At 39.4% G+C, this 144179-nt stretch overlaps 3 protein-coding genes across 6 annotated transcripts in view; 2 read left to right on the forward strand and 1 right to left on the reverse strand.

The window, feature by feature from the left end:
* The first annotated feature begins 3620 nt into the window (after positions 1–3620).
* On the forward strand, positions 3621–64804 carry LOC134528111 (small ribosomal subunit protein eS12). Of its 3 annotated transcripts, none has more exons than XM_063361386.1 (5): positions 3621–3696; positions 3803–3845; positions 3946–4074; positions 8637–8841; positions 64685–64804. In XM_063361386.1, the coding sequence occupies exons 2-5, from the start codon at positions 3829–3831 to the stop codon at positions 64751–64753; spliced, it is 420 nt and encodes a 139-aa protein (XP_063217456.1). In that variant the 5' UTR covers positions 3621–3696; positions 3803–3828; the 3' UTR covers positions 64754–64804. The 3 variants fall into 3 exon arrangements, with proteins under 3 accessions (XP_063217456.1, XP_063217458.1, XP_063217457.1); XM_063361388.1 differs by having other exon boundaries at positions 3627–3696; positions 3782–3845; XM_063361387.1 differs by having other exon boundaries at positions 3627–3845.
* Positions 64777–92131, reverse strand: LOC134528109 (zinc finger MYND domain-containing protein 10). The gene is made up of 10 exons (XM_063361385.1): positions 91909–92131; positions 91677–91785; positions 90168–90281; positions 87130–87398; positions 84744–84868; positions 83044–83195; positions 77007–77144; positions 66899–67011; positions 65659–65781; positions 64777–65008 (listed from the first exon to the last, which is right to left on the reverse strand). The coding sequence occupies exons 1-10, from the start codon at positions 92004–92006 to the stop codon at positions 64936–64938; spliced, it is 1314 nt and encodes a 437-aa protein (XP_063217455.1). The 5' UTR covers positions 92007–92131; the 3' UTR covers positions 64777–64935.
* An 18605-nt stretch (positions 92132–110736) lies between these two features.
* Positions 110737–144179, forward strand: part of LOC134528112 (anillin-like) — a 66467-nt gene continuing 33024 nt past the window's right edge. The window contains exons 1-12 of one of the 2 annotated variants that reach the window (XM_063361391.1): positions 110737–110981; positions 114205–114349; positions 116765–117268; positions 121253–121434; positions 128197–128445; positions 129142–129775; positions 132332–132642; positions 139612–139762; positions 140329–140482; positions 140895–141003; positions 141116–141262; positions 142563–142733. In XM_063361391.1, coding sequence (XP_063217461.1) covers positions 110967–110981; positions 114205–114349; positions 116765–117268; positions 121253–121434; positions 128197–128445; positions 129142–129775; positions 132332–132642; positions 139612–139762; positions 140329–140482; positions 140895–141003; positions 141116–141262; positions 142563–142733 — 2772 coding nt within the window. In that variant the 5' untranslated portion in view covers positions 110737–110966. Of the gene's footprint in view, positions 110982–114204; positions 114350–116761; positions 117269–121252; positions 121435–128196; positions 128446–129141; positions 129776–132331; positions 132643–139611; positions 139763–140328; positions 140483–140894; positions 141004–141115; positions 141263–142562; positions 142734–144179 lie in introns of both variants that reach the window. The other variant, XM_063361390.1, reaches the window with a different exon arrangement.

Genomic DNA, 144179 nt, shown 5'->3' on the forward strand with positions numbered 1-144179 from the left:
CCTGCCCTGCCGACCCACATGCACCTTACCTTCGCTGACGTCTATTGCCGCGTCTTCCTGTATCAACCAAGGTAGGCCGAGTATCAGGTCCTCTCTCAGTCCCGGAATCACCAAGGCTGTTGTCTGACTCGATTTATCACGAACACCGATGATTACCTTAGCGCACCCAGACGTGGGTGCTCAAATTCCCTGTGTTGCCAGCTGGACGCTCCCCTCGTACGGCTCTACGTCCCCTTCAGGCACCAGGTGAGCGGCAACAAAGGTCTGGCTGGCCGCTGTGTCCACCAGGGCTCGAACAGGGCGCCCGTTCAGGTGGACTGGCACCCGGAGGAGCTCGGCTGCGTCGTCCCCCAGCTGCCCGAGACGAGGAGACGTGGCCCCGCGTCTGCCAGGAACAGCCGAGACGTCCGGTTGACCAGGCCGCTCGTCGGCAACATCAGCTGGTCCGGCGTTGACAGCTGGTGCCCTCGGTGTGCTGGTAGCTCTGGGTGTGATGATCGGCATCGTCTCCTCGGAGACTCTCGTGGTGGTATCCAGGTCCTCCCTTGGCGATTCCTCATGCTGATTGGTCTGTGTCAGCGTAGTCCTGTCCTGCTGCTTCCGCCCGTCTGGTTGTGCTGAGTTGTCCGGGCACTCTGGTGTCGACGTGACAGTTGTCCGGGGCCTAACTGTCCGCCCGCCTCTTCCCCGCACTTCTGTACTGCCCTCCCGCTGTTCGCATTCCCCGCGCCGCCGTGCTGGTGTTCCCTGTGGTGACTCACGTGACTCAGTCAAGCTGAAACTCCGGGAACAGTGGTTGACTGTATCACTGTTCCCTACTGGAAGTTTCCCGGCTGGCGTCCCTCGTCTGCCATTTTCTTCCACACACGGTTTCTGGTCGGGCATTCTACGTGCCAATGATACTCTTCCGCGGCACAGTACAGGCACCTAGGTGGTCGGCCGTCAGTCGTGCGTCTGTTGACGCGGCGCTCCTCCTGATGTGTCGCCGGGTCGTGTCTAGCCACCGATCTTGCCTGTGATTGACACGGAGGGAGTGGGGCCACATAAGGGACAACTGCCCAGGTCTCTTCCCGATTTTCCTGTTCCTCGACATCAGATCACTGCGCAATGTCTTTCGCAGCATTCCCGCACCTAATTGCCTGTAAGTCCCCTTCTAAACTGTGCGCGAGCTCCACAAACTCCCACAAATCTAGTCCGATAGCACTGCGCAAAAATGGCCTGAAAGTTGGATGCAACTGTTCGCAGATCATTGGCAACACTGCGCTCAATGGTCCATTTGTGCCTGAACGTCGGTACAGGCACACTTTTCTATGAATAAATGCCTCCGCGCTTTCCCCTTCCGCCTGCGGCATTCAGTAAAGCTGTCGTTCACAACTGGAGCGCGCCATTGGTCCGTCGTAACGTCTCAACAATGTACGTTCGAACTCCTCCTACTCCGCGAGAAAATGTCCGACCTCCGCCCACCATGCCTGCTCGTTTCCTCTTAACTGTTCACTCACTCTCGACACCCATCTGTCCCGCGATAAATCCTTCAATCTGTCCTTGCATGTTTGAAGAAAAATCCGCGGATACTCATATGCCTCCCCTGAAAAACTCGGTAACAGTTCCGGCACCTCCACTACACGCATGACTACCGGTAATTGTCCGTGCCCGCATTGCCCGCACTCAGTCACTTGTCCGCCTGCTTCGCGCCGCACTTCCCCCTGGCTAGCTGCGTCTGACTCTGCCGGTTGCTGTCCGCGACTGTTTTCCGCACTGTCTGTGTCCGTGTTTCCGTGTTGTACTGTCATTTTTTCCGACTTCATCATGCTACCCAAAGGGCACGAGCAAGTTACCGCGCCGATAAGTCCTGTTCGCGGTAATCCGCACCACTCGCATTGCTCGTAGTTATCTGCCATTATCCGTTACTCGTCTTCCCGGCGTATTCAATCTCCGCCTTATCTCGTATCTTCCCGCGACTTTATCTCCCCCAGGTCGGCGATCTCTTCCCGTCGCGAGATACCTGATCAGCGCGGCCAGCGATAAGCCGCGCTGCTCCGCCGCACGAAATACGATGCCGGCGTGAGACGCCCCGCGTTATCTAGCTCCCGCGCCGCTGTGTCGCGCCCGTTTCCTGTGCAGCTGCTCCCACGTCTCACGACTGTCTCCGCGTCTCGTCCCGCCCCTCACACAAAGTCCGAAAATAAAAAAAAACTATGTCCGATGTCCCGCGCACTATGACTTTCCCCACTATTCACTGTTCCGCATGCGTAGTCTTTTAACACAGGCAAAGTTCGAAAACGTATCTTGGCTAGGCCACACTAGTTAGGGCACCACATGTCGTAGGCCGGTCGACTAGTTCCTGACAATGCTGCTGTACTGCCGGCTACTCAGGGTTCGGTAGAGGGGGGTTCATACCGCGTGGCCGAAGAACTTAGTCTCCAGAGATTAAATGAGAACAACTCTAATAAAGTTTGATGGTCCTTTATGCTCAAGACTCCGAACACTTTACATGGAGCTGCCACGTTTCCGCCTGTGACTATTTCTAGGTGGGTCGAAACCCTGTTCCGCGCACTGTTCTGGTTAAGAAAATTAAGGGACGTCCCGCCCATGATGACTATCACTCCCACGGTAAGGAATATAATTCTTATGACCCGCGCGTGATAGGATGTCTGTCTGACTGTACTCCGCACTGGCCAGAAATAATTGAAAAAACACAGAACCTATGACTGCGAATGACCAGTTTGAAAAAATGAATCGCGACTCACCCGAATTGAAAGCAGAACACACGTGTGCGAATAATAAAATGAAAACTCGCGACTGTAACTGCAAATCAACAAGCTCGACTGCAAAGTTGAGAATAACGTCTCAGCACTGCAAAAGTCTAGAACCTGTGCTAATACTGCGCACGCTTGTGTCACCGTCCCGGAGCGGTGTCACCAACACGCCCGTCGCCTCTCGTGCCGGGTCCACGACTGCCCTCCCACTCCTCTGCCACGCCAGAGCGCCCGCATCTCCCCTCTCCTACGCGAGCCCGCGGAACACGCTGATTGGTCACAGGCGGAAGCCGTGGCCTTGGCGCCCGGTGAATAATTAAAACTTACAAAAATACATAACCCTTCAATATAAAATTAATTATAATAAAATATAAGTAAAAAATATATACAAAACATAAAACAAAAATATATTTACAATAAATAATATGTCAAATCCTGTATGGAAACAAAAACGTCGCACGTCACTCTCACTTGCGCCGCACAACACATGCAAGAGATGGCGCTGATGAGGCATAACGGCCTGAAGGAGCCGGGGGGACAATTGGGTGGACGTCTATATATATATATATATATATATATATATATATATATATATATATATATATATATAGTGTGTTTCAAACTGTAAGTTTATAATACATATATGCTAACATATATTAACATATAACATATGTTATATACATATGTTATATATATAACATATAACATTTTCCAAAAATGAATTTGAATACACCTGTTTGATTCGTGGTTTTATTTTTCATTAAAGTAGAGAGTCTTAGGATTTGTTTTAAATAAATCCTTTGCTTTTTTATAATTATTGTTAATAATTGTTATATGTGGTTCAATTTTTGCGTTAACAATATTATTTTCATGGTTTGATTTTGTATCTATGGAAAGAGTCTTTTCTCAAGTGCAGTGTAGGTCAATGTAGTATTTTCAGGTAAACAATAACTTTATATCGGCTTATAAAATTGTAATCAATTTATGTTATTGAAGGCTGATTATTGTATTTATTTTAAAATAAGGTGTTTTATTTTTGTGTGTAGTTCTCAGAGGTAGCAGTTTCAGCAAGATGTCTGATGTCGAAACGTAAGTAAATCCTAACCAATTTGTTTAACACGTTTCCTTTTTTCTACAGCTTTTTGAAGTATCAGCTGTTGCAATATGCTGTGTGTGTGTTTATTGATAGAGATGAAGTTGCTCCGCCGCCGTCGGGGTCCATGGATATAAACAATGCACTCCAAGAAGTATTGAAAATGGCACTTACTCACGGCAGTCTAGCGCATGGTCTACACGAGTCTTCGAAGGCTTTAGATAAGTAAGTAATGCATTTTGCTTGTACTGCAGTTTTGAAAATGGCACTAACTCAATGCAATCTAGCGCATAGTCTTCGAAGGCTGTTAAATTACATCAGAGCGGCTAGGTGGGTGATGGGAATGTGGAGAAGGAGGGAGGGGCAGGATGGGAAACTGCATAGCCCAACGGAAATGATTAAGGAGTTGGGGTGGGAAACGTTACAGAGGAGAAGAAGAGTGGAAAGGTTGGTCAGGATGTTCAAGGTGCTGAAGGGGGAAGGGGGATGGGGGCAATTGGGAAGCAAAGTACATAGAGGGGAGTACAGAGGACGAAGAGACCACAGATGTAAGCTCCAGAGGGTGTGGAGGCGGACAGAGAGAGGGCGGAACACCTTCCTGGTGAGGACGGGGAGGGAGTGGAATGGGCTGGGGGAGGAAATGGTGGAGGTCAGGGATGGGAGGGAGCTGAGGAGAAAGCTGATGGAGGGGGGGGGGGAGAGGGGAGTGAGTGGGAGTTCTTGCCACCGGGTGAAAGCCCAATTGCAGGTTAAGTAATAATAATAATAATAATCCCGGCTAGCCTCTTAAAAATTCGATATCTCCTAAAGTATTTGGAATTTCTTATCTCCGCTGCTTTTAATGAAAAGAGGAAGTTGAAGAGCATCTAATAAAGGTATTTTCGGATTTTAAAAATTTTTTTTCGCAAATACCGCTCAACTACATATGATGAAATTTAAAAATTCGATATCTCCTAAAGTATTTGGAATTTATTACCTCCGCCGCTTTTATTGAAAAGAGGAAGTTAAAGAGCATAGAATAAAAGTATTTTAAGATTTTTAACATTTTTTTTCCGCAAATACCGCCCAACTACATATTTACCACAAAGTCGCTTCCCGCTGTCTGTCTGTCCCTATGTATGCTTAGATCTTTAAAACTACGCAACTGATTTTGATGCGGTTTGTTTTAATAAAGTGATTCAAGAGGAAGGTTTATATGTATAATACATGCATAATATAGTAGAGAAACACTGATAATGTTAGAGGTTTCTAATGTGATGTAAATAAACACATTTTTTTTGCGCTTACATTGCAAACGCTGGCTGAACCCTACGAGATAGATCAAAATAATGTACTACAATATTGAACGCCTTATAATGATTTACAAAAAAAGTCCACAATGGTATATGTCTTATCTCTTAGGGATAACCCACAATAACCATTTTTTATCCGTTACTTTTTACTGGGAATAATAGCTTATTTACGAAGCAATTTTAAGCAATACAGCATTAATCCTTATCCAATTAAGTACCTTAAATACATTGTGCATTTAATATAGCGGCTCTATAATGTATATAATAGTTAATAGAGTGCACAATACTCACCGGATGTGGTACCGGAGAAGATTTATTCTGAATTCCTCTAATACCATTCAGGGTGGCCACTCACCGGGAAAACCGGGATTTATCAGGGAAATTACGTTGATCGGGAATTGTCAGGGAATTTTTTGTGTCATGTATATTTCCGCAGAGCTGCCAACCATTACGGATTTTCGGTAATTATTACGGATTTAACACAATATTACGGAATTGTGGAACATCGCTGGTTTATTGCGGAAACGAGGCTTTGTGCTGCTGGGTAACCGAAAAAATTCTGTTTCTGGTGTGCGTGTTTCGTGAACGCAGTTCGAATAGATCACGTGGTTGCGCAGATAACGGAACTGATAAATGTGTGCATGTACTGTCGAAATAAGTAGATTAATTGTTGTGTTTTGTAATAGAAATGGTACGGTATTACGTCCGTTGTACGATACAACTAGTACATATTCTCGGTCTTTTCGTTTGTTAGCTACTTACATCACGATAATTTTTGTACGGTACTTTGGCTAACCTGTCTTGTGTTATTTACTTTCTTGAAGGCTATTTTTTTCATCAAAGTGTTTCTGTCGTGTTTACAGACGTGAAACCTGTTTATGTTGTTCGATAGTGTTGTGTTCTTCAGTGCCGGTTGTAGAAATGAAGCGTGTGACAGAACAATGTGTATCTGGGGCAAAAAAAAAAAAAAAGAACGTTATTCTTCAGAACTTTCGACCAAACTATATAAAAGAATGGCCATGCTTGTCATCTTCAAATGTTTTGGAACGCCACGCTTTTTGTAATGTATGCACGTGTGACTTTTCGATTGCGCATGGTGGAAGGGGTGACTGAGGACGGCATATTGAATCAAAGAAACATGCAGAACATTTTAAAGCCGTGACGAGCAATAAATCTATATCGTCGTTTTTCGCTACATCTGAAGAAACGAAAGTAACAAACACAGAGTTATTGTTTACAAGTTTTTTGGTAGAACACATTTTACCGATAGCAGTAGCCGATCATTCGGGTAATTTGTATAGAGCTATGTTTCCAGACTCAAAAATTGCACAGAAATACAGCTGTGCGAGAGCAAAAACATCTGCCTTAGTGGAGTATATGGCTGGTGAAACTAAATTGAAACTGTTGAATCTTTAGTAAGTGGACCATTTGCTTTAGCTACAGATAGTAGTACTGATTGTAATGCAGTGAAGATTTATCCATTAGTTGTTTCATTTTTAAATCAAACACAAGGTAAAATTTGCACTGTACTGTTATCCCTTGTTGAGAGTACTAAGACTAAGAATATTTCAGAACTAGAAATGTTACACTTCAAAAATGAATTAAAGAACAGTTATCAAAAGTTGCGTGAAAAAATGTTTGAGCGCTCGCCACTGAAATACCCCATTACATAAAACAAAACACAGACTGCAGGTCATTGAACGGGACGCTATAATGTAAAGTGACATATTTAAAATGTATTTGTTATTTAACGAAGTTCCGTATTTAAATAATGAAGAAAATACAGCAGGGTGCTAAAATATGAGTAATCTCTTTCTATAATATTATATTTTTTCATCAAAAGTATGTTCTTTTGTAATTGTAAATATCAGGGAAATTTTGAACTTTAATCAGAGAAATCAGGGGAAAATCAGGGAATATTTTTGGTGACTGTGAGTGGCCACCATGCCATTGGATTTACCGTTCTTATTTAAATGCTTACAATTTCCGGTAAAGATATCTTTTGCAATGACCATTAATAAATCACAGGGTCAAACTTTCAACGTTGCAGGCTTAGATTTGAGCGTTGAGTTCTTATTCACTGGCCATTTATGTGTCGCTCTTTCAAGAGTAACCTCTAAAGAAAACATGTTTGTATTGTCTAATGACAAAAAAGCTGTGAATGTTGTAAATAAAGACATTCTGTAGTATAGTTAGTATCAGCATTGCACTCGTGCGAAGCTGGGGCGGGTCGCTAGTATAACATAAGTGAAACTGAATATACTGATTTCGTCGACAACTAAGCATCTCAAAAATTTCCTAACACAAAGTATCACTAAATTAGATTGATTTTATCATGTTTTCTCATAATTGCTATTGTGAACACAGTTTGACAATAAACATTTTTACATTATTATATACATGATCAATGGCCTACATTCAATATTTTGAAGCTTATCAATAGCAATCATTAACAAACACATGTATTTATTTTAAACAGAATTAAATTTGCTGCCCTGCTGTTTATCTGCAGCACCGTTGTTATGTTTGTGTCAATGTGTTTGAAACCCAGTCGAATAATTATACCATTTGTATTTAATTTTAATAATTGCCTATATAATTAGAATATCAAAATGTATTTTTTCAAGAAGATGCCAGTGCAAATATTGTGTATCAGGAATTCTTACAAAAATAAAAATGAATAATTTGAGATGAAACAACATGAAGTTTGGCATGACAATTATCAGCAAATCTATGAGTACATTCGGATAATGTCAGTGACTTGTAATATTAAATAACTTAATTTGTGAACCTCGGTTTGGAAAATATTAAGTCTAGGCGGAACTTCAGCTAACCATTCCTGAGATATAATTTTTTCTTACAGCATTCTTATTAATTTTTTCTCTAGAAATGTTAGAGAAATGTGGAAACATTTGAGGGGAAATGTAACATTGGTGGCAAAGTTTATTTATTACAAAACATATGCCAAATTAATTCTAATAGGGTACATCTTTTGAGCAATATCATACTACTGTATCATGACATAATATCTGTAATTTTCACTAAACACAATTGAAATATTCAAGGGTAATAATGTCAATTTCAATGTATATTCCTCTTAAAAAAGTCATTTGGCAATGTGTGACAGTTATTGATTCTGTATATATTTATTATTATATTTTGATTGTGTGGTACATGTTTTCTGTTTTAATTTAGTATGTCAAAAGATTCTGGATGTAATAAAAACCTTTGATTGAACACTGAATTATAACTGTTAGTTGAATACAAAAGAAAAAATTTCCACGAGACCTTGCGTAATTTGTTTTGTGATATTCAAGTTTTTGTTTGGCAAGGATCTTTTGACGTACAAAATTAAAATAGAACGCATTGTGTGCCACAGGGTCTAGGCAATTACTTGGATGCGTGATACGGAACAGTTAGCATGTTTTGTTTAGAAAACGCACAAAACTGTTTTGTGAGTAAGTGTGACTGCAGTTGTTAGTATTGTAACGGCAGGCGGCAGGCGCTGCTCTGCATCTTGGCGGACAACTGCAACGAGCCGTCCTACAAGAAGCTGGTGGAGGCGCTGTGCAACGAGCACCAGATCCCTCTCATCAAGGTGGACAACAACAAGAAGCTGGGCGAGTGGGCCGGCCTCTGCAAGATCGACAACACCGGCAAGGCACGCAAGGTGGTGGGCTGCTCCTGCGTCGTCATCAAGGTAAAAGTACCAGTTCTTGCTCCCCTTTTTTCAGTTGCAGACACTGTCCATTGTGATGATCCCACTGCAGGCTCCCTCTTCTGAGTCGTTACCCAAAATTAACTTGCTGAGTTCCTGCATTCTGAGTAATGGACAGTGTGAAGATTTCATTGTCAGAGTGTCTACATTATGATTGTTCAGGGAAAATCAGGGAAGCTGGAATGGGTCAGGGATTTCACTTTGAAATTCTGGAAAGTCGTGGATACTCTCCAGTAACAGAGGGGGAAGTATCATGTTCGTCAGCCATTACCTAGACTGAATGCGTTTTTTTTTTTGTCAGTACATATACATGTACACTATAAAATGGTAAGTGCAAGGTTCTGTTTGAACTAGGCTTGCTTAGGGTATGACAAAGACAAGATTTTGTTTATTTCTTTCAGAAAATAGCAACATAAATTAATTAAGAGTTGCTTGGCTTCTGGGTTGTAGCTCCGTTGAAGGTAAAATTATCGCAGGCATTTCCGTTGACGTTGTAGTGACTGAAATGTCGACTGAATCGTCTGTGATACTTTGCATTCAACACGGCTACAACCCAGAAGCCAAGCAACTCCAGGCAATGGCCGTGAAAACCTGCGATCTTTATTATAAATTATTTATTTTTAGTGAACATTAGTCAAGAAAATAATTATTATGGTCATGGAATGTCAGGAAAATTTCAGGCTATTTTATAAATGGTGTATGTGTATACTCTTACACATTAATTAAACTTGTGTATCCAAAAGAAATTTATGTCTACAGGTTGACACCTGATTGCCACATGGCTCATGAAAAAGATCTTGCAGTGGAAAAAGTGCATAGTGACACATGAATGGGTGTTGAGTGAAATTTTAAAGTTACTGAACTTGTGTAGTAGATGTTGCTCTGTGCATGAACTCATGGTAGGGCAGGAGATGTGTTGGGAGTTGTTACATCACATCATGGTATGTGGTGTTACATTGAGGGACTCCGAACTTTAATTAGTGTTTACCCTTTGGAAGCCACCGGGTTACTATTTTGATAAACTCAAGATGTTGACAATTTGTTTATTTCATTATGTACGTGTCCTTTTACATAACTGCCTTGCACCAATTAGTTCTCTCATTGGATAACAGTTGCCAACTGCGAGTTTATAGGACAATCTCTTGAATTTGCATATGATGTTACAACGCACGCATGCTTGTGCAAGCGGGAAATGTGGGAGATGTTTTGTTGAGCTGAAGAGACTTAAATGTAGACACTGTCCATTGTGATGATCCTACTGCTACTGCTACTGCTACTGCTACTGCTACTGAGTCGTTACCCAAAATTAACTTGCTGAGTTCCTGCATTCTGAGTAATGGACAGTGTAGATTTCTTTGTTAGTGTGACCACATTATGATTGTTCAGGAAAAGTAGGGTGATTGGACTTTGTCAGGGAATTCACTTTGGAATCCTTGAAAAGTCATGGATACTCTCTAGTAACAGAAGGGGAAGTATCGTATTGGTCCGAAGATAGGCCGACCATTTTTCCCAGTTTTGTCAACCTTGAAATCTAGAGTCGGCCTATAATGTGGCACTAGCCAAAATAGTATAATTAAACACATACATTTCAAGGAGAATCACTTATGGCATAAAAATGTTATCAGTTATACAAATCATTGGCGTAAAATTACGCCGTACTTTCGTAAAATTAGTAATTTTTCGAACTTAGAAATTTAGTAAACACACTTAACCCCAATAATGTATCATATTTTAAATTAAGTACACATATGTGGTCACTTGTAGCACATAGCTTTTAAAAGCACGGTCTGGTTATTTTTGAACTGTATTTAAATGGCTGCGGTTTTTTTATTTGCTTGTAAAATGTGGTATTTACAGTAAACAATTAGTAAAAACAGCATTTTGCTGTAAGGTTATTTACCGTAGTATGCTTTATTTACTCTTATACCACAGGAAAAACAAATTGGCACCAGTGTTGGCAACTTGTAGTTGCGACACGAATAAACAAATACCGGTACATACCAACAGTAACAAGAATAATAAAACCTATTTGCAATATTGGCTGTTTTATGGTTGATTCATACACGTTTTACATTAACCATTTTGGGTTTTTTACGTCAAAATTAAACGTACCGGTAAATGTTTTTACGTCACAATTTCTATGAACATAGAAAATGTAGCCATTGCCGTATAAAACGTAGGCACCACTACAAAAGAATGTGAAGATAAACGGAAACACAGCTTATATATGTGTGTGTGTGTGTATTTATATATTTTGGTAAGTAAGAATATCACATTTTGTCAGTTCAATAAATACTAAATTAGTTGAAGTGTTACTGTGGTAATATGCTGCTGATAATCATTTTAGTTAGTTAAAATTTATTTTCCCCTGATTTTGAGTGTGCTGTAGAAGGTGTCGGCCTATTATCGAGGTCGGCCTATTTTAGGACCAATGCTGTATCATGTTCGTCAGCCATTACCTAGACTGAAAGCATTTTTTTTTTGTGAGTACATATATATGTGTGTGTGTGTGTGTGTGTGTGTGTGTATATATATATGTGAACACTATAAAATGGTAAGTGCAAGGTTCTGTTTGAACTAGACTTGCTTTGGGGATGGCAGAGATTGGATTTTGTTTATTTCTTTCAGAAAATAGCAACATAAATTAATTAAGAGTTGCTTGGCTTCTGGGTTGTAGCTGCGTTGAAGGTAAAGATATCACAGACATTTCCGTTGACGTTGTAGTGACTGAAATGTTGACCGAATCGTCTGTGATACTTTGCATTCAACATGGCTACAACCCAGAAGCCAAGCAACTCCAGGCAATGGCCGTGAAAACCTGTGATCTTTATTATAAATTATTTATTTTTATTGAACATTAGTTAAGAAAATTATGATTATGGTCATGGAAAGTCAGGAAAATTTCAGGCTTTTTTATTCATGGTGTTTGTGTATACTCTTACACGTTACTTAAACTTGTGTATCCAAAAGAAATTTTGGTCTACAGGTTGATACCTGATTGTCACAGGGCTCATGGAAAAGATCTTGCAGTGGAAAAAGTGCATAGTGACACATGAATGGGTGTTGAGTGAAATTTTAAAGTTACTGAACTTGTGTAGATGTTGCACTGTGCATGAGCTCATGGTAGGGCAGGAGATGTGTTGGGGGTTGTTACATCGCATCATGGTATGTGGTGTTACATTGAGGGACTCCTAACTTTAATTAGTGTTTATCCTTTGGAAGCCACCGGGTTACTACACCAGAGTCCCGTTATAGCGAGGTGTCACGGTTCCAGACTTGCCAACCTATTACAATTTTTTCGTAAAATGTACGAAAATCACGTCCGTTTTACGATTGTACGAGGATGTCTGCATTTTTTACGAATTTTAAGTACGAGACGTTTATTAAAACATGTATTTTCCGTCTGCCTTAAATGTTTTATTGTGTGGTTTGTGAAAGCTGTTGCTGTGGAAACGAGTGCGGTAATTGAGTCATGTTATTGGTCGAAGGCCAGCGAACCTTGTAATTTGTTGTTCAATTGTATATCTTTCCTTATTGGCCGCCTAAGTTACATTGATGTGCTTACAACCAATCATGAACCAGTTTAAATAGCATTTTTAGTTTGGCAAGATGGTGTCGTGCATTAGCATATGTTGTGATTCTTCAGTTAAAGTTGAGCCAATTTTGATTTTTTTTATTACAGGTTAGGAAACAAATTTATTGCATGTTTTTAATAAAAACGTGTTATGTGCACAATTAACGGAAGTGGAATCAAGTGAAGAAGAATATGCCCCTGAAATGTGATACGTATTATTCTCAGGCATTTCGTGATACATACACGCGGGATTTTCCGTGTATTCTTAAATCAAGCAAGGGAACACGTTTCACATTTTTTTCAGTGTGTAGATGCGACATCCACATTGGGCACGGTGGAAAATATGACATCAATCTCCAAGTGAACTGTTCAAAACATCTCGCAAATGTTAAAAGTGTCGCAGTCAGTTCAAAGGTTAGTGATTAGTTCACTAAAAATAACAGCACAGACAATGCTGTAATACGTACAGAATGTATGTTTACAAACTATGATATTCCTTTAAATGTTTCGGATCACGCCGGTCCGTTATTCAGAAAAATGTTTTCAAATTCTGAAGTAGCAAAAAAATTTGGTTTTGCAAGAACAAAGTCGGTGGCTATCGTGAAAGAAATGGCAACAGATGCAACTATAAAATTGTTTGTAATTTACAAACTGTGGCATTTTCAGTCGCGACTGAGGCAGCAATGACTCTGAATCCAAATTATATCCACTAGTAGTGACATTTTGTGATGCAAGTTTGAAAATGATATTGTCAAGGTTGCTTTCATTACCAATACTCCAGGGAGATTCTACTGGAAGTTAACTGATATCAGTGTATATTGTAACAAAGGTACACTCTGTTGATTTGTAGGGTACCACAAGGAACGAAGTTTTTTCTTTGATGTGATACTAAGCAATAATTTTTCCATAATGGTAAATAATGAGAATGATTGTTGGTCTGCAATGTTAATGTATGTTAAAATGATTACATAATTTTGATTACTAGAAAAAATGTGTTATCATTAAAGTTTATTAATTTTTCAATTGCCGCGAGCAGTTTACAGGTGTTATATTATTTATTATGTATTTTACTAATTGAGGGTTTCAAAAGTTGGCAAGTCTGCGGTTCCGGGTTTGATCCTCGCTATAACCGAATTGGACAGATTTTGGCCCCCAAAAAATAAAAATTAACCGAAAATATCATAAAAATTGTGTTTAAACCTGAATAATTGGAAAATAACAGGTTATATTAACGAAATCTTAATTTCTGTGAGCAGATGTGTGAATTCTCTTAAAAACGATACCCCACAAGTTCAGGATGTGATCACCGATTGCGTCAAAATAACCAGAATACCCTACCACGCCACGTAAGAATAGCATCTCAGCCCGCAATCGATTACTCGACTTGGCCCGCGGCGACGCAGCATTGTCCTGCTATCTATTGTCGACGCAGGATGTCTGCTGGTGGCCATGTTGGTTCGGGATGTTGATAACTGGCGTCGCTAGTGTAGCGCGACAATTTAGTTCCTTACCAAAAAGCAGGAGTGCTGCAACGCACATACGCCTCAAACGAAATAGTCTCTGGAAAACTATACTTTTTTCATTTAAAGAGACCTGTAAACTTTTTTAGAAAATAAATTTGGGATTAAACTCAAACCATTACCACCCCCTTCCCGAACAGATACCCCAACAACTGACCGAAACAAAAGTTCAAGAAAACTGTCCGAGCGATTCGGAATTAAATACTGTAGTGCCTACTATTTGTCAGATAGTAAAATAAATAACGTTACGTGTTTGAAAACGTGTTACGACTGAAATAATTCCAAACAAGTTTATAAATATTTGTGTATTATTAATGCGATCAATTAGCAACAAGTATAAAGATGGCTCTGACATTTTTGGCCTAACATAGTTTTAAACAATGTTATTATTTGTTAATGAAAATGTCCCAACAAATTAATTAAGAGCATTAATATTTTTAAAAAGGTGTACATTGTTATGTTTAAAGGCGAGAAAAAATATATTTTGTCTAAAAAAGTTTAATAATAAGAAATGTGTACAAGTACAGTAAAACCTTTTTGTTGCGACCCCATTTATTGTGACCACCTCTCTATTACAACCCGATTTCAAGGAACCGTGAAAAAATTGCCGAAAATCCAAAGAAAATCGGACAGAAAATAAGTTTCTTGTGGTGAGTAGCGTGTTACTGCGTTTCTCTTGCCGAGTGCTGTACTGCCGTAGGCAGCGCATATCTAAAAATAGATACCACTTCCTGTTGACCGCTGTCAGCGCTTGACAACCCCCATTCCACGTCCCTTTGCCGGCAGGGTGCAGATAAAGGTTTTTGTGGCAACAACGTGTGTACGTTCTGCTTTTTGCGAGTGTCTAGTGTGGTACGCAGTTAAGGCAAAGCTACCTGCTGGATTCTCTTGATTTTGATTACTATCGGTTGACAATGTTTGTTTAGTTTTTGAAGTCCGATTTGGTATATTTTCTGGCTAGAATTTATGAACTATTGTTGATGACTTATGCAGGTTTTTTCTTTTTTTTTTTTCCGATTTTGTGTATTATGACTTAATAAATAAAATACCATTAAATATTAATTACTATTAATACAATGCAGGAAAAACCCTCCGTCCGCAGTGTGTGAACATGGTAGTCGGCTGCTCGCTCGCCCTTGTTCTCCCTCTCCCCGTACCTAGCGCTGCTTGTACTTGTTAACAATCACGTTTTATGCTTCATTTTAACGAGAGTAAAAATATACTAAAACTGTCAGCAAATTGATTAAAGCTTTATGTGTCCACAAAACAGGGCACAACACTGGCCCGCTCGTTGTTTTCATTCAAAATGTGGCTAAAGAACTTGCATGGATCAGGCTGAAAACATCCGGCAATACGTGTAGGTTATAAGGAATCTTGTTATGAATTGAGATGTTATGTTTTTCGAGTAGATATACACAGCGACCGACTGGATGCAACATTCCACGTCTCGCCTCTCACACGAGCAAAAACGAAGCGACCACGCATTGGGCTGTTTTATGCTTTGTTTGGTGACAGCAGCTTGAATCTGAATTGGCTATTACACTCACAATTGAGCTTTCACCCGATGGCAAGGAGTCCTCCCTTTCGCACACTTCCCCCCCCCCCCCCCCCCCCCCCCCCCCCCAATTTAGTATTCTCCTCAGATCCTTTGCATCTTTCACCCATAGCATCTCTTCCTTGATTTTATTCTGTATATTCCTTTTGTAGGACCCTTACTATTAAAATACATTTATATTTAAGTATGAAAGCTTGTAAATTCCTTGCCAGAGATGACTAAACTCGAACTTGGTGTGAAAAGTGACATATTTTGACATACTTTTTTTGGGCTTGTTTGGAGGGGAGGGAGGGGTCAGAAAATATTTACAACGATCTTACCCCTCATTAAGATACAGTCGTATGTTTCTATTCTTCAAAAACAAATTACATGAACCAATGCCCTTCGTTAGGTTTCAAACCATACCTCCCCTTTCAGCAGCAACACATATATTAACATAGATGAGGGGTGGGATTGACCAAGGAGAAGGGATGCACCCTTGCAAAAAAAACATCGGTCTCCATGCCGGAAACATATTTAAAATTAACCTCCTGGCCCCCCAGCTGCCTCACAAACCACATTACACCAAAAAAAAACATCTGCTGCTTATTTAGGACAATACCAAAAATTCACCTAAACTCTGGCCATCATAAACACACACCTGCTTCTGCAGCTTCAAGACTCGACGACTGTTATTCATTAACGTTTAGTATTACATTTCATACCTTTAATATAGGACGTTGTCTCCCAGTCATTCAATCCAAAACAAACATTTATCATTACAAATGTGTGGCACTTTAATTTAAAAACTTTAACCATTTCAAAATTATATCATTTTCCCAAACATAACTCATCATAAATTTCAGTTAACATCTTCCCATGACACAACATTAAACAAACCAAACATTAGCCAAGTGCAATGAAATTCTCACAACGTAAAGCATTTCTTCATATAATATTTATTAACTGTCTACTCAAAAAGAATTTATACCATTATTATTGTTGTTTCAAAACAGAAAAATATTCACAATAACAAATAGCTATTTATCTTCCTTCTCTTTAAGAATCTTGTAAAAAATTGCTGTCATAAATCTTATTTGTGCATTCCTATATTATACTATAACTAATCTTCAAAAAAAAACTCTACAAAATACAAAACACTATCAAAAAGTACACAATTCAAAGGATAAAAAAAAATTCTGAAAAACATAAAAAAAATGGCAAAAATTGCAAAAAAACATCAAACACGACACAACTAGTTTTGACTCCACCCCTCCATCTAGGCAGTGGGCCAAACAAGTCGACACACACAGTTTCCAGAGGTTGCATCACCCCTGTACATTTACCATGCCTTTCTTCGGTCTGTGACCATAACAAACCTTTTACAATTTCGGCGATAGTTCTGTACACATGCTTCCACACCCAAAACCTCTGACCATGTTGCACAGCTTTTCTCAATCCAGGTTCCACATGGATCAGTGCAAAAATTTTAGTTTGTACACTATTCGGCATACACAACTCACATTTTGTCACATTACTGTTATGAAAAAATTTTCCTTTCATCACTTCTCCGCAATTTGCAAAACTCAATTCACTGATCATTTCCTCAGAAAACTCATCTTTAAGTGTATCTGAAAACATTATTTCAATTTCTACTTTTTTCATTTGTTTACACAAAATCCTGATCCCAGGTGCCTTACCTCTACATTTACTAATTTTTTCCTCCACATTGTCCAAACATTCCCTGTTTACCTCATCTAGGAATCTTTCACCTTTATTCCCAATATTTACATGTTCATGTACATCGTGCCCAATACCTTCTACATTTTCTTTTGACACTATTATTTCCCTTTCACATTTTTCTACATTTGCTTTATTTGCACACTCATCTACTTTGTTTGTACACGTGGCTACCTGTTCATTAAATTTAATTTTAAAGTCATCAAGTTTGTTCTCCACCCCACCAAATTCCTGTCGCAACTGTGTACCTATTTCGTTCCTAAACTTCGCAATCTCTTGTGAATTTACCTCAATTTTGTTGATGATTTCTTTTTGTCCCTGAACAAGTTTCCGATATCCCTGTTCAATTTCTTGTTTTAATTCCAGTTTAAATTCCTGTTGTACCTGTCATTTCCTGTCTCATGTCCCGCATCATTTCTCTCATCATATTCAATAACGGATTATTTGAAACTGACCCCCCCCCCCCCCCATAACCTCAACTGTGCTATTAATTGTCATAATGAAATATCCAAAGTACAAAAATTTTAACACAAATATTATTTGAATGCTCAAAACAAAAGAAAAACAATGCACACAATTAATTTAGTTCCATTTTTCGACTTGCTCTTTTCGGCGATTCACCCCGCGATGTCCCGCGAAGTGACGATCTCGATATCTGGCAATGGGGTCCTGAAGTCCCGCGTTGAGACAGGCCTGAAGTCCCATGGTGCCTTGGGTCGCTCTGTCCCTCGATGTATTGCTTTCCGCCGTCTCTGGAACTCTTCACTCGCTGCAGCAGCCAGTCAACTCTCGCCGCATTCGTCGCTCAGCTACGCAGACAGTTCTGGATACACTTCGCCCTTTTCTTCTAAACTGTTCAATATCAGTCGTAGATTTTTTTTATTTCAGGTTATTGTAGTCACGAACTGTTTTAAGAATGTTTATATTTTCTCCTTTGCTGCCGAAATGTTCGTCTTAATTTCAGGGTCGTGTCCAAAAACAAGCCGCGCGGCCGGGCGCCAAACATAACGGTTCGTTATATACAAAAATAAACAGATGTTGCGCCAATTTTTTAGTGTTCGTTTTATTTTTTCAAACTAGAATGCACAGACGAATCCAATCATTTTCACAGTTTTACTCACTCGTTCAACACGTACATCTGCCCGTCAAAAAATGCTCACAGTTTGCGCGATGTTTATTTAACGAAAAATAACGTCCTTCAGTAATCTTTTGCTGCAAGTACACGAAATTAGTGCGGCCTTAAACATGACCGCACCCAGCGAAAACGAATTTCGCCACAAGCCAAAACGCTGACGAAGGTGGTCGCAATTTCTAATTTATATCCGAACGAAATATAAAAAAAATTAGGTTGACTTAATAATCGGCCTGGCTCTGATCACCAACGTTAAATTATCTCTTCAATAACTTCTACATAATTTGCGAGAAGCCACCGAACGCGACCTACTTGTGCAGCGTTCGACGGACGACTGGTGAAGTCTTGCCACCGTCTCCTCCACGCAGGGAGGATAAGTCACATGACCTCACCGACCAATCACACGCACGCTTCATTCACTCTACAAATCACAAGCCAATCACAGAAACAAATTACAATACATGAAAAAACCCCGTACACACATAACTCGGGGCTTCCCTTGATCTGTCTCTTTCAATTTCACATCAAAATTGGGGACTCCCATTCTCGTTCTCTCTCCCACACCGTGAGACAGCAGTTATCACTCAGTTCCCACACAGTGGGGGAATACCCGTCTTTATCTATCTCTGAGGGGAATTACTGTTTCTTTCTCACTCACACTTACATGTCTCTTATGCCTCTCTTTCTACACATCACCCCAGCCCAGACACACTCCCGTGATCTATAATTATATTGCAACACGTTAATTAAAATTAAGAACAGCAATCATAATAATAATTACTTGACAAAATTCAAACTTATTGAGAAAAACCTGAAAAAGTAGGCCTAAACAGGCAAAAATCTAGTACAATGGCTCATTTGTGAATAATTACATAAAAAATAGTAATGATTAAAAATGTCTGTTAGAATACAAGGTACATTCTTAAAGCATACAGCAAGTGACATATCAACCCTTAAATACGTAGAAACGGTAAAATATCATTAGAAAGACTTTTTAAGAAATATTTACATTCATGAAAATAGTTTAAAAGAAAAATATTTAACTAGAAGGGCAGGGTTCTTCCAACGTTACATTAACTGCCTTGCACTAATTAGTTCACTCTGTTACAACGCAGGCATGCTTTTTTTTTTTTTTTTTTTTTTTACTGATTTTATCCGTTATGAAAGATTGGCGGGGAAAACAGCGACGTATGGTGGTCGAGTAGTCAAGTGAATCACCTCCTGCCAAGGTGATGTGGGTCAGTTACTGGCAGGGTCTGAATCAAGTTTTGTGCAAACGGGAAATGTGAGAGATGTTTTGTTGAGCTGAAGAGACTTTTAAATGTAGACACTGTCCATTGTGATGATCCTACTGCAGGCTCCCTCTTCTGAGTCGTTACCCAAAATGAACTTGCTGAGTTTCTGCATTCTGAGTAATGGACAGTGTGAAGATTTCATTGTCAGGGTGTCTACATTATGATTGTTCAAGGAAATTTAGGGAAGTTGGAAAGGGTCAGAGATTTTACTTTGGAATCCTGGAAAAAACATGGATACATTCCAGTAACAGAGGGGGAAGTATCATGTTCATCAGCCATTGCCTAGACTGAAAGCATTTTTACTTTGTCGGTACATATATATGAACACTATAAAATGGTAAGTGCAAGGTTCTGTTTGAACTAGGCTTGCTTTGGGGTTGGCAGAGATTGGATTCAGTTTATTTCTTTCACAGAATAGCAACATAAATTAATTAAGAGTTGCTTAACTCCTGGGTTGTAACTGCGTTGAAGGTAAAGATATCAAAGGATTTCCCATTGACGTTGTAGTGACTGAAATGTCAACCGAATCGTCTGTGATACTTTCCATTCAACACAGCTACAACCCAGAAGCCAAGCAACTCCAGGCAATGGCCGTGAAAACCTGCGATCTTTATTATAAATTATTTATTTTTAGTGAACATTAGTCAAGAAAATTATGATTATGGTCATGGAAAGTCAGGAAAATTTCAGGCTATTTTATTCATGATGTTTCTGTATACTCTATTACTTAAACTTGTGTATCCAAAAGAAATTTTGGTCTACAGGTTGACACCTGATTGCCGCAGGGCTCATGAAAAAGATCTTGCAGTGGAAAAAGTGCATAGACACATGAATGGGTGTTGAGTGAAATTTTAAAGTTACTGATCTTGTGTAGTAGATGTTGCACTGTGCATGAATTCATGGTAGGGTAGGAGATGTGTTGGGGGTTGTGACATCACATCATGGTATGTGGTGTTACATTGAGGGACTCCGAACTTTAATTAGTGTTTACCCTTTGGAAGCCACCGGGTTACTATTTTGATAAACTCAAGATGTTGACAATTTGTTTATTTCATTATGTACGTATCCTTTTTATAACTGCCTTGCACCAATTAGTTCTTTCATAGGATAACAGTTGCCAACTGCGTGTTTATAGGATAATCTTGAATTTGCATATGATGTTACAACGCACGCATGCCTTTTTTTTTTTTTTTTTTTTTTTTACTTATTTTATCTGTTATGATAGATTAAACGGTGACGTATGTTGGTCGAGTAGTCAAGTGAATCATCTCCTGCCAACGTGATGTGGGTCAATTACTGGCAGGGTCTGAACCAAGTTTTGTGCAAGCGGGAAATGTGGGAGATGTTTTGTTGAGCTGAAGAGACTTAAATGTAGACACTGTCCATTGTGATGATCCTACTGCAGGCTCCCTCTTCTGAGTCGTTACCCAAAATTAACTTGCTGAGTTCCTGCATTCTGAGTAATGGACAGTGTGAAGATATGATTGTCAGGGTGTCTACATTATGATTGTTCAGGGACAATTAGGGAATTCACTTTGGAATCCTGGAAAAGTCATGGATACTCTCCAGTAACAGAGGGGGAAGTATCATGTTCGTCAGCCATTACCTAGACTGAAAGCGTTTTTTCTTTTTGTCAGTACATTTACATGAACACAATAAAACGGTAAGTGCAAGGTTCTGTTTGAACTAGGCTTGCTTTGGGGATGGCAGAGACTGGATTTTTTTTTCTTTCAGAAAATAGCAACATAAATTAATTAAGAGTTGCTTGACTCCTGGGTTGTAGCTGCGTTGAAGGTAAAGATATCACAGGCATTTCCGTTGACGTTGTAATGACTGAAATGTTGACCGAATCGTCTGTGATACTTTGTATTCAAACCGGCTACAACCCAGAAGCCAAGCAACTCCAGGCAATGGCCGTGAAAACCTATGATCTTTATTATAAATTAATAATTTTAGTAAAAATTTGCCAAGAAAATTATGATTATGGTCATGGAAAGTCAGGAAAATTTCAGGCTATTTTATTCATGGTGTTTGTGTATACTCTTACACGTTACTTAAACTTGTGTATCCAAAAGAAATTTATGTCTACAGGTTGACACCTGATTGCCACAGGGCTCATGAAAAAGATCATGCAGTGGAAAAAGTGACACATGAATGGGTGTTGAGTAAAATTTATAGTTACTGAACTTGTGTAGTAGATGTTGCACTGTGCATGAGCTCATGGTAGGGCAGGAGATGTGTTGGGGGTTGTTACATCACATCATGGTATGTGGTGTTACATTGAAGGACTCCGTACTTTCATTAGTGTTTACTCTTTGGAAGCCACCGGGTTACTATTTAGATAAACTCTAGATGTTGACAATTTGTTTATTTCATTATGTACGTGTCCTTGTACATACTGTACTGCACCAATAATGCCTTTGATCATGAACCTGTCCTTTTACATAACTGCCTTGCACCAATTAGTTCACTCTCATTGGATAATACCGTATTTACTCGCATATAGGTCGCCATCGCATATAGGTGGCACCCATAATTTGAGGTCTTGAATTTGGTATTTAAGATTCCCCCCATATAGGTCGCACCGATAATTTAATGAAGCGAACGGCCGGCGCGCCGTGCACTAAAGAGTTAACGGGTACTGTAAAACTCTGCTACTATGAGAAGTGATAATGGTGTGATAAATTGTTGTAACAAGTACTCGTAATAACCGAATATAGAAAATTGAAGTCAAGTTGATACCTGACTTCTTAAAATGTCTTAATTGTAGACTATAACTTGAAAACAGTGCTTTGTATTGAAAAAATGCACAGAATAAAAGTTGTAAATTTAATTACGAATAAAAAAGGCCTGTTATAATTTTTTATATCTACACCAGTTTTTGTTTTAAACGTGCGATTGCTATATTTTATACAGTAAAACCTCCATTAACGAATATTCTATTTAACGAAAAAAACCATGCAACAAAATAAAATTTTGGTCCTGCTGAACCTTCATAAGATCAATGCTGTTTTAACCTCTAAATACCAAATTTTATTTGTTCCGAAATAGTGAAATTCCCTTTACAACGAAATGCCGCTTTTGAAAAACACTCAAAAATAAACATCTCCTACAAGACATCCACTAATTTTTTTGCATTCACTGCTTAAAAATACTTGCGTATAACCTTAAAATAATATGCACCATCGCGGAAGACAATAAATAAATCATCATGGATAACACACGTCGTGTAGACATGCCACACTTTCTTCAAAATGGCGGGTACATTTAGCGCTAGTGGCGGAAACCTCTCGCACCATCGCTCTGGCAAGACAAACAACTAGTATATTTTGCGTTTTAATGGTTAAAGATGTGCATACGCAAACATTTTTAATTATGGTGTAGTACAATTTCCGTTTCCCCCCCCCCCCCCCCCAACCCCCCACCCAGTTTTCACTGTTTATTTATTTCCACACGTAGTTACGGAAATAAACACGGTACTACTGTAAAATGAATTCTAATCCTAAAAAGCGGCGACAGATTGACATTAAAATAAAATTAGAAATTTTAAATGGAGTTGATGAAGATGGAAAAAAAAAGTGATATAGCTAAACGTTTCGACATCCCGGCGTCTACTCTTTCGACCATATTATCCAACCGGGAACAGATCGAAAACAACGCTTCTCTGGTAGGAACAAATCGAAAATGTGTGAAAGTACATATGTATGTAAAAATGATGATTTGGACAAGATAGTGATTTATTTCGACCTTATTAAACATGCCATTAAACAAGTGTATTCTATGTACTTTTTCATGTTTAATTCCTCATATCGTATTAAACAGTCAGAAAGACAGTTCTAGCCATTTATGTGAAGCTTTATGATGACTAGAAATATATTGTGTGAAACCTCCATTTAACAAACCCCTTTACAACAGACACAACAAATTTTGGTCCCTTGAGATTTGTTAAATAGAGGTTACACTGTAACATGAAAAGTTGCTTTCATTTCTAAACATGTAATAATTTAAGCCTAGGCGTGTAAAAGTACGAGTAATTATAGCAGGAGACAATCTAAAATGTACTAGCATGGTTGCTACAGGACTAGAAAACCGGGAAATGTCAGGGAAATTAAAATGGTCAGGGAATTCCGGGAAATGTCGGGGAAAATTCTACGAATTCTGGGGATATTAAAGTTGCTTATAATTCAAACAAAGCTTTGTTTTGATGCGCTCGTACTGCTACCGAACGACTACGCTAAAAGGCTGCTGCTTATGGCACACGGCAGCTGCAGCTTTTTTTTTACTTGGTCTACATTTGTCCGTTGCAATAGGCTGTTACAACCACCCACCATAACTTCTGGCCAATCCTGGCACTTGTTTGTTCACTAGCGAACCCGCCCTTCATTTGTTCGTGTTTTGATCCTTTTTAATTTGCCCTTGAGACTTTGTGTTTTGTTCCGTTCCATGCAAGAACTACAGAACGGGCATGGCGTCGTTTATCTTTTAAAGGCTATTTTCACATGGAATAAGGTGAGTACAAAGCTTACTACGTGAATTTAAAGGCGTTGTTTCAGGTGAAGTTAGTTTTTGATGTGATCATAAGAAAATAAAGTGCATTTTGATAAAGAAGCAATACCAATTCTCATTTTGAAAACTACCAAGCTGATAGAAAACACGTGGCTTTTGTGTGCGGTTATGTTTTTGCATTTTTTTCTAACTACAGTATTTTTTTAATTACTTTTTTTTTTCAACCGTTATAATCCGTGATTTCTGTTGCGTGACACTTACATTGTGTATAAAAAATATGCATAACTGAACATATTTTTCCCCAGAATCGTTAGTTAACATTGTAAGAATGTAAGAGTATTGCATGTTGTAATGCTGCTATTGTAATTATCTAAATATGCCCGTTATATTGCTAGGTGTGAATTTGTAATAGTTTTTGTATTTGTGTAGTAATATTTTTTTAAGAATTCATAAACAATAATTTTTTAACCTAACCTGAAAATATTAATATGTACTTTTTTTTTTAGCTTAGAGATGTCGAAGAAAACTACTTTTAAGGAGAATTGGCTCAAAGAGTCACAGTTTCAGCATATCAAACCCTCTGCTAAAAACATAAATTCTGCGTACTGCACTTTGTGCTACAAAAGTAATCAACTCAGCAATATGGGCCGAAGAGCTCTCACCAGCCATGTCGAAGGAAAAAAAACACATTCGCAATTCTGCCGTCAAAATAACACAAAAAAACTTATTTTACCTCATGTTGAAATTTTTATATTACATTTAATCATATGCACGTTAATATTTATGGTATGTACTTCATAAGAAAGTCAGGGAATTATTCTCGATTCTATTTCTGTAGCAACCATGACTAGGGAAAAACGTAAAATCACGAATGTATAAACTTAACGGGATTATCAGGAATATTACGTGGCTGCTGATACTGTATTTATGTCACAACTTAGCTGAAATACTGGTACGAGACATAAACTTTACAAGATAAAATGAGCGGAGTCTTGGTAACTGTTTTATACGTATTTTATAATTTTGGAAGTATTGTACAGTTGACGCATATTTTTTAAACTAACCATTTATATCTGGGGATCGTAAGTAATTAATTATTGGTATCAAGACATCAAGATGAACGTAAACTTGAACACGTCACGGCAGCGAGAAAACTGGTGCGTATTCCAATAAACTGGTATTAGAACTGGACAAAACTGGTACACGGGAGGTGTAGCTTATATGTTTTTCCGCTAAGCTGGCCATTGGCTGGCTGCTGATGAAAGGTCACGAGTCTGGGCGGAGCGTTGGGTATGCGTAACTCAGAGAATAGAGAGAGCCAGCCGGCGACTACGCCACACCGAAACAACAGCTGATTGAGTACAATGACCATTCTCCGCGCACGGCGCGCTATTGACGGTAAACTTCCATCAATCAATTTGCAGCCCTTTTTTTTTTTTTTTAATTTTTTTACTGTGGTGCAATGCGTATGTGTAATGTAGCCTGTGTATTTGTGTGTGTGTATTTGTTCTGAACGCTGCAGGATGCGACTATTTTAATTAACTTTAACGTATTTCTTACTTTTCCCTTTATTTACACATTCCCGCTTTTTACACTTTTTTACTTTGTCCCCATGAAAAGTGCAAATAAGGGGTTTTGCTGTAAAAATCTTTTTCACATTTTAAAGCAAAATATTGCAAAAGAAATTCCTCAAAAAATTTAAAAAAAAATTTCTTCACATATAGGTCGCACTTCATTTTTTCCCCATCAAATCTGGTAAAATGGCCGCGACTATATGCGAGTAAATATGGTAGTTGCCAACTGCGACTTTATAGGACAATCTTGAATTTGCATATGATGTTACAACGCAGGCATGCTATTTTTTTTACTGATTTTATCCGTTATGATAGATTGGCGGAAAAACGGTGACGTATGGTGGTCAAGTAGTCAAATGAATCACCTCCTGCCAAGGTGATGTTGTCAATTACTGGCAGGGTCTGAATCAAGTTTTGTGCAAGAAGGAAATATGGGAGATGTTTTGTTGAGCTGAAGAGACTTTTAAATGTAGACACTGTCCATTGTGATGATCCCACTGCAGGCTCCCTCTTCTGAGTCGTTATCCAAGATTAACTTGCTGAGTTCCTGCATTCTGAGTAATGGACAGTGTGAAGATTTGATTGTCAGGGTGTCTACATTATGATTGTTCAGGGACAATTAGGGAATTCACTTTGGAATCCTGGAAAAGTCATGGATACTCTCCAGTAACAGAGGGGGAAGTATCATGTTCGTCAGCCATTACCTAGACTGAAAACGTTTTTTCTTTTTGTCAGTACATTTACATGAACACAATAAAATGTTAAGTGCAAGGTTCTGTTTGAACTAGGCTTGCTTTGGGGATGGCAGAGACGGGATTTTTTTTTTCTTTCAGAAAATAGCAACATAAATTAAATTAAGAGTTGCTTGACTCCTGGGTTGTAGCTGCGTTGAAGGTAAAGATATCACAGGCATTTCCGTTGACGTTGTAATGACTGAAATGTTGACCGAATCGTCTGTGATACTTTGTATTCAAACCGGCTACAACCCAGAAGCCAAGCAACTCCAGGCAATGGCCGTGAAAACCTACGATCTTTATTATAAATTAATAATTTTAGTAAAAATTTGCCAAGAAAATTATGATTATGGTCATGGAAAGTCAGGAAAATTTCAGGCTTTTTTATTCATGGTGTTTGTGTATACTCTTACACGTTACTTAAACTTGTGTATCCAAAAGAAATTTATGTCTACAGGTTGACACCTGATTGCCACAGGGCTCATGAAAAAGATCATGCAGTGGAAAAAGTGACACATGAATGGGTGTTGAGTAAAATTTATAGTTACTGAACTTGTGTAGTAGATGTTGCACTGTGCATGAGCTCATGGTAGAGCAGGAGATGTGTTGGGGGTTGTTACATCACATCATGGTATGTGGTGTTACATTGAGGGACTCCGTACTTTCATTAGTGTTTACTCTTTGGAAGCCACCGGGTTACTATTTAGATAAACTCTAGATGTTGACAATTTGTTTATTTCATTATGTACGTGTCCTTGTACATACTGTACTGCACCAATAATGCCTTTGATCATGAACCTGTCCTTTTACATAACTGCCTTGCACCAATTAGTTCACTCTCATTGGATAATACCGTATTTACTCGCATATAGGTCGCCATCGCATATAGGTGGCACCCATAATTTGAGGTCTTGAATTTGGTATTTAAGATTCCCCCCATATAGGTCGCACCGATAATTTAATGAAGCGAACGGCCGGCGCGCCGTGCACTAAAGAGTTAACGGGTACTGTAAAACTCTGCTACTATGAGAAGTGATAATGGTGTGATAAATTGTTGTAACAAGTACTCGTAATAACCGAATATAGAAAATTGAAGTCAAGTTAGATACCTGACTTCTTAAAATGTCTTAATTGTAGACTATAACTCGAAAACAGTTCTTTGTATTGAAAAAATGCACAGAATAAAAGTTGTAGTAAATTTAATTACGAATAAAAAAGGCCTGTTATTATTTTTTATATCTACACCAGTTTTTGTTTTAAACGTGCGATTGCTATATTTTATACAGTAAAACCTCCATTAACGAATATTCTATTTAACGAAAAAAACCATGCAACAAAATAAAATTTTGGTCCCGCTGAACCTTCATAAGATCAATGCTGTTTTAACCTCTAAATACCAAATTTTATTTGTTCCGAAATAGTGAAATTCCCTTTACAACGAAATGCCGCTTTTGAAAAACACTCAAAAATAAACATCTACAAGACATCCACTAATTTTTTTGCATTCACTGCTTAAAAATACTTGCGTATAACCTTAAAATAATATGCACCATCGCGGAAGACAATAAATAAATCATCATGGATAACACACGTCGTGTAGACATGCCACACTTTGTTCAAAATGGCGGGTACTTTTAGCGCTAGTGGCGGAAACCTCTCGCACCATCGCTCTGGCAAGACGAACAACTAGTATATTTTGCGCTTTAATGGTTAAAGATGTGCACACGCAAACATTTTTAATTATGGTGTTGTAATACCCCAAGTGCCTTAAAGAATAATTAAATAATAAGGTTAAAAGATTTGGAAGCTTTGATTACTGGGGCCCTCAATTAATAACTATAAAAGTCAACAACAGAGGAGACACTAGGAGTAAACAAAGAAAATTTAGGGACTCCCTACAAATACTTGGGAGTAAAAGGATCGTTATGATATATTACATAAATAAAAACAACTGTTACGTCTATAGACTTCCTTATTTTATTAATCACTGTTCTTTTTTTATATAGATTAAATTTTCCTTAGTAAAGTCTGTTTTTCATTGATAAGTGATCTTATTTACATAACTCACAATTACACTTGTTATAGGATATTCCTTAACGTTATTTACGATAGGGCCGGCCCTGAATGACTAACAAAAATTAAAATATTTAAAAACAAGAATGAAATTAACATTGGTAACTTTAAAGGTTGTACATATAGTCCTTCCAAAACATAATATAAATTTCTTCTCCTCGAACTGCCTTTTACTGTCCGCTGTCTTAACTGGGTTACACTAATCTTGGGTTCGTGAATAAAAAGATAGAATTATGCGGGTATCACCCGGGGCTGTAGGTAGACGGTGATCAAGGGAGTAGGCCTAATGATGTAGGATTCTGCGCAGGAACCGACTCCAGCGGTTCTGGCAGAGGATTTTGGTTGCCCCAAACTTGGAACCCTGTCTGAAACAAAAGTCCAAATTCCAAAGAATTAGACCTGTTTCCAGACAGTATACTTAAATGGCGCAAAAGGCCAATAGAGGGAAATTAAAAGGGGGGGGGGGAATGACGTTCAGACTTACCAAAACAGGGTGTTGGTCCTGGCGCTCAGGAGAGGGCGTCTCGTCTCCGCAAACTCGAACCACGATTCGCGGTAGCCACGGAAGTCATCATGATTAAATTTTAAAAAAAATATAAAAAAATACTAAGTTTCTCTAGGTACTTTCAACTAAACTACTGACTGGTTAGTCTGAGAAGACTACATAATATACGATGTCGATGATTCGCAGAAGATCGCAGATACAAACGGTACCAGTCAGTCCAGAGGCGCGCACCGAAGTAAGTCCAGAGCGCGATATCACCAGAATATCATAAGCGCGGGGTCTCTAGAGAATGGGAGGGGGGTGGGCTCTGAGCCGAAAATTACCGAGTCCACCCGAAGGTGTCCGGCATAAAAAAATTAGATCTTACTGGAGTGACTGCGCGACTGAGGCGCTATCTTTTGGTGGCGAGAGGAAGTACTAATAAATCGACTTGTGACCGACGAGAGTGTCAAGCTAGGGGGTTAATGGATTAACCAGTGGTGCCACCTAGCGGCCTGAGACATAAGGAGGGGAGAGAGGTTGTCGTTACCTCCGCGCGAGCGCCTCACAAGTGGCATTAGTTACCACAGCCGTCGCTAGGTGTCGTTAAGGTGCAGAATCGTAACTGCGGCTGTCAAGCCTGAGATGGCCTTGACTTCGGTTAACGCACTCGAGCGGTCGTCGCTCCTAGCCACTTCTGAGAAGAGAGGGTGGGTGAGCAGGCGGGGGGTGGCTTCAAAAAACGCATGGTCTGTGGGACACAAGGCCCACGGGATCCTCCTGTCGTGTCTTGCTGCTAGTGAACCTTATACCGATTCGTGACAGAGTTAGCAGGGCTCAGCACTGCTTCACAAGCTGCTCTTAGCAAAAGAAGACCCGCGAAGAAATAGCGTTACCGGCTCCGACGTGCCTGGAGGCGGGAGAAATATTAGCCAGAATGCTAGCCTAGCATGAGGCTGGGAAAGAAAATCAGCTCGCCTCTGAGAACAGAGGCTGAGGGCCTGGCCGTAAAGAAAATAAGATGAGAGAGAGAGAAAAAAAATATAATATTTCCAAAATATTTCAGATTACAAAATTTTTAAATAAAACGTGCCTAAATCCCTAATACACGGCACATACTCCCCCGCGTTAAAGCGGAGCTTAGGGGAAAGCAAAAACAAGAAACCAAAAACTTCAGTAGGACGAGTTACCAGGTTCGCCTGTATCCTACTACTTACATGCTAAAACACAAAAAAATATTAAACACTCTTATGAACTAATGTGCACATTCTTAATGACTAACATGATTAAATTCATTATCTTAAATAAAATTATTAACTTAAGTGGCCACTTAAACTAACACCTTATATTAAGTTTTCTTACAAACTAGTACCATGGATTTTTATTGTTACTTAATGTTACTACCTAGGTTTTGTATCCTTCAATTAAACTCCTTATTGAGTCTTAAGTATATATATTTATATCTGGCATGCCAAGGCTTAGAGAAAGTAATCGCTCCTATTTTAAATTCGGATGCGCTTTCTTAAGGTGGGAGATGTGCGCTCGTGTCACATACTCTCCGGAACTGGGGTCGGCTAGACTCACAGTCACTGGGGTTAGAAATCGTTGGATCTGTAATGGTCCAGTCCAGCGATACGATAACTTGGCCGATCGCTTATCGATGGCCTTACTCTGCGGGTGTGCTTTGCACATTACCGTGTCACCTACCCTGTAGGGGTTAGGGGAGCGGTACTTATTGTACCTTCTCTGACTTGTTTGGTGAGCCAAATTTAAATTCCTACGCGCCTTTCTCCAAATCTCCGTGATGTCCTTGGGATCATCCGGCAGTAGGTCTTCGAGAGACCAAAGATTGGAAAGGGGTGTGTTGGGCTTATAAGTAAACATAATCTCAAATGGGGTGGATTTGTGTCCTTCATGTCGGGCATAATTAAATGCCATCTGTAACCACACCAAATTACTGTCCCATTTTTCCTGCGCATTCGCGTGGAACGCTATGAGCGCCGAACGAAGATTTCTATTAAATCTCTCCGCGTGCGAGGGTTTAGGGTAGTATGGCGATGTTGTCACATGCTGTATACCATGCGAGAAACACATGTTCTTGAAAGTTCTGGATGTAAACTGTGTTCCGTTGTCGGATACAATTATGTTCGGTAATCCTGAAGTTTTAAAAATGTGATTTTGTAATGCACGCACAGTGGTGTCAGCTGTAGCCTTACGGAGTGGAATAAGCCAAACAAATTTCGAAAAGGCATCTATGGCCACAAGAAGCATAGAGTGTCCGGATTTGGATCGAGGAAATGGCCCTACAAAATCAATAAAAAGCTTTTGCATAGGTCTTTCGGCTACTTCTGAGGCAAGAAAACCGTACTGTGTATTTTGTGCAGGTTTACTTAGTGCACATAGCTTACATAACTTAACTCGCTGTGTAATGTCCCGGTGCATTCCTTCCCAAATAAAATGGCGTCGGATACCTTGAATGGTTTTATAAATACCTAAATGGGCACCGAGAGGTGAACTATGGTAATATATGAAAATCATATCACGCAGATTTTGTGGAAGTACAATTTTAAAGTGCCTTGACTGTTGTGTACGTTTTTGTAGGAGACCTTTAGCTAACTTATAAAATTTCGGAGCTGTACCCGCTTTAACTTGTTCAATTATTTTTGCCAAATATGGGTCGGCTTGTTGATGTGTTTGTATGTCCTGAAAAGCTAAGGGGAAATCGGTTAGGAGTGCCTGACACGAAATCTGAGGTTCCTCCTGAGATATTGTTTCGGAGGGGTTCTCGAACATTCGAGAAAGTGTGTCAGCCACAATGTTTTGAGTACCGCGAATATGTTGAATATTAAATTTGAGAGAAGAAATTTTGGTGATCCACCTTCCAAGTTTTCCTAATTGTTTAGGGTGAGCTAATAGCCAAGCGAGCGCCTGATTATCAGTTTCCAATAGAAATTCCCTATGTTCCAGAAACTGTCGGAATTTATCAATACCAAAAACTACTGCTAAACATTCCAATTCATACACTGAAGATGCTTTCCTTTCCTGAAAAGTTAATGTACGTGAGGCAAAGGCAATGGGTTGCCTGGCGCCATCTATTTCCTGGGACAATACCGCCCCTATAGCAACACTTGAGGCGTCTGTTTGTAAAATAAAGGGTTTACTAAAATCTGCCATGCGCAGAACAGGTGGATTCGCTATGGCTTCTTTCAAGAAATTAAATGCCTTGTCTTGTTCAGGACCCCAAATATATTGTGTATTTTTTTTACGTAATGCATTTAAAGGTGCCGCATGCTCGGCGAAATTTGGTATGTATTTGGCATAAAAATTAGCCATGCCAATAAAACGAGCTATACCCTTTGTGTCTTTAGGTGGTTTGAATTCCCTGATCGCCTGTGTTCGTTCTGGATCAATTGTAACACCTTTGTGTGATACCAAATGTCCAAGGAAAGATATTTCGGAAGCAGCAAATTTTACCTTTTTTTGTATTTACAGTGAGGCCTGCCTTGCGCAGTCTTTCAAGGACAAGAGTCAGATGCTGGATGTGTTCCTCAAAACTTTCTGAATAAATTACAAGATCATCCAAATAATTGTAAACAAATTTAAATTTAAAATCTCCTACTACTTGTTCAAGAAGTCGTGTGAGTACTTGAGCACCTGTGGCCAAGCCAAAAGGTACCACATTATACTGGTAAAGATTCCAAGGTACGCAAAATGCGGTAATAGGTTTTGAGTCTTGCGTGAGTGGGATCTGATGGTACGCCGAATTGGGATCGAACACACTGAAATACCTGGCCTTACTAAACCAATGAAAGGCCGAGTTCAAATCTGGGAGGGGTGTTTGCGGTATTTTAATCTGTTTGTTCAGTTTTCGATAATCAGTGACGAAACGTTGTTCCGTGCCCTTGGGTACTAGAAATGCAGGTGAACTGAAAGGAGAATTAGAAGGTTCTATTACCTTATTATCTAACATTTTCTGTACGTTTTTTCTCATAATTTCCATTTTAGGACCTAAAAGTTGATAAGGGTGACTTTTGACTGGCGTGGTATCAGTCAATTCAATTTGATATTCAATTAGGTTAGTTCGACCTAATTTCTTAGTTAGCACATCTGAAAATTCATTACACAAATCTCGAATAGCAACTTGTTTACTGGGCTCGAGATGATCCAGGGACAAAGACTTTCTCTCGTCAGTGTTGGTAGAAACATTAGTAATTTGTCCTGACCTTTTATTTTCAGGTTCCACGAATGATATGACAAGATTTTTACTAAATTTAAATACAAAACTTCCTGCTTGTAGATCAATTAAAATACCTGTTTTAGCGATGAAGTCGGAGCCTAGAATAAGCTGCGTGGCTAAGTTTTCTGCCACAAGAAAAGGGAAATTCCAAGTGAATAATTCTATCCTGATTTTCACTATAGCCACTTTGGATATACTAATTGGTTCGTCCGCTGCAGTAAAACAGCGCACATCCGTGACTTCTGTTTTCAGAACCTGCTTGTTCTTCTGTACTTCCCTAAACAAATCGCCTGAAATAAAACTACGAGTAGCTCCTGTATCAATCAGACCAATAATTTGATTTTTGCCAAACATTGCTTTAGTGTATGGTAATACAGTTCGGACGTGACCGAAAATGTTGTGACACTTACGTTTTCCCTTGTTAGTCAGGCTAACACATGTTTTGCAAATTCTTGTGAATTTCTCTGAATTTTCTTTATGATTAATTTTGCTGTGTTATAATCTTCTGTTTGTGTTTCCTGTCTTTTTCTGTGTATTTCTTTCGTTTATTTTTCTTGTGTTTTTGTTTTCCTGTGTTATGCCTTTGTTGATTTTTGTTTTGTTGTTGTGATTCGTTAGTATCCACATTATGCACTGAAAAATTCCTCTCGGATGAAGTTTTAGGTGGACCAGGTAGAAATTTGCCTGGCCACCGCCTTACGCGTTTTTTGCCTTGTTGAAATTTGGTTTGAAATTTTTGTGGTTACATTGCTCAATGTAATGTCCTGTTTGCTTGCAATAATTATAGAAAGGTGTTTGTTGTTGTATGTTCTTGTTTGAACCATACTTATTATTTCTGTAGTAGTTTGTTTTCTGTTGTGGGTGGCTATTTTGTTGTTTCGTGTATGGAAAACTATTTGCAGTTTCTGCCTGAGAATCATGCTTATCCACGGACTTCGCTGACCTGTTTCTCTGAGTGTCTGCATATTCGTAACTCATGGCCTGTATACAGAGTTGATCTAGTTCTACAAAACTCCGTGGCCTAGCCTGGAAAACAGCGCGTGAGCGCTCTGCCTGATTTAGTCCGTCTACTATGCAACTAACTATTTCGCTCTCTGATACGCCCAATCTGAGAACCGCCGCGGCTTCTCTGATTGATGCTACATAGTGTGGCAAGGCTTCATTACTTCGCTGTAGCCTGTTGTACCATTCCAAACGGTAATTTGTCAAAAGTCTGGCAGGTATAAAAAAATTTAAAATTTCTTCGTGGTATTTGTCAAAAGAGTAACTATTTTCTATTGCCTGACTCGTTCTTTCACTCAGTGGTGGTTGGGTGTAGGGAAAAACTATCTCCAACAACTGTTCGTCAGGAATGCCCCCTTTCTGTCTGATTTTAAGTAAGTGCCTTATGAATTCGATTAATTTATCTGGGTCAAGACCACTTGTTTCTGGAAAACCAACAAGTAATCTCTCGACTGGATGGGCAATTTTCCCATAACAGCTATACTCAGCCGCCCTTGGCGAAAAGGTAATGTTGTTTCTGGTTGATTCTGCGTTGATGGCGGAGGTGGGGGTGAAGGATGTGCAATTTGCGCGGTGGGGATGGTAGGGATCGGAGTTCCTTGCCCGGATGTCAATAAAGAATGAAACTGGGAATATGGATTAAAATATGGCTGGTTTGTGGCGAATGGGAAAAACAAATTTTGCTGTGTTAAAGGATGCGGATTTGCAGGCAAGTTACCGGAAAATGTGACACTGGTGATGGGAGCTGTAGAAACATGCATGCCTGAGGGAATTTGAATGGTGGCTGCTGGGATGGGAGGGGTTGAAACCGTGATGAGTGATTGAGATGTTGATGTTGATGAAATGGGCGGAACCTGCCTTGTTTGACACAAAGATACTTGTGTGTCGGGTTGCCTTATTTCCTGAGGAAATTCCAGACTTTCACTCTCTACATTTCCTAGTGTTTCCATTCCTAGGTTTTCTGCCTGGGCAATGTTGGCCCGGAGGTCCTGCTGAGTTTCTAATTGGGCTGCCCTAGCTTTCAATTTAATTTGGAAGGCGTTTGTCTGTTGCAGACAACGATTTAGCTCTGTTCGATAAACGCCATTGAGCACATCTGCGGAAAGTACCACAAGATTTTCCAGTCGTCTGGTGACATGCTCTAATCGCATAATGTGTCGCTTTACATTGGGCAAATTCTATTCCACATCTGAATAACTTACGAAAGCAGCTATGTCGTAAAATTTGGAGCAAGCTATGTTGAATTCCTCGAGTATTTCTAAATTTAGATTATGTACTGAGGTAGGTAACTTATCACGTACTGCGGCTCGAAGCCTCTTTCGCAGCTCTTGCGCATTTCCAGTAGTTGGTAAATTACGCAACTGCAACTCGTAACTTAGTTCATCTACTAGTAATAGCTCCGGAGTAATCATCCTGTCCGGATTCATAGTATTACTCAAAACAAAACAATACCCTCTTAAAATTATCTCTTAAACTTTAAACTTAGGTATATACTTAAATCTAGCTTATGATTAAAACAATTGCTTTATTGCGTGGGAAGTATGTGCCTTCATCATTTATTATTATTATTACTACGCGCGTCGGGAAATGAACAGTGTACTCGGGTGTAACAAGCTGTCAGGTTAGCTTGCACAACAGGGTACCTACAAGGAACGTCACGTCAGCCGGCAGGACTGACCTTGGCGCGTAGCGCCTTTAACTAGGGGTTTGGGGGGGGGAGGGAGTATCTTGTCCAGCGGACACGTCTCTGTTGATAAGCCACGCGCGCGGCCCGAGTTGCGTGGGCGGGCAGCCAGCCAGCTGCTCACAGTGCGCGCTCAAATGTAAACACACAAAACTTATGATAATTTTAAAATTCAAGGGTCAATTTAGCTACTACGTGTATCAGCGGACAGTTCACAAATTACTTACTACAAAATGATTCTAAGTGACAAAAAAAATATTAAAAAAAAAATTTTTTTATTCGATTTTTTTTTTTTTTTTTTTTTTTAAATTTTAATTTTAGGTATGACCTTTCAACTTAGGTATGCCTATAGATGTAACCATGCTCTGCTACCATTTTGTAATACCCCAAGTGTCTTAAAGAATAATTAAATAATAAGGTTAAAAGATTTGGAAGCTTTGATTACTGGGGCCCTCAATTAATAACTATAAAAGTCAACAACAGAGGAGACACTAGGAGTAAACAAAGAAAATTTAGGGACTCCCTACAAATACTTGGGAGTAAAAGGATCGTTATGATATATTACATAAATAAAAACAACTGTTACGTCTATAGACTTCCTTATTTTATTAATCACTGTTCTTTTTTTATATAGATTAAATTTTCCTTAGTAAAGTCTGTTTTTCATTGATAAGTGATCTTATTTACATAACTCACAATTACACTTGTTATAGGATATTCCTTAACGTTATTTACGATAGGGCCGGCCCTGAATGACTAACAAAAATTAAAATATTTAAAAACAAGAATGAAATTAACATTGGTAACTTTAAAGGTTGTACATATAGTCCTTCCAAAACATAATATAAATTTCTTCTCCTCGAACTGCCTTTTACTGTCCGCTGTCTTAACTGGGTTACACTAATCTTGGGTTCGTGAATAAAAAGATAGAATTATGCGGGTATCACCCGGGGCTGTAGGTAGACGGTGATCAAGGGAGTAGGCCTAATGATGTTGGATTCTGCGCAGGAACCGACTCCAGAGGTTCTGGCAGAGGATTTTGGTTGCCCCAAACTTGGAACCCTGTCTGAAACAAAAGTCCAAATTCCAAAGAATTAGACCTGTTTCCAGACAGTATACTTAAATGGCGCAAAAGGCCAATACAGGGAAATTAAAAGGGGGGGGGGGAATGACGTCCAGACTTACCAAAACAGGGTGTTGGTCCTGGCGCTCAGGAGAGGGCGTCTCGTCTCCGCAAACTCGAACCACGATTCGCGGTAGCCACGGAAGTCATCATGATTAAATTTTTAAAAAAATATAAAAAAATACTAAGTTTCTCTAGGTACTTTCAACTAAACTACTGACTGGTTAATAATTTTAGCTAGGGACTCCATCCCTTTAGTCTGAGAAGACTACATAATATACGATGTCGATGATTCGCAGAAGATCGCAGATACAAACGGTACCAGTCAGTCCGGAGGCGCGCACCGAAGTAAGTCCAGAGCGCGATATCACCAGAATATCATAAGCGCGGGGTCTCTAGAGAATGGGAGGGGGGTAGGCTCTGAGCCGAAAATTACCGAGTCCACCCGAAGGTGTCCGGCATAAAAAAATTAGATCTTACTGGAGTGACTGCGCGACTGAGGCGCTATCTTTTGGTGGCGAGAGGAAGTACTAATAAATCGACTTGTGACCGACGAGAGTGTCAAGCTAGGGGGTTAATGGAGTAACCAGTGGTGCCACCTAGCGGCCTGAGACATAAGGAGGGGAGAGAGGTTGTCGTTACCTCCGCGCGAGCGCCTCACAAGTGGCATTAGTTACCACAGCCGTCGCTAGGTGTCGTTAAGGTGCAGAATCGTAACTGCGGCTGTCAAGCCTGAGATGGCCTTGACTTCGGTTAACGCACTCGAGCGGTCGTCGCTCCTAGCCACTTCTGAGAAGAGAGGGTGGGTGAGCAGGCGGGGGGTGGCTTCAAAAAACGCATGGTCTGTGGGACACAAGGCCCACGGGATCCTCCTGTCGTGTCTTGCTGCTAGTGAACCTTATACCGATTCGTGACAGAGTTAGCAGGGCTCAGCACTGCTTCACAAGCTGCTCTTAGCAAAAGAAGACCCGCGAAGAAATAGCGTTACCGGCTCCGACGTGCCTGGAGGCGGGAGAAATATTAGCCAGAATGCTAGCCTAGCATGAGGCTGGGAAAGAAAATCAGCTCGCCTCTGAGAACAGAGGCTGAGGGCCTGGCCGTAAAGAAAATAAGATGAGAGAGAGAGAAAAAAAAATATAATATTTCCAAAATATTTCAGATTACAAAATTTTTAAATAAAACGTGCCTAAATCCCTAATACACGGCACAGTGTAGTGCAATTTCCGTTCCTCCCCCCCCCCCCCCCCCCCCCCCCCCCCGTTTTCACTGTTTATTTATTTCCACACGTAGTTACGGAAATAAACACGGTACTACTGTAAAATGAATTCTAATCCTAAAAAGCGGCGACAGATTGACATTAAAATAAAATTAGAAATTTTAAATGGAGTTGATGAAGATGGAAAAAAAATAGTGATATAGCTAAACGTTTCGACATCCCGGCGTCTACTCTTTCGACCATATTATCCAACCGGGAACAGATCGAAAACAACGCTTCTCTGGTAGGAACAAATCAAAAACGTGTGAAAGTACATATGTATGTAAAAATGATGATTTGGACAAGATAGTGATTTATTTCGACCTTATTAAACATGCCATTAAACAAGTGTATTCTATGTACTTTTTCATGTTTAATTCCTCATATCGTATTAAACAGTCAGAAAGACAGTTCTAGCCATTTATGTGAAGCTTTATGATGACTAGAAATATATTGTGTGAAACCTCCATTTAACAAACCCCTTTACAACAGACACAACAAATTTTGGTCCCTTGAGATTTGTTAAATAGAGGTTACACTGTAACATGAAAAGTTGCTTTCATTTCTAAACATGTAATAATTTAAGCCTAGGCGTGTAAAAGTACCAGTAATTATAGCAGGAGACAATCTAAAATGTACTAGCATGGTTGCTACAGGACTAGAAAACCGGGAAATGTCAGGGAAATTAAAATGGTCAGGGAATTCCGGGAAATGTCAGGGAAAATTCTACGAATTCTGGGGATATTAAAGTTGCTTATAATTCAAACAAAGCTTTGTTTTGATGCACTCGTACTGCTACCGAACGACTACGCTAAAAGGCTGCTGCTTATGGCACACGGCAGCTGCAGCTTTTTTTTTACTTGGTCTACATTTGTCCGTTGCAATAGGCTGTTACAACCACCCACCATAACTTCTGGCCAATCCAGGCACTTGTTTGTTCACTAGCGAACCCGCCCTTCATTTGTTCGTGTTTTGATCCTTTTTAATTTGCCCTTGAGACTTTGTGTTTTGTTCCGTTCCATGCAAGAACTACAGAACGGGCATGGCGTCGTTTATCTTTTAAAGGCTATTTTCACATGGAATAAGGTGAGTACAAAGCTTATTACGTGAATTTAAAGGCGTTGTTTCAGGTGAAGTTAGTTTTTGATGTGATCATAAGAAAATAAAGTGCATTTTGATAAAGAAGCAATACCAATTCTCATTTTGAAAACTACCAAGCTGATAGAAAACACGTGGCTTTTGTGTGCGGTTATGTTTTTGCATTTTTTTCTAACTACAGTATTTTTTTAATTACTTTTTTTTTTTCAACCGTTATAATCCGTGAGTTCAGTTGCGTGACACTTACATTGTGTATAAAAAATATGCATAACTGAACATATTTTTCCCCAGAATCGTTAGTTAACATTGTAAGAATGTAAGAGTATTGCATGTTGTAATGCTGCTATTGTAATTATCTAAATATGCCCGTTATATTGCTAGGTGTGAATTTGTAATAGTTTTTGTATTTGTGTAGTAATATTTTTTTAAGACTTCATAAACAATAATTTTTTAACCTAACCTGAAAATATTAATATGTACTTTTTTTTTAGCTTAGAGATGTCGAAGAAAACTACTTTTAAGGAGAATTGGCTCAAAGAGTCACAGTTTCAGCATATCAAACCCTCTGCTAAAAACATAAATTCTGCGTACTGCACTTTGTGCTACAAAAGTAATCAACTCAGCAATATGGGCCGAAGAGCTCTCACCAGCCATGTCGAAGGAAAAAAAACACATTCGCAATTCTGCCGTCAAAATAACACAAAAAAACTTATTTTACCTCATGTTGAAATTTTTATATTACATTTAATCATATGCACGTTAATATTTATGGTATGTACTTCATAAGAAAGTCAGGGAATTATTCTCGATTCTATTTCTGTAGCAACCATGACTAGGGAAAAACGTAAAATCACGAATGTATAAACTTAACGGGATTATCAGGAATATTACGTGGCTGCTGATACTGTATTTATGTCACAACTTAGCTGAAATACTGGTACGAGACATAAACTTTACAAGATAAAATGAGCGGAGTCTTGGTAACTGTTTTATACGTATTTTATAATTTTGGAAGTATTGTACAGTTGACGCATATTTTTTAAACTAACCATTTATATCTGGGGATCGTAAGTAATTAATTATTGGTATCAAGACATCAAGATGAACGTAAACTTGAACACGTCACGGCAGCGAGAAAACTGGTGCGTATTCCAATAAACTGGTATTAGAACTGGACAAAACTGGTACACGGGAGGTGGAGCTTATATGTTTTTCCGCTAAGCTGGCCATTGGCTGGCTGCTGATGAAAGGTCACGAGTCTGGGCGGAGCGTTGGGTATGCGTAACTCAGAGAATAGAGAGAGCCAGCCGGCGACTACGCCACACCGAAACAACAGCTGATTGAGTACAATGACCATTCTCCGCGCACGGCGCGCTATTGACGGTAAACTTCCATCAATCAATTTGCAGCCCTTTTTTTTTTTTTTAATTTTTTTACTGTGGTGCAATGCGTATGTGTAATGTAGCCTGTGTATTTGTGTGTGTGTATTTGTTCTGAACGCTGCAGGATGCGACTATTTTAATTAACTTTAACGTATTTCTTACTTTTCCCTTTATTTACACATTCCCGCTTTTTACACTTTTTTACTTTGTCCCCATGAAAAGTGCAAATAAGGGGTTTTGCTGTAAAAATCTTTTTCACATTTTAAAGCAAAATATTGCAAAAGAAATTCCTCAAAAAATTTAAAAAAAAATTTCTTCACATATAGGTCGCACTTCATTTTTTCCCCATCAAATCTGGTAAAATGGCCGCGACTATATGCGAGTAAATATGGTAGTTGCCAACTGCGACTTTATAGGACAATCTTGAATTTGCATATGATGTTACAACGCAGGCATGCTATTTTTTTTACTGATTTTATCCGTTATGATAGATTGGCGGAAAAACGGTGACGTATGGTGGTCAAGTAGTCAAATGAATCACCTCCTGCCAAGGTGATGTTGTCAATTACTGGCAGGGTCTGAATCAAGTTTTGTGCAAGAAGGAAATATGGGAGATGTTTTGTTGAGCTGAAGAGACTTTTAAATGTAGACACTGTCCATTGTGATGATCCCACTGCAGGCTCCCTCTTCTGAGTCGTTACCCAAGATTAACTTGCTGAGTTCCTGCATTCTGAGTAATGGACAGTGTGAAGATTTGATTGTCAGGGTGTCTACATTATGATTGTTCAGGGACAATTAGGGAATTCACTTTGGAATCCTGGAAAAGTCATGGATACTCTCCAGTAACAGAGGGGGAAGTATCATGTTCGTCAGCCATTACCTAGACTGAAAACGTTTTTTCTTTTTGTCAGTACATTTACATGAACACAATAAAATGTTAAGTGCAAGGTTCTGTTTGAACTAGGCTTGCTTTGGGGATGGCAGAGACGGGATTTTTTTTTTTCTTTCAGAAAATAGCAACATAAATTAAATTAAGAGTTGCTTGACTCCTGGGTTGTAGCTGCGTTGAAGGTAAAGATATCACAGGCATTTCCGTTGACGTTGTAATGACTGAAATGTTGACCGAATCGTCTGTGATACTTTGTATTCAAACCGGCTACAACCCAGAAGCCAAGCAACTCCAGGCAATGGCCGTGAAAACCTACGATCTTTATTATAAATTAATAATTTTAGTAAAAATTTGCCAAGAAAATTATGATTATGGTCATGGAAAGTCAGGAAAATTTCAGGCTTTTTTATTCATGGTGTTTGTGTATACTCTTACACGTTACTTAAACTTGTGTATCCAAAAGAAATTTATGTCTACAGGTTGACACCTGATTGCCACAGGGCTCATGAAAAAGATCATGCAGTGGAAAAAGTGACACATGAATGGGTGTTGAGTAAAATTTATAGTTACTGAACTTGTGTAGTAGATGTTGCACTGTGCATGAGCTCATGGTAGAGCAGGAGATGTGTTGGGGGTTGTTACATCACATCATGGTATGTGGTGTTACATTGAGGGACTCCGTACTTTCATTAGTGTTTACTCTTTGGAAGCCACCGGGTTACTATTTAGATAAACTCTAGATGTTGACAATTTGTTTATTTCATTATGTACGTGTCCTTGTACATACTGTACTGCACCAATAATGCCTTTGATCATGAACCTGTCCTTTTACATAACTGCCTTGCACCAATTAGTTCACTCTCATTGGATAATACCGTATTTACTCGCATATAGGTCGCCATCGCATATAGGTGGCACCCATAATTTGAGGTCTTGAATTTGGTATTTAAGATTCCCCCCATATAGGTCGCACCGATAATTTAATGAAGCGAACGGCCGGCGCGCCGTGCACTAAAGAGTTAACGGGTACTGTAAAACTCTGCTACTATGAGAAGTGATAATGGTGTGATAAATTGTTGTAACAAGTACTCGTAATAACCGAATATAGAAAATTGAAGTCAAGTTAGATACCTGACTTCTTAAAATGTCTTAATTGTAGACTATAACTCGAAAACAGTTCTTTGTATTGAAAAAATGCACAGAATAAAAGTTGTAGTAAATTTAATTACGAATAAAAAAGGCCTGTTATTATTTTTTATATCTACACCAGTTTTTGTTTTAAACGTGCGATTGCTATATTTTATACAGTAAAACCTCCATTAACGAATATTCTATTTAACGAAAAAAACCATGCAACAAAATAAAATTTTGGTCCCGCTGAACCTTCATAAGATCAATGCTGTTTTAACCTCTAAATACCAAATTTTATTTGTTCCGAAATAGTGAAATTCCCTTTACAACGAAATGCCGCTTTTGAAAAACACTCAAAAATAAACATCTCCTACAAGACATCCACTAATTTTTTTGCATTCACTGCTTAAAAATACTTGCGTATAACCTTAAAATAATATGCACCATCGCGGAAGACAATAAATAAATCATCATGGATAACACACGTCGTGTAGACATGCCACACTTTGTTCAAAATGGCGGGTACTTTTAGCGCTAGTGGCGGAAACCTCTCGCACCATCGCTCTGGCAAGACGAACAACTAGTATATTTTGCGCTTTAATGGTTAAAGATGTGCACACGCAAACATTTTTAATTATGGTGTTGTAATACCCCAAGTGCCTTAAAGAATAATTAAATAATAAGGTTAAAAGATTTGGAAGCTTTGATTACTGGGGCCCTCAATTAATAACTATAAAAGTCAACAACAGAGGAGACACTAGGAGTAAACAAAGAAAATTTAGGGACTCCCTACAAATACTTGGGAGTAAAAGGATCGTTATGATATATTAAATAAATAAAAACAACTGTTACGTCTATAGACTTCCTTATTTTATTAATCACTGTTCTTTTTTTATATAGATTAAATTTTCCTTAGTAAAGTCTGTTTTTCATTGATAAGTGATCTTATTTACATAACTCACAATTACACTTGTTATAGGATATTCCTTAACGTTATTTACGATAGGGCCGGCCCTGAATGACTAACAAAAATTAAAATATTTAAAAACAAGAATGAAATTAACATTGGTAACTTTAAAGGTTGTACATATAGTCCTTCCAAAACATAATATAAATTTCTTCTCCTCGAACTGCCTTTTACTGTCCGCTGTCTTAACTGGGTTACACTAATCTTGGGTTCGTGAATAAAAAGATAGAATTATGCGGGTATCACCCGGGGCTGTAGGTAGACGGTGATCAAGGGAGTAGGCCTAATGATGTAGGATTCTGCGCAGGAACCGACTCCAGCGGTTCTGGCAGAGGATTTTGGTTGCCCCAAACTTGGAACCCTGTCTGAAACAAAAGTCCAAATTCCAAAGAATTAGACCTGTTTCCAGACAGTATACTTAAATGGCGCAAAAGGCCAATAGAGGGAAATTAAAAGGGGGGGGGGGAATGACGTTCAGACTTACCAAAACAGGGTGTTGGTCCTGGCGCTCAGGAGAGGGCGTCTCGTCTCCGCAAACTCGAACCACGATTCGCGGTAGCCACGGAAGTCATCATGATTAAATTTTAAAAAAAATATAAAAAAATACTAAGTTTCTCTAGGTACTTTCAACTAAACTACTGACTGGTTAGTCTGAGAAGACTACATAATATACGATGTCGATGATTCGCAGAAGATCGCAGATACAAACGGTACCAGTCAGTCCAGAGGCGCGCACCGAAGTAAGTCCAGAGCGCGATATCACCAGAATATCATAAGCGCGGGGTCTCTAGAGAATGGGAGGGGGGTGGGCTCTGAGCCGAAAATTACCGAGTCCACCCGAAGGTGTCCGGCATAAAAAAATTAGATCTTACTGGAGTGACTGCGCGACTGAGGCGCTATCTTTTGGTGGCGAGAGGAAGTACTAATAAATCGACTTGTGACCGACGAGAGTGTCAAGCTAGGGGGTTAATGGATTAACCAGTGGTGCCACCTAGCGGCCTGAGACATAAGGAGGGGAGAGAGGTTGTCGTTACCTCCGCGCGAGCGCCTCACAAGTGGCATTAGTTACCACAGCCGTCGCTAGGTGTCGTTAAGGTGCAGAATCGTAACTGCGGCTGTCAAGCCTGAGATGGCCTTGACTTCGGTTAACGCACTCGAGCGGTCGTCGCTCCTAGCCACTTCTGAGAAGAGAGGGTGGGTGAGCAGGCGGGGGGTGGCTTCAAAAAACGCATGGTCTGTGGGACACAAGGCCCACGGGATCCTCCTGTCGTGTCTTGCTGCTAGTGAACCTTATACCGATTCGTGACAGAGTTAGCAGGGCTCAGCACTGCTTCACAAGCTGCTCTTAGCAAAAGAAGACCCGCGAAGAAATAGCGTTACCGGCTCCGACGTGCCTGGAGGCGGGAGAAATATTAGCCAGAATGCTAGCCTAGCATGAGGCTGGGAAAGAAAATCAGCTCGCCTCTGAGAACAGAGGCTGAGGGCCTGGCCGTAAAGAAAATAAGATGAGAGAGAGAGAAAAAAAATATAATATTTCCAAAATATTTCAGATTACAAAATTTTTAAATAAAACGTGCCTAAATCCCTAATACACGGCACATACTCCCCCGCGTTAAAGCGGAGCTTAGGGGAAAGCAAAAACAAGAAACCAAAAACTTCAGTAGGACGAGTTACCAGGTTCGCCTGTATCCTACTACTTACATGCTAAAACACAAAAAAATATTAAACACTCTTATGAACTAATGTGCACATTCTTAATGACTAACATGATTAAATTCATTATCTTAAATAAAATTATTAACTTAAGTGGCCACTTAAACTAACACCTTATATTAAGTTTTCTTACAAACTAGTACCATGGATTTTTATTGTTACTTAATGTTACTACCTAGGTTTTGTATCCTTCAATTAAACTCCTTATTGAGTCTTAAGTATATATATTTATATCTGGCATGCCAAGGCTTAGAGAAAGTAATCGCTCCTATTTTAAATTCGGATGCGCTTTCTTAAGGTGGGAGATGTGCGCTCGTGTCACATACTCTCCGGAACTGGGGTCGGCTAGACTCACAGTCACTGGGGTTAGAAATCGTTGGATCTGTAATGGTCCAGTCCAGCGATACGATAACTTGGCCGATCGCTTATCGATGGCCTTACTCTGCGGGTGTGCTTTGCACATTACCGTGTCACCTACCCTGTAGGGGTTAGGGGAGCGGTACTTATTGTACCTTCTCTGACTTGTTTGGTGAGCCAAATTTAAATTCCTACGCGCCTTTCTCCAAATCTCCGTGATGTCCTTGGGATCATCCGGCAGTAGGTCTTCGAGAGACCAAAGATTGGAAAGGGGTGTGTTGGGCTTATAAGTAAACATAATCTCAAATGGGGTGGATTTGTGTCCTTCATGTCGGGCATAATTAAATGCCATCTGTAACCACACCAAATTACTGTCCCATTTTTCCTGCGCATTCGCGTGGAACGCTATGAGCGCCGAACGAAGATTTCTATTAAATCTCTCCGCGTGCGAGGGTTTAGGGTAGTATGGCGATGTTGTCACATGCTGTATACCATGCGAGAAACACATGTTCTTGAAAGTTCTGGATGTAAACTGTGTTCCGTTGTCGGATACAATTATGTTCGGTAATCCTGAAGTTTTAAAAATGTGATTTTGTAATGCACGCACAGTGGTGTCAGCTGTAGCCTTACGGAGTGGAATAAGCCAAACAAATTTCGAAAAGGCATCTATGGCCACAAGAAGCATAGAGTGTCCGGATTTGGATCGAGGAAATGGCCCTACAAAATCAATAAAAAGCTTTTGCATAGGTCTTTCGGCTACTTCTGAGGCAAGAAAACCGTACTGTGTATTTTGTGCAGGTTTACTTAGTGCACATAGCTTACATAACTTAACTCGCTGTGTAATGTCCCGGTGCATTCCTTCCCAAATAAAATGGCGTCGGATACCTTGAATGGTTTTATAAATACCTAAATGGGCACCGAGAGGTGAACTATGGTAATATATGAAAATCATATCACGCAGATTTTGTGGAAGTACAATTTTAAAGTGCCTTGACTGTTGTGTACGTTTTTGTAGGAGACCTTTAGCTAACTTATAAAATTTCGGAGCTGTACCCGCTTTAACTTGTTCAATTATTTTTGCCAAATATGGGTCGGCTTGTTGATGTGTTTGTATGTCCTGAAAAGCTAAGGGGAAATCGGTTAGGAGTGCCTGACACGAAATCCGAGGTTCCTCCTGAGATATTGTTTCGGAGGGGTTCTCGAACATTCGAGAAAGTGTGTCAGCCACAATGTTTTGAGTACCGCGAATATGTTGAATATTAAATTTGAGAGAAGAAATTTTGGTGATCCACCTTCCAAGTTTTCCTAATTGTTTAGGGTGAGCTAATAGCCAAGCGAGCGCCTGATTATCAGTTTCCAATAGAAATTCCCTATGTTCCAGAAACTGTCGGAATTTATCAATACCAAAAACTACTGCTAAACATTCCAATTCATACACTGAAGATGCTTTCCTTTCCTGAAAAGTTAATGTACGTGAGGCAAAGGCAATGGGTTGCCTGGCGCCATCTATTTCCTGGGACAATACCGCCCCTATAGCAACACTTGAGGCGTCTGTTTGTAAAATAAAGGGTTTACTAAAATCTGCCATGCGCAGAACAGGTGGATTCGCTATGGCTTCTTTCAAGAAATTAAATGCCTTGTCTTGTTCAGGACCCCAAATATATTGTGTATTTTTTTTACGTAATGCATTTAAAGGTGCCGCATGCTCGGCGAAATTTGGTATGTATTTGGCATAAAAATTAGCCATGCCAATAAAACGAGCTATACCCTTTGTGTCTTTAGGTGGTTTGAATTCCCTGATCGCCTGTGTTCGTTCTGGATCAATTGTAACACCTTTGTGTGATACCAAATGTCCAAGGAAAGATATTTCGGAAGCAGCAAATTTTACCTTTTTTTGTATTTACAGTGAGGCCTGCCTTGCGCAGTCTTTCAAGGACAAGAGTCAGATGCTGGATGTGTTCCTCAAAACTTTCTGAATAAATTACAAGATCATCCAAATAATTGTAAACAAATTTAAATTTAAAATCTCCTACTACTTGTTCAAGAAGTCGTGTGAGTACTTGAGCACCTGTGGCCAAGCCAAAAGGTACCACATTATACTGGTAAAGATTCCAAGGTACGCAAAATGCGGTAATAGGTTTTGAGTCTTGCGTGAGTGGGATCTGATGGTACGCCGAATTGGGATCGAACACACTGAAATACCTGGCCTTACTAAACCAATGAAAGGCCGAGTTCAAATCTGGGAGGGGTGTTTGCGGTATTTTAATCTGTTTGTTCAGTTTTCGATAATCAGTGACGAAACGTTGTTCCGTGCCCTTGGGTACTAGAAATGCAGGTGAACTGAAAGGAGAATTAGAAGGTTCTATTACCTTATTATCTAACATTTTCTGTACGTTTTTTCTCATAATTTCCATTTTAGGACCTAAAAGTTGATAAGGGTGACTTTTGACTGGCGTGGTATCAGTCAATTCAATTTGATATTCAATTAGGTTAGTTCGACCTAATTTCTTAGTTAGCACATCTGAAAATTCATTACACAAATCTCGAATAGCAACTTGTTTACTGGGCTCGAGATGATCCAGGGACAAAGACTTTCTCTCGTCAGTGTTGGTAGAAACATTAGTAATTTGTCCTGACCTTTTATTTTCAGGTTCCACGAATGATATGACAAGATTTTTACTAAATTTAAATACAAAACTTCCTGCTTGTAGATCAATTAAAATACCTGTTTTAGCGATGAAGTCGGAGCCTAGAATAAGCTGCGTGGCTAAGTTTTCTGCCACAAGAAAAGGGAAATTCCAAGTGAATAATTCTATCCTGATTTTCACTATAGCCACTTTGGATATACTAATTGGTTCGTCCGCTGCAGTAAAACAGCGCACATCCGTGACTTCTGTTTTCAGAACCTGCTTGTTCTTCTGTACTTCCCTAAACAAATCGCCTGAAATAAAACTACGAGTAGCTCCTGTATCAATCAGACCAATAATTTGATTTTTGCCAAACATTGCTTTAGTGTATGGTAATACAGTTCGGACGTGACCGAAAATGTTGTGACACTTACGTTTTCCCTTGTTAGTCAGGCTAACACATGTTTTGCAAATTCTTGTGAATTTCTCTGAATTTTCTTTATGATTAATTTTGCTGTGTTATAATCTTCTGTTTGTGTTTCCTGTCTTTTTCTGTGTATTTCTTTCGTTTATTTTTCTTGTGTTTTTGTTTTCCTGTGTTATGCCTTTGTTGATTTTTGTTTTGTTGTTGTGATTCGTTAGTATCCACATTATGCACTGAAAAATTCCTCTCGGATGAAGTTTTAGGTGGACCAGGTAGAAATTTGCCTGGCCACCGCCTTACGCGTTTTTTGCCTTGTTGAAATTTGGTTTGAAATTTTTGTGGTTACATTGCTCAATGTAATGTCCTGTTTGCTTGCAATAATTATAGAAAGGTGTTTGTTGTTGTATGTTCTTGTTTGAACCATACTTATTATTTCTGTAGTAGTTTGTTTTCTGTTGTGGGTGGCTATTTTGTTGTTTCGTGTATGGAAAACTATTTGCAGTTTCTGCCTGAGAATCATGCTTATCCACGGACTTCGCTGACCTGTTTCTCTGAGTGTCTGCATATTCGTAACTCATGGCCTGTATACAGAGTTGATCTAGTTCTACAAAACTCCGTGGCCTAGCCTGGAAAACAGCGCGTGAGCGCTCTGCCTGATTTAGTCCGTCTACTATGCAACTAACTATTTCGCTCTCTGATACGCCCAATCTGAGAACCGCCGCGGCTTCTCTGATTGATGCTACATAGTGTGGCAAGGCTTCATTACTTCGCTGTAGCCTGTTGTACCATTCCAAACGGTAATTTGTCAAAAGTCTGGCAGGTATAAAAAAATTTAAAATTTCTTCGTGGTATTTGTCAAAAGAGTAACTATTTTCTATTGCCTGACTCGTTCTTTCACTCAGTGGTGGTTGGGTGTAGGGAAAAACTATCTCCAACAACTGTTCGTCAGGAATGCCCCCTTTCTGTCTGATTTTAAGTAAGTGCCTTATGAATTCGATTAATTTATCTGGGTCAAGACCACTTGTTTCTGGAAAACCAACAAGTAATCTCTCGACTGGATGGGCAATTTTCCCATAACAGCTATACTCAGCCGCCCTTGGCGAAAAGGTAATGTTGTTTCTGGTTGATTCTGCGTTGATGGCGGAGGTGGGGGTGAAGGATGTGCAATTTGCGCGGTGGGGATGGTAGGGATCGGAGTTCCTTGCCCGGATGTCAATAAAGAATGAAACTGGGAATATGGATTAAAATATGGCTGGTTTGTGGCGAATGGGAAAAACAAATTTTGCTGTGTTAAAGGATGCGGATTTGCAGGCAAGTTACCGGAAAATGTGACACTGGTGATGGGAGCTGTAGAAACATGCATGCCTGAGGGAATTTGAATGGTGGCTGCTGGGATGGGAGGGGTTGAAACCGTGATGAGTGATTGAGATGTTGATGTTGATGAAATGGGCGGAACCTGCCTTGTTTGACACAAAGATACTTGTGTGTCGGGTTGCCTTATTTCCTGAGGAAATTCCAGACTTTCACTCTCTACATTTCCTAGTGTTTCCATTCCTAGGTTTTCTGCCTGGGCAATGTTGGCCCGGAGGTCCTGCTGAGTTTCTAATTGGGCTGCCCTAGCTTTCAATTTAATTTGGAAGGCGTTTGTCTGTTGCAGACAACGATTTAGCTCTGTTCGATAAACGCCATTGAGCACATCTGCGGAAAGTACCACAAGATTTTCCAGTCGTCTGGTGACATGCTCTAATCGCATAATGTGTCGCTTTACATTGGGCAAATTCTATTCCACATCTGAATAACTTACGAAAGCAGCTATGTCGTAAAATTTGGAGCAAGCTATGTTGAATTCCTCGAGTATTTCTAAATTTAGATTATGTACTGAGGTAGGTAACTTATCACGTACTGCGGCTCGAAGCCTCTTTCGCAGCTCTTGCGCATTTCCAGTAGTTGGTAAATTACGCAACTGCAACTCGTAACTTAGTTCATCTACTAGTAATAGCTCCGGAGTAATCATCCTGTCCGGATTCATAGTATTACTCAAAACAAAACAATACCCTCTTAAAATTATCTCTTAAACTTTAAACTTAGGTATATACTTAAATCTAGCTTATGATTAAAACAATTGCTTTATTGCGTGGGAAGTATGTGCCTTCATCATTTATTATTATTATTACTACGCGCGTCGGGAAATGAACAGTGTACTCGGGTGTAACAAGCTGTCAGGTTAGCTTGCACAACAGGGTACCTACAAGGAACGTCACGTCAGCCGGCAGGACTGACCTTGGCGCGTAGCGCCTTTAACTAGGGGTTTGGGGGGGGGAGGGAGTATCTTGTCCAGCGGACACGTCTCTGTTGATAAGCCACGCGCGCGGCCCGAGTTGCGTGGGCGGGCAGCCAGCCAGCTGCTCACAGTGCGCGCTCAAATGTAAACACACAAAACTTATGATAATTTTAAAATTCAAGGGTCAATTTAGCTACTACGTGTATCAGCGGACAGTTCACAAATTACTTACTACAAAATGATTCTAAGTGACAAAAAAAATATTAAAAAAAAAATTTTTTTATTCGATTTTTTTTTTTTTTTTTTTTTTAAATTTTAATTTTAGGTATGACCTTTCAACTTAGGTATGCCTATAGATGTAACCATGCTCTGCTACCATTTTGTAATACCCCAAGTGTCTTAAAGAATAATTAAATAATAAGGTTAAAAGATTTGGAAGCTTTGATTACTGGGGCCCTCAATTAATAACTATAAAAGTCAACAACAGAGGAGACACTAGGAGTAAACAAAGAAAATTTAGGGACTCCCTACAAATACTTGGGAGTAAAAGGATCGTTATGATATATTACATAAATAAAAACAACTGTTACGTCTATAGACTTCCTTATTTTATTAATCACTGTTCTTTTTTTATATAGATTAAATTTTCCTTAGTAAAGTCTGTTTTTCATTGATAAGTGATCTTATTTACATAACTCACAATTACACTTGTTATAGGATATTCCTTAACGTTATTTACGATAGGGCCGGCCCTGAATGACTAACAAAAATTAAAATATTTAAAAACAAGAATGAAATTAACATTGGTAACTTTAAAGGTTGTACATATAGTCCTTCCAAAACATAATATAAATTTCTTCTCCTCGAACTGCCTTTTACTGTCCGCTGTCTTAACTGGGTTACACTAATCTTGGGTTCGTGAATAAAAAGATAGAATTATGCGGGTATCACCCGGGGCTGTAGGTAGACGGTGATCAAGGGAGTAGGCCTAATGATGTTGGATTCTGCGCAGGAACCGACTCCAGAGGTTCTGGCAGAGGATTTTGGTTGCCCCAAACTTGGAACCCTGTCTGAAACAAAAGTCCAAATTCCAAAGAATTAGACCTGTTTCCAGACAGTATACTTAAATGGCGCAAAAGGCCAATACAGGGAAATTAAAAGGGGGGGGGGGAATGACGTCCAGACTTACCAAAACAGGGTGTTGGTCCTGGCGCTCAGGAGAGGGCGTCTCGTCTCCGCAAACTCGAACCACGATTCGCGGTAGCCACGGAAGTCATCATGATTAAATTTTTAAAAAAATATAAAAAAATACTAAGTTTCTCTAGGTACTTTCAACTAAACTACTGACTGGTTAATAATTTTAGCTAGGGACTCCATCCCTTTAGTCTGAGAAGACTACATAATATACGATGTCGATGATTCGCAGAAGATCGCAGATACAAACGGTACCAGTCAGTCCGGAGGCGCGCACCGAAGTAAGTCCAGAGCGCGATATCACCAGAATATCATAAGCGCGGGGTCTCTAGAGAATGGGAGGGGGGTAGGCTCTGAGCCGAAAATTACCGAGTCCACCCGAAGGTGTCCGGCATAAAAAAATTAGATCTTACTGGAGTGACTGCGCGACTGAGGCGCTATCTTTTGGTGGCGAGAGGAAGTACTAATAAATCGACTTGTGACCGACGAGAGTGTCAAGCTAGGGGGTTAATGGAGTAACCAGTGGTGCCACCTAGCGGCCTGAGACATAAGGAGGGGAGAGAGGTTGTCGTTACCTCCGCGCGAGCGCCTCACAAGTGGCATTAGTTACCACAGCCGTCGCTAGGTGTCGTTAAGGTGCAGAATCGTAACTGCGGCTGTCAAGCCTGAGATGGCCTTGACTTCGGTTAACGCACTCGAGCGGTCGTCGCTCCTAGCCACTTCTGAGAAGAGAGGGTGGGTGAGCAGGCGGGGGGTGGCTTCAAAAAACGCATGGTCTGTGGGACACAAGGCCCACGGGATCCTCCTGTCGTGTCTTGCTGCTAGTGAACCTTATACCGATTCGTGACAGAGTTAGCAGGGCTCAGCACTGCTTCACAAGCTGCTCTTAGCAAAAGAAGACCCGCGAAGAAATAGCGTTACCCGGCTCCGACGTGCCTGGAGGCGGGAGAAATATTAGCCAGAATGCTAGCCTAGCATGAGGCTGGGAAAGAAAATCAGCTCGCCTCTGAGAACAGAGGCTGAGGGCCTGGCCGTAAAGAAAATAAGATGAGAGAGAGAGAAAAAAAAATATAATATTTCCAAAATATTTCAGATTACAAAATTTTTAAATAAAACGTGCCTAAATCCCTAATACACGGCACAGTGTAGTGCAATTTCCGTTCCTCCCCCCCCCCCCCCCCCCCCCCCCCGTTTTCACTGTTTATTTATTTCCACACGTAGTTACGGAAATAAACACGGTACTACTGTAAAATGAATTCTAATCCTAAAAAGCGGCGACAGATTGACATTAAAATAAAATTAGAAATTTTAAATGGAGTTGATGAAGATGGAAAAAAAATAGTGATATAGCTAAACGTTTCGACATCCCGGCGTCTACTCTTTCGACCATATTATCCAACCGGGAACAGATCGAAAACAACGCTTCTCTGGTAGGAACAAATCAAAAACGTGTGAAAGTACATATGTATGTAAAAATGATGATTTGGACAAGATAGTGATTTATTTCGACCTTATTAAACATGCCATTAAACAAGTGTATTCTATGTACTTTTTCATGTTTAATTCCTCATATCGTATTAAACAGTCAGAAAGACAGTTCTAGCCATTTATGTGAAGCTTTATGATGACTAGAAATATATTGTGTGAAACCTCCATTTAACAAACCCCTTTACAACAGACACAACAAATTTTGGTCCCTTGAGATTTGTTAAATAGAGGTTACACTGTAACATGAAAAGTTGCTTTCATTTCTAAACATGTAATAATTTAAGCCTAGGCGTGTAAAAGTACCAGTAATTATAGCAGGAGACAATCTAAAATGTACTAGCATGGTTGCTACAGGACTAGAAAACCGGGAAATGTCAGGGAAATTAAAATGGTCAGGGAATTCCGGGAAATGTCAGGGAAAATTCTACGAATTCTGGGGATATTAAAGTTGCTTATAATTCAAACAAAGCTTTGTTTTGATGCACTCGTACTGCTACCGAACGACTACGCTAAAAGGCTGCTGCTTATGGCACACGGCAGCTGCAGCTTTTTTTTTACTTGGTCTACATTTGTCCGTTGCAATAGGCTGTTACAACCACCCACCATAACTTCTGGCCAATCCAGGCACTTGTTTGTTCACTAGCGAACCCGCCCTTCATTTGTTCGTGTTTTGATCCTTTTTAATTTGCCCTTGAGACTTTGTGTTTTGTTCCGTTCCATGCAAGAACTACAGAACGGGCATGGCGTCGTTTATCTTTTAAAGGCTATTTTCACATGGAATAAGGTGAGTACAAAGCTTATTACGTGAATTTAAAGGCGTTGTTTCAGGTGAAGTTAGTTTTTGATGTGATCATAAGAAAATAAAGTGCATTTTGATAAAGAAGCAATACCAATTCTCATTTTGAAAACTACCAAGCTGATAGAAAACACGTGGCTTTTGTGTGCGGTTATGTTTTTGCATTTTTTTCTAACTACAGTATTTTTTTAATTACTTTTTTTTTTCAACCGTTATAATCCGTGAGTTCAGTTGCGTGACACTTACATTGTGTATAAAAAATATGCATAACTGAACATATTTTTCCCCAGAATCGTTAGTTAACATTGTAAGAATGTAAGAGTATTGCATGTTGTAATGCTGCTTTTGTAATTATCTAAATATGCCCGTTATATTGCTAGGTGTGAATTTGTAATAGTTTTTGTATTTGTGTAGTAATATTTTTTTAAGAATTCATAAACAATAATGTTTTAACCTAACCTGAAAATATTAATATGTACTTTTTTTTTAGCTTAGAGATGTCGAAGAAAACTACTTTTAAGGAGAATTGGCTCAAGGAGTCACAGTTTCAGCACATCAAACCCTCTGCTAAAAACATAAATTCTGCGTACTGCACTTTGTGCTACAAAAGTAATCAACTCAGCAATATGGGCCGAAGAGCTCTCACCAGCCATGTCGAAGGAAAAAAAACACATTCGCAATTCTGCCGTCAAAATAACACAAAAAAACTTATTTTACCTCATGTTGAAATTTTTATATTACATTTAATCATATGCACGTTAATATTTATGGTATGTACTTCATAAGAAAGTCAGGGAATTATTCTCGATTCTATTTCTGTAGCAACCATGACTAGGGAAAAACGTAAAATCACGAATGTATAAACTTAACGGGATTATCAGGAATATTACGTGGCTGCTGATACTGTATTTATGTCACAACTTAGCTGAAATACTGGTACGAGACATAAACTTTACAAGATAAAATGAGCGGAGTCTTGGTAACTGTTTTATACGTATTTTATAATTTTGGAAGTATTGTACAGTTGACGCATATTTTTTAAACTAACCATTTATATCTGGGGATCGTAAGTAATTAATTATTGGTATCAAGACATCAAGATGAACGTAAACTTGAACACGTCACGGCAGCGAGAAAACTGGTGCGTATTCCAATAAACTGGTATTAGAACTGGACAAAACTGGTACACGGGAGGTGGAGCTTATATGTTTTTCCGCTGAGCTGGCCATTGGCTGGCTGCTGATGAAAGGTCACGAGTCTGGGCGGAGCGTTGGGTATGCGTAACTCAGAGAATAGAGAGAGCCAGCCGGCGACTACGCCACACCGAAACAACAGCTGATTGAGTACAATGACCATTCTCCGCGCACGGCGCGCTATTGACGGTAAACTTCCATCAATCAATTTGCAGCCCTTTTTTTTTTTTTTTAATTTTTTTACTGTGGTGCAATGCGTATGTGTAATGTAGCCTGTGTATTTGTGTGTGTGTATTTGTTCTGAACGCTGCAGGATGCGACTATTTTAATTAACTTTAACGTATTTCTTACTTTTCCCTTTATTTACACATTCCCGCTTTTTACACTTTTTTACTTTGTCCCCATGAAAAGTGCAAATAAGGGGTTTTGCTGTAAAAATCTTTTTCACATTTTAAAGCAAAATATTGCAAAAGAAATTCCTCAAAAAATTTTAAAAAAAATTTCTTCACATATAGGTCACACTTCATTTTTTCCCCATCAAATCTGGTAAAATGGCCGCGACTATATGCGAGTAAATATGGTAGTTGCCAACTGCGACTTTATAGGACAATCTTGAATTTGCATATGATGTTACAACGCAGGCATGCTATTTTTTTTACTGATTTTATCCGTTATGATAGATTGGCGGAAAAACGGTGACGTATGGTGGTCAAGTAGTCAAGTGAATCACCTCCTGCCAAGGTGATGTTGTCAATTACTGGCAGGGTCTGAATCAAGTTTTGTGCAAGAAGGAAATGTGGGAGATGTTTTGTTGAGCTGAAGAGACTTTTAAATGTAGACACTGTCCATTGTGATGATCCCACTGCAGGCTCCCTCTTCTGAGTCGTTACCCAAGATTAACTTGCTGAGTTCCTGCATTCTGAGTAATGGACAGTGTGAAGATTTGATTGTCAGTGTGTCTACATTATGATTGTTCAGGGACAATTAGGGAATTCACTTTGGAATCCTGGAAAAGTCATTGATACTCTCCAGTAACAGAGGGGGTATTATGTTCGTCAGCCATTACCTAGACTGAAAGCATTTTTTTTTGTCAGTACATATATATGAACACTATAAAATGGTAAGTGCAAGGTTCTGTTTGAACTAGGCTTGCTTTGGGGTTGGCAGAGATTGGATTCTGTTTATTTCTTTCAGAGAATAGCAACATAAATTAATTAAGAGTTGCTTAACTCCTGGGTTGTAGCTGCGTTGAAGGTAAAGATATCAAAGGATTTCCCATTGACGCTGTAGTGACTGAAATGTCGACCGAATCGTCTGTGATTCTTTTGCATTCAACACAGCTACAACCCAGAAGCCAAGCAACTCCAGGCAATGGCCGTGAAAACCTGCGATCTTTATTATAAATTATTTATTTTTAGTGAACATTAGTCAAGAAAATTATGATTATGGTCATGGAAAGTCAGGAAAATTTCAGGCTATTTTATTCATGGTGTTTGTGTATACTCTTACACGTTACTTAAACTTGTGTATCCAAATGAATTTTTACTCTACAGGTTGACCCCTGATTGCCACAGGGCTCATGGAAAAGATCTTGCAATGGAAAAAGTGCATAGTGACACATGAATGGGTGTTGATTGAAATTTTAAAGTTACTGAACTTGTGTAGATGTTGCACTGTGCATGAGCTCATGGTAGGGAAGGAGATGTGTTGGGTGTTGTTACATCACATCATGGTATGTGGTGTTACATTGAAGGACTCCGAACTTTAATTAGTGTTTACCCTTTGGAAGCCAGCGGGTTAATTTTTAGATAAACTCAAGATGTTGACAATTTGTTTTTATTAGAGGTGGGATGATACCACACTTTCGATACTCGATTCTGTATTGTTTTTTTATTTTGATACTTTCAATACTCCAGGGAAAAATATTTTCCCATTAAGTAACAATTATTACAGATAACATAAATTAGTTTTAAACTATATAAATTCAATCTATCATACCAGCATTTTGTCAGATTAAACTTAAATACATAATGTGTAAATAATTGCATTATATTAATGAAAGATATGAATTCCTCATTATAAATACATATAATAAAACTACCAGAAATGTAAAATACAGTCCATAATCAAGTAAAGCTGACATGAGAAACAGTGGCCTTACAAAATGTTTGAAGTCCTTTCTTGGAGGGGGGGAAAAGTCTCCAATCCTAAATTAGAAATAAAAAAATTAGGCTATTGTAAATAGAAAATCAGAAATTTTTGCTTGTTTGTTTTATTTTACAAACAACTTTATGCAACAGAACAATTTTCAATAAAATTTTAACTTGAGAAACGTAAAATACAAAACAATCCGATCGTAAGAAAACAATAACAAACAGGTATATTCAGTTCAAAGATTAAGGAATGCACAAAATATGAGATCCGTGCCTTGTTAAAGCGCGTGCACCATTTTCATAATCATTGCTAGTTTGCGCCACTAGTCTCGCTTGATGCTGGTCATAGATGCTACTAGCAAAGTGCACAGTCTTCCTGATACTATCCATATCTATGGTGCGATAAAGTTATTTTCTTACGTTTGCAAAGGTAAACAATGAACGTTTTCCAAAATAAAAGCATTAATTAAAATGTAATTTATCAGGAGGAATATATCTAACAAAAAAATTTGTGTATTTTAGGACTTTTCCGCTTCGTAAAAACGTATGAAACGGGAAAATAATGATTTTATAAGTGTATGTTCCGGGAAAGTAAACCATTGTAAATATAGTAGTACTTTCGGCGGGACCAAAATTAATCCGCGTATGACACTGGATAGTATCATCAAGGTTCTACTGCAGTTGTCTTTTGTACGATGGTGACTCAAAACTTAATTCAATTCAAATGAACAAGCATTCAAGTATCGAAAAAATGTATCGAACTTACAGTCTCGATACTCGATACTTTTTGATACCGTCAAGTATCGAAGGTATCGAGGTATTGAAGTATCGAAAATCCCATCACTAGTTTTGATCATTATGTACGTGTCCTTGTACATACTGCACTGCACCAATAATGCCTTTGATCATGAACCTGTCCTTTTATATAACTGCCTTGCACTAATTAGTTCACTCTGTTACAACGCAGGCATGCTTTTTTTTACTGATTTTATCCTTTATGAAAGATTGGCGGAAAAACAGCGACGTATGGTGATCGAGTAGTCAAGTGAATAACCTCCTGCCAAGATGATGTGGGTCAATTACTGGCAGGGTCTGAATCAAGTTTTGTGCAAGCGGGAAATGTGGGAGATGTTTTGTTGAGCTGAAGAGACTTTTAAATGTAGACACTGTCCATTGTGATGATCCCACTGCAGGCTCCCTCTTCTGAGTCGTTACCCAAAATGAACTTGCTGAGTTCCTGCATTCTGAGTAATGGACAGTGTGAAGATTTCATTCTCAAGTTGTCACATTATGAAAATTTAGTGAACGTCAGGGAGGTTGGAATTGTTCAGAGAATTAGCTGTTTTCTTATATATATGGTTAGTACAAAGACATACACTATAAAATGGTGAAGAAACGTCCTGTTTGTACTAGCTTGTTATGGGGATGGCAGAGACTGTATATTCTTTAGTTCTTTGAGAAAATTGCAACATTAATTAATAATTTTAAAAGATTGGTCAAGTAAATTATAATTATGGTCATGGAAAGTCGGGAGATATTATTATCCATTTTGTGGATACTCTGATATTTTACCTGTACTTATGTATCAAAAAGAACATTTACATGTGTAAGTTGTCACGTCCTGACTGCCATAGGGCTTATGCAAGGTGATTGTGCAGAGAAAATGTGTCATAGGAATGGAAGTTTAGTGAAATGTTAAATTTACTGAACTCGTGTAGATGTTGCACTGTGCATGAGCTCACAGTAGAGCAGATGTGTTGGGAGTTGTGATTTCACATTGTGGCATGTGGTGTTACAATGAGGGACTCTTTAACTTTAATTAATGTCTGTCCTTTGGTCACCTCCTGGCTACTACAGTAAAACCTCAGTATAACAAACTTGAAGAGACGGATTTCGGGTGTGTTTGTTATAGTGAGGTTTCTTTAAAATGAAATGGAGAAATACTTTATTTTGCATCAAAGTGACAACTATGCAAGCCTGTATAATTTTTTTTTACTAAGACAAATTTTTTTGCCTCCCTTACCAACACCATAGGCTATAGAATTTTTAATTTTGTGGTAAAATATATTGCATTATTTTTTTAATCCGTTATTGTAAACAAAAAATAATTATAGCGCCGAGAAAAGTTAAAATACATCATAATCATCGCATATGGTTTTGTCCATCCATAACCTAATTTGTATGTAATCAAAAGTAATTCATCAAAGCTAACCTCCAAACAACAAAATATGCTAAATATATTGCCTTCTTTTTTTAAATCCATTATTGTAAACAAAAAATAATTATAGCACTGAAAGAAGTTAAAATGCGTCCTAATCATCGCACATGGTTTTGTGCATCCATAACCTAATTCGTATGTAAACAAAATTATAATAAATCAAAGCTAACCTCCAAACAATAAAATACTCTTTAAGTAGAATTTATTTTACCACAATTAGAAAACAACTCTTAGACTCCTGCGAATCTTAGATAAGTAAAACTTCCACAGAATCTAAAATAAATATCGGCATTCATGACAACAAACGAACGAATGTGTATTTCCACTTAAACAGATGTAACTTTTGTAGGTGGGATTTGTGACAAATTTTCTTGGAAAAGTTCGGAACATTGATTAATCGAAGTGAATTTTTTTTCCCCGCTTGTGGTGCAATGTGTTAGCTTCGAAGTGCGTTTCAGTACGTCAATAGTTCTATGGTCAAAGTCAGCCAATATTATAAGATGCTGTAATATTTGTGTTTGTTTACCGAAACGTAATATTAACGAAGCAAATTGTATAAATATGAAAATTCTAAGGAAATTTTTTTGAAAATTTTTAATTGTGCTTTTGCTGTAGTGGGGGTTTTTGGTGGAAATATGAAAAAATACTTCGTTATTTTGATGTACAAATACATAGGGTTATATGACGTTTTGGTGGGACCAAACAACTGATTCGTTATAATGAGGATTTCGTTATAAAGGAGTTCGTTGTAAGAGGTTTTACTGTATTTAGGTAAACTCAAGATCTTTGTCACGTTTGTTTATTTGATGTACATGTCCTAGTACATAACTGCCTTGCACTATTTAATTCACTCATTGGATACCAGGTGCCAACTGCAACTTGTTTAGACAGTCTTGTATTTGCATTTGGTACTACACCTGCCATTTTTACGGATTTTATTCGTTTTAGCAGATATTTGAAGAGTAAAACAGATTTAAGGAAAAACAGCTGTGTTCACAGATATGTACCTTGGTTGAGCCAATATTTTCCCATTTATATTATGTTACTGTAAATATTTACAGTTTACTCTGCTATTAACATGTTGATGTCCGTCAGTGATCAACTACCCTCTTTTATCGCATAATCGTTGTACTTGCATAATCGTCACACCCATATTTTAGGGCGTCAAAATTTGGATAAAAAAAACTTTTCGCGTAAACGTTGCATGATGTTTTTGGTCCATCAATTAGATTCCGGGTGCTTTGTGTAGGTATCTATTCCGTATAAAACTGTGTATTTTAAAGTAGAAATCTAATATTTATTCGGAAATTAACTATTTTACTTATTTAATCAACGGAAATACGAAGCTGTCTGATATGTAAATTTTCTTTTAAAGCTGTTTTTGAACGTTATAACCTTTATCTGTTCGTATGCGTCGCCGCGGTGTACCGCTTATAAAATTGTAGCTAGCGCTAGTTGACATCATTCATGTTTGGTTATGTTGCTTCCCGTATAGAGCGCACACACATAGTCGAATATCGATATCTCGCCGTTTGGATGCAACACGCGCTCTCTGTCGAGTGCAGAGTTAACTACACGTGATGGCCCGCACTCTTTTGTGGTAAATGTGTACTATGACAATAGTTATGCGTTAGTTCACGTCAAGATTCAAGTGGCTTGCGTTCGGGTCACAAATTTTGTTTTTCTATTTAAAGTTGAAAGGTTTTTTTGCATGAATTATTAATATAAGTTGTTTGGCGTGCTCTTGTATACTCCACTTTTTTTGTTAATATATATATATAAATAAACGTACTTTCCATCAACGGGTTTTGTTATTATGAATAACTTTACCTAACAAAAAAAAATTCCCCACATAATCGTTGCACCCCTACTTTTCAAACTTGATTTTAGTATAAAACGTGCAATGATTATGCGAGAAAACACGCTATTACATTTGCTGCCATGATACTTGAAAGTTTTACATAAAACATTTACTCAAAGGCTTTGTTTCACACAAGCACTGAAGTACAGTAATATCTATTGGTATGTTAAAAGATTGGAAATGTCATGGTCATGTTTTTGTATTATTTGCCTCTTTTTTTTTTTTTTTAGTTTTCAACACTATTTTGTTTGAATTAGTTAATGTGACTTTTAGATATGTTTTAGTGGAGAAAAAGGACAGTCATCGTTAAAGGGATGTTTCTTCAAATAAAGTAATCATAACAATTCGTAGCAACCATTGAAATGGTTGAGGTGAATCAAATAAAATGTTGAATTATATTTTTTCATCAAGGTTCTGTTATTTTATAATTCTTGAAACTCTTCTTGTCGGGCCGTGGTGGTTTAATAGTCAAGTCAATCGCCTCCTGCCAAGGAGTGATGTGGATTAATTGCTCCAGGGGTTGGAATTAAATTTTTTGCAAGTGAGAAATGTGGGATATGTTTTATTGAGCTGAAGAGGCTTTTTAATATAGACACTGTCCATTGTGATGATCCCATTGCAGGCTCCCTCTTCTGAGTTGTTACCCAAAATTAACTTGCTGAGTTCCTGCATTCTGAGTAATGGACAGTGTAATGATTTCATTATGTTATTTGTGGCTGTTAATTTACTGTATCAAATGTGGTAGTTCTGGTTAGTGAGAATGGGCTGATGTAGCCGCACCTACAACTGACAACAACATAAACAAGAAATAACAGGAGTCTTTCCGGTAAGACTAACGGCAGATATTTGCTGATGCTGCAAAAAGCAAAGTCCATATACCAATTAACACACAGTGTAATTTATTTGTAACAAATGTAGCATACAATGCACAAAACATTTATGAATTGTGAGCGAAACATCCCGCGGGAATCATACATACAAAACAAGTTAAAACAATGTTGCGATAAATGGGGCTAACTGACGACGCGTTTGACATAGCACAAAACATATGGGCCGCTAGGCAACAACAAGAAAGAAAGAAATAGATTACATTTACAATTACATACAATTACGATTACCGTTACGACGCGGCTTGACAGGAAGTGTCCAAAGCCATTGTGGCGTGCCCATATACAGCCACAGAAAAACACTGTTACATAAGCTACCGGTAGTACTCGGCGTGAGCAAGAGAAACTAAGGCAAAGAATCCAATTAAGCACTGACCTGAAGGGTCCAAGAGAAATTACGAACATTACTAAACATGGCAAAAATGAAAAAAGTGAAAGCGCTGCCACGACGCGCAAGCAAGAACAAGAAATCATACTAATTACTGAAAATTACAGACGTTAAGTTTCACAGCCGAGTACATACCAACGCGACGCCAACCCCAAGAGGCAGCCCTCGTGTCAAACAACCGGAAGACTGCGGCAAATAGGCCGGGTGCCGAGGTTATATAGGCCGGGAACAATACACGGCAGAGAGCACTGGTGACGCGGCGGGGAAGGGAGGAAGATGGGGGTAGGAAGGGGAAGGAGGAGAGGGGAGGGGAAAGAAGGGGGAAGGAACGCTAAGCAGTGCCCGCACTGCTTCAATGTTAACTTGAGCTTGTGTTATTTTATATATATATACACACACACACACACACACACACACAGAGTTTCGCCCCCAGGCTTCTGTAGTGACTTTGGTGTCAATAATATGCTAAACTCTTGACTATTTTGTGTTATTCTGGTCACATCTTGAGATTGTAACTGGCTTACCCATTTACCTAAGCCCCTCCACTACTTCTAGTGTGGGATCTGTACTTTGTGCACCTGGCTCGGTGTCTATGTGTTGACTTCTTAAAAATGTGATGGATATTGCAGGGTTCCAGTAAGCTTTATCTGAAAAGTCTTTGTCCCCACGTTTCCAGACTGCCGTTATTGTACTGTCCGCCACGTAGCTCTCTTAGGCTTCTAGAGAAGTTGCACTACAAAAGCTAGTGTCTTTGGCTTATATATTGTCTTTATATTTTTATGCTCTGTTTCTTGGCTACTTAGGGTCTGTCCATATTTTATTTCAAGAAAAGATGATTTTGTTTGTTGAATATTATTTAACAAAAATTTATTGTCACTGTACCTAAATTTCAAAAGTTAGTATTTTCACTGTAATGGATACGTATGATGGGTGAAAAAAAAAAAAAAGAGATTAATAGACAAATGTAAGCTGTTAACACTTGCCACATGAGCCAAAAATATATTTATGTGTGTATGTGTGGCTGTAGAGGGTAGGGTTAAGGTAATTAATAAGTGATACATGGGGATATACAGCTACTTTCTATCATCATTAGTTGTGGTAAAAACCCAACATTATTTTTTTCTTCCCCCACTTCCTTCTTTGAATAATTATTCTGAACATGACTTAATATACTGCATTATTATTGTTGCAGTCCATACTTTTTTACATCAGATCTGAATTTGTTTGTTGTAAAAATTAATTTAAGAGTTTGTGCAGTCTAATGCCTCATTTCAATGCTTGTGTGTGCTAATGTATGTAATTTTCCCCCAGGATTACGGGGAAGAAACGCCTGCGTATGATGCGCTGAGAGAGTACCTGAAGCAATCCAGACAAACGTAAAAGACACTCAATGTCAGCATGTAAACTTTAATAAAGTTTGTTTATTTAAAACTGTTTTATATTGCTCAGTTATGTTACATAGTTCAAGCATACATTTACTAACCACGCGAGTCTTTTTCCAATATTAATGTTCATACGTCGATAATACACAGAATTTTATTTCATATGCCCAGTATATTGGCTCATTTTTGTGCAGTTTCAACTAACAGGTCACATGTTGGTTTGTGATATTTCCAGTTCTTTACTTGGCATTCTCTGTAAAAAAAAAAAAAAATATTCTGTTGGTACATGTCTTTAGTGAGAACCAATTGTAAGCTAACATAATTGCCAGCAAATACAGTTATACCCTATTAAGAAAAACCAACTAAAGAAAGTTTTCTGCATAAGAAGTTATAAAAATGTAGTAGTAGTAGTAGTAGTAGTTGACCTAAAACAGCACATAATTACCCTTTTACTAAATTGTGTCTGTTATGTCTTAATTTATTGACTGGAGTTGACTGTATTTTTATTTTTTTATTTTTTAGCTGTCTAAAATAATTTTCAGTGGTTGGTATAAGGTCACTGATCTTTTTTTTTTTTTTGCAAATAGGCACAATATCATGTATCCTTAATGCACTGCTACATTTGCTCGTATTAATAGCTGAGGTACACGCAAGAGAGTCAAGGAGTTAGGGTGGTGCTGTGCTAGGACACTGGGCTCACATTCAAGACGGCCCGTGTAAGAATCCTAGTCTGGTATTTTGTTTTCCAATAGTTCGCCAAAATCACTCCAGGCAAATGCTGGGTTGGTTCCTTTGTATGTGCTATTTTCATTTGTTCTCTTGTCATTTTATGTCTATCTCTCATCAATGACATTGCTGTCACAAGATGGTTAAGCTCAACCGAAAATAAAATACAAGACATACCTGCTACAGTAAAGTGCGACATGGCAGCGTGAACACCGTTTGGTGCCTGTACCACCACATATCTCGCACGAGGGTGGCTTTTCCAGGGCTTCCAGGACGTCCAAGTTGTAGACATCATTCAGGCTAGCCACAAATCATGCCAAAAATTAGTTCTCTCTATTTATAAAAGATTATTTATAGTAATTACGCTCTATTTTGATTCTGTAATGAGTACATTACATCAGAGTACATTAAAGACAATAGCTGATGCACATTGAAACTGTGTATCAGTATAGTTATAATTTTCTCGTGACTATTTTTCAACAGTTATGCTAAGTTTCTGCTGTAGTAAAAATGCACGAGGTGACTAACAAGGAAAAACCTGGAAAATTTAGAGATTTTTCAGCAATGGGTATTTTGTTTTATACTGTTACTGGTATTTCCTGTAGTGCGGGCCAAACTGCTTGCGAGCTGGGATCCGAAGTAAAATGAAAATGCATTGCTCGGCTCAGACCAGTGAAGCAAAACAGTAGGCAGAGCTCTACAGAAGCAAATAATGCATTCTGCATGGCCCAGCTACTCATCAACTGATATATTATATTATCCCAAGTATTCTGTCATGTGACTGGTCATGCTTGGACGAGTATTTGTACAAATTTGCACTTGGATGCTTGAAACTGAACTTCAATATCAATCACTTACTTACTAGGATGTATTAACGATAAATACATGTGAAAGGTAAGACAATTCATCAATGCTGATGTAGATTATTGCCTTGAATCTCAGCTTAATTCCAATTCTGGATTGTTGGTTTGCAAAATTTGTGAGTTAAAGATTAGTAGCACAATATCTTATGTGTTTTGTGACAACTGAGGAAGTTAAAATATGATCGAAGATTTTTTTTAATTTAAAAAATGTTCTATTTCAAAACTATGATGGGCCCCACTATTTTATTACAGAATAAATAAACCTATTGTGTGATTGGTCTACAACATGAACATTTTTCACTCAACATCGTAGTAATTGCTATCACACGAGATAAAATTCTAATTACCAGTCACCATAGAAATGACTTATAAAAATTGTTTTCTCTTAGCTGGAAAATAAATGTGAATTTCCTCATGGAGGTGTGAACTGTGCCCGAAATAAATGCATTGAGGCCCTTAGATTCTCGATAGTCAACACTTTAGGAATTGCAAGAAACAAAAATTGATAAACTTTGAATTAATTCCAATTCATACACACTTGAACTCTGGCTTACCGTAGCGAAATAGCTTTGATGTGCTCAGGACTGCAATTTAACATTCGAGAGGTATGCTCCTGCACCATTAGTTTCCACTGCTTTTTGCTTCTGGATAAAAGTGAAGTTCGAAACTGAAACAATCACATTGTTGCATGGGTAAGTGCAGGTACTAGTGCGTGGACACTGAAAAGTACCACATGATGTGGTTTCCGAACACTGTTGACAGAACAGTAATGGAAGGTTCTGTTTACCATGGTTCTATATGTTGGGTCAAGATTATGTGGTGAATTGCGATAACACCGAAATGCAAGTTATTACATTGAATTAAGCAGCATTTAACCAAAATTTTATTCAAATCATAAAAAACTAATTTTGAAATTCAAGGCATGTAATTTTTTTTTGGTAAAAAAGATAGTACCAAAGTGTATAGATCAGAAAAATTAATTTAATTTTTTTTATTGTGTATCTCTTATTGAATCACTTTTAAACCACAAATGCTAGCTGATTTATTTTTATTCAACTGAATTTATCTGTTTTAGACAAAGGGCATAGCCGGATTAATATGGGAATTCTGCCCCCATGGCTTTTTTGACTCATACTTAGGGGGTCGATTTGGTGTCGAATTAAAATAATTCACACCAATTTTTAGCTCTTTAACTCAAACGGTATTCGAGAATTTAAAAAAAAACTGTTTTTTTTTTTTTTTTTCAAAATTATTTTTATAGTAAAATTCGGAATTGATTAATGATGATTTTTTTCCTAATTCTTACGAGTCCAAAACATGAAAAAATCATATGATCATGATTCTCAAATAGAAAACCAATTTTTAACGGAGAAAAGAAATTTATTTTATTTTTTTTCAGCCTTCTTGAAATATGTCACTCACCAAAATTCGTCAGAAAATGTCTTTTATACTCCTCTATACTCAGGAGTTTTTTTGAATTTTTAGAAATGGTGGAACAATTCCAAAAAAATTAAAAACTCATTTTTTTTCTTCAAAATCTTGCGTTTTAACAAACTTACATTTTTTTTAGTACACATAAATACGTAGAAAATTTTTTTTTTACCAAAACATATCTTTGCAAAAGATAAACAGAAAGATTCAGTAGGTTAAAGTGATTAGAAGGGTTATTATTGATTCAAAAGACACTTAAAGGTAATACTTATATATTTTTTCATACTATTGGGAAATATTTTGAATTTTGATACAGAAAAAATAAAAATTTTAATCAAAATAATAATTAGGCTAGTCTTCATCACTGTCTTCATTCACGACGACACTGATTTTTTCATCAATAAACAGACGACTAAGTATCTCAGCTGGTTTTAGGATTTTCGCTAAGTATCGAGCGTAAGATAAATAGTATATAATAGCAGCAATGTGTGAGCAACATCCAACAGTACGTCTACCATTTGCACAATCACAACAATATTAAGTTATTCCAGAGATATCGTTCTTATCTGACTGATATTCAACAAAACAATTATATGTCTTCGAATTAATATGTCGAGATCTGACTTTGAATTTTATAATATTAGGTGTAATTTTTAAATAATAAAGTATTATCGTTCCGTTTTCATCCATCATTTCAGCTAAATAGGATACAGCTTGAGACATTTGATATGATCCCGTGAATAGAATTTTGAGTTCTTGTTCCGTTAATTCAGGAAAATCAGTTAATATATCTGAAGTTATTGTTGCAAAAGGAACTTTTCTTCTTGCCCAACGATTAGTCTCTACTTCTGAGGCTAAGGTATTATCTTGATACTTTTTTGAGTTCATGGCGGCAATAATTTTTTCAGAAAGATCAAGATCAGAATCAAGTCTCTTACCAAATTCATTGTGCAGAAAACAAGCGATTCGACAAAAAACACCAGTTTTTGGAAGCAATTTATTGTCTAGTTTATGATCTAAAATCCTAAACTTCTGCTTAATATCTCCATGTACTGCTTCAACAACCCAACGGATTTTGGTAACAAAACGGGATTCATTTGATTCATCTGTGGTCAGTTGATTGCGTTTTCCTTTGAGAGCAGGCATTAGCACTTTAAACCCCAATTCTTCTAAATATACTATCACATCCCGGAAGCCACCATCAACTACAATAATGTCACCTTTTTTCAGCAACTTAATCAGACCATTGGGATCACTTAAGATGATTCTCATAATCTCAGCATCGTTCATATTAGCTGTATATGGCCCAAGCATATCTATAACGAAACCATTTGTAGTACATATCGTGAATGGTTTGCACAGAGGAACTTTCTTTTGACCAGAATATGATTTCCTCTGATATTCGTTATTTGCACTTTTTTGATGACAAATATATGTTCCATCGCAAATGAATATCAACTGGTCATCTTTCACCTGATACAGCATTTTAGCAGTATTTGACGTATTGGCGAGTAATGTCTCCCTACTAATAGCATCGATTCCGAAATACTGAGGTAAAATATCTTTTTCAAACGAAGATATTACTTCATCACAGTAGTCTGATACCATTTGTTCCCGAGCTAAACTAAAAATGGAAGATATCACTGCATTTGAATTTCCTGTTCGTAATTTGAATAAAAAAATAACAAGAGCTTGAATGACATTACGATTCACTGATTTTCTCATCGACGTTAGCATTTCACAAAGTTTTATCAATTTTTCTCGTAAATACCTTCAACTGTTTTTCTGAAAACGAGTGATCTCCAATTTTATCAATTATAGACTAATCAGTGCCAATAGCCAGCTGCCCAAGTAATTTTTCCAAATCACGAACTTCAAATACACTGGTATTCGAATTAATTCGAAAATTGTTAATTTCTTCATCATAAAACCGCTTTTTTATAATATGATCTTTACAACACCGATTTCCTTCAGGAATAAAGAGTCGTCTTGTCGAAAATACTTGTTTGCGTGCTTCAAATGGAACGATTGTGATATTTGCTGATAATCCACAAAGGCAACAGTATTTATGTGTCGATATGATTCGGGGTAAACCCAACTCTACAAATTCTAACTCTTCTTCCATTTTTTCTTCAATAACATATGAAGGATCTTCAGATGATGATACGGATGAAACAGTAGTGGATGAAGACTGAGAAAAAATTGGCTGGCTTTTGATACTAACTTGATCTGCAGATGAATCCTCAGTGTTCTTAAGTATAGGTGGTCTTGTTAAAATAACTCGACACTTACTACAAAAGGCATCATTAACAAGAACTCTCTTTCCAATTTTTTCTGTCGCAATATTAGCTTATAACGGTTCGTTATATACAAAATAAACAGATGTTCAACGCTGATTGTAATTTTGTTTTTATTTTTTCAAACAGAATGCCCCGACGAATCCAAACACTTCCAATGGTTCCTTCACTCGTTCCATTCATACATCTGCCCGTCGAAAAACTGCTGGTAGCTTCCGCGAGGAAAATTAACGAAAAATAATAGCGTAGATTAAGTCCTTCAGTAATGTTTTGCTGCAAACACATGAAGTCAGTGCGGCCTCAAACATGGCCGCACCCAGCGAAACCGAATTTCGCCCCTAGCCAAATGCCGACGAAGGTGGCCGCAATTCCAATTTTTGTCCGAAAGAAAATAAAACAAATTAGGTTGACTTAATATTCGGCCTGGCTCTGACCACCAACGTGAAATTATCCATTAGTAAATTACATTATAATTTAGCGAGAAGCCACCGAACGCGACCTACTGGGGCAGCGATCGACAGACAACTGGTGAAATCCTGCCACACACTTCTCCACGCAGGGAGTAGACGTCACATGACCTCACCGACCAATCACATGCACGCTTCTTTCACGCTTATAGATACAAGCCAATCACAGAACAAGTTACAATACATAAAAAAACATTTTACATACAGAACTCTGGGCTTCCCCTGATCTATCTCTTTTCAATTTCACATCGAAATCGGGGACTTCCATTCTCGTTCTCTCTCCCACACCGTGAGAGAGCAGTTATCACTCAGTTCCCACGCAGTGGGGGAATTACCGTCTTTATCTTGGTTGGCGGGGAAACACTGTTTCTTTCTCACTCCCACTTACAGGCCTCTCATGCCTCTTTCTAACCATCACACCAGCCCAGTCCCTTGATTTATAATTATATTACAACACGTTAATAAAAATTAAGAACAGCAATCATAATACAAATTACTTTACAAAAATAAAAATCATTTAGAAATAACCTGAAAAAGTAGGCCTAAACATGCAAAAATCTAGTACAGCGGCTCATTTGTGAATAATTACATAAAAAATACTGATGATTAAAAATGTCTAATAAAATACACAATACCTTCTTAAAACTCTCAGCAAGTTAAAATAACATATATTAATAGCCATAACGTCTGATTATACTGTTTCATAACCTATACATCACTCAAAAAACATTGACTTATTACTGCTTACATATACAAAAAAGAAGTTTAAAAGAAAATTATTTAATTAGGAGGGCAGGGTTCTGCAACATTACAAGCTTCATCAATTGTCATAACAACTTTTTTATAACCAACTGCTTTACACAAATATATGTTACAATTGATACATTTTTTATCAAAATCCATTCTGAAATCAATATTAAAATTATATATTAGGAATTTGGACATATATAAACTGATTAAATTTAAAACTTCACTTACTTGAGTCTTTGTAATCGACTGTGACACTATTTAACGACAAAAAATAGTATCTCATAAAGATGAGACGATATAATATAACAACAATGATACTCCAGTATAATTTTATGGTGAAACGAAAAAATATTGTCAATATAAGTACTGAATTAATTAATGTGTTAACTGCTATTCAGACAATGACATCAACCATAAAGGCTTCTTTGTTTTTAGGTTATCTAAACAAGCGGAACCTTAGAAGAAATAATAAATGGATACAGAAAATCCCGATATATGGCGTTATAATGTGCCAACTTGGCCAAAAGTTTGAAAAACATAGTTTTAACGTGATCGTTGTCTAGTATAAAGATTGAGAATATTTATTAAGTAATGTAATTGTGAATTTTAAACAAAAAAAAATTTCTATGTATTTATGTGTACTAAAAAAATGTAAGTTTGTTAAAATGCAAGATTTTGAAGGAAAAAAAATGAGTTTTTAATTTTTTTGGAATTGTTCCACCATTTCTAAAAATTGAAAAAAATTCCTGAGTATAGAGGAGTATAAAAGACATTTTCTGACGAATTTTGGTGAGTGACATATTTCAAGAAGGCTGGGAAAAAAAAAATTTCTTTTCTCCGTTAAAAATCGGTTTTCTATTTGAGAATCATGATCATATGATTTTTTCATGTTTTGGACTCGTAAGAATTAGGGAAAAAATCATCATTAATCAATTCCGAATTTTACTATAAAAATAATTTTGAAAAAACTGTTTTTTTTAAATTCTCGAATACAGTTTGAGTTAAAGAGCTAAAAATTGGTGTGAATTATTTTCATTCAACACCAAATCGACCCCCTAAGTACGAGTCAAAAAAGCCATGGGGGCAGAATTCCCATATTAATCCGGCTATGCTATTTATTACAGATTAGTTTATTGTAAAAAAATGCAACATATAAATGTTACCAGTATTTTGTGGTGCAAATATTACAAAAAAGTTCTTATAAAAATAAAAACAATCTCATCAATATCTTCTGTTTTGAAAATTAAATTGGACTAAAAATAAAACCATAAAATCATTTTTGTATCTAGACAGGTCACGAGGCTGACTATAGTCCTGTTTTTAACACCCCAGTGTCCAGCATCATGTAGAACAAAGGATCATCAGGGAATTTAGATGTGTGCTAGATAAGGAAATATAAATTAAATTTGAAGTGGTCGGTGTGCGTCATTTGAACTTCGCGCCGCGCGGCGGGCTTCGGCGCTCCTTCCCTTCCTCGTTTTCCCCCTCCCTGCGTCTAGTACTGTGCTCGACTTCCCCTCTTGAGGTGTCCGCGCATGCGCGTGGGGCCCTCTGTTTTACTTAAAACTGCGTGTATTGCCTTGAAGGCGCTTCTTGTTCGTTAGCAACTCATGTAGATAGGTTGTGATAACCAGTCGGTGCTGGTATCGCACTGAATTAAGTATGTAGGTCAGATAGTTAAATGTAGAGAGTGTGACAGCAGGGAGACTTCATGTAAGTGTTTGTAAGGTGGTGACCCTTACAGTCATGTAACTGGTAACAGCTAAACTCTTAAGGCATTCTAAATTGTTTATTCGGCCGTCACCTTTGAAATTCTATTTGGCATTTTTACCCTTTTCGTTTTCTTTATTGATTGCTTGCATTGCTACTTGTATTTTGTCTGACGTTTCTCCCCGTCATGTCGTTACTCGTGTTTAGGGTTTGTCTTTCGCTTTTACGTAATGTACGTAATCACGTAGTGTTAAATTGTTATATATTGTGGGTTTTCTCTTGATGTCATGAATTTCAATTAAGTTTCAAACTGCCTAGTGTAGGTTAGGCCGCGGTCGCCTACATTAACATTTACGGGTCTTGTAATGTCTAATGAGGCATTTGTCTGTGCTAACGTCATTCTCGGTCGCTGTGATGATTGAGGGTTGTCACTTGTTGACGTTAATTTAACAAGAAATTATTCTTTATTAGCCAATACTATCTGTCTAAAGTAAATACTAAAGTATTTGTAATATTGAAAATACGTTCACGTAGTTTGCCGTGACAATTGTACTAGTGCTCTTGTTCTATGGGATAATTACTTAATTTTATATAATTGTCTTTGTATCCCTTTGCTAATTAATCAGTATTAATTTATATGTAAAAGGTTGGTGTAATTGTATGAGGATTTACATGAGGCTTTTGCCCATGATTAAAATGAAATGTGTTAATTTAAATACTTGCTGATTTAACCTTAGCATCTATCCTTGGCTATTATTAATTGGATTACCCTTTTGAACACTGTTTACTCAGCTCAATTTATTTTTAAGGATTGTGTTACACGCGGTTGAAGGTTCTCGTGAAAGTACTTCACCTGCTGACACTTTCCTATGAAGCTCATGGAAGTCTTCAAATTGTTAGACAAATGCTTATCTTGAATCGTTATTGCATTCAGTCTTTGTTACAATGCTAGCATCAAGTAATTTTGGAGCTACATTGGAGTGTGAACTATGCACATCACTGTACATAGTTTCCAGGCTTTTTGTAACTGCATAAATGAAGGGCTTCGTGCAGTATAGTGACAAGCCACACTTTTATGAAAAGTGAGATTTTATTATTTTTAGAGCCAGGGTTGCTGTATCTATCGTGTGTGCAAAAGGTTAGTAAATATCTCAATAGATAGCAGCAGTACCTCAAAATCATCTTAATGCTGAACTGCCATTTTCATGTGTTTCTCTTCTATAACATGATAAGCCACAGTTAAAGATGGCCGACATCAGTGAACACATGCCACAATGTAGCTCAAGAAAACGTGTTTCTGAGGCAAGTTCGGACAGTGACGATGTAAGTAATTGTTCCGTTTTTGATGATAGTGATTTGGATGAAACCTACAAACCAAAGGATGACGAATATGCAAGTAATTTGTCTGATGTAAGTATTAATTGTAATTTGTGGCTTATCATACTCATGCTCCCAATGGTATTTACGTACTGTCACATTTAATGATATGCCAAAATATTAATACAATCATGAATACAATTGCGAATTTTATCCCTATCACTAGATAATAAGTTTTATTTACATAAGTATGTTGTAAATTATGTTATATTGTCTGGATAATTAATAACCTATATAAATATCCCCGGTGTGAAAAGAAGTGTGGCATATCATTATTTTGCTGGTATGTTTACATTAGCACGGCATTATCACACAACAATATTAGTATTTATTATTACATTTTTATGTAAAATATAGGAAAGAGTGCTGTTGCTTAGCAGTCTTCAATCGGCAGTTGGCAGTAGCCAATCTATTGATTGCAACGAGCAGTCGTCAAGTTATTGATGTAAATGAAAGTTTAAAGGCAAAAATATTATGGTTTAAAAAATCTATGTTGACGAAATGTAAAGTCCACTTACCTTACCAAAATAATAACTGGCCAGTAGTAGCTCTTTGGAATCAACTCATCTAAGAACAACGCCGTAAGGAAATTCATCATTATTTTCTTATAGCTGGATACACACATATGCCAATTGACAGAGATTTTGCTTTAATAGTGAAGTGCCACAGGAAGGTTTCTCAAATATTTTCACCAACAGAATGGCTCGATATAGTAAAAAAAAGCAAACAGAAAGAGACCCTTGAAAGTGATAAGTATGTCACAAGTTCATTTTGTTAGTATGGATAGTCTTTTAAAAAATATAAGGAAATCTAAGGAAACAAAATGTGGCCAGGTAGTGAAATTTTCTTCCGCGCTTGCATTCAAGTTCACTTCTGAAAAACTAACTAGCTTCTTCATTAAGCATGCAGTGAATGAACACTACAAAGAGGTGAATTTGTGCAAGGTTGGCAGACGTACGGGAAAAAAAAAACTTTGTAATCTGCTGAGGATATATACAGCATCACTGAAGATTAACAAGAAGAAGTTGGATGATGTGCGAAGCCTTCTTCCGTTTGTTCCTTCTGTCCACCACAACTTCTATAATGGACTTCAACCTGATAGTGCTACGGATGTTGATGTAGATGTGGAACTGTTGATTTAAACTTTGTTATGTAAAAAGAATATACTACTGTATTTTAAAAGCTATTTCCACTTACTGCCTATTTGGTATTGCTGTTTGTTCGCGTAATTTAAGTTAAATAAGTCGCACTAATGTTATAGTAACTGATCAGACATTTTCTATATGCACCACGTGTTTATTACATATATAATTTGATAATTAAAGCAAGGCAATAATATGACATGCCTCACATACATGTGCATTATCACAGTATTATTTATCTACATTGAGCAACTTATAAGATTAGCAATAAAGTGATAAGCCACAAATATTTGCTCAAATTAAAGTTAAAAAAATACTACTGGTCTCAATTTACACCATTGGTGAAAATACAAGTGGCCAATATGCTTTCCAATAATTAAGTTAGATAATCATTAATCCTCACATTAAATAAAGCAATAACAAGAATTATAGAATTTGGTAAAAGTTTAAAATTGCTATGTGTCTGTTTGTGCATGATGTGGCTTGTCACTATACTGCACGAAGCCCTTCAAATGGTTCTGCATGACACTGAAGAATTTGTAAGAACATAACTATGGCATTGTTAAAAAGTAGTGGACAAATTGATACCACACATTGATTTTCTTTAGAAATATTACATTTTTTAACAGCAAAATTCTGTGTGGGTTTGGCTGGACATCTTGAACAGGATAGGTTTTAATATCTATAAGATAATGAAGATCATTCATTATTCATGATTTCTAGAATTGAAAATATTGGTAATGAAAAAATTTTATGCTGTAAATAGGAAAATAATGCTTCTAGAGAGAGAACCTTGAACATTATAAATATGTTCGCATATGAGGGAGAAAATATTTGGTACACCCAAGCCAAAGAACACTAATTTATGAGCTATATTTTTGATTAGACTAAAAATATTTTACGGAATGTTCATTCATTGATACACAACTAGTGGTCTGTTTCGTCCTTTTCACCGAATCCTGAGTCAAGGCGGACCAGCAAGCACATAGTGCACTTGTATCTTCGTGTCGGGCAAGTGTCTGGTGCTTCAACCCCACAGCATGCAATAATTCTGCTGGCTCGTGGTCATGTCAACATAAGCTGTGTTGTTTCAAATTATTCAAGACTGCATTGTGCCACACATAAGAGATACGAGCAGCTGTATATTAAATTGAAGCGGAATAAGATATCTACAATTCTTAAGCCTGATTGCAATCGATAGTTGGTAAAGTATTATTTCAAAATTTGATGAAACAAATCCATATGTTGTTTTGAGGATGGCAGTGTTCTTTCCGTAGCATTGATGGTAATGAAAATGGTGCAAGTTGTAGGCCTATAACGTGCAAGAAAACAATTTAAAGTCAATTTTGTGTGATACGTATCTTTGTCAAAAATGAGTTTTGATAGTAGTTTATGCTGTACGATAGCTGATATTTTGCCAGGTATAAAAAAGAGACAGGGAAAACTCGGGGGAAATGAGCTGAAGTAAGACGGTGCGAACGAGCGCACCTGCGGGGAGACCTCCAGGATGAGCGGCCGCCGTGCGTGGGGCAGCTGGCCGGTGAGCGACAGCCTTGCGAGCCACCCCTTGAGGTCAACGAGCGGAGGCAGCTGGTCCAGCAGCGTCTCCGTCAAGTGGCCCTGCAACTGTGGCGACAGCGCTTCACGTCACTGGCGAGTTACACGCGCAGCATCGATGCCACCTCGAGGGCTGTGCAGCGCCTCTAGTGCATTCTATGACTGGAGAACACAGAAGTCTTACTTGAAGTCAGTTTTTTTTAACTGGTACAGTAGAGTTCTTCAATATAGCACTGTCGGGAGTACAGCCGTCCCGGATTAGTGATTTTGAACTTCAGTGTTGTTTAGAAAAATTAATGCAGCAAGCACAAGGGGTCTGTTAATATTTAAAAAAAAAAAAAAAAAATGTCCTCACTGTTAACAAGGCATTCAGAAGGTTAAAATGAGCCAACCAAAATTTGGGTGTTTTACTATAGATGTTCTGTATAATCTATTTCTGGGCTGAGGCTATGTCCTCGTGAATGATGTGCCTGACATTTTGGCATGCTTTGTTGCAACCGTTATCAAGGGTGATTTAACAACTGAGGCCTGGTGTTCTGGCTCAGTATTTATACAGAGGCCGGATCTCAGCTGAGCTGTGACGGGTCCCTGAGGTCGGCCCTGATTGGTGGATGGTCTGACTCGGCTGCGATCAGCCCCTATATAAATGCTGCACCACAACACCAGGCCCCAGTTGTCAATTGGCCTTGGAGCTGGCTGTGACACGGCATGCCTGAACATCGGGCACATCATCATTTACAAGGACATGACCCCAATCCAAAAGCCAAGAAGTAGTTTGTGACTTTGGCCATGATAGTCTACGATTTAGAGTCCTGTATAATGTCAAAATGTTATTTTACTTATTTACTTTACAAGGACGTCACTAGACTAGTTTCCACCCGGGGCAAGAATCATCTTGGCATTCATTTTTTTTAAAACCAAAACCTTCCCCAACAACACCTCATTTCACCACCATATATTAATTCCGTTATTCCAAATATATTTGTGGTTCAAATAATGGTAAATAAATAGTTTTATTTGCAGTCATTTCATTATTAATGCATCGCAAATTGGATGGCATGTGAAAAATACCAGTTTTAAAATATTTGACAATGTACTTGTAGGCTATGTACCTTTCAATACGAATAATCCAGTTCATCTGCCCTCCAACTTTTTTTTTGTGTTCTGACAATATTCAAATAAATATCTATAATAAAAATTACTCTTGACAGCTAAGCACCCTCCCCAAATACGGTGCCCGAGTCACAAGCCCCGTCTACCTCCCCTCTTGTTACGTCCCTGCTTATTAATGTCCTAATAGTAGTTATGTTTATTTTATTTGGACGATCAGAGCTTCCATCAAAACTCAGCTACTGCTGTATGTATTGTTTTAGGAAGCGTTTTGTAGAAGAATCTTTTAACCTGTCTGATGTTTGTATGTCATAAACTGCCTTATTTTTAAAGTGAAATGCTTGCCTTAAGGGATCTGCCTAGTCTGGGGTGTATTTGTGTTAATGGGGCGGGATATTAAAGTGCGATGCTCACTAGTGCTTATAGCGTAGTATGGCCTCTGAAGAAGAAGATTGTAAACTGTGTGCAGTCCTCTTGTCGTGCATAGAACAACTATGAAATTTGAGTGGTAGCCATAACATTAGATGGCGGAGAAATGAAGATGAAAATATAATGCAAGATTCTCGAGTGCTTTCAATCTCAACAAGGCATTACATGCTTATAAATTATCCTGAAATCAATAATTTAAGCCAATTTTCACTCTTTAAAAACACAGTTTAAAAATGAAATACGGAAACAAAACTATTCATCCGCCGTCATTCTTAAATGCTTTTCGTGAACATACACCACTCAGAATGTTGGCCAGTTTTCAAATTGCTTGGTTTTCTGATACTCTGCACACAGTATGTGTGTCCAGGTAGGCAGAGCCCTTAAGGCGATTGGTGCACGGTAAAAAACGGTCACAGGCCCGAAAACAATGAATTTTGTATCATATGACCACTAAAGAGTCTAGATGCCTATGTGGGTGACCGTTACTATGTAGGGAGGTCAGGAGCTTAGTTCCAGCTCGTCAGTGGCGAGATGGCCTTGATACGGGAAGGGTGTTGCTAGTGGTCGCTCGCGGCCTGCCATCTAGCTGTAACTAACAAAACCTCGAAATTGTATCTCGCTCTCCCTCTAACACACAGCCGATACGGTTCTATCGTGCCCGGAGGAGGGGAAGGTTTAGCAGGTTTCTCTTTCACTCATCCTTCGCCATGGGGAGGCGGAATGGATTATTTTTTTGTCCGTAACTGCGCACATGTGGCTGAAAGCTAACCTCTGTCCCTCCCGCACATCTTCTCACTCAACTCGCTCGTTCTCTCACACTATTTCAATAAATCTTTTCAAATCTTCAAGATCAATACTTTAAACCATTGCGCTTCCTACGGATTAATTATATTTCATGCACTCATGCACGTGCCCGAATTCAGCTGCAAAAAAATAAAACGGGTAGTCAATTTTTTTCTTCAAAAACCTTCCGAAACACTGTGTGTTAAAAAACATTCTGAAAGCGCATTTTTCTAGATAAATGGAAATTCTAAATCACCTACGCCACAAGGAAACATTGTGCTTTAATATTATGTAAAGAAAACACCTCTTAGTTTAATAGTTATGTAAAGGTGGTGTGATATGTTTTAGATGTTGCACCATATTATCATCCATGTAGAAGAGTTACCCGATAAGCTAACAAAACTATTGCCATGGAAATGGAAATATGGTTAGGGAAATATTTTTCAAATGTTTGTAAACAGTAAACAACATATAAAAAATCTTATAACTGTAAAATTAAAATACAAACAACCCTATAGCAAATTTAATTTCAATATGAAAAAGTCTAAAATAATGTTTACAAGAAACGAAATTGCAATAGCAATACAAAAATATCGCAATTTTGTTACATTGTTAACGTATATATTATTTTGAATAAAGGCAATAAAAATGACATACTCAATATTTGGAATACAATAAATACCTTAAGCCCTACATAATTTCTGTGATATTCACAATAAACGATTTTCTTAAATATAGTAATTAAAAAACATCGTAAATAAATTATGAACATACATATTATGGTGAAGGAAAGTGGACACTATCACACTGAAAAATCTTAGAGAGTAGTTTTCCTCATCTTATTTCTTTCTTTGCATTTTTGGTCTTGTTCGTTAAAATATTTCATGTTCAAATACTTGATACGCATATACGTTCTTGTCCTGACAAAACAGTATATAACTTCTTCTGGATATTTATTTTCAGTAGTTCCGCAAATAATTTTAGTCAGTGATTCAAAAATCCGCTCTTTTTTGCACAAATTGTTGCCATGAACATTATCAAAACACATTTCAGCTATCTTTATTAATTCAAAAAATTCATTAGTGGGACATTTTAAGTTACCCTTTGATTGTACATGTATCCAGCTATCGTCCTCCGAATTGAAATCCGTAGTGCCAAGGTCAGGATATTTATTTCTGAAACGGTGAGCTAATAGCCAGAAACATATTTCAGCCCTTCAAGAGAAATTTCGTCACTTGAAAGGGGCCTGGCCTCTAAATCTCAGTCTATTCCTTCCATGTCAGCAAGATCTATTTCATTTAAAGGTGATTTCTCTTGAAATGTCTTTGTAAAATACATTTCCTTGCACAAAAGTAGTTCTGTACTTTCATTCTGATAAGCACTGTCCTGTTCCATTTCATTTGACGAAAAATCACTTACCTTAAGAAGCAAAAATCGTACTCGATTAAAGGATGGTATGGTGTTCGGTATATTAAGGTTTCCCTCAAAGTAACGGTTTCACAATGCTTTTAAGATATTAGTTACATCCCAACATAAGTTTAAAACATTTCTCTTAAGAGTGTGCTTCATAGCATTAAAAGATGTGCCTTAATTATTTTGCAAATTTATCATTGTTATGGTGACGATGTCAGGGGTTTTCGTAATTTTTTTTAGAAATATAGTACAGTATTAGCAACTACGTTAAGAACTGTTATTTTATTCACACAGAGAAAAGAAATACAAAATGCTAAAATTTGGCGTTTGTCTTTTTATATACTATATAGGTTTGTTATTATATGTGTGTTGTAACATGTATAAAAATGTTAAATATATTCAACAATATTTGGTAATTATATATATTAAAAAACTTTTATGTACGCGACTTGAAACTAAGTGAAATGTTTTCAGTCTATAAAGGCCTATTCTATGATTTTTTTAAATTATTAATTCTTATGCAAACAATAAATAAAATTGAAAGTTTCTTACATTGTCAGTATATGCATAGCATTACAGTTATTCCAAACAATTCTCTACCAGTGTTTACCTAAGGTTTGCATGTTACATTGGTTGAGTAAGTAGACTGGAACATGAACATGTTATTGAAAAGACTTCTAACTTCTACTAATACACGTATATTACAAGAGGTTTGTAATAGATTAAATGAGGTAAGTAAGAATTCGTTTTTATAAACGTTGTGTATGAAATTATAAATTTTGAGACGTATAATAACAAAAAGAAGTGCGTTCCGAAGACATATGTCTGTAGTGTTACCCACTGAAACATTATTCCCACTTCAACTCTCTGTAAAAATAAAAGTATGTGGTTGAATGCGTGAAAAGGGGTATATAAATAAAATTTTAGGCTTCTTCCTTATTTCATACGCTGGTGTCCCCCACTTATAATTGCCATCAAAAATTTTTCCTCGATGTTGTTATTTACTCTGCGTATTCACAAAAATGTTTGGCAGTATATAGGTATTTAATTTTTAAAAATGAAAGCATTCATGTTTCGAAAAAAATATTAAAGCGGTGTGGGGAAAAATGTTTACAGATACTCCAGTAAAATTTTCAGTTTGATTGTTTTGATAGTTTCGGAGCTGTTGCGAGTTTAGTTTGGAGGATTTTTCGGCCGCGCGAGGCAAGTTTGGCTCGTTTTCGTTTTCTTCCAGCGTAGGAAGCAGGGAACAAATGCTGATACCCGGCTTCACCTCGCATCCTCTACTGGCCTTCCCTTGTCCTCTCCAGATGTATTACTGTATATTAGCTCCATGAGCGCGACCTTGACAGACCCTTCGTTTCTTCGGCCTCCTCTCTCGTCCTCCCTCTACACCCCATTCTTCCCCCTCCCCACCCGCAGGCTGCGGCCCGCCGGCCGGAGCTCCGCCGGACTACCTGGTTGCGACAAGCGCCGCCCTCAGCGCCACGTCGCGGGGACATTCGTCCCGGCGGCGAGAGTTGTACACGCAGCACTAGAACTGTCACTCCAGAGGGCGTGTTTTGAGTCGGATCGTATCAAAAACAAAAGGATATGGAAATATATACATAACTCAATAATGTTCTGCCAATTATGTTTTCATTTTCATTTAAATTTATTCTTTAAATCGCTCCTGAAGTAGTCCAGCAGTGATCAATGGAAATTGTCAATATTAAACTGTAATTTTGACAATGAAATTTTTTTTTCTTACTTTTATAGGTGCAGAAACCTATTCGTACACTCGTTTCTTGAACTATACTTAAGTTTAACATAATTATGTGTTTTCTAAATAATTCTGGCTTGGAATAAAAATAAATGCATTTAAAATGACATAACTCAGTAAAAAAATGTTATTAAAAATATCCTAGGTATATTATGTCTTAAAAAGAAGCATCAAAAATAAATATGTACAGTTAAATTAGTTTTGTCGTAATATTTTCCATGCGCCAATCGCCTTAAGGGGGGTGTATAGCACAAAGTGTTACCTTCTAACAACGCAGTTGAGGAGATACGTTAGTTGTGAGTTGTGCAGGTGTTCACAGCTGCAGGCTTGACGCAAACTGAAATCGTATCCCCACCACCATTGAATTCCAAGTCATGCTAACACACTGGCAGCCCACTGAACGTGAGTCAACGGCCGGAGAGCTCGTACAATTTTTATAATTCGTGTGGGGAAGGCCTGTTGGTAACGTACCTTGACGAGCTGGTTCCTCCGTGACTCGTTTATCTCGTAGTGTGCGGAAGTGTCTGGGTCGAGCAACAGCTGCCTCAAGGCGATCCACACTTGCCCCTCATGACCGGTCACCTTGTGGCCGGCGGTGTGTGCCATTTGCTGCCATTTGCCATCTGCAACAGTGGGTTCAGTTTTATCAAAAGTTAGTTTTCTCCCAACTATGTAACACATTTTATATTGAATTGTTGTCTAGTTTAGTGATAACCCACTTTACTCTTTTCGAGGGCGAGATATAATTTTTTAAACTAATCCAGCGAGATACACATGAATTGACATTAACAGGAGCGTTAGCAAAATTGCTTTTGATTGGTGGGAGGCGGTTGGATAGAACCACTTTTCTTGCTGTTAGCTTTTTAATTATTTCCATTTGTTGGTGGAAATGATATATTTTTTTTAGAATTTTCAAGCCCATGGATAAAAAATATCCTACAGTTTCTTTTATATCGTATTCTGTACAATAACCGATAAATACAATATATTGCATGTGATGAAGAAACAAAAAAAAATTAATTTGTTTAAAATATAGTATTTAACTAAACTAAAAATTTCTTCTATATCTAAGGATAATTCCCATGAAACAATACATAGATTAATAAAATGTTAGTTAATTTTTCAATATTTATGTGTAAATATCGTGACATAGCAATGTCTGCTGACAACCTATTTTACATGTAAGCAGTGTTGTTAAGTAACGAATTACAAGTAATCGGATTACTTGTAACGATTACTTTTCAAGTAATTTATACTTGTAACGAATTACATTTAAAAAATGTAATTCGTACTTGTAATCGGAATACATAACATTAATTGTAATCGTTACATTAAGGTAATCGATACTTTATATTTACTTGCCGTTACTTTTATTCTCGGAACGTATAATGAATACAGTTAAGAACAAGAAGAACATACATTTTTGTATTAGTAAAGTTTATAATTTTACGCTTGTAGTGCTAGTGACTTGCAGTGTATCCAACATTACCCTATCCTAAAATCTGCATTTTTAAAATTTAACACATCACTGCCGTCAAGTGCTCCCATTGAGCATCTTTTTACTGTTGGTGAAGATGTTTTTGCCATCAAGAGAGGGAATATATTTGATGAGAACTTTAAAATGCAATTGTTTTGTAAGGTCAATTCCAGAATTTAAAGAGTGTTATTTTTATTACAGGTAGCTACTTGTATGAAGTCTTTTGATGTTATTCAAGCATGTTTGTCCTCAAATATTATTCATTTAATTAAAGATAATATATTTAATCATTACATTAAATAATTTTTTTTAACAAAACATATATGTATGTATGTTTATTAATGTAACAGTGTGTGAAAAAATTGAATCGTAAGTCAGTTTTAAAATGGTAGTGGAAAGTAATTGTAATTGTAATTTTACTGATTACTTTTATGTAAAGTAATTTTTACTTGTAATTAGTTACATTGTCACCACAGTAATTGTAATTGTGCCCAATTACTTTTTCCGAGTACTTTTAACAACACTGCATGTAAGCTATGTACAAGACAGCGTATCTGATATTTATTTCTTGAAAGATTCTTTAAGGGGCCATACAAAATGATGTCGTAGGTCATTAGTCAACCTTCACTGGTCTAGTTGAAGTTTTATACATATTTCAATTGATTTTAATTTTGATGCAGATAATTTGACTGACCTTCATACTTGAAGGTTCTGCCCGCAGAATCGGTCTTCAGCCAAGGGGAACACATGATGAGATTGGCAAACAGAAGGGGTATGTCGTGGACAGAAAACACCAAGCTTGTAGCGTTCAGAGGTAAACTGAAAGAAATCACACTGCAGCATTATGATTATGTTTTATAACATTTTACCTTTTCAACATGTAATGTTGTTTTGTGTATTGTGTTTATTCTCATGTTACATCGTCAGGCTTGTGGTGTTTTTAAGTTCAAGAATAATAATTATCACTCTCAGGGCTGTAAAGAGTGACTAAGGGCCTGGGGGGTAAATAATTTTGATACGTCCCCTACCCATTACGTAATGTAACATTTTTCAAACCCTTCAAAATTGAAATAATATATATTTAAGACTTCAAATATTATCATGACCATTGCTGTAAATTTAATCTGAGCATACGATGCATATGATGTATAATTTAAATTCTATCTTCGAAAACTCATTCATTAAAAAATTGAAATATTGTCTTGAGCAGTCCTAAGTCCTATGCAAAATGCTGCAGTGAATAATAAAACCTACTTTAATTTCAAAACCTCCAATTAAGAATACTTGCTTGTACACTGTACTTAAAAAAAATTTCACTCACTTCAGTAATTTAAAAAAATTGTAACAAACTAATTTTTTTTCTGTTCATGCATACACAGAAGTTGATCAATTTAGTTACTACAGGGTGCGGCGCGGAAACTTGCTGATTTGTATTTCGCGTAAAGAGGTGAGATGGGGTCGGGAGAGGGTGTGGAGGGTCTCGTTCGAAAGGGCAGTCCATGACGTGTTGTCACCCACCTGGTCAGTTGCTGCCATGCATTGGACCAATGAGCAGCGAGCGTTTGCCGTCGAGGCTTAATTTTCTAATGGCCGTTCCATTATCGCCACTCAATGAGCGCTCCGTATTCGGTTCAATATTCGTCCTGCAGGTCCAGTTCCTGGTCGGCAATCGATTGTTACGTGGGTGGACACATTTAGGGCGAGTGCAAGTGTGATGAAAAGTGGGACAGAAGGTCCACAGACTGTCACTACCCCCGAAAACATTGAGAAAGTGAGGCAGTCATTTTTGCGCTCTCCACGGCGTTCAGCACGTAAAGACGCCGCTGCTCTGGGGATTTTGGATCGCAGTGTGAGACGAATTCTTCATAATAAACTGAACTTTCATCGCTCTAAAATGGTTGTGACACAAGTGCTTAGTGAACGCAATTTTATTGCTCGCCGAAATGCATGTGAAGTGCTCCGTGAAAACTTGCCTCATGGCGCACTCGTGGTCTTCATTGACGAGGCTCACTTTCACATTTCGGGGAGTGTAAACAAGCAAAACATGCATTATTGGAGGGATAACAATCCGCGTTAACTTCATCAGAGGCCACTTCACTGTGAACAAGTGACTGTGTGGTATGCAGTGTCAAGAGTGGGGATATTTGGTCCTTATTTTTTTGAGGAAAATGAACGAGCAGTCACGGTGACTGCGCTCATTACACACAAATTATTGAAGGATTTTGTCTACCTGCACTCGCAGAAATGAATGTTGGTGATGTCTGGTTTCAACAGGATGGAGCCACGGCACACACCGCGCGATGTTCAATGGATCTTTCGAATCGACGTTTTGCAGAGCACCGTATCTCATTGAGAGGTGACCTTGTTTGGCCAATTTGGCTCCGTGTGACTTTTTTATGGGGCTATCTGAAATCAATAAATTGTTTACAGTGACCATCCAAGGACCTTACCTCGTCTGAAAAACAACATATGCCAAGCTATCGCCAACATACCCGTCGATATGCTTGAAAGAGTTGCACAGAACTTCAGAAATCGAGTAACTCAATACATTGACAATAGGGGCCATCATTTGATGGATGTCATCTTTAAAACTATATAATGGAAAAATTTCAGGTGATATATAATACAAATTAATTAAATTATAATGATAACTCTACTGCTTTATTTTTTATTGGCCTTTCAAATCAGCAAGTTTCCGTGCCACATCCTGTATAATAAAGAGTATAACTAAACTACCAGTTTTAGAATAATTTCATACTTCCAGCTTCTAGGTTATCAATACTCACAAAGTGTGTATGTCAATTATAAAATAACGTTAATAATCACTTTTTCCATATTTTCTTAATTTTCTTGACAAGGAAAAATTTTTGGCTACACCACTAGGCAAGTACTTTTCTCCCTCTCCATGTGGGAGTTAATCTGTTGACGCCGGTACAAAGCTAATTGCCGCATGGAGCAAGGGCAGTCAGAGTGACTGAGGGCCCTGGGGGCCACCATTTGTAAACGCACAACTCATTGCTTGGACTTGTAATCTTCAGGTCCGCTGTGAGGTTAAACGCGAGCACGGAAGTGGACGGCACCTGCGCAGGTTCTGGGCCAGGTACGACAGGACGGTGACGCAGCGCAGGCCCGTCTGGAAGCGGAGGTCGGCCCGCTGGCAGGCGAACTGCTCGAGGCTCGAGGGGTCGCGGGCGCCCCCGGGAGCCGTCGGGGGGCCGCTCAGGAGCACCGCGCAGGCGAAGGCGCAGTACTCGACGAGCTCCAGGGAGGTGTTCTCCAGTGCCTCGCAGCCGTCCTCGTGGAACAGGATGGTGTCCAGCATCGCGACCACTGTCGCTTCGTGGAGCAGCTGCACAGTCGTCACAGTTACAAGCACTTTCACAACACAAAACTAGCACAGGGGTGCAACAACAGGGGGGGGGGGGGGCAAGGGTATTTTGCCCCCCTCTGAAACCTTGAAGTGGGGGCAAACGGGGGCAAAGAAAGTGCTGTGTAATCAATTTTTAGATAATAAAACTGCTTAAATAGCACCATTTTCCACCTTGAAATACAAATTTTCCCGGGGGAGGACTTCCGGACCCCCCGCTTTAATAGGGGGGGGATCGATGATTCTTTATAAAAAGGTATATTGCCCCCCCCCTTTGGAAATTTAGTTGTTGCACCCCTGGCTACAACTAGCATAAACTTGACCCCCTCACTTTGCTTTTTGGGTTGTTTTAGCCTTCGAAATATAATGTTCTCATTATTTTAAGGAGAAAAAAAATAGTACTAACGGAATAAAATTCATTACAGCAATGTGTTTGCAAAATTAAATGCGGAAATAAATTGTTTCCTCTTTAGATATTGGACTGTGATGTTCATACTTAATTCCATCTTGAAAACGTAATAAAAAAGATAAAATATTTAGCACACTCACTAGTAAACACGCAAATTTTTTTTATTTATTAGTAAAAGTTCTCAAATTATGATGTAGTAGAACTTTCAGAACTTCTGATTGGCTGAAAACTTATCACGGTTTTAGTAATAAAATTGTATTAAGAAAGAGTTAAACCTAGAGCAAACTCTACTTACATGGTACACCTAGTCAGGGGTGTATCTGTGATGCTCACTGTGTTTCTAGCATGGTATCTTCTCATCATGCATAGGAAAACTATGAAATCTGAGCTGTTACCATTACATCAGATGGTGGAGAAATTAAGGTAAAGGTATACTTAAAAGCCCATGGATGCTTTGAGAAATCTTTCCTGGGTGTTTCGTGTCAAAAAATAAATCTGAAAACAGATGCTTTAGCCTTTTTCATGTTCCTAAAAATACAGTTTAAAAACAAAATATGGAAACTGAACTGCCCATCAATCCTCAGCAAATTCTTAAATTCTTTTTGTAAACAGACAACACTGATATGCGATATCTTAAGCAGTTTTCAAATTGCATGATTTCTTCTGAAGCCTTGCATACTGTATGTGGCCCAGTTAGGTAGGCCCCTTAATACTAATACTGGGCTATATACAATTGTAGCCAGTCAGGTAGAATTAGACTTCAGCTGTTATATATAATATGTACCATGTTGTGCTTGTGAAAAGCTTATCTTGATTGTGGCTTATCCTTTACAGAGGCCTTCTGACTCCCGATCAAGCTGAGAATGTTCCCAATGACCGTAGAGGAGTATCTGTAGTTGAATGGCCTGTTACTCCCACCCACCAATTCCCTACAGGAGCCATGCCCGAATTTTCTCGCAAGCAATGCTGCTGCCATTGCAGTGAGTGTGGGTTTTCTGTATCCGTTTCCGATGTCCGTTTATTCCTTTGATCTTCATTTGCTCATCACCCTTTGTTTTGTAATGGCCCATTATCTATGATTCATCATCAATATCATCAAAAAATATATAGAATAAAAACTGATAATATGTAATGAAAGAAAATAAAATACTGTTCAAGTAGAATTAATTTTTTTAAGTTCTGTTCAAATCATTAACTTATTTTATTGATATTTATATTTATCTTAATTTTTAGTTACAACATTGGAACAAAGAAATCTATGTAAAAGATGTTACTGTCATTAAGCTTGCCTGTGTGTTAAGTGCTACTGATCTCTTTTACATCTTAAAAAAGTACTTTTTTATTATTCTACATGCTACAGGTAAAAAATAAGATACTTCTAAAAGATATATCAAAAAATGTATACATTCATAATATTTCAAATGCCTAACATGTGAAATTAAATTTAAATCCATGAAGTGACCATGTTTTATTTAATATCAACATTGTTTTAGTGCAGATTGTTCTCAGATATAAAATATATCTTCACGATGATGCTAACATATTTAACAATTTGTCCGTAGTTGTCCTTGGCTTGGATTCAGACTTCCAGCATGTGGGCAGTAATTATTGAGTTCAGAGCTGTTTTAAACCCTATGTTGAAAAAAAATAAAAAATATATAAACTTTACCATTGCCATAACTGAAATATGACTAGTGCATTTGCATAACTTGTAAGTTTCCCATTGAATTATTTTTGTAATAAACTTGTAATTGTATACTACTGTCAAGGTAAACTCATGCATTAAAAAAAAAAAATCTTGAGACTAAACTCGGGCCCTCTGTTGCTCAGACCCCGGAAATTTGATCCCTCACCCTGCTCCCCTTTACACCTCTCGACTGCCCCGTTCTACATTCAAGTATTGAAGAGGTGCTGGTGTCATAGTGACTGAATTTTTGTTTTTTTTTTAAAAAGTGGGTTTTTATCTCTTAATATTTTTTTTAAATTAAGTATTCCCATATTAATATATTTTACTAAAGCAGAGCCATTAGAAGGCATGGTTTAAGGAAGTGTGATATGAAATGAGTATGAAACAATGATGATGAAACAGCAGGTTGTAATGAAAGGATATGAGAATGCCCTGACAAAACCAAATATTAGTTACACTCATTTTTTTCTCACACAACTGGGTTACCGTGGTAAAAAGGTAGTATCATAATCTTATAATCATCAAAGCTCTTAATGTCACAAAGTTTTGACAGTAAAAAATTAGCCTATTTGAATTTAAAGATAAACCAAGAGTTCAAAGTTTGTAACCTAGTAAGCTATGTGAGTTTATAAACAATTGCACAGTATAATCTTACAATGACATATGGAATGAGCATTGTGGATGGGTTTGGTTCCAATTCCAGCATTCCGGGTAACACCTTTTCTCGCCATACAGACACGCAGATTGCTTCGTACACCAAAACTGGAACCTGGAATGTGACAAATTAAACTATTATTATTATTATTATTATTATTAATACTGAAACACTGACAAAGAAAAGAGATATTTAAATCGAACTTAAACTGAAGAAGATGCACACACACACATCTTGTTTAAATAAAAAAAATTGCGGACTGTGATTGAGATATGTTTCTGGTTTATTGTAAATATTTTTTCCAAAGCTTCTCAAAATGAACACTCAATTTGTTAGACATATAATTATTCCACCAAATGTAGCATAATCACAGTAATAACAGCATGGCTGATTCTTTACCCAATTTCCCTGGCATAAGATGTTAGTGTCTTATGACAGACAGAAGGAAAAAAATTAGAAATTGAAGAACAATTTTAATCCTTTACCTTGCAGGAAGTGTAACATTAGATGAATCAATATCATATAGTGCTTTTACTATTATTTGCTCAAATATGTTGTTCCAAATTTAATTAGGTCTCTACACAATTTAACTTATAGGTACCTACTACGCTATACACAATCTTTGGCCCTCTCACCACAAAACTAAAAATCCTTGTAATGACACTGAATGCCAAATTGAAAAAATAAACTGTGATCATATTTATAATATTACAAAACAAGGCTTCAAAACATCTAATTACTTCCCATAACTGAATACTAGGAACTTGCTTCTAAAACATGTAGCTGTTTAAAGAACAAAATAAGTCTTCTTGATTACACATATTTCTTTTCTTTTGATAATAATTTTTTACCAAACAATTTTATTTTAGTTTTCAATGTATCTTTTTTTTTATTACTGTGGAAATTGTTGACCGATTCCTCACTACTGATGAGTGGTTTGATAAAATGAAGGATAAGGTTAGCCTATTTGTGCTATTTAATTTATTTGTACTTTTATCACGCACTGTACTTTGTATAACATGACATGTTCAATAGGTTTGTTCAAATTGTGTGCAAATTAACAAATATCCAACAAATGCAAAAGAAAATTAGAATTTAACTAACTTTACTGCAATGCTGTACCTTTGAAAAATTGTATTAAATCAATATTCCCCATTGTATGAATTATTTAAAGAACTTAACTGACTTAATGCTAGATAATGCATTAATTCATGTATGTATAGCCAATTTTTAAAAGTTTATTTTCAAAAATATTTTGATTGCTGGCATGGAAAAACATCCACAGAAACAGAAAAGAAAAAAAGAAAGAAGGCATATTGAATAGTGCATTAGTATCTAATTTACAATAACTAGTAAATAATTCCCTATACTAGACACTTTCTACTATTTTTCTGTAAAATTTTACATAGCAATATGTGATTCTCAAGAAAATTAAATAAAAAAGTTTAATGTATCAAATATAAAGACTACAATAAAATAATGGCTTGGTATGTGACAAAATTGACAGACTTTTTGCATGACAATAAAGGCTTCCTTGACTGTTTCTTCTTTTTTGTTTTGAGCTTCTAAAACTGCTTGCTGGTGAAGTTTTTGCAAACACTGATACATTTCAAACCATCTGAAACAAACAAGTGAGCTTGTGAAGATATTTCTTGTATAATTTAAAGAAACTGTACCGTGTCAGAAGATAGAGTGTAAGATTGTTAATAACAAAAATATAAATTATCTTCACAGTGCTTACACTTTTGATCCCAGACTATTGATGCTAGATAGTTTAAAATGTTTAACATACGTATCAATTTCTGAAGGCATCAGAATATAATCAAGTGATTGAGACATTTTTATATCTAAGTGTTAAAATTAGTCACGACTTTGGTGTTTATGTTAACGGTGAAACTATTTTATTGATTAATATTTGTGGTATTCAAATACAGCCGCCATGTATAAATAAAACAATACACTAACGTAACTATATCATAGACTAATAACTATATAGAATTAATCTTGTATGCACATTCATAGACTGACAATGCTGGCAATGGCAATACACCCGAATTTATTTTCTGTATCTCAAAAATTATCGCGTTTGTTTCCAAGTTATTCTTTAACCAAACTTTTGTTTTAAATAAGTAAAAGTAAAAAAAGGATCACCAATTTCATATTAATTATACACGAAAAGTTATATTTTGAAAAAATATTACAAAAACTGTCTGCAGATAGAGTAATATTTAATAAATTAATTTTCTGACCTGGAATATCAAACTTAGTTAAACGCCTTTTGTAGTATAGAATATTGAAATAAAAGTCAGCCTTTTTAAATACAGTCAAAGAAGATTTATTAAAACACACTGCACAACTTCACATTACAAATATATGATTTAAATCTTAATTACATTCTCACAAAATAAAACCTTATTTAGGTTTGCTAGATAAGGTACTCAATTTATCTAACTAATATTAAATAGTAACCTTTGGAAAGAGTTGGTTTAGCAGTAACCACCATTAAGCTTGTCTTTTAATGAGATGTCAATTATAGTTATTATTTGATTTCAAAACGATCTAGGCATTGAAAGTAATATGCGTTTATGTAAGTTATAAAATTAATAGTTGTGTTCAAGTGTCTTTTCCCTTTATTGTTTTATGGGTTCGAGCCCCCGGGGTTCCGTGCCCTTAAGGATCTTTGAGTCTATTGGCGTCACGCCCAAGGTGCTCGCCTAACTCATTCCCTCTGGGCTAGGGGTCTGCTCCGAAAAAAGGATCTGGTACTAGCGGTGTGGAGAACAGGCTTAGAGGCCATGGTCGGGACGACATTAGTAGTTACTAATGTAAATTCGCGGCTCATCGTAGCCGGCTAGGGTCTATAGTTGTTCCACCAATTTAAAAGTACTGGCCGATTCCAGTAAACACCCGTTGAAGACTGTCGCCATGTCTCATTTCAAGTAACGTAAAGTGAAATGTGTATATTTTAACTCTCAGAGCCCGTCTACAATAGTCAGAACCTGTGCGTGGTCTGTGTCCTTATCCGAATGTGAGTCACGTCACATTGTCTCATCGAAAACTGCCCTGTCCACAATTGCGTGTCCGATGTCCGAATGTATTGATTTATAAAGTTGTTACCAAGCGCAGTAAATGTGCCAAACCAAAGTTTTTGTTTATTGTTTTGATGCTTTGTAGTTTGGGATTGAACTTATAAAAGTTGTGGGAGTTCAATATAATATATTTATTCAGTAAGGTAAAGTGGCTCTTCTTGACTTAAACACCTTCCATTTCCTTCAATAACAAAAACAAACACCACGTTTTTAAACGGGAACCGGAAATTCAAATATCGTGAGTGTTCTGTTCTTTTTCTGTGTCCGAAGTACACAGGTTGGGACAAAAAGTTCAAATTGACGAATGTCTTCGGACCAGGTAGGTTCGGACCTTCGTCCACTTGACGCATGATGTCAGAGGGTCACGTGGACCAATCAGCGACGAGTATCCTTCAGACACAGTTTAGGACATTGCTATTGTAGACGGGCCTTCAAAAAACATCTCGTAAATTTTAACATATAAATTTCTGTCTCATCCAGTGTGACGTCGTCCGACCGAAGGCCACCCTGAAGCCCGACCTGCAACCGCCAGTATCCGACCCTGCTAACAGAACACGCCTCTAGCCATGGCCCACCCGAGTGAGGCGAGCGCAGCGGAACTAAGGTATAATCAACGCCCATGACTTAATCGGCAAGACAACCCGAGTCCCGTACATGGTAACTTCAATACACATTAAAGAATACGCCACTTTAAATTAACAACACCGTGCAACACATGTGCGACGTATCAGTGCCCGGGTCACTCACATGTGGTTTTTTAGTAAAACAGCTGTGAGTGCTTCCCTTGGGGCCTTCAGCCTGATTTCAATAGCGTAATATGTTACTTAACTAACACCGCCCCATATTATAATTTATCATTCGCCACTGGAGCAGTCATCAAGCGACGAACAGTCTCCAGTATGACTCTGATAATTCAAACTTATTTTATATATACTTGTTACATCTAACTTCTAAAACATATATTTATATTGAGTTAATTACTAAGTTTTATTGTGTGAATTTAGAGCCACTTACATTTTGTTATTAATATAATTTTTTACGAATAACGGAACTTTAGAAACTCGGGCGCGACAGGATGCTCACCCCTTCCCTCGCGAAAGGGCCAAACGCCAGTACAGCGCGACTCGTGGACCGGGACGGACGCACTTCCCACGGGGAGACATCTTCCTTTGTCTTCACTGAACTTCCATCTGGTAACTATAGTCAAACTTTGAAACCTTTTTTAATTACTCCCCATGTGCGCCCGGTCGTTTTCCGGTGTAGAGCTTATCCCACCCATGTAAACATAACACGCCCCGCACAACGCATTACGCGGGGCAGTGCAATATACGGCACAGGCTGACTCCCGCCATACCAGACTTTCAATTAACTGCCGAGTGCACAGGCACTGGCTACATCTAATCGAAGACTTTACTCAATTTAATAGCGAGCCGCGGTCCACACAGGTGGGCCCGCGCGTCGCCGTTCACAAATTACAGGATTGGCCGACTCCAATCAAACTCTCTCCCTCAACCTCGACTGGCGTGAGGAAGTAACTTTAGTGACAGCGCGTCAGAGCGCCCAGTGTATAATGACAGTGTACTTTATGTAGGGAAATCGTGTGAATTTAATTGCAAGTGTAACTACTACGTAATTAAACGTCCACTCCGCACACTCCGTCCGCGACGTGTAAACGATAGTGCAAAACCGTATACGTTATTTGCAAACCTCCCCAATCCAGTTAGGGATCAGCGTCCTATGCTGTGTAGGGCCAGTGGTGCAGCAGGCATTAGGGACCCCTAACATCACGACCACCGCCACCGTTCCTAGTGGGCAACACAGGGGCCTTCGTACCTCACGACCCACCTCGTGGCTAACCACCGCGTTAGCCTGGCGCCCTCCCAGACATATTTCCACGCAAGAAAACAGCCTTCCCGCTAGGAACACCGCCGAGTTTCGAACACGAGAACCAGGGCGACAGCAAGTGTATTTGTAACTTTGCTAGTCACCACTCTAACAGTTTGACGCAAATGCATAACTTGAACTGCAGTGTGTTCGATTAATGTATTATTTCATATTATTTAATGTAACATATCATTCAACATGCAAATTTAATTTGTAAGTGCCCTGTTTTCCTGTCGGCGTAATGTCTACAATATGTCGGTAGTGCTGCCAGCCTAAACAGCAATTAAACCACGTGTGTTCCAAACACTTCTGTCATTCAGGTACCCTTTTCTGCTTGGCCTGCAACGCAGAGTGTATAGTGTGTATTTTAACTGCTAATTAACCCTTAACCTTCGAGCCTATTTGGCTATGCTGGGGCCGACGACCCACGAAACATTAGCAGTTAGCCGCAAGAGCTAGCCTGGCACCCTTATGGAATAAAGTCGAACCTTTTTTCACGCCAATCCCCACTAAGCACATGGCGGTTCTTGAACCCAGTGATCACGGGTGATGGCACAAATAATTTTATTTTGCTAATTATTGGTTCAAGTTTTTTCCAACAACAATAATCAAAAATATTTGTTCTGTTATCATTTTTATTTCATATGATTCTATACATAGTGAAGCCGACCGCCATGCTCCTCTATGTCGCATAGACCGCTATGCCTCATCAACATCTCGCAAAGGCGTGTGCACCGAACGCGATCGTGCGCGCACCCGAACGCGATCGTGCGCGCACCAAAGTGTAGATCGTGCAACGAGGTAAACACCAGGCAACGAGTGCTACGTCGGCGGAAGAATCCGGCCGGATGAGGCATATCCCTCTGCCAAACTACTACAAATGTAAGTATGTATATTTTTCCACAGGTTTTTATTAGACATTATTTTCATCATTTAATATTTCAGTCCTTTCAAACCGATCTCGGCCGTATCTCGCGGTGACGTCGTTATCACGTCGCGGCGAAACCGATTCTCTTGTCTCCCGTCGCTATCTCGCCGCGCCGTCTCCCGTCGCTATCTCGCGGCACCGTATCCCGTGACCTGGCGCGCCGGCTTCCGCTGCGGCCTTGGCGTGAGACTGTCGCGTTGGAGTTATGAAAATAAAATTAAAATTTTTAAAATACAAATGTTCCTTATTGAATAGTCCCGAAATGTTATAAAAGTCACAGAACTAAATGTCACTTGCCGGCCTTAGAATTCACTCGTGATAAATTAATTTTGAAGAACTTTAAAGTTTGAAAAACGTTCAAAAGTTAGTTTCTCGAAAGCCACACTAGTTGCGCGCCAAATGATGCCATTTCCGCTGCCTGTTTAAGTTTTTAATTAAATATTAGCGTTGGAAAAGATCTCAGGGGTTTTAACGGGGGTTCGGCCTCGTGGCTGCAGGCAGGAGCGCGTCGTGGTTCGGAACCTACCTGAGCTGTTCAGGCCACCCAGGACGCCTTGTAAATAACTAGTAAACGAATTAACAGGACACTGCACTTTATTCAGTATCGATACACTTATTGGTTCCGGTACTGGCCGCGTCCGTTGTCTGAACGCTGCGACACGTGTATCTCTGAACGTAAACGGTGCGCGCGACCAGGATAGGTTGCAAAGTAATATCTACGAACTGATACAGTGGTTACTTATCCATATGAAGGATTTGGCGGATAGTCGCGGAGCTTCTGTATTGCAACAACTTGACGCCAACCGCCGGTGCTCCCTCTGGTCCGCAAAGGTCGTTATGCCACAACAACACTGGCTCCGAAGTGCGTCGTACACGCCCGAGCGTGATCTTCACAAAGTGTAAGAAAGTGCACCGCAACGAACGCCGCGACGACGTCAGCGCCCGGCCGGGTGTGGAAATGCGCCTAACTAATTATATATAATTATTTGTCAAGTTTAAACAACTAAATTAATAACAATTTAAAAGAGGATTCATGTAAGGGAAATTATGTCTAATTGTTTTATAAGCATATATATTGTAACTTGTCTTTAAGTCCAAAACTGGCCGGGTCGGTTTTCCCGCGTTTCACGTGGTTAGGCGCGAGGCCGCAGGGCGGTCTCGCGCGCAGTTACCGTCTGGGACTCGAAGGGGTCGGACGCTCCGCGATCGTCGGGTCTTCAACTTTAGCATCTCTTCAACATTTCAGCAATAGTGTAAGTTTTCGGAAACCTTTTGATTAACTCGGCGCCGACCCCAACCCAGTCGCACGATATTTCGTGCGGCTCTTAATTAATTTAAATTCTTCCCACCAGGGAGCTTTACTTTTCATACGTAAATCCATGTCCAGTTTAAGGACCGCGTAGTAGTGGTACGCAGTTTCCGGCTAATGAGCCAATTAATCGTTATCGTCGTAGATCCTCAGTAATAAGTGTTGAGAATAACACTGACTAACTTTCGTCTTGTAACTTTCTCCGTTTTATTGTGCAAAGTGTAACGTGTAATTAAGTGACTAACTTTTATGTGTAAGAAACTTTTACGTGCACGTCTTCAGTCGGCGTGCCCACGTAATTTCAGAGACGTTAATCTCGTAGCAGGCTAGACTGCAAACTATCCTGAGCATAGGATCTTTTCTAAGTATTTACGTACCAGCCTAAATTGTAGCAATAACCATTCATTTACATGCTAAACCTTCCATAGGGACGTGAAGCCACTGTTTCAGTGTGTCAATATAACTTTGCAATCTATCTTGGTCGCGCGAACCGTCACGTTTAGAGATACGCGTGTCATAGCGGTCCGACAACGGACGCGGCCAGTCTCGGGGCGTATGAGTGTATTGATACTGAATAAAGTGCAGTGTCCTATAAATCGTTTACCATTTATTTACAAGGCGTCCTGGGTGGCCTGAACAGCCCAGGTAATTTTTGAACGTAATTTTCAAACTCCGAGACGCGCTCCTGCCTGCAGCCACGAGGCCGAACCCCCGTAAAACCCCTGAGATATTTCACATTATTAATAATTAAATAAAAGCTAAAAACAGGCAGCGGGAGTAGCGTCATTTGGCGCGCAACTAGTGTGGCTTTCGAAAACGAACTTTCGAACGTTTTTCAAACTTTATAAGGAACATCAAAATTAATTCAGCACAAGTGAGTTTAAGGCCGGCAAGTGGCAGTCAGTTTTGTGGCATTTTATTATTCCGGGACTATTTATTAAGGAACATTTGTATTCTAAAACATTTTTAATTTACTTTCATTACTCGACGCGACGGTCTCACGCCAAGGCGACAGCGGAAGCCGGCGCGCCAGGACACGGGAGACGGCGCCGCGAGATAGCGACGGGAGACGGCGCGGCGAGATAGTAACGGGAGACAAGGAGATCGGTTTCGCCGCGACGCGATAACGCCGGCACCGCGGGATACGGCCGGGATCAGTTGCACGGCGTCTCACCGCGATCGGTTACGTCTCGGAACCGCAGGAACAGCGCGCCGCGACCGCGGGACACCTGCGCGGCGCAGAGTGACGTCACAGACACAGCCGCGCACGCATCACCGGGCTTCCGCGGGACAGGAGGCGTGCGAGCATGGGACATTGACCCGGGGGTGAGGGGAGGCGGTCCTCCCTACCTGCTCGCGCCCTGTCATCGACGTCCTGATCCGTCGTCCGGACAGACAGCCGCGCACAGCCGCGCACGCATCACCGGGCTTCCGCGAGACAGGAGGCGTGCGAGCACGGGACACTGACCCGGGGGTGAGGGGAGGCGGTCCTCCCTACCTGCTCGCGCCCTGTCATCGACGTCCTGATCCGTTGACCGGACAGTCTGCCGTGACCGCGTGACAGAGGCCGCACGTCGGTATCAACATGAACGACTTCCAGGAAGCATATGAGTCCTGGGCCGACGCGGGCTTCCCAGAGCCAGCCGACAGTTGCTTACACTACTCAGATTATGAGTGTGGATATTGCTACGAGTACCGGACACATGGAATGACGGTGTGCGGTGTGCCATCATGCCCCGGCGGGACATCTGACGGGTTGTTCTGCTGGACGTGCAGGAGTTTATGGCACAATGAGTGTGTACATCCATCGCTCGAGAAGAGGCGGAGATGTCTGGATTATCAAGGTGTGAACGTTGCCGAAAGAAGCAGTGTACAGGCGGGCCGCAATCATCACGACGCCGGCCCCGGAAGTTCACTCATCCACAACTCCTGGGGGCCAGACAACCACGAAAGCCGAGTGGTTACACTGTGCGGACGCCGACACGCTTCTCACAATGTCTCTGCCTGAGACGAGTATACTTCCAATGCCACTGCAACGAATCACGCCGCCCCCGCCGCCGCCGCCACCGCCTGCCTAGAACGCTACTGGTGCGGCGCTGCGTCTCAAATTGGCAACATCGCCGCACTACCCAGCTGGCCAACAGGCCGACGAAGCAGTAAGACACCATGCTATGACCATCACGCCGCCCCCGACGCCGCCGCCACCGCCTGCCGAGAATGCTACTGGAGCGGCGCTGCGTCCCAACTTGGCAACATCGCTGCACTTCTCAGCCGGCCAACAGGCCGCCGAAGTGGACAGAAACCATGCTATGAACATCACGCCGCCCCCGACGCCGCCACCACCGCCTCTCGAGAACGCTACTGGTGCGGCGCTGCGTCCCAACTTGGCAACATCGCCGCACTTCCCAGCCGGCCAACAGGCCGCCGAAGCAGTAAGGCACCATGCTCTGACCATCACGCCGCCCCCGATGCCGCCACTTCCGCCCGCCGCGCACGCCACAGAGGGCATGCCACTTCCGCTCGCCGCGCACGTCACAGGGGGCGTGCCACTTCCGCCCGCCGCGCACGTCACAGGGGGCGTGCCACCTCCGCCCGCCGCGCACGTCACAGGGGGCGTGCCACCTCCGCCCGCCGCGCACGTCACAGGGGGCGTGCCACTTCCGCCCGCCGCGCACGTCACAGGGGGCGTGCCACCTCCGCCCGCCGCGCACGTCACAGGGGGCGTGCCACATCCACCCGCCACGCACGTCACAGGGGGCGTGCCACTTCCGCCACCGTGCCCGCCACTGAGGGTGCGACACTGCCGCCCTCCACTGAGGGTGCGCCACTGCCGCCCACCACTGAGGGTGCGCCACTGCCGCCCGCCACTGAGGGTGCGCCACTGCCGCCCGCCACTGAGGGTGCGCCACTGCCGCCCGCCACTGAGGGTGCGCCACTGCCGCCCGCCACAGAGGGTGCGCCACTGCCGCCCGCCACTGAGGGTGCGCCACTGCCGCCCGCCACTGAGGGTGCGCCACTGCCGCCCACCACTGAGGGTGCGCCACTGCCGCCCGCCACTGAGGGTGCGCCACTGCCGCCCGCCACTGAGGGTGCGCCACTGCCGCCCGCCTCTGAGGGTGCGCCACTGCCGCCCGCCACTGAGGGTGCGCCACTGCCGCCCGCCACTGAGGGTGCGCCACTGCCGCCCGCCACTGAGGGTGCGCCACTGCCGCCCGCCACTGAGGGTGCGCCACTGCCGCCCGCCACTGAGGGTGCGCCACTGCCGCCCGCCACAGAGGGTGCGCCACTGCCGCCCGCCACTGAGGGTGCGCCACTGCCGCCCGCCACGGAGGGTGCGCCAATGCCACCCGCCACTGAGGGTGCGCCACTGCCGCCCGCCACTGAGGGTGCGCCACTGCCGCCCGCCACTGAGGGTGCGCCACTGCCGCCCGCCACTGAGGGTGCGCCACTGCCGCCCGCCTCTGAGGGTGCGCCACTGCCGCCCGCCACTGAGGGTGCGCCACTGCCGCCCGCCACTGAGGGTGCGCCACTGCCGCCCGCCACTGAGGGTGCGCCACTGCCGCCCGCCACTGAGGGTGCGCCACTGCCGCCCGCCACAGAGGGTGCGCCACTGCCGCCCGCCACTGAGGGTGCGCCACTGCTGCCCGCCACGCGTGCCACTTTGGGCGCGCCGCCTGCTGCTGGATGCTCCACGACACCGCCGCCGCCGCCCACCTCGGCCGCCCCCATGGCGACAGGTGCGGCCCACAAAGGCACCCCGACGCCGCCTCCCACCTTGGCCGCCCCATGGCAACAGGAGCGGCCCACGCGCACACCACGACGCCGCCGGACACAGCAGGTTAGTGCTTAGTGCACCAATCAGTGTACCTCTTCCATGCGTGTGAGGAGCAGTGTTGTTGAGCATAACGGCCTCGTTGAGGGGGGGCATTTGACGCCAACCGCCGGTCCTCCCTCTGGTCCGCAAAGGTCGTTATGCCACAACAACACTGGCTCCGAAGTGCATCGTACACGCCCGAGCGTGATCTTCACAAAGTGTAAGAAAGTGCACCGCAACGAACGCCGCGACGACGTCAGCGCCCGGCCGGGTGTGGCAATGCGCCTAACTAATTATATATAATTATTTGTCAAGTTTAAACAACTAAATTAATAACAATTTAAAAGAGGATTCATGTAAGGGAAATTATGTCTAATTGTTTTATAAGCATATATATTGTAACTTGTCTTTAAGTCCAAAACTGGCCGGGTCGGTCTTCCCGCGTTTCACGTGGTTAGGCGCGAGGCCACAGGGCGGTCTCGCGCGCAGTTACCGTCTGGGACTCGAAGGGGTCGGACGCTCTGCGATCGTCGGGTCTTCAACTTTAGCATCTCTTCAACATTTCAGCAATAGTGTAAGTTTTCGGAAACCTTTTGATTAACTCGGCGCCGACCCCAACCCAGTCGCACGATATTTCGTGCGGCTCTTAATTAATTTAAATTCTTCCCACCAGGGAGCTTTACTTTTCATACGTAAATCCATGTCCAGTTTAAGGACCGCGTAGTAGTGGTACGCAGTTTCCGGCTAATGAGCCAATTAATCGTTATCGTCGTAGATCCTCAGTAATAAGTGTTGAGAATAACACTGACTAACTTTCGTCTTGTAACTTTCTCCGTTTTATTGTGCAAAGTGTAACGTGTAATTAAGTGACTAACTTTTATGTGTAAGAAACTTTTACGTGCACGTCTTCAGTCGGCGTGCCCACGTAATTTCAGAGACGTTAATCTCGTAGCAGGCTAGACTGCAAACTATCCTGAGCATAGGATCTTTTCTAAGTATTTACGTTGACGTCGTCTGGCCGACGACCACCCCAGAGCCCGACCTGCACCCGCCAGTATACGCTCCCGCTAACGGAACACACCCCTGGCCATGGCCCACCCGAGTCAGGCGACCCGAACAGCAATCAAAGACAAAGCCGCGGAAACCTGAGTAGACAAGAGAAGAACCGTACCCATTCCTCCTAAAACATTAAATTAGGATTTTAGCGACAATAAAATCTCTTCCAGACACACCCGTTTGGAGTCTAGCGTAATGAGGTCACGCCTGGCGCGAGAGAGGCCGAGCCTCCCTCGGACGCCATGCCAGTTCGGCAGTTCAGCGCAGCTCACGGACCGGGGCGGACCTACGTCCCACGGAGAGGCAACATCCTTTGTCTACATCGAAAGTAACGTCCGGTAAATATAGTCACTAATTAACAGAACCCCTTTTATTACTTAACCTCTCCGTGAGTACCCGGTCCCTTTTTTCGGTCCAGGACCTAATCCGGCCGCATCAATTTAAAGACACCCCGCACCACACTTGGTCAGCGGGGCTGCTCTTCAGTATACGGCACGGGCCGCCTCCCGCAACTTACAGAACTTTATTTAAGGTCACGCGCACGGCGCTGACCACAAACCCGCAAGGGAACTTGGACAAACTTAATTGCGGTGCGTGTTTTACCACAGTGGGCACAACACCCGCGCCGAGACATTTGCATACGGGATTGGCCGTCTCCAATCGTCCACCCCCTTAATTCAGTGTATTTTTGTATCCCGTATTTTGTATTGCTAACTTACGTTACCCGAGTAACGAGTGCCACGTAACTTGTGCGCGCCCCCTTAATTCAGTGTATTTTTGTGTCCCGTACTTTGTATTGCTAACTTACGTTACCCGAGTAACGAGTGCCACGTAATTTGTGCGCGCCCCCTTAATTCAGTGTATTTTTGTGTCCCGTACTTTGTATTGCTAACTTACGTTACCCGAGTAACGAGTGCAACGTAACTTGTGCGCACCCCCTTAATTCAGTGTATTTTGTGTCCCGCCTTTGTGTTACGAAATTACGTTACCTGTGTAACCAGTGAGACGTATGAGACGTAACAGCGTCCGAGGCCACGTAACGCGGAACACAAACCATACGGCGCCACGGAATAACGAGTAAACCCCCCCCGGGGACCTCTGTAGAGTGTTGTATTGTGTACGACTCGTTCCTATGAATAAAAGGTACGACACCACCACCTCAATTCCACGCCTCTTATTTAAAATCATCTCACGCAACACCGCCGCCGGCCCTAGTGGGCCACGCAGGGGCACATACATCCACGACCCCCAAACTCACGACTAGAACCGAGCTAGTCTGGCGCCCACCCGGACAATACGTAGCAAGAACCGCCTTTTCCCACTAGGAGCCACACCGGGACTCGAGCCCGAGACCCCGGACGACGGCATTTGGCGCCCGCTGCGTGGGGCAGAAAATAACGTGAAAATTTTTTTTTCTCCACCTCCTGGACATTTTCGAGATAAATTCACCAACAGGCGACAGCGGAGACACGAAACGGCCATTTTGGACACAGGAAGGGTCGAAGGCCAGACAGACCGGCGCGACGAGGCGAGCGGACAAAGGACACTCCAACCACCCCCACCTCCACACGTCATCACGGCGAGGCGAGCAACGGAGCGACGTCACCACCCCCACCCCGCGCGGACCGTTTTCGCCTCCTCTTTGTGCGGCTGTCCGGGCGCTCTCGGCCATCGCCTCACACGCCCATCCGCACCCCCGCCCATGCCGCGGCCATTCTCGGCCTCTGTTTTGTGCGGCTGTCCGGGCACCTGCCTAGCCGGCGAGCGCGACCCCGCGCGCAGACTTGCACAGCGCGCACAGAGCCACGAGTGAAAAACACGACTCGACACAGCTGAACACGCACGATAACAAGAGATGGATGCAGACGAATGCAGTGGGTGTTACCACCTCTACCCGAGATGGTACTTAAACGGCAGGATCGCCGCGGGGTACGAGTGTGGCTATTGTCAAGAGTATCGCACATACGGGATGACGATGTGTGGAAGCCGGTCGTGTCCTGGAGGAAGTAGCATGGGCTACCACTGCGACGAGTGTACCGACCTATGGCATCGTGACTGCACCAACGAGCGTGAAGGTACTTTGAGGCGCGAGTCCTTCACGTTCACGTGCGCGCGATGTACCGCAGGACGAGCCACCCAAGTGCAGTATTCGGGAGCAGCGCTACTAATTCCTCCCCTACGATACGCCGCGACAATTCACGACATCGAGACGCCACTCACGCAGACGCAAGACGTATCACGAACTCACGCCCCGACGACATCCGCACCGTCACGTACAACCGTCCCGACGCCGACGACCTTCATCATGCCGCCAACAATCCCGCTCCCGTCGCCTCCTGTCCCGGAGCCACCAACCTCGGCATCCCTCGTAGACCTGACGTCTCCCGACCCAAGTCCGGAAACACCGTCACCAGCGAGACCACGCTACATCAACCTGACGCCACTCACGCCGACGCACTACGCCTCACCAAGGACGCCTTCCGTCCCGACGCCGACGCTCGTCACCCTCTCGCCGCCAATCCTGCTCCCTCCGCCTCCGGGCCCAACGCCACCAGCCTCAACACCCCTCGCAGACCTGACGCCACTCAACATGACTGCGACGACGCTTGACCCGCCAAAGCCGACCGAACGACGCACGACGCCGACCGTCCCACCGCAGTCTGCCACGACGACCCGAATCCGCAGCGTGTCGGAGACACCTCACGACGCCGGGATGGCCTCGCCACCGCACCTGACCACTGTCACAGTGCCGCGAAGGACCGTTCCGACGCAACCCGCGTCGTCTACGACACACGCCTCATCCGGGACGCCACCAGACTCGGCACCGACACGTCGCGCCACACCGTCGCCACCGCCTAGCTTCAATTACATGCAGCCGTCGTCACTGCCACATGAGCGCGCGGTCTCAAAAGGGACGCTGGAAAACGGAATGCCCAGGGCCACGACGCCGAGACGCCTGTGCGAGGCCCCGCCACCGGGACTCGCCCCGCGGTGCCCGCCTGGCTTCGAGGCACAGGGGATGGAGCCCACCAAAACGAGACAGACGCGCACGACATCGACGTCGACGCCGTCTTCGGCACCGCCTGAAACATCAAAAACGCTAGAGGCGCCACGACGCCGCCCCTCGGCCGGCCTGCCACAGCAGCCACCGAGGCGACGCGCAATCTGCCCTCAAGAGGCGCCACGACGCCGCCCCTCGGACAGCCTGCCACAGCAGCTTCCGAGGCGACGCGCACACTGCCCTCAAAAGGCGCCACGACGCCGCCCCTCGGCCGGCCTGCCACAGCAGCCACCGAGGCGACGCGCAATCTGCCCTCAAGAGGCGCCACGACGCTGCCCCTCGGCCGGCCTGCCACAGCAGCTGCCGAGGCGACGCGCACTCTGCCCTCAGGAGGCGCCACGACGCCGCCCCTCGGACAGCCTGCCACAGCAGCTGCCGAGGCGACGCGCACTCTGCCCTCAAGAGGCGCCACGACGCCGCCCCTCGGACAGCCTGCCACAGCAACTACCGAGGCGACGCGCACTCTGCCCTCAAGAGGCGCCAGGACACCGCCCCTCGGACAGCCTGCCACAGCAGCCACCGAGGCGACGCGCACTCTGCCCTCAAGAGGCGCCACGACGCCGCCCCTCGGCCGGCCTGCCACAGCAGCTGCCGAGGCGACGCGCGCTCTGCCCTCAAGAGGCGCCACGACGCCACACCGTGACGTCACCGCGGCTACCGGGTCGCCTGAGCTCCCTGCATCTGCCTGACGCAATGCAGGTCGACGCCACGGCACCTGGACGCCCGACCGCCCCCCCACCGCACGTGACCGCCACTCGGCCGATGACACCTGTCATCCGTCTGGCACGACGGGCCGCGAAACGCCCGCATGTCGGCAAGGCTGAGCCGGGCCGTGCCGAGCGCCGCCCGCGCTTGCAGCCCGCCTACCGAGAGCCACCTGACCTTGGTCGCCGCCGCCCCTGCCGGCCGGCACCCTGGCCACCACCGCACCGCTGCACGCTGCGAGACACCGCAGCCACACTCGGAACCACTGTCACCCCCCGAGAACGAGTCCGGGGAGGTGCTTAGGGCACAACCGCACAACGACCACGCCGACACCACCCTCATGATGATGGAACTGGACGACGGGGACGAGGAGGCCTCTACTCCAAACCCGCCCGGTACACCGGAACGGGAGAGGAGGCTGTACCCATCCACGCCGTACCAGACGCTGAGGGCCAACGTCAACAGGCCAGCACCCGGATGTTCGGCGTGGGACGACCCGGGACAGGTGCTCGGGCCCTACCAACTGCGGCCACCGAGAGCGCCACCCGGGTGGAGCTGTTGCCGGAGCTAGGAGGCGCCACGACGCCGCCCCCGGCACGCCTGCCACGACGGAAACCGGGGCGGCGCGCACGCTGGCCCAGTCGGCCACGTTCACCAGGTCCAGTGCGCTGACCCTATCAGCCGCTGACCCCGCCCAGGCGCCACGACGCCGCCCCCGGCACGCCTGCCACGACGGCAACCGGGGCGGCGCGCACGCTGGCCCAGTCGGCCACGTTCACCAGGTCCAGTGCGCTGACCCTATCAGCCGCTGACCTCGCCCAGGTGCCACGACGCCGCCCCCGGCACGCCTGCCACGACGGCAACCGGGGCGGCGCGCACGCTGGCCCAGTCGGTCACGTTCACCAGGTCCAGTGCGCTGACCCTATCAGCCGCTGACCCCGCCCAGGCGCCACGACGCCGCCCCCGGCACGCCTGCCACGACGGCAACCGGGGCGGCGCGCACGCTGGCCCAGTCGGCCTTGATCACCAGGTCCAGTACGCGGAGCCAACCAGCTGCTGAGCCGCGAACCACGCCGGGATAGAGTGGCCGGAGCTAGGGGTGGCCCCATGTTAGCGGGACCATAAGCGGCGCAAGGTCGGGCTTCACAGGGGGGGGGGCGTTTGACGTCGTCTGGCCGACGACCACCCCAGAGCCCGACCTGCACCCGCCAGTATACGCTCCCGCTAACGGAACACACCCCTGGCCATGGCCCACCCGAGTCAGGCGACCCGAACAGCAATCAAAGACAAAGCCGCTGAAACCTGAGTAGACAAGAGAAGAACCGTACCCATTCCTCCTAAAACATTAAATTAGGATTTTAGCGACAATAAAATCTCTTCCAGACACACCCGTTTGGAGTCTAGCGTAATGAGGTCACGCCTGGCGCGAGAGAGGCCGAGCCTCCCTCGGACGCCATGCCAGTTCGGCAGTTCAGCGCAGCTCACGGACCGGGGCGGACCTACGTCCCACGGAGAGGCAACATCCTTTGTCTACATCGAAAGTAACGTCCGGTAAATATAGTCACTAATTAACAGAACCCCTTTTATTACTTAACCTCTCCGTGAGTACCCGGTCCCTTTTTTCGGTCCAGGACCTAATCCGGCCGCATCAATTTAAAGACACCCCGCACCACACTTGGTCAGCGGGGCTGCTCTTCAGTATACGGCACGGGCCGCCTCCCGCAACTTACAGAACTTTATTTAAGGTCACGCGCACGGCGCTGACCACAAACCCGCAAGGGAACTTGGACAAACTTAATTGCGGTGCGTGTTTTACCACAGTGGGCACAACACCCGCGCCGAGACATTTGCATACGGGATTGGCCGTCTCCAATCGTCCACCCCCTTAATTCAGTGTATTTTTGTATCCCGTATTTTGTATTGCTAACTTACGTTACCCGAGTAACGAGTGCCACGTAACTTGTGCGCGCCCCCTTAATTCAGTGTATTTTTGTGTCCCGTACTTTGTATTGCTAACTTACGTTACCCGAGTAACGAGTGCCACGTAATTTGTGCGCGCCCCCTTAATTCAGTGTATTTTTGTGTCCCGTACTTTGTATTGCTAACTTACGTTACCCGAGTAACGAGTGCAACGTAACTTGTGCGCACCCCCTTAATTCAGTGTATTTTGTGTCCCGCCTTTGTGTTACGAAATTACGTTACCTGTGTAACCAGTGAGACGTATGAGACGTAACAGCGTCCGAGGCCACGTAACGCGGAACACAAACCATACGGCGCCACGGAATAACGAGTAAACCCCCCCCGGGGACCTCTGTAGAGTGTTGTATTGTGTACGACTCGTTCCTATGAATAAAAGGTACGACACCACCACCTCAATTCCACGCCTCTTATTTAAAATCATCTCACGCAACACCGCCGCCGGCCCTAGTGGGCCACGCAGGGGCACATACATCCACGACCCCCAAACTCACGACTAGAACCGAGCTAGTCTGGCGCCCACCCGGACAATACGTAGCAAGAACCGCCTTTTCCCACTAGGAGCCACACCGGGACTCGAGCCCGAGACCCCGGACGACGGCAACGTACCAGCCTAAATGGTTGCAATAACCATTCATTTACATGCTAAACCTTCCATAGGGACGTGAAGCCACGGTTTCAGTGTGTCAATATAACTTTGCAATCTATCTTGGTCGCGCGAACCGTCACGTTTAGAGATACGCGTGTCATAGCGGTCCGACAACGGACGTGGCCAGTCTCGGGGCGTATGAGTGTATTGATACTGAATAAAGTGCAGTGTCCTATAAATCGTTTACCATTTATTTACAAGGCGTCCTGGGTGGCCTGAACAGCCCAGGTAATTTTTGAACGTAATTTTCAAACTCCGAGACGCGCTCCTGCCTGCAGCCACGAGGCCGAACCCCCGTAAAACCCCTGAGATATTTCACATTATTAATAATTAAATAAAAGCTAAAAACAGGCAGCGGGAGTAGCGTCAAACTTATGCAGGCACGTTAACATGAAGAGTAGCAACTATGTTCAAGATTATTTGCAATCTAACCTGCAGCGAAATATTAATGTCTCGAAAAATACGTTGATACGGTAAGCTGGAGACGTACACGTTATAGTCTCTTTTGGAATTGAAAGTTATTCGGTTAGATTACACTTTACAAGTTACACGCTTAAGATGGTGAAAATTAAAAGGCGAAAGTTAGTCAGTAAGCATTCAACACTCGTTACAAAGAGTCTTCGATGATAACAATTAATTGGCAATGAACTGCGTAACACTATTACGCTGTCCTTAAGCTGGACATGGAATTACGTAAAATATGTGAAATTTCCTGTTGGGGTAACAATTAATAAGTTACGAGTCGCACGAAATATCGTGCGACTGGGTGGGGTCGGCGCCGAGCTGATTAAAGGATATTAAAGACTTACACTATTGCTGATATGTGGATGTAGCGCGAAAGTTGATGGCCCGACGTTCGCGGAGCGACCGACCCCTGCGAGCTCCCGACTGTAACTGAGCGCGAGTCCGCCCTGCGACCTCGCGCCTAAACACATGGAACGCGGGAAAACCGACCCAGCCAGTTTTGGACTTAAAGACAAGTTACACAATATATGCTTATAAGACAATTAGACATAATTTCCCTTACATGTATCCTCTTTTAAATTGTAATTAATTTAGTTGTTTTAATTTGAAAGAATAATTATATAATTAATTAGGCGCATTGCCACACCTGGCCGGGCGCTGACGTCGCTTTGGTGTTCGTTGCGGCGCACTTTCATACACTCGGCGGACATCACGCTCGGGCGTGTTCGGCGCACTTAAGAGTAAGTGTTGATGTGACATAACGGCCTGTGCGAACCAGAGGGAGCACCGGCGGTCGGCGTCAAAGTCTAAGAGTCATGTAGAGTCACCGGAGTTACGGGACTACGTGTCATTAGCCCATGGTAATACATAATATGTAGTAGTGAAGTGTTTTTAGTCATCAGGGTATAATATGTCATGTTAGGGTTTATTCTGTAACCGCCGCATCATGTGCAAGAGTACGTCCTTCACGCGTAGTAAAATCGTGAGCCGCTACTGAGGAAGTGGCTGCGCGTGTGACTATTCAATTCGGGACAACCGTAACGGCCAGGACGGGCAGCACTATGTATAGGGCGGTGCCGTAATACATTCATCAGGCATCAATCAGTAACTTTGTGTTCTTCTTCAGGCGTCCCGAGTGGCCATATCAGCTCGGGGGGCCCTGTTGCGTTAACCCCTACCTCTAGTTACAACCCGAACCTACCCCGTGATCATGAACCATATAAAAATCACGTAAAACTAAACGGAGGTAGTGGGGACGGCGTCAATAGATATTTTTACATTCTCGCTTACCCGGACTCGTAATGAACACCTTGCACCTTAAGCCATAGTGCATTCAATTTCACTACTGAAATGGGTTTTTGACAACGGAGGTCGTTGGTTTTTGACTATTAAAAAAAACCTTATCTTAATATATTTTAATAGTTAATCCAAAATTCTAAGAGATTTTATTTTTGTAAATATGAAGTATGGTATTTGTAAGACTGTACGTTCTCCAATTTTATAAATAATATGTTAATCATTCGAAAATCCCCCGAAATTATTTGCTGACACGCATAGACTTGCCTTGGTGTAGATAACCTTGTACGCCAAAAAATAAAATCAAACATTTTAATTTTTATTTTGTAACAGTTGGCTATTTCGTTGTTGACGGTTAGCAAGAAAGGCGGTTAACGGGAGTACAAAAATAATTTGAAATTCGTGTTTGAGATAATGATAATGTCTGCATTATGTGTTGACAGGTCTATGATTGTTTAGAAACTTTGTATTTTTTAATGAAGTATAAGGTAAATATTGAAACCTTTGTCAAACCTTTATGTGACGGAAGATTTCTTGCATAAAGAAGATAAAAACCAGACGTCATAATGGACTATGCTCAGGTAACTAATAATTTTAATTTTAAATAAATTAAATGTATCTAGTCCCAGCTTGGATGTAAATGATGTACTCGTATGCAACCAAATATGTTATCTAATTCAATTGTGTGCTAAAGAAAAGCTGGTAGTCTTGTTAAGCGAATAATGGGGAATGGTTACATGTGTAAAATAATTACAAAAGGAGGTTATTTGATGGGGTGGAAGGCAGCTGGGTCAGACGGAGAGGTTGGTGAGCAGGTATGTGGGGTTGATAATGGGTGTTTTAGAGTGATTAGTCTAGTTCCCGATCACAGTCATACAGATAGGTCTGGCAACCTTCTATCCTTTGCCTTGGCGTCGATAGTTCCTTAATTCCTACTGGTTCGTGAAAAATAACAGTTTAAAACTTACATTACAATACTTGTGTTTTCACACTGCCACTGCCATTGTTTACCTGAAATCGTGTATTTGTTTAGCACAACTGTAGCCAATTATAGAGATTAAAAAATACATTAATTATTTTGTTTCATACAGGGCCGGATTTAGAGGTCTGGAGGCCTCTGGGCAACAGAGGAGCAGAGGCCCCCTGGCCCCAAATTATTTTCCAAATAAAATGAACAATTTTTTTCTGTTGAGTTTTCCAATAAATAATTTATTGTGAAATCAAGTAGATTCTCTTAGTATTTAAAAAACATACATAAATATAATCGGAGACAAGAATGATATGAAAAACACGTTTTCTAAATTGCACAATCAAATACGACATTTGGTTTATATTGTAGATTACAAGTTAACGATGAAAATACTCACGTCCGTAAAAATTCGAAAGGATTTACATTTGTTGCACAATGTTCGTAAGTTCGTAGCTTCTCAGACGCACGAGAATGTATCAAATTCCGGGATTCCCTGCTACAAGCACGCCACTCAGCGGACACTTGTCAGCGCTACGACGGATCGTACAGACAAAAAACGGGGAAACAGGTACCGTCATATCTCGTATCGACACACAAATACGGGGAATAGGCTGAATAGGCATTTCAATATTTTACTGATTGCCTGATTGGAGTGAACAAATATAGATAAATTATTTCTGTTAATATTTAACAATAATATAATCATTTATGTACAAAGTACTGTAGGTAAAGGTAAAACAGCGAAAAAAGAATATCAAAGGAAAAGATGTTTACTTGTCGGAATTTGAAAGATTTTTTTCCGAAGTCTATTGTGGGGGCCCTCCGTTTGTGGAGGCCCTGGGGCTTTCGCCCCGGTTGCCCTCCCCCTAAATCCGGCCCTGGTTTCATATATTGAAGTTTATCCCTATATCTTGAAGGATTGATCCTGATGCCCTGATCCTGTTGGCTTGATCCTGTGCTGTATGATGCTTGCTGTTTTAGTTCAGTATGTCGGAAGATCCTGTACATAAAAAATTGTCTTATAATGAAATATGATTGTAAGTCGAAAAAAGGAATTTTTTTTTAGATTATGAAACCATTCCATTTCTCTCTTTAAATACTAAACGTATCACTACACTACTTACATCATACTTATTGGTACTTATTTGTTCAATTTTTAAAGATATTCACGCCTCGTACCACAACCGCTTCTATCGCTTCAAAACTTACACAATCATTTATATTTATTTTTACTATGCTATTTTGGCTTTCACTGTTACTAATATTAAATACTATATTTTCCTTTGTTTGTACATTGAAGTATGTTATCATTGGCTAACTTCCATGACATCATACATTTCTCCTACATTCTTTCCAACTAATAGTAATGCATGGTATGAGTAGTGAACTTGACCCTACTTAGGGTGGGTGGATTATGGACAGCATGGTTTCAGGAGGAGGATTTCGTGTGAAATGCAGATGGCGGAATTGCTGGAAGGTCTGGTAAATGCGGTGGATGGGGAGAAGCAGAAAAAAATTGTGGAATTCATAAAGTTAAACAATTTTAAAGTATTCTAAATGTTGCTAACCTAATATAACAAATGCTTCACCTACTACAAGATCATCAGAGTGAAAATATGACACAGTGAATGTTACTTGCCTTCGTGCTGGTGCATATAAGCACTCAGTAAATGCACGTAGTAATAGTTCTGAGAAATGATGTTAGAACAGGGTGTCCACAGTCTGGAAAGTTAGGGAAATTTTTTAAAACCTGGAAAAATCATGGAAATTCCTCAGTGAGAGTATGCTGTCACCAAGACTTTGAAAACATTTTTTTTCCATATGGTATTCAGTGCATAGTATCATGCAACTATAAAATGGGATAGGCAAGGTTCTGTTTGAACTAGTACAACTGTAGCGATGGTGGAGGCTGAATTGCATTTCTTTCAGGAAATTGCAAAATAAGTAAATTTGAAAAAAAAAAAGTTGCCAGGGAAATTTGTAATTATGGTTATGGAACGTCAGATAAATTTTTCTGCAGATTTGTGTGGACACGTTGAAGAGTTGGTATTATAATGAGTCTGTTAAACTATTGATGTAAAATAATCTATATTATTTTATTTTCTAGTTCACTTGATATTGATGTTTATTTAATATCATTACGCATTAGGATTTAATGTAACAGTACAGAATCATGCCAGTAAAATAAAACATTAAGACCCGTTAGAATATGTCACTTATGGTTGCTGTGGGTTAGCTATTATCAAGAGTTTGCATGCCTGTGTGCTGACATGGGTTGTATATTGTCTCCTGAACTATTGGTTTTTCGCTTTACTTACTGTTTGATTTTGGGAATGGGGTTTGTGACTGCTGTATGGTGCTCAACTCAACATTAAACATCCTGACAGATTATAACATCCCAAGTTATGTGGATGTAGTAGATACAAGATTGTGTGTTTTACCAACTTTTATAATGATGTCTATCATGATGCTGAGATTTATCTTTCTCTCTTTCTCTCTCTCTCTCTCTCTCTCTCTCTCTCTCTCTCTCTCAATTAATTAATTAGTTTGTACCTTCATGTCATCAAACTAAGTGGAAAAAATTACACTATTTTGGAATGAGAAAGGGTTTAAATTTGGTCTATATTCCTAATCCTAATTCGTTTAATGCCAATGTTAATTAATTTTTTGTTAAAAAACCAAGCATGAAAATTTAGTTGTTATTGAGTCATAAAGAAAACACTGTGTTGTCATCCGTTATGTATATCCAATGAAAATATTTCTAGTTTTGTAAAAGCCAGTGCTAGCGTATAATAAGTAAAGTAAGTTATAATGTTCAAGGAATTTTTTTTTAGCGTTTACAAGAACGTGTGGCAGCACGTCGAGCGAAGTTGGCGGAGGCGGCGGAGAACCAGAAGAAGGCAGAAGAGATAAAAAATACACCGTTAAGGGAAAGAAATCCAGCAACTTCAATTCCGACCCTAAAGATAAAAACACAGGGTTAGTAAGAAATGTTGTTGTAACTGTTTGTAACTGCAAGGTTGGGTGTTGTAGGCGTAGTGTATAGTTTTGTTTGTAAATTTTTCCCATTTTTTTAAAGTAAATGTAAAAATATGAATGTTTGGTCTGCAATTTTGTTGAGAAATTCTTTTAGCGATCTTTGTTAAACAACTGCAACCTGGATTATTATTTAGGTATTTATAATGCTACAGTGTCTCAAGGAATAAAGGAATGTAATGAATTTTATTGGGAAGTTACATTAATGTGCTCTATTAGATTGTCTACATGTTACATAAGTCATGTAAAAGTGATGAAACTGAAGGAATGGTCTCAAAAGTCACCATAAAGTCCCGAAATAAGCAAACTTAATTTACAACTGCCGTTTGCTGCCTAAATTCTTTTGGCACCTTCAGTTTAAAGTCAAACATTAAATATAAATAGTTGGAGACTGTCCGTCCATTTATATGATGTAGAAATATCTTTGAGATGTTTAAGTGTTCTTGCATACAAATGAGCACGTTATTGCAAATAGTAGTTTGTTACATTCCAGGTTGGCCCGGCTAAGCAACCCAAAATAGTAACAAGATACTTTAATCACTGGATAGTTTATGATATTTATAAACAATGATTTTGAAGTTTTGTTTTTAATATTGTTTTGTGGCCAACATTGATGATGATTAATCTTACTGTAGAGTAGTTTTTTCTGCTAGAATTTTTAAGTAAAAGAATTTATTTGCACAATTTTTTGTTTCATTATGATTTTTTTAAAACAACACTTTGATCACAACTTACATATGTCCCTCTGATTTTCAGATTATTTTTACTGTAGCTCGTTGCTCGTATGGATACAAATTTCTCTTAGTTAATTTTTTAAATAAGGTATAATAACCCTTGGGATTATTCCGGGAGGGTGCCGATGGTCACCCTGGGCCGACGCCTGGAGTCAAAATATGTAATTTTACATAATTCCGAAAACAAACAAAAAAAGGTTACCCTTCAACCTGGCCCTGACCAGCAGGCGTGAAATTAGATCTTTGTAAAAATCTCAATTCTTTTTTCTTGAGCTACCGATTACACAACAGCACTCGGCAATAATACACTGACAACTAGTTGAACAATGAAGTTTTCTTCCCTTACAAAGGTGAAAACGAAGGGAAGCAACCCCATGGGTCAACCGGCCAGTCACATAACAGAACCAGACATATGACCATATAGGGAGTAATACTGGAAAAAAATTGTTCTCTGAAAGTCTGTAAAGACACATCAAACCACCTCAAGGTTCATTCTGATTGGCTGATTAGGTAGCACCCAGCAAGAGTTCTAGTTCTTTGCTGTGCAGTCGTGCACCTACAAGCTAGGTTTACTAACAACACACTAACTTGAGGCGTGAAAAGTAACTTACTGGCAACAGATTGTCGCACCTGGGTCTTGCCAGTGCCTTCCTTTCTTTTTAAACCTTCTAGAATGTTAGAGCCTCACTAACCAAAATATGCTTTAAAAAAAACAAAAAAAAAACATAATTAATACACATGTTAATTTTAACTGATCAAGCAAAATTTAGATGATGATCATGGAGGATGATGGATGATGATTATTATAAAAAAAAATCATCTTTATGTAAAACCTAACCAAAAATAATAATTAATATTCAAGCACAGACAAAATACTTAAAATGTGTGTGCATAATAGGTATAACATTAGTATAAATTAATTATGAAACTACGAATACTATGTTACAAGATCTATTGGGTATTTTTTTTAAATTTAGCTTATACATCTCCCCATTGGTATAAAAAAGAGAATGTATATTCAAACGGGGACCTAACTTTAAGGGGGCAGACTGAACTTGTACCTTGAGTGCTGCATTGGTGGTGGGGTTGGGGGCTTTACTGGCAGAGTAATTTTTATTATATATACGTATTTACTTGAATATCGTAGTGTTAGAAGACAAAAAAAAGTTGGAGAGCAGATAAACTGGACTTTTTGTCTTGAAAGATACATACATGTATATTGTAAATCATAAAAAAAAACTGGTATTTTTTTGCATACTATGATGTATTAAAAATGAAATAACTGCAAATAAATTTATTTATTTACCATCTAAGTTGAATCAAACATATATTTGGAATAGTGTAGTGAAATTTATATGTGGTGGTAATATGAGGTGTTGTCGAGAAAGGTTTTGGTTTGATTGGTTTAAAAAAAATATAGGGGGTGCCAAGATAAGTTCTTGCCGCTAGTGGAAACTATTCTAATTACATCTCTGAATTCAATGGCCCTGAAAATGTTCTGACATTGTTTCACCAGGAATTAGTAGGCATTCTGTGTATGTATAGCCTGTGTTTATTTAAAGTGCTGGTGTGCCTATGTTGTATGTGGATAAATTTGACAGCAGTGGCCTCTTTCTTGCAGTAGAAGTGACCTTGGACGGGAACGCCAAAGGCATGACGGTGACCATACCAAAAGTGCATGTGGTGCGCGGGAGCTCGGAGGAAAAGGAAAATTCGGGAAGAGGAGGCCAGGCTTCGGAGGTGCTGATAAACTACAAAATGGTCCATGAGCGCGTGGAGAAGCTGAAGGAAATCACATGTGAAGGCAACAGGTCAGGGGAAGTGGAAAAAGTGAGCAGAACAACGCAGAGAGAGAACGACGGAACTGGAGGCGTTGGGGTGGAGAGGCCAGTGGAGTTGGAGCACCCACAACATGACAACAGCAGTGCTGGAAGCGACGAAGACAGGTCGGAAGACGGGCAGGACGAAGCCAGCGGAAGCAGTGATGAAGAGAAAACTGAACCAGAAGAGACTGGACCAGCAGAGCAGGAGGCGGCTTCCCCCACTGCTCAGCCCCCTGTGGCAGGAGACAACATTATGAGGGATGCTGTTAGGGATAATTTACACAGACTTGGCAGGCTTTATGGAGGTGAGTCTTATCCTTAATTTTCTGCTTGGAGAGTTGATTTTTTTTTAGAATAACTGTACAGAATTACATATATGTCCATATACAGTAAGCACTCTTTAATCAATTTTTTTAATTTTTGTTCATTCTATAATCAGGCACTGAACAGGCCACTCGCGTTAAGATTTTTTTAGGATGGATTTGAGCATTTGTTTATATTGATGCAATGCTGCTTGTAATTTATGTTTTCTATGAAGCAGGTCTCTACATAATCTCAGAAAGTTTAGGAGCCAGCGATAAAATTTTTTATTTAAATACATTATTTAAACACTAGCTGTACTGGCCAAATGTTGCTGTGGGCTCTGCCTGATTAAATAGAAAAGAAAGAAAAGAGAAACACATTTCTAATGGGTTTAATTACACAATTTTTGAAGTGATACTTCGTGATGAGAGTAAAATTTCAATTATAATTTCAAGGCTGAGTTTTAAAGCAACATTTTCGTGTAACACTGTTTTTGAAATGTTTCTGACACCATTAAAGAGATATAAAGAGAGCACTTAGGAGTCTATGTTTGAATTGCCAAGAGAAGTTTCACTTCTATCACATGCCCTGAATTACACACACTTTTTTTTTAATAAATTTTTAATTATATAAAACTTGCCCTTATACGAATACGTTGTGCCATAAGTTCAAAGAAGTTGGTGAAGAATTTTCATAGATCTATTTTGTACAAACTAAAATTTACATTTTTAATTATATAGATTAAACTACTAAATGGTATCTATATAACAACTTGGTATGATGTCAGTAATTAGAGTTAACTTAATTGCAGTTAAAAAACCATCCTGGTTTCTTGGACTCAGTCATTTCTGTACAAGAGTTGCTAATTTTTTTTAAAACCACTCTATAGTTGTCTCTTGGTACCTTGGCAGAAGTTAGTGGTCAGCGAGGAAAAGTTAGGTGTCATGGCCACCTGATGCCCGGTAATTGTAGAGCTGTGCTAAAAAGCATCTTATTACAACTTGTTTGAAATACCAGCTTCTGGTAGTTTATTCTTTGGTGTTACCATTAACACTATACAGTCAAACCTCATTAATACAAACCTGAAGGGACCATAATTTAAGTGCTTTGTAATAACGAGGTTTGTACAAACAAAACTATTACAGAATTTGCTTAATCACCAATTTTATATCATTTGTAACAAAAATTCAATAAAGCTATTAATATTTTTTTCCTCCTTTGACTAAAATCATAACTCTCCCTAAATTATGTAATGTGCTCATAGACTATTGCACAATTTTATAGTCAGACTTTTTTTGTTCTTTTTTGAAAGTTGTTTGTACCTTGCTACTCTTAACAAGCTTTTACAATAAAATAATGCACCAAAGTTTCAGAAATTATGTAAAAGGTGATATATCATTATCATTGTAGATTAAATTATATGTTCTTTTTTTAGTTGTTTTCTCTATCCTACATTGAACTATGAAAATAGCTTCAATATTATTTTAGTTCTTTATTGACATTGTTTTATTTCATCAACCTATGATATTTGTAATTGTTCTTTAATACATGTACACTAAAACCTTGTTAAGACATTTTTCAAAGGACTGGATGCTAAAACTTATTAACAGCAGAAACTTCTGAAAAGGGAAATACATAATTAAAATTCGGTTGCTGCATAAAAACAAATTTTACTCAAATTACATTCTGTATTAACTCAAAGATTACATTATTATCATCAGCATGCTGAAAAAACTGTACAAGTATATCAGTGAACTGAATTATCTAAACTTAATTGAATTCAATAACACAATAAAAATATGTATTTATAAAAACATCACCGGCAAAAAAAAACAGTAACCAACATTTACTGCTTTGTAAAAGAGTTTTTGTTTTTACACATTTTCAGACTGATGCATCACAAAATTGTCCAGTTCCCACAAGCTCTTCCTCACACTATCTGGTACATTTTGTTATTTACCAACATTAATTTTTTTACACTTTGACAAACCATAGTTGCCATAAGTTGGTCCCACTTCCTCATGATTCCGTTCAAAGTAGACGCATACTAATTTTTTTTTGCCATACTTACTCTTGGTATCAAAGGATTTACATCAACTTCTAATATTATTTTCAGTTTTTCTTCATACGATAACACCTTCCATTTATTGGGTCCTCCACTACTTGTAGATGCCATTATGTGCTGTTTTTCACAATAAATGTGTATAATGCTTGATAGCCTTAAAAAATCACCACTTAAAAGATCACAAACTAAAACCCCATACCTGCAGGTTATCTATTATTATTTACCACGCACAATAAAAAGTGCATGCACTGCTTGCACAAAAAATAAACAACACAAACAGGTGAACTAATATTGGTTGGTGGTAATCTGGTTTGTTGTGTATTCATCACGTGGTATAACTTAAATAGGGTAAATGGAACAGCTCAGTCTCTATGAATGCAAGCAGACGATTAGTCGAAAAATTCATTTATAACAGCATGCAGCATGTGGTACAGGTTTCAACAGTCTTGTCCGTTTATAATTCGTCAGATGTTATGCCGCAAATCGGGAAAATGGCGTGCAGATGGAAAAGTCTCTGTCTGTACAGAGGCAAGCAGATGATTAGTAGGAAAATACACTTGTAACAGCGTATGGCATGCGTCAAAGGTTTCGAAAGTCATGTGCAGTACAAATTATTTGGTTATTGTTTGTAAATACGTTAATTTTTAAAAATTAACGATGGATTTTAAAAAAAATATAAAGATAAACATTATTTTATTTTTTTCCACAAACGCTGAACATTATATGCGGGAAGCATCTATTAATGCAAACGTTATGAATGGGAAAAAATAACAATGGAATATACGGAAGTGATCAAGCGAACTTAATAAGTGGAAAAACTTATTATTTGGGAACGTCTTAAGCTAGTTTTACTGTAATTGTTTATCTATAGGATAAAAAGGAACCTTATATCGTTATATCTCAAAATAATCACAATTTTTATTGAACAAAGTGGTTAGCGTAATAACTCTTACGTAATTTTTAGGGACTGTGAAAATACATTGTATTAATGGGAGTATGAATTTATTAACGAGGTTTCACTGTTTTTACTTTCAAATATCCGGAAAAATAGCTAACAGCCGTGGTCTAAAACCTCTTCAGATTAAAGAGCCTTTACTGTAATAGGCTACGAAGGCTGGTCAAGCTATGCAAACATAAACAAATTACTGAGTGTTTTATCTGTTGAAAATTGCTATTAAAGAATTAAATTTATGTTAATGCACTCTGCACACTGTTGCTTTTAAAAACAGCTTAGTGGAAAAATGTACATTCTCCCTATCTGCATCACTTCTAAGCAGTGTTCAGTATAGTTTCTTACTGCCTGAAGGGACTCAGCATGGATATGACAAATGGATCGGTTGGTAGTACTAAATATATAGGCCTACTAATGTTGCCTAAGTTTTCTTATTTATTCTGGTGTTTTTATTATTATCATCATCCTGGCACTAAAAAAAAATTCATCCCTACAAAATCATACTCGCTGATAAAGCTCATTTGCAGAATGAAAATCGTAAATTACGCACCACAAAGAAATTGGCATGGTTAATAATGCTGTGTGTTTGATTTTTGCTTCGTACTCTTTATTTGCTGAAGACAATGTTTGTACTATATTTGACAAAGTTACAAACATATGTTAGTTTAATATGTGTTTTAGTTATTACAAGCAATTTATTTTTGGAAGTAGGATCAATGCCTCTACAGTTGCTTTCATACCCCAGGCATGATTTATTAGTTATTAGGCTACTATGTTTGTTAGTAATCAATCACTCAACCAACAATAAAGTTCCTAATTTAATTAGTGATGGGTTGACGAGAATTGATGTGTATTTTTTTGTTTTTTTAATCTTAAATTATTGATGCAAAATTAGCATTAAACTACAAATTAAAAGTTTTGCACATTGTATGGATAGTTTTAAAGATTCGGTGCTTTTTTTTTCTCCAGATGCTAATCTCTCATCACCTATTCATCGAACAGAGAATGTTTTTAATGCTGATGATGAATCTTCAGCTGCCTCGCGCAGCATCAAGACACCAAATCGCAGCAATAGATTAGCAGCACTTGCAAGCACTATAAATAGCTGGGAAGATGATTTGAGACATCCACAGATAACCAAATCTCAACAGGTGCGTGTTATAGTTCATTTAATTTATTTTGGATAAGTTTTTTTTAACATATATTTGTTGTTGTTAAGAACTTAAACTGCATTTATGTTAGATGTACTATTTTAAAGTAGAAATCTAAAATTTATTCAGACATTATGTACCACTTATTTAATTAACGGAAATACGAAGTTGTCTGATGTGTAAATTTTCTTTTAAAGCTTTTTAAAGGTTATAACCTTTATCTGTTCGTTTGCATTGCAGCTGTGTATCATTTATAAACATGTGGCCAGCGCTAGTTGGCATCATTAATGTTTGGTTATGTTGCTTCCCGTATAGAGCGCGTACACGTAGTCGAATATCGATGTTGATATCTCGCTGATTGCATGCAATGTGCGCGCTCTGTCGAGTGCCGAGTTAACTACGTTTGATTGCCCACACTCTTTCGTGGGAAGTGTACTACGACGATAGTTTTGCATTAGTTCATGCTCGCATTGAGGTCACAGATTTTGTTTTTCTATTTAAAGTTAAAGGAAGGTTTTTGTTGCATAACTTATTAATTTAAATTGTTTGGCATGCTCTTGTATACTCCACTTTTTAAATAAACATACAGTACACTCCCGATTATCCGCAAAATTAAGTGGCTGGGCGGATAGTGAAAATCGCGGATAATCCGCAAAAGAGCCAAAAATGGGGGGGAAAAAAAAAAGGAAACAATTTCAACTTTAAAATCTAAAAATTTATGTACAGTAAATGTTACAATTAACATTAAATAATGTTAAATGATGCTCAAATTTTTGTATTTTACTGAATAATTAACATACAATACATTTCAGTAATGTAAACATAAAAGTGCTCAACCATACGACTAGAAACAAAGCGCTACAGAGACAAAAATATCAACACATGCCAGCCTACTGCGTGAGTTCCGAGAAGGCCTGTGGCGTTTTACTGTATACTTTACACAATACACTCGTCAATAGAGTTCAAATTTGCTCACTTGTAATAAAATACAGATTTACATATGTGCTGTATTTTTTTCGTAGCATGCACAGATAATAGGGAGTTTACTGTACTTTGTTTTTATGAATAACTTTACCTAACAAATTTTTTATTTTTTTTTTCACGTAAATGTTGCATTTTTACTTTTCAAAGTTTTTTTAGTAAATAATGTGCGACGATTATGCGATAAATCACAGATTTGGTGGAGAGGCTAGAGTGTAACGAGAATGCGAAATAAAGATTTTTAGAATGATATCGCTTGACCCTGTTTTTTTACTTCTTCTGTCTACACAATGTTGTATTATCACGTTTTACTTATGATGCTGTCTAATGTTCTATGCTGTAAAATCAAACAGCTTGGTAGTTGAGACAGATTTCTCGCCTTTTGTTTGTAAAACTGCTAGTTGACAATCTCCTGGCACATTTTCTTTCTTCAGGGTGTCAGTCTATCGCCCAAAATGTGAAAACATTTTCTTTTCCAGATAGTATTTTAGTGCATAGTCATACACACAAATGTATTTTACACTGTTCTGTTTGAACTAGGGCAGCTGTGGTGTTGGTGGAAGATGGATTTCCTCTATTTCATTCAGAAAGTTGCAGGATATGTAAATTATTTTAAAAATATATATTGCGGAAAATTTCTAATATGGTCATGGAGAAGTCTGGGAAATTTTATTGCAGATTTTGGTAATACCCTGCTCATGTGTCTGATGTTAAGCCGATTATCTCACTAAATGGTGACATCTGGCTTAGCGGGGTAATGGGTGGGCCATTGTCATGATAAGAGGGGAGTGGCATAGAAAGATTCTAGTCATTTTCACCATACCTTCTCTTCCATTAACTCTGCCAAGCCCTCAATTTATTTCAAGGCTAGCAAACATCATCTTTTTTTAATTTAGTTTTTTAGCCTGCGTTTGATCCGACCTTGGACACGTTAACACCAACAGATGTGTATATGAAAAAAAAACCACAGACATACCCATATTACACACAAGGTATTCTATTAAATATATAATTTCCTAATAAAATGGTATTCAAGTAGGAAGTGAGGCGGCATTGGTTAGACACTGAAATTGCATTCCGGTCAGGCCATCCTGATTTCGGTTTTCCATTGTTTTTCCAATTTATTCCCTAATATCCCTGGTCTGTGTCTGTGTGTATTATAGTCAGGGACAAGATTATATGGTGAAGTGCGATAAAGTCTGAACAACAGAAAATATGTCAATACCCACATACCACTTCAATGCTAGTTAATACACCATAAAGCTCCGAAATGCAATCAAAAAATAATGAAACTAATCAGCATATTTAATTGAAACTCAATTCATACCACAAACATGTAATATTTTAATATATTAAATTCAATGAATGAAAATTATTTAACATGGAGTTTGTACCAATATATATGTACAGTAGAATCCCGCTGATGCGACCCCTCACGGTGTCCGGAAAAATTGACTTATAAACGGAATGGTCGCAATAGAGAATTCGGGCCAATTTTTATCCCCCCCATCCCCCCCCCCCCCCCACCCAATTATAAAGTGAATTTGCATCACGCCAGTTCGGCTATGCTAGCCGGCTGGTTGTTATTTTCGTTCAAAACGAGGCGAAGGAACTTGTGTGGATCAGGTAGAAAACATTTGGCTATAAACGAAAGATATAAGAACAATGCTATCCTGAAATGCTGTGACATGTTTTTGGAGTAGATAATCACAGCGACAGACGGACAGGATGCGCTCCCGTCCTTGCTGTCAGCGATGTTTATTTTGACAGCTCAAGCAATTATCTTTTCCACGGCCCTTCACAGCGTAAAAAAAAAGATAAGAAAAAAAAACACGTTGGAATGCAGATGGAAAAGTAACTATGCAGTAAAATAAATATATTTACGGCCCTGCTAAATTTTTCTATTCAAAAAATTCGAGGTATTAGTGATTTTTCAGCAGAAACTGCTGTGTGACTAATAAACAAATTGTATCATAATAACTTAAACTTATAAATTACTAGCTGACCCGGCAGACTTCGTACTGCCTAATTAAATTGCAATAAAGTCCTGTCAAAATGATTTGTAATGTGACTTTTTTTGTTCATACATATTTTATAGTCGGGGCAAAAAATTCTCCTGAACAGAACCGTCACCCTGGTGATAGGGTGTTGTGAATAAGAAATATAATTAAATAAAACATATAAATAAAAAGATAAAAAAAAAAATAAGTAATCTCTTTATTGTTAATCATGTGAAACATAGTAAATTTATTTTCATTGTAGTGCATGATTAGATCGGTAATTAGCTTGGTTTGTAGAATTTCGGGTTCTTCTACCTAAATTGATTTGTCTAATAGGAGGAATATCTATATTATAGATTATTTTGTCACATGCAATAATTAACGATCATAGGTAAATAAACACTGCACAAAACACTATATAGGTAAGAATTTGTTTCGTGTATAAGTTGACAAAAGCAAACTCATTAGGGTAGGTAACCTAAAATCCAAGAAAGAAAACACTGACATTGACAGTTTGTTGTTGTTTCAACTTTTTTTAAATTTGATATGAATTGGAGTCAAATCCTTCAAGCCGTATTTAAAATAGGGAAATGAAATAATAAAAAACTTATGAAATACTTTTGGTAATGCTGGTTTTGTTTGACTGATGTAATGACTTGAAAACTGATGCATTTTAAAATAAAACAAATGAAATAATATCGCGAAGCCGACCAAATTGAACTATTCAATTTCGGTTTTTTTTTTGTTTATCTGTGCTCCAACGCACACTGTTTTGATAGATATGATTGAACTTTGTACAGAGGTAATAAAGTGCAAATTGACTCTTTGACGTTAGGAACATACCTACATTGTTTAAACAACAATGAGTGCTCGTTTTAGTTAGAAAACGTTTGTATGGGAAAAAGAAAAGGGCTGGTTTTAGGGTTTTTCTGGCAATGATTCAAATTTTTCTCGCCATAAAAACCATCTTTGAACTTCAACGAACATTTAAAAAAAAAAATTGGCCAAATTGGTCCAGGCGTTGTTGAGTTATGCGCTTACCAACACATTTTGCGATTCATTTTTATATTATAGATTTATTAATGGCGAAGGACAGTCGTATAAGCCCATAAAAATATTTATTTTACCGAGAATGGACTATACAACCTGGCTTTTGTCACATGCGGTGTGGGAGGGGAGGAGGATTCTGACAGTTTCTCACGCAGAAGGTTTTAATAAGGGAGGGAATGTGTTGAAATGTTAGATGAAAAAGGGGGGGGGGTTGTTTTTACATGGTTTGTGGCTCTGGGAGGGATGAGCCTTGAATAATTAGCAGGGGATGGAAGAGGTAAGCGTCGCGTCACGTCACGTCACGTAATGACGTCAAGCCGCCGCTACCGCCAGCCTGGCCGGACGAGTTTCTTACGCTCTCGCAGAAGCTACAACAGCTGCTTTTCGTGCGGGCGGGTAAGATAACATGACAGCTGAGACGGCTTTTTGTGCGATAGTGGAGCGCCAAGCTCTGCTAGACACTGCCGCGTGGACAGTCTAGAGGGGTGGTATCTATTTTTAGCCGTCTTTTGTATGCCTGCCTGCTTACAGTACAGCTCTCGCCAAGATAAACGTGAACACATAGCGCCCAACAAAGTGTAACAGACTTGTTTTTCAGCTGATTTTACTCAATTTTTCGACTTTCTCTGCTCAAATTTTTCACGGTTTCTCAAAAAACGGTCATATAAACGGAATGGACGCATCAGAGGGGGGTCGCATCGGCGGGATTCTACTGTACTAAATAGATTGTAAAAAATTTTTTTTTTTATATTGCAACTGTTATTAGTAACTAATTTTTATATTATGACATTGGTACAATTTTTCAAACACACGTATACTTCCAGATTTATTTTTATTATTCCTAGTAGTTGGACATGTCTTGTTAACTAATTATTTTATAAAAGTGAATCATGTATCAGTGAGTAGAAATTACACTAGTTTGGTGAAGTTACTGTCATTTAACATTTAAGTGTTGTATTTGTTGACAGAAACCTCCTCTTTTAAAAACATTAGTAGCCTAAAAATAAAATCATAAAATCTTATCTCTTGTTAGTGTCTCAAATGCAGCAAAACCCCCCTCCCCCATCTCTTCCCTTCTCTCTCTCTTTCTCTTCCCCCCCTCTTTCTCTTCCCCCCCCTCTCTCTCTTCCCCCCCTCCCCCCATGTGGAAAACGCTCGGACCTCACGGGCCTCCCCTGGAAATTTTTGCAGGCCCCACTTGCGAATCCTATAGATTTGTACCCCTGGCTATACCTTTAGCTCAAAATAATATTTTATACTGTTTGGCACTTTAGGTTTAGAACAGGGTTGACTTATTTAAACCACAATGGTTTTAAATTGTGGTTTAAACCAAGAGGTTTTTATGGAAAAAAAAAAGTTTTTTATTAATGTATTTTTTAATTGAATATCGTAATTTTTTTTAATGAAAAGTCTGATTCCATTGTAAAAAAAAAGTTTTGTTCTTTTGATGCACAGAAACAAAAAAAATATATACTAATAAAGATCTTATCATTTAGATTATCTCAATAAGTTGTAAAAATACCCTGCTAAATACTCCTCTAATATAAAAAAAAATATTAAATAGTTAATTCCTTTTCTCTGGAAAATCTTTGACTGTAGTGTAAATCCAGATTCGGTGAGAAACTCCCATTGTAAGGAGAATCCTCCTCATTAGGGAAATACCCTTTCTGTGGTTAAGTCCCAGTCAGATGTGCTGATTTGCTGACTTCAGTTCTTTTATGTTATAACTCTTCTGATTCAACATGAGTGCAGAAAGCAGATGGCTTTCATTTTAACATAGGGAGAACCAAAATAACTAATGTAATTAAAAAACATGGTTTAAACAAAAAAAAAGCCTGTTTTTTTTTTTAAACCTAGGTTTTTTCCGACTCTGGTTTAGAAATTACCTAAAACCAACTTTTGGAAGAATAAAATTTCTAAGATTTTGCCCTAATATATAATGAACTAAAGTAATGGTATCAGTATTATTTTAATTAAAAATTCACATTTTTTTATGTTAATCTGAGATATTTGTACAGCCATCCTTTACTACATTATAATAGTTTGCCCTTGGAATGAAAACAACTTTGTTTTACTCAGTAATCATACTTTTGTATTAAACAAATTACTAAGCTCTATAACTCTTGATGTAATTAATTTCTAGGGACTGTGAAAACACTTTGTATTAATGAGAGTTTTGTATTAACGGGGTTTTTGTTAATGAAGTTTCATTGTAGTAGATTGGTGGGCATGTTGTGGTGAGCTCAGTTCAATGTTGGATGGACAGTGGTGGGAACTAAGGCACAATGATTCTTAAGTCTCAATGTTGCGTGCCATGATGATTTTTTTTTGTTTTTTAATCATTACTTTTATTTAAGGGCTTTTTATAAATTTTTAACGTGATTTCTCGTTTGCAATTATTGCTCTGCAACAAATATTTTCAGCAGATATTCACTTAGTGCAATATCATGGGTGTAAAAATGTGTGCAATTGATGATAAATGTGTGTTGAAAATATTTGAAGCAGAACAACAAAGGCAAAGGAGGTATTAATTAAAAATTTGTAAATAGCCCTTAAACAAAAGAGGAATTATTGAAAAATGAAAAATAAAATCAACATAGCATTTTAAATATGAATGGTGAATAGTTTGCAGTGATGCTAAAGGGTGAGGATGAAATAAAACAGTATTATACTGTTATAATGTTTATTTGGGTGTCAAGCCACTATTCTCCAAAAAAAAATTCTTTTTCAGGCAACACCTGGAAAGAAAAGAAATGTAGGTAGTGGCCCTGGACAGAATGATAAGGCAAGTGGTAGGCATGTCACCTGGGGTGCTAATGTTGGTGGTGCCCAGAACAGAGGCTTAAGTTTCAAGCGTGTGGGTTCTTTTGGAAATGAAGATGCTTCAAGCTCAGTCGTAGGTTATCAGAAGCCTGATGCAAATGGGAGTAGCTCCTTGCCTAAGAAAGTTGCCTTGGATAGTGCCACTATGGAATCATTGGTAAGTAGCAGATGGTGTTCAGATTATTATTATTTTTTTCATTGTTAAATAGTGAATTTTCTTGAGAAACTAATTAATTATGTTTTACCGTTATACATATTTTTTTTTTAAAACCATTTTGTGTGGGGTTATGGCATCACCAATTCTTGGTAAAATTCAATAAATACACTGTGTAGTAATATTGTAAATTCAGTACCAAAGCAATTTAGATTAAGTCTATTTTTCATGCCTTTTTATTTACCGCAGTAAGAAAAAAATATTAGAAGTATTTTGTTTTATAGTTATTGGCCTTCCAGACTATCACAGTAATAACTTAAGGCAGTTATGTATATTGATAAAATATTAATAAGTACTACCTATACTTCACTCTGATTCATTGCTTGGTAACAAAATCTTTTCAAACCGACTTAAGGACAGTGCTTGTGGTCACATTTAATGTTTGTCAAACGTAGCATGCTATCTATATTTTTATCTAAATAATCAATTATAAGCTCTTGCAAAGAGTTCCAGTGCAGTTTCATTTTTTGTGTATACTTTCAAACATTCTGGAAAGCTTTTATCCTTTGATTTATCTACTGACAGGAAAAAAATGTTTCCATGTGAAATTTGCATTTTTTTTTCCAGGAAGCACAAGGCTTTTTGCGTACTGTATCTCATTCTCGCCTGGTGTATGACTATGGCGTACATGCTTCACAGGAAGAAGAAAACAAAGAGCCACCATCTCCGAAACAGAATGGCAAGGACAAAACTTTTAGCCCAGTCAGTTCGACCACGTCCCTGACAGGTTCCTCCAGTCCGTGTCACAGTCCTCGGATGGGCGTGGCTGCTTTCCGGAGCTCTGCCCAACGCTTGCCGTCGAGCACTTCACCGGACAAGTCGCTCGCAAAGTCATCGTCTGTAGAGTCTGGAATAAGTGTGGCTGCGTGCAGGTCCTCGCCAGAGAAGATTTTCGGTGCAGGAAGTCCCAAGATGGGCATTGGATCGGTCTGTAAGGTGGTCGGCTCGGTGGATAAGAGGGTAGGTTTGTCGGGCCCTCGGGCGGGGGCTGCGGGCAGCCCGAGGAAAGTGGACGTTTCACCGGGGAGTGTCCTCCAGAAGGCAGCTGCCTTTGAGTGTCACAGCCCATCAAAGAAGACGGTGAAGGACCCGGCCGAGCTCCCCATTTCGGAAAGGCTTGCTTTGTTCGAACGTAACAAGGGGCAACCTCCTTTGCCAAAGCCTGCAGTAGCTTTGGCAGTTTCCAAGAAGTGCGAGGTGAAGAAGCAGCTGCCTCGTGCTGATTCTGCCTCAAAAGTTGTGAATGCAGAACAGAAGCAAGTTTTGAAACCCGGTATGTAATACTTCATTAACCCTTGCATTAACATTTCAGGTACTCAGACAGGATTACTGTAGACAGGGCAAATATGGAAAACAGGGAAAACACAGGGAATTGACAAGGCATCGTTAAAAACCTAGAAAACACGGGGAAATTTACAAAATGTTCATTATTAAATGGAATTAGTAAATTTAATTCTAGTATGTTCCTTTAATGTATTAAAACCAGTTAGTATTTTCAGCACCAATACATGTATATTTTCAGAACAAATACATGTATAGTTGAAGACTCATCTGTTTTCATAATTAATTAAACGTAAGCGAAACAATCATTAAACGAACTGTATTATTTAATGAATTGAAGCATAATGAAAAATCGATAGTCTTGTAACAAGTCACAATCGTGCTAGTCTAAGACGACAACTGTTCCTTGTACAAACAAAAACACTCAAAAACAAATGTTCCTATGACTGTTGCAAGTAGTGGGGCGTAAAACTCTGTTGTTATAATATTTCACAACGGTCAATGATGTAACTTAAAAAAAAGTTTTAACTTAAGAATAGACAATTTATTCTTAAACACATAATACAATCGCCAAGACGGCACGACCTCTCAGCCGGACTCTCGCACAATGACTGATGAAACACACCCCATCACAAAGCACAAGAAATTTCCGTTAGCTGGACTGAAATACTGCCTTACGATTGGCTACAACATTTATTGTTACAACCGAGATTAAGTAACCCTCCTTCTTTGAGGGTTTCTCCTCGCTGTCACCGGTCTGTCCCTCTCTCACACATTCTATCTCTTTTTAAGTTAACTCCGAATTCTAGGATTCCCCAGTCGGATATTCCCATGGGCTATCTGTATGTCTCACACAGAATGCGATTAAATTATTGTTTTTCTACGCCGCTGTCACTGTCTTTCTTACTCTACACATGGCACTGTCTTAAAACCACTATAAAACACATACATAAAATTATTATTATTATAAAAGAACATTTAAATGCAATAAAATACTGAAATTCACACTTACATAAATAATAACCAAACCAGCATAGTGAAAACCAGTAAAATTATAGTAAAAAAGCTTTTATAAATATAAAACTTATACATTAACATTAATTATAAGAATATTACCAATCACTACATAATATAAAACAAAGTCGCTTGCTGCTGTCTGTCTGTCCCTATGTATGCTTAGATCTTTAAAACTACGTAACTGATTTTGAGGCGTTTTTTTAATAGATAGTGTGATTCAAGAGGAAGGTTTATATGTATAATACATGCATAATATAGTAGAGAAACAACTGATAATATTAGAGGTTTCTAATGTGATGTCGTAAATAAACACTTTTTTTTGCGCTTATATTGCAAACGCTGGCTGAACCCTACGAGATAGATCAAAATAATGTAGTACAGTATTGTACACCTTAAAAGGTCTACAAAAATGTCCACGATGGTATATGTCTTATCTCTTAGGGATAACCCACAATAATCCTTTACTTTTTACGAGAAATAATGGCTTATTTATGAAGCGATTTTAAGAAATACAGCATTAATCCTTATCCAATTAAGTACCTTAAATACATTGTGCATTTAATATAGATCAATATGGCCCTTTACAGCATGTAATTTAAATGAATATTTTAGAAGATATTACAGATTTTAAATGCAGGGACATAGCGGTTGCGGCGGTACCGGCCGGGGGGGGGGGGGGGGGGGGCGGCACGTGCCTATAAATAGCGCATCGAAGGCCGCGCTTGGCCCTACAGCACTTTATGATTAGCAGCGATCGCACACGTTTATCGGCGCTCTCTAGCAAGGAAAATAACAATTATTACTTAATAAAAACGTGCTTTTCAGCGCGATGTGACAAAATCTCTGTGAACGCTGTATATAAAGACATTCTGTAGTACATATATTTAGTATCAGTATTGCACCCGTGCGAAGCCGGGGCGGGTCGCTAGTAATCAAATAAATTACATGTACTAAACGAGGTCACTATGACCTTGAAATTACATAACCAGCTGATCCCTTCTGAATGACAAAAAAACAATTTTTTTTAAAAAATATTTTTAAAAGCTGGGGAAGGCAGCGTCTTGCAACGTTACATGTGTTTTAACCAAATCAAGAAACAGTACTGCATTTTAAATTTTTGGTCAAATGTAATGGTTTCATATTATGTGCGGCAGCAGCTTGATGAGACAGGGGAAGCTCAAGGAAATAGTCGATAAGTAGAGACCGGAAAAATTCGCGTATTCATTTCACGATATGCTATAATCCAAACAACTGTACCTTTATATTGCTTCTGCGATTGGCTCACAGTTTATCTGAAGGACTTTGAGCCAATGGAAAACCTTCAACCAAAAGAGTATCGAATCGCAAGCGTCCCAGTTATCAGGTGTCACGAGTCAATAGCCAATGAGCAGGTGGCATTTGCCTGAGTGTGTAGAGGTTTGTGGAGTCTATCCTAGAGGTCATCGAAAGCGCGAATTTTTCCGGTCTCTTATCTATAAGAGGATTGTGGAAACCCAGCTCATGTAGTTACTTGTGGGTGTTTGTCCGCCAGACACCAGCTCTTCAGCTGCAGCGACGCCGAGCACAGGCGGCGGTGCCGGTCCGTCAGGGCCGTCCAGCAGGGTCCTGGAGCAGCTGCAGAGGTTCGAGAGCGGCGTGAGTTGCGACAGCGACTGCGTGCGGGCCGCCAAGGAGGAGCGCCTCAAGGAGCTGCAGGCCTTGCACAGTCGCTGGAACAAGGCCAAGGACGCGCCCGCCGGCGACGAGAGAGCGGAGGTGCCCGCTGGCGACGAGAAGAGCGAGATGCAGAAAGGCATCGACAAGTGGCACAAGAACAGGAAAATGGAAGGTGGTTGGGAAAAGGTTAGCGATGAAACACATTTCATCATGGGTGAAACCTTGAGTAACTGACTCCAGTGGAAGGCCTTATCTGGCATTCTGTGGTTCGGCTTGCGTTCAGGTTTTATTTTGGGTGGACACTGGCTGTTGACTGCATTACCACCAGCATTTTGTAGTTCACTCACAGTTTATCTTTACTTATAGTTTTTATTTCAGAGCATTGTTCCCTTAAAAAGTTCTTAATTTGTCTTTAATTGAATTATGGCCCTTAAAAGTCCTTAAATTTCACTAAGAATCCTTAAAAACTCCTTAATTTGCACAAACACTTTGCAGTCCACTACATTTTAGTTTTAGAGGTTTGAATTTCTCCATCATCATCATCATCACCATCACCACCACCTCAGCATCACAACCACCATCATCACCACCACCATCATCATCACCACCATCATCAGCACCATCATCAGCACCATCATCAGCATCACCATCATCACCATCAAAATCACCCCATCATCATCTTCACCATCATAATCACTATCATCATTACCATCACCATCATCATCATCACCATCATCATCACCACCATCACCATCATCACCATCCTCATTACCATCATCACCACCATCATCACCACCATCACCGTCATCATCACCATCATCATCACCATCATCACCACCATCTTCATCATCATCATCATCATCATCATTATTTTAAAGATTAAAGTTTTTCATGAGCTTTTACATTAAGATATCTTAATTAAATGCAAGTATGCTATAAGAAACCAATTAAAATAATTATTTTATTTGTTTTTCAGCCATTTTGTCAAAACCTTGCAAAATAAATTTTAATTACTGTATCAGCTGCATAATTTGGCACTATTATTTTCAAAATTGATATCTTTTCTATCTAACTAATTAGTATTATTATTACCAACCAATATTCTACTGTCGTGAGGGGGGTTTTCGAATCGGCGTACGTTTATATCTTGGGCGCCACCACGTGGATGGGCATGTGGACCCGGCTACCGACTCTGTCCCAGGGCAGTGACGTGACCCACGTGGAGCTAGGCTTGACTTCCCCCCTGCTAGCACTCACCGGCCCACTCTCAGCGGCGGGCACGCTATGTTACTGCTCGTGAGGTCTTGAGGCACACCTCCGTCTCTGTGCTGGGAAACTCGTGGTCGAGAATTAAGTGCAACGAGTCTAGTGAATATTGAGCTTTATTGGCGCCGACACATACACTCAAGACGCACACAGAAAACAGCACACAGTCCAGCTTTCATGCTTTCATAAGTCCACCAATTAATTTAAAAATGCTCCGGGGAGCTTTAATTAATTAAGTTAAACAGTCTGCCGCCGGGGTAGGCCTCGAAGGTTGATTAAAAAAGGTTTAAAAAATAGTTACGATGGCGGATGTTAACGGATCGGTTACAAGCAGAAGGTGAAGTCGACGAGGTGCTGAGGTGCGTCGTACCCCGCACTGCGAACGGAAGAGACTGCCCCGGGCCCCGGGTGTCATGGCCGCAGGCAGTGCTGAACTTACTGTTAGTACATTAATATTAAAGACAGTTAAACGTAACTATTAAAACCTTTTAAAAATTGCAAGTTAATTAAGATTTAAGGATTAAATCTTACAGATATTTAAGAATTCCATTATTTAAAAAACATGCAGTCTCCACTGCTCCAGTCAGGGTGGGTGCGGAAAGGGTTCGCGCAGGGCGACTGGACACATGCACACACACACTTGTTGGCGGGAGGTTTGAAACAGAGGGTGTCGGTGGGAGGAGAGGGGGTCGGCAGTGGCGTGAGGCACATCGGGCTTAGGCAGGGCGTAGCTCTGGTCAACGTCACTACATTAAAAAAACTGTTAGTTTCTCATTGCATAACTGCATTTAACTTAATTATTTTATTTTCTAGGTTTGGGTCTTGGTTGGAACAGTAGGTGTTCTTAAATTGGGATATTTTGACTGAGTCATCTATAGTTTATAATATATACATAAATAATGTGTTTTTATTTGTGAAACAAACTTCCAATACAGTAAGACCCTCTTAAGAAAATGAGAAAACCATTCTTCTTTAGTAGAAAAATGTACTAAATAGGTATAAATAAAAGTATGAATTTGTTGGGTTAAATAGTTGTTATATTGGGCAAATATTCAGAATTAAATTCTGCATGGATTTACATAAGGTAATTCGCTGTTTGGTTTCAGAAAACAAAATATACTAATTAAAAATCTTTGATACAAACCTGTTGTATTCTAGAATTATAAACTTAGTAATTGTAAAGTTTGTACCTTGCACTACAGAAGAAAATGTGATTAGTTCTTGCAGAAATATTTAAATAGGCATTTGTTACAAATTAAGTTCTTCAACATTCAATGCTATGGACTCCCACCATTTCATTACAACAAACAATGAAGATAAATAAAAATAAAAATTGTTAGCGATGTTAGCAGGATTTACACTATCTCATACAGTAATTTTAATTTTTGGTTAGACGTATTTGCAGTTATTTAACATACTGTTGCAATTTTGTTTATGTTAACCTATACTCCAGACACAAAAGGTTAACTCCTTTGTGATTGCTTTATTCAAAATTTTGTTGATAATTCACTGAAGTAAAAAAACATTTTTAAATAGCCTACAAATACCCTTTGTACATGAACATTATTGGTACCATCATCATTAAAGAGTTACAAATATAAGAAATATAATAAACACATGTTTACCATCTGCTTATCTGGAAATGATGCAAACTTTAAGTGAAAATAAATGTACACTGAACAAAGAATGATCTGAGATGATGTATCATAGTTACCATAAATGGCCCTATACATGTTGGGCAAGTTTAATATTACGGCACTGCTGCTTATTTGCAGAGCATAAACCCTATTATATCCTCCGAAAACTGTAATTATTGTTTTTTTGGGTGTGTAAATTATAGTATCAGGGATGTGCTAAGTATGTGGATTCCTAAATCATTCTAGCGATGATTATGTTAGAATGACACACACATACACACATATATAGTTACGAATTATTATTACAATGAAAATAATAAATCGTCATGGGAAAACTACTGGGTTCGTAAATGGATAGCCCAATTAAAGATTTTATTACATAGTTTTATTGATTGCAACTATTTACATCACTAACAAATAATCTTCTTAAAATGCCTAATAATCAATTACACTTAAAAATAGTGATGGTTCGAATCCCATTTTTCTCGAATCCGAATCTCGAATCCGAATCCCAAACAGTACCTCGAATCCAAATCCAGTTCTCAAATTATAAAATAATTTATAAGTTAAGAGAAAAAATTAAACATTATGCAGAATTATTTAACCCTTTAAATTTTTATTTAAAGAAACAAGTATTTGACACGGTCAGGATCAAGACGATTCTGTTTTTGGTCACATATGTTTCCTGCAGTGCTGAACAAACGTTCAGAGAACACTGTCGCAGGTGGTGAACACAAATATTTTTTGGACAGTTTATGTAGCCTGGGTGAACACGCAGACTGAGTTTTCCAGTATTCGAGAATGTTTATTTCTGGGTTAACTGTAGGATCACGTAAGAATCTGGTCACTTCATCTATTGCTGTAGAATCCGACTTGGTGTTTTTAAGGCATTCAGGCATTATCTGTGAGTACAGTGATTCATGTATCCACGGAAATCGGAAAACAAAATTCAACATCCGACGGAACAATATTTTGTAGTTACCAACTTGACATTTGTTTAAAGTCCCAAATGAAGGTAAATGCATTCCTGAAATATTTAATGGAAACTAAAAGGCGCCATCTTGGCTTCAATGGTTTTAGGCCATAAGAAATATTGTTGTGCGTCTTTTAAAATTAAGCCTCACTAAAGCATAATGATTAATATGCCCGAAGTTAAAAGTGACGGGGTGTTTTCTCTAGTTTGCCCATTAAAATTTTTTATATTAATATTAGTTATTTTTTATGTTGCTCAAAATGATTGGCTAACAAATTCATTGGTTGGCCATCATGGAATTCTCAGATAATACATATTTTAACGTTGGTAGTCTACAGAAACCAAACTTGGTCCTAAAAAAATTCATAAATAGAATGTATCAGAATATTTAAAACTGAATTGCTATTAAAATAATAATTGTGTAATGTATTAATTTTTGTCATTAATTATTTCATTGTTATTACTACATGTGCGACCGTAAATATGATGAAAGTCGGCATTATTGTTGTATTACTAAGTAACAGATTTCTCGGGTAAAGTTATTTTAAAAAAAAACAAGATTCATATTTAGTCTAGATCCTAAATGTGCTTTATTTTATTTTTTAGCATATTCTGAGAATACATATGTGATTTATGCCTTATTTAATGCCAATGTAGCGACATTGCATCCATGTTCATGAATATAAAGTAAGTTTCCCAAATCAGTACATGCTTCATAATTTTTTTTATATAATAACGAATATAAAGTACAATACAGTAGAACCTTGTTAATCCGTGATGCGCTAATTCGGGAATCGGATAATCCGGGACGATTTAAAAGAGAAGAAAAAAAAGAGAAGTAAAAATTGTCAGCGCTTAAAATTAACGTCACGCGGGCCGGCGGCCTGCAAACACTACAAGCCATCACGTGGGCCGCCAAACTCTGCAACGCTGTTTGTACTGACCCTTTGTGTCGCCCCCCTTTCAGCTGTCACATTTGTCACTCTTTAAACTTGAGGGGGATGTCCTGACGTCTGCTTCCCGTTCCCTTTGTTTGTTTCCACCCGCGCCTGGCGAGTGACGTGTCTGGCTGGCATTCGGCTGTACGATGGGGAGGGGGGGAGGTGCAAGGTCAGCACGATCATATCTTTCTCTCTTCGGCTGTTGTAAATGACCGTGAACTAATGGCTAGACATTTTTAAGCCGAGAAACTAATTCGAAGACTGCCGGCCCTTACCGTGAACGGCCTTAACCCAGCTGCACGCCGGTGTCTGAGAAGCTTGACAAGACCTTCCGGGCTTTTAATCGCTAGTCCGTGAAATTCGGTAATCCGTGATTATCTCGGTCCTGACCATCACGTATTAACGAGGTTCTACTGTACCTCAATAGGATGTGTTCCAAGGAAAACGTAAACAGGCCAAGTAAATTGTAAGAATTTAAGTTTTTAAAGTACTACATTTACATCAATGTTTTTCCTCGAATCCCGAATCTTTTCCCTCGAATTTCGAATCTTTCGAATACTAGAGATTCGGTGGGATTCGAGGATTCGACCGGCCCATCCCTACTTAAAAATGTTGCTTCCCTAGTCACTCGTTTCTTACACACCGCAGACCTAGCTGGGCCGCACCCCTGGCGCAACTCTCACCTCAGCACCCCTCGTGGACCTTCATTCGCCGCACTCCGCCGCTTCCGTCACACTTCCCTTCCTTCGCCGAGGATCCACTCGACGCTTCGCTCGGAACTTCTCTCGGGACTCTCGCCGCACCCGCGGCACTATTGCGCCGGAAATTCCGCCGCGGAAAAACTCCCAATTCCTCACTGAAATCGGAGGCCAGAGTCCTGGGCTTATATAGGCCCAGGTGCCACTTCTAGAAGTCGCGAGCGCGGCTGGGGCCTGTCGCGTCATTCCGTGCTGACCTGATGCCAGATTTATCGAGAAATGCCTCGACAGCTCATGCGGAACCCTACACAGCTGCCAGGTGTCAGGTTGACGGCGCTGAGACAGAGCGCCACGCGGGTAGAGGAGGGGGGAAGCGATAACATCCGAAATCCACGAGGAGTGCGCGGCACGTCTCACGTTGTGGCGACCATGTGATGTCAGTGGCCGTACGGAGCCGCCAGCTAACTCCGAAACTGCGCGCGCTGCGGCCCTGCTTACGTTTGTAACAATATATATATGTGTGTGTGAATATAAAATTCATCTAAACGTGGAAAAACTCTGATAAAGATGTGTCATTATTAGTTATTTTTATCTTAGAAGGCAACCACTACAAATTGTATTACGTTAAAAAAAGACAGGAAAATGTATATGGCGTTGATTACACCACAAGTGTTCTGTCATGACAATGAGGTTGTTTTAGAGCAAATATTTTGTTGGATAACTTCAATTTTTGTATACTAGTTTTGTGTTGATTTAGTGCTTAATAATGGGGAAGATCTAATAACTTCAAAATGTTTTAATAGGCATGTTAAGGATAATGATATTGCAATCTTAGGCAGGAAAACATCTTAAGCTATATTTAAAAAATTTTTAGGACTAACTGATTATTTCTAGTGTTGTAAAGGTTTTTATAATAGTATATTCAGATCTCCTTTGGTGGTAGGCAAGTGAACTGGCCTATTGACTAAAATAGCCTACCTTTGCAATTACAAGAGCCAAGATTATTGGTGTTTTAAAAAAGCAAATTTGATCATTAAAAATATTGGATTTCGTTTTTTCATCAACAATTAAAACACATGTACATATCACGTACAATTACATTGATCAATTGCTGCAACTGTTTGTGGTAAGACACTTTAAGTGTGTACATTAAACGATACTACTACATATATTGATGAAAGTTAAACATAAATCTAAGTAAAACATTCAGTAATAAAAAAAATAAAGTTAAAAGCACTAAAATCGTTATACATTTACATATTCTTGTAATGTTTATGTATAAGCCTTTACCCATTATTTTATGGTGACAGCTAGAGACTGCTTTTATTTATTTACTTTGAAAAACCATAGATAGAAACTAAATATTTTTTTTTACATTGTACGTAAGATTTTAGGTTTTTAAATAAAAACCTAAATTAAATATTTATGAAATTAATTTTTTATTTTAATATATATAAAGAGGTAATTGAGGTCAATTTCACTGCATTTCGGTGTTATGTGGTGTCAATGACTTCCATTTCAGTGCTTGGCAGTGTATTGACTTAATTTCACTGTTATTTCTGTTTTATCGCTATTCACCATATAATCTTGCTTCTACTGCTGTCATGTAATTTCTTTTGTAATTGTGAATGTCATTGCAGAAGCAACCGGCGAACAACTGTTCGCCAGTACCTTCTGCGCCGCCCCTGCCGTCTGACTTACAGGTGCCTTCGCAGCCACAAAGTGTCGTATCATCTGAAGATTCTCGGCAGGCTAAGAGAATTGCTTCTGTTGAAACTCGACATGTTAGAAGTAAGTGTCCCATAGTGTAAAGTTTTTTATTTGACTTAAGCATTAGTGAAAGGGTGACTTGAAAAAAAAAAGTCATCCAGCTCATCAATATTTCTCTTTCCAAGAATAGAAAAAGTTGAAGGTACAGTAAATAGTGATTTGAGCACCATATCATAGTTATTTGATAATGCTGTATATTTTATTTTTCATAAATTAAGAAATGTACGTACTTTCACACACTGTACTGAATGTTACAAAATCTCATTTCCTTAACCAGAGTGACATGCTATAATTTAAAAATGACCTTAATAGTACAATATTTATATAAAATTAGGGCAAATTTTTGAACAAGCCTTTTTTTAAGTCTGGGTTGAAACGTATGTGCTCCAGATTTAAAAGGAGCATTTACATCACAAGTTACTTTAATGTACTCAACACAAGTTCAACAAAGATCATTGTAGCATGTTTTGTTTTACTGTGTTGAAGAACTGATTTTTGCATATTACATTACTTGGGAAATAGTACCATTTTTATTTATATCATTCTACACTGATCATCTGATTAAATATGAGTGTATGAATTTTTAGTACAGAGTCCTGAGAGCCAGTATCCTGCCGTCAAGGATTTGAAGAAAATTAAGGTATCGCCACCAAAACCAGGGAAACTATACCCATGCCTCTCTGACATCGAAGCCACTACAACTGAAACTGAAACAGATGCAGCTGATGATGAATGTCAGAGGTTAGTGGTAGGCTTATATTTCTGACTAGTAGACAGTGATTGGCCTGTGTGAAGCTTCGACTAAGTGAATCTATCGAAGCTGTTTTTAATATTCAGTTGTACTTCACCAGAAAATTTGCTATTTGTTTTATTTGAAGCTTTGTGATGCAAAGCTTCACGTGTGATGTGGCACAATTGGCCACAATTAGGGTGGAAAACAGTCCTGGCTCCGGCCATAATGTACTGTATAGTAATGTGCAATATTTATTAATTTCTCATGTTTAATCGTAGAGTAATCATATTGCAGTATTTGATTTATGCTAAAATTAAAACATTTAAATTTTTCTAGGAGGAATGTATAACTAAAATGTTTCATTATTTATTAATATATTTAATATTTCTTCTCACTGATGTAATATTTTTTTGTTTTCAGTGTAAGTTCGGAGGATATATCTAGTTCTGTTCACGATATAAGTTTCGGGAGAGAGATAATGGAAGCAGCTGGTTTCAAGCAACATCAAAGAAACATTAACTTAAATTTGGTAAATATTATTAGTATCATCTTCCTTTTAATTCTACATGGGCAGGTTAATCCTGTTGCTTTGCCTAAATATATGTAAATGGTTAAGTTTTTTGAATTGGTCTTTTCTTCAGAGCGAAAGTAGTAATCTGTCTCAGGAAGAATCTGCAGTCTGCGATGACATGGACGATTTCTTGGATGAAGCCCTAGCAGATGACTCGGATTCTGATGCCAGCGCTCCCACTCCACCAAAGAAGCATAGAATTTCTAATTCACCAGAGGTACACTAGTTATGTTTCTTTGTTTTCAACTGGGTATTACTAATAACATTTTATGACTAATATAGAATTCAAAAAATGCATAATAGGATAATCTCATGTTTGATGGAATATTTGGAATTGTTACTTATGTATTTATATTTAAAGATTTGCAACCACTATTTTGTTTTGACTGGAAGGCAAAATCTTCATATACCCAAAATTGTGTGGGGTTAGTTTTGAACCCATGGCCTTAAGAATGAGGTTTATATATATTATAAGCAGTTACATGAACAAGTATATTGTATTGTGGACTCCACAAAATTTCTATTCATGTTGCTTGTATGAAAAATAGCAATAGGTACACATTTTTAAAAATTGTGTTAGTGTTTATGTGTATGTATTTAATTTCTGGAACATTATCAATCTATTTAGTATTAGAACACTGGTTTGTTCAGCTGGCAGCCGGTACTAAATTTTCCGTAAAAAGAATCAAAACTTAAATTTGTAACAAAGGAGCATTTCATTAGTAATGTCCATTGAAGATTCATTGTTAAGAAAAGTAATTTATTTATTGAAATGTTTAATTGTTGCACCGTTATTTTAGGGCATCAAAATTCAGCGAAAAAAATTCTCACATTATGTGCATGTTGTTTTTGGTCCCACTGTTAGAATCAATGTATTTTAAAGTTGAAATCAAATATTCATTTGGATATTACCACTTACTTATTTAATTAACGGAAATACGAAGTTATCTGATGTGTAAATTTTCTTTTAAAGATGTTTTCAAACGTTATAACTTTTATCTGTTTGTCTTCGTTGCCGCTGTGTGCCACTTGTATAAATGTAGCCAGCGCTAGTTGGCATCATTCATGTTCGATTATGTTGATTCCCGTATAGAGCGTGTGCACGTAGTCAAATATCGATATCAATAGCTCGCAGATTGCATGCAACTCACACGTTCAATCTAATGCTATTTAACTACATTTGATAGCCCTCACTCTTTCGTGGTAAGTGTGTACTGTGATGATAGTTATGCATTAGTTCCGGCTCACGTTCGGGTCATGATTTTCATTTTTCTATTTAAAGTCCAACAAAAATTTTTTTTGCATGACTTATTAAATAAATTGTTTGGCATGCTTTTGTAGACACTACTTTTTAAATAAGAGTACTTTCCATGATTTGGTTCTGTTTTAAGAATAACTTAAAACAAAAAATGCTTTTTTTTTATTATTAAAGTTGCACCCCTACTTTTCAAACTTGATTTTAGTATAAAATGTGTGACGATTATGCATTGAAACATGGTATATTATATTTTCTTCAGGTTGTTTGGAAAAATCACGATAGCCCTGCTACATCACAGTCCAACAGTTTTGAGTACGTACATGGGGAAAATGCTTCCCAATGTCCATCTGCGAAAACATCAGGTGGGAATCCTCTCATCACGCTGACCCACACAATCAGTGTTTATCGTCGGCAGCAGAACATGGCATGTGTAAGTCACGTGTTTTTTTTTTTTTTTTTTAGTGTGAGAGGTTCATGTTAATGTAGCTCGGACAATTCCATATATTTGTTAAAATCTCATCCTGTATGAACCCCATGTACGCTTCTCCGCAATTTTATTTGTTTCTCTTGTCAGATGACAGATATGTTACTTTGCACCATTGACTATTTTTAGAACTGTTTTTATTTCTTCAATATGAGCATTTCTTGAAGGTGTTTTTAATTTGATACATGGTATTTTGTGTTATAATTGTGTTAGACTTACAATTTAACATGATGATGTTGGCAAATTGTTGTTGTCCACATGTACACTGTATTAATTTTTGTGCTGAAAGCTAAATACAGTATTTTTCTTTTTAAGAGAGTTAAAATTATTTAGTGCATAATTTAATAATTTTTTAAGTACAGTAGAATCTCGTTATAGCGAGAACACGGCTATAACGAGGTATTTTTGAGGAATTTACGGCGTGATCGCTTGAAGCGCGCTTTTGTTATTTGTCTGCTTTATCTCCACCCCTCTCGCTCGCCACTAGACATCTTGCCGTTGACACCTGTCACATTCTTCAGCCTTGCAGTCGCCACCTAAGTGCGTGGCTTTAAAAATAGAATCCCATCCTTTCTTTCTTTTATCAAACTTCCGTTAGTTATCTGTGCCGTGTGTAGACAAAGTTTGTGATTGGAACAGAAACAACGTAAGAAAGTATTTTTTACAAATTAGAAATATGTGTGTTTTTGTTTTTATAATCACGTATTTTCACGTTTTTTTGGTTGTTATCTTAAAAGAGATAATATTAAAAAGCCGCTCTAATGAGATTTAATTATTTCTTGGTTAACAAAAGCTATTAATTATCAAATATTGTTAATTGTTTATATTCTATTTATTATTATTTACGCGACGTCATACTGTACGCGTACGCAATACGACTGAATTCGTTGCTGCAACATAACATAGCATGTTATGCGGTATCCGAAGTAACGAGTAACGTAACGATAGTAACGAGTACTAATTGTAATAGTAACGAATACATACGGGTACACATTTTTTCGTTACTTTTACACCTCTAGTAGGCACTATCATCTTTATTTCCGAATCGCTAGGACAGTTTTCTTGTAACTTTTGTTTCGGTCAGTTGTTGGGGTATCTGTCCGGGAAAGGGGTGGTGATGGTTTGAGTTTAATCCCAAATTTATTTTCTAAAAAAGTTGACAGGTTTCTTTAAATGAAAAAAGTATAGTTTTCCAGCGCCTATTTCGGCGGCTGACTGAGATGCTATACTTACGTAGCGTGGTAGGGTATTCTGGTTATTTTGACGCAATCGGTGATCGCATCCGTACTTATGGGGTATAGTTTTAAAGAGAATTCACACATCTGCTCACAGAAATTAAGATTTCGTTAATATAACCTGTTATTTTCCAATTATACAGGTTTAAACACAATT

Source organism: Bacillus rossius, chromosome 1, assembly GCF_032445375.1.
Source record: "Bacillus rossius redtenbacheri isolate Brsri chromosome 1, Brsri_v3, whole genome shotgun sequence".
NCBI classification, from domain to species: Eukaryota; Metazoa; Arthropoda; class Insecta; order Phasmatodea; family Bacillidae; genus Bacillus; species Bacillus rossius.

Bases quoted from the DNA above. Each gene is read 5' to 3' on its own strand.
- LOC134528111 (XM_063361386.1), top strand. The intron at 4,075-8,636 runs GTAAGTAATGCA...TTGTAACGGCAG, and splicing joins TCTTCGAAGGCTTTAGATAA to GCGGCAGGCGCTGCTCTGCA. The intron at 8,842-64,684 runs GTAAAAGTACCA...ATTTTCCCCCAG, and splicing joins GCTCCTGCGTCGTCATCAAG to GATTACGGGGAAGAAACGCC.
- LOC134528109 (XM_063361385.1), bottom strand. From the start codon at position 92,006: ATGTCTCAATCACTTGATTATATTCTGATGCCTTCAGAAATTGATACG. The intron at 77,145-83,043 runs GTACGTTACCAA...CTGTCGCCACAG, and splicing joins GGAGGAACCAGCTCGTCAAG to TTGCAGGGCCACTTGACGGA. The intron at 65,009-65,658 runs GTATGTCTTGTA...TTTTTTTTACAG, and splicing joins GTCGCACTTTACTGTAGCAG to AGAATGCCAAGTAAAGAACT.